Source organism: Rhinichthys klamathensis, unplaced genomic scaffold (genome assembly GCF_029890125.1).
Source record: "Rhinichthys klamathensis goyatoka isolate OS25496 unplaced genomic scaffold, OSU_Roscu_1.1 h1tg000502l_1, whole genome shotgun sequence".
NCBI classification, from domain to species: Eukaryota; Metazoa; Chordata; class Actinopteri; order Cypriniformes; family Leuciscidae; genus Rhinichthys; species Rhinichthys klamathensis.
In genome coordinates this window covers 16678-158515 of record NW_026606983.1, presented here as the reverse complement: position 1 = coordinate 158515, position 141838 = coordinate 16678, and the positions used below count along the sequence as shown (strand labels likewise).

At 38.0% G+C, this 141838-nt stretch overlaps 1 long non-coding RNA gene across 3 annotated transcripts; it reads left to right on the top strand.

The window, feature by feature from the left end:
- The first annotated feature begins 20310 nt into the window (after window positions 1–20310).
- On the top strand, window positions 20311–99632 carry LOC130072677 (uncharacterized). 3 transcript variants are annotated; one of them, XR_008804152.1, is made up of 5 exons: window positions 73154–73284; window positions 86656–86821; window positions 91829–91947; window positions 95209–95373; window positions 99253–99632. It is a non-coding gene; the product is annotated as an uncharacterized LOC130072677 (long non-coding RNA). The 3 variants fall into 3 exon arrangements; XR_008804153.1 differs by lacking the exons at window positions 73154–73284; window positions 99253–99632 and adding an exon at window positions 20311–20455 and having other exon boundaries at window positions 95209–95635; XR_008804151.1 differs by lacking the exon at window positions 99253–99632 and having other exon boundaries at window positions 95209–95635.
- Window positions 99633–141838: the final 42206 nt, after the last annotated feature.

The following is a 141838-nucleotide window of genomic DNA, read 5'->3' as shown; positions in this document are numbered from 1 at the left end:
CTGTGACATGTTTATGAATGCCAAGATGTACTGTGGAGTCACTGTGCTGTCCAGCAGCTCACTGCATTAGCTGACAAACTCTCCCCACTTGTCACATGAGGCGTTGACCTAAAACATGGCAGTTCAGCTCTGTCTGCTCTCTCTCTCTCTCTCTCTCTCTCAATTTCAATTTCAATTTCAAATTAGCTTTATTAGCATGACTGTGTAACACAATGTTGCCAAAGCATATTAAATATAAATAATAAAACAAACAGTGAACATATATGTATAAATCATGTCATATGTAGCATTGTAAATATATAGATAATAAACACAATCTATCTTAATAAATAGATAAATAAATACATTTGATCACTCTGGAGAATTAGCTGTCTCTGGCGTTGTGAATAGCTAGCACATATTTAGCCGCTAGTGCAGCTGTATTAACATCTTCTCCCAGTAAGAAGGACATTTTGTCAGTGTCGCTCAGTTCATAGAATGATTGGATCAAGGCTTCAAATTTGGGCAGAAAAGTGTCTCTTATACTGGTATATTTAGAGCAGAAAAGCAGAAAGTGTTCCTCATCCTCTATGTGCTGTAGATCACAGTGTCTACAGATCCTCTGCTCTCTCTCTGTCCATGTCTGTCTATGTCTTCCTCTCTCTATCTCTAGATCATGTCACTCAATCTGTATTTGGAGAGGATTTGTCTGTCTTTAAAATGTTTAATAAATAATAACTGGCCAATTTAGTGGTTCTATTGAGGGTCGAGTAACATTGGAGTTTTTTCTGGAGGTCAAAATGAGCTTTTAGTGATTGATCATGAGTGTCTTTTAGATATGTGTGGATTTCTTTAACAGTAGTTCTGGGGCTGCAGCTGTGGTCAGTGGGAGTGTAGTCTGATGGAGAGAGACGTCTCTCTCTCTCTCTCTCTCTCTCTCTCTCTCTCTCTCTCTCTCTCTCTCTCCATATTCAAATGTTTCTTGTAACTGAATGCCACATCACTGAGCATTAGTCGGTTTTGAATTTCAAAGCTTTATTTTTTAATTTATTTCAAATAATTTATTTTATAGAGAGTCAGAAAATTGTACAAACAGATACATTTCAAAAAGGAACAAAATCTACTTAATCAGCATTCTTATATTGATTTCCAGTAAAAATATCCAGTATAAACATACAGTATCCAACCACACACATCCAACCAAAGTTCAATGCAGGTGCAAGGAATAATGCAGCAAACTTAGGAACACTAATAATTAATAATACATATATACACAAGCATTACTTTTAAGATGTATTCTCTGAAAATAAGTTTTGAAATTGTATTTTTTTAAGTAAATGTCTTGTTTTAAAGCAACACCAAGGAACTTTTCCTCAGCGGTCGCCCTACAGGTTGGAAGCGGAATTGTCCATTACCGCTGTCGTAAATAATTTAGCCTACCGCAGCCTACTGTCGCACACGCGCACGCTCGCTGTTTATCCAGCACCAGCTTTGGAATCAACAATGGTAGACATCCCAACCTGCAAGAAGTCATTTCAGGGAGGTATATCTTGGTGACTGGATTGTTGATGGGGGGTGGCGGGTTGACTAAGGTCTCTCGCTCTCTCCCTCTCTGCCGTGCTCGCGCTATGTATGTTATGGCGCGCAGTATGTTCTGTCTCGCATGCGCGCTCTAGATTCCGGCAGATTTGAACTAATTTGCGGGCATCAGGGAGACGCTATAGACTTGGGATGTCTACAATGGCCATAGACAATTTGAGGAAGTGGTGGGGGAAGTGACGTATGCCATAAAGCAGTCGAGTTTTGTAGTTATTTTTGTGCTCGGGTTAATACCCGAAACCCGAAGTTACATAGTGTGAGTAAAAGCGATACAGACCACGTCAGGCTATGGCAGACGTGTCATTTAACCTATTGTAAGTCGATGTACCATCACAAGGGTCTTGGAAATATATTATGAAGGTTGAAAAGTTCCATAGTGTTGTTTTAAGGATGGAAAGCCAGACAAAAATACTGATTAGGAAAATGATGTTTTTGCACTGTAAATTGAAATATTTTACAGGATGGTCATGTGGATTTTTTTAGGGAGTTTTTGGACTGAATCCTCATGCTGGTTTCTTGGGATGTTGGTAAGCCGGATGTTCAGCTGATCTGATTGTGTCTGAGCCTGAAGCCGAGCGTTTGTTTCATTTAAAGCCTGACCTTGTACTTCTTTTCAAAACCTCTTACCTCACCGTCCTCCCACTGCAAGCAACTAACACCAGCCAGAGCTCAAATGCAGTTTTGCATGGTTGCACTGTTTCTGTGTGTGTGGAAAAAGTGTATGTGGGTTCATCTATGTGGGAGTGGGTTATGACGTGTGTATGGGGCACGGTTTTGTGCAAACAGCTTGCTTAATTACCATGAAGAGAGATATGCTAGAGGACTGTTAATGAAGCACATGCATCAAACAATAGTTCTAAACATATCACATAGCAGAGAAAGAGAAAGACAGCTGTAGCAACCTCATCGTTGTGGACAACATTCATTAACAGGATTTGAAGCGACTATGCTTCTCTTTTCTTGACCTTTCACCAGCTGCCTGTCAGGTCTGGTCTGTCAAAACATGCATGATATATGTTTGTGCTTCCTAATAGGGGATGACATTACGGAGAAGAGAGGCTGTTTCTTTGCCATTGATACTTTTATTCTAGAACGTCTTCAAATCAGCTTGCGATGGTTGCCATGACAATAGCTGCACACTGTCACTCACTTCCGTTCTCTTAGGGAACGCTTAATTGCACTTATGTGCAATTATACGATTTTTTTATTAACACAGTTTTGGAGAAGCACGTTTAGATAATCTACCCAATCAGCACAAGAAGGAGGCTTATACACAGACAACAGTTTATTTATAGACAGTGTATATACATAAATGTATATAGTTTATATAATAGCTTATTATAGTTTTGGGTGCTCTGTGTTTGGGCTAAATTTGGAGCTCGCAGCACTCTTTTTATTTTATACTATATCTGATTATATATAAGAGTGAATTCATGAAATAAGTTTTATGTTGTGAATGTTTTGGGTTAAAATTTTTTTGATGAGTGTGTTGGTATGTTCTTTTAATTCAGTCATTTTAAAAGATGCAGTACAATTTGGTGCTGTTTGTGAATGTCCTTCAACTTTACTCCAACTATTTGCCTATATTTAATTTAAATTTACTACAAATAACAATATATACACTCACATACTGTGCAGTGCGCGCGCACACACACACACAAACACACACAGGGTTCCCATGTTTTATGGGGACTCTCAATATACATAATGGTTTTTAAACTGCACAAACTATACATCCCCTAACCCTAAACCTACCCTTCACAGAAAACATTCTGCATTTTTACATTTTCAAAAAACATAATTTAATATGATTTAAAAGCTGTTTTTCTTGGTAAAGCAAGAGTTTACAGAAGATATGAGATAAATACTGACCATTATATAGGATGATCAGATATCAGGATCAGAATGATGGGAGACATTTTGTCCCCACAAGGGTATACCTGAACCACACACACACACACACACACACACACACACACACACACACACACACACACACACACACACACACACACACACACACACACACACACACACACACACACACACACACACACACAACCGGTTTAAACGTTTGGGAAAAGTTCGATTTTCTTTTAAGTTTGAATCAAAAATACAATAAAAACAGTACTACTGTGAAATATTAACCTATAGGATAATGGTTTTCCTGTTTTTTTTATTTTATTTTTTTATTATAATATATTTAAATGTAATTTATTCCCTTGATGGCAAAGCTGAATTTTCAACATCATTACTCCAGTCTTCCATGTCACATGAGTCACATGCAAATCACATAGCAGAAACTGCTTTAAACATGTAGATAATAATAAGAAATGTTTCTTGAGCACCAAATCTGCATTTTAAAATGAATTTTAGTTTGTGGTTATAGCAGACAAATACATTTTTGATAAATTGCATTCACATTTATTTATATATTGATTTATATATTTGATCATATATTTACCCATTCCACCATATTTGGTGGAACTTATTTTAATTGTTAAAATCTTTACATTTATTAAATTCATTGTAATAAACGTTAAGTAAACACATTCAGTAATAAGTAAATTACTGATGGAATCTTAAACAAAATCGAGTAAAATTGACAAATTATTGTTAATTGAATTCAATTTCACTTTATATTTCTTAAAAAAAAATGTCCTCACATCAAACCACTTCAATACCACATCAATTAATACATCGCAATACACCATTTAAAACAAAAACAATACATAAATGCATGACTGGCTGCAGTGCATCAATTTAGTAATTTCTATTTTTTCAGAACCCTGAGGCTACTTAGACCCCCAACTCTGATTTATTAATTTAACAGACTGGTGAACAAAAGATTTCCGTAATCTGTCCATTCTAACATATTCTACTCTAAGTCTTCTGTTTGATGGCAAAAGCTGATATTCCTCATATAAAATATGAGAAGGGTCAGACATAATTTTACCTGCCAAAGACAGCATTTTTTTTAGTATATAAATCTTAAAAACTTGACTCAAGCATTTGGCCCACAATCTTTGAACAAATACATAGCAGTCTAGCCAAATGAGCTTTAAAGGCACACTATGCAAGAATTGTACCTTAATATAACAGCTTCAAAGTATTTTCAGTGGTAAACAAACTCATAGTAGGGCGAATCATCCTGGTAGTAAAGCTTGGGGGGGACGCCGCTGGAAAAACCAGCAATGCAAGTTTGAGAGGAGCGCCCCCGACAAATCTCGCGAGAATCACGACATGCCTTTCGCCAACGACGTCACACACATCAACAACAACATTTGAAGCACGAAGACACTTGCGTGCATTTCAGACGTGATATTCGACGATGGAAAAAGCTAAGAAATCGCGGTCGGAAGAGACTAGGAAAAGGAAAAGAGAATCTGACCGCGTGAGGAACCGGACAAGAGTCCCAATCGGTCGGGCTTTCACTCGTTGGCGCGAGCTAAAAAGCAGCACTGGATGCAACAGTGATGCTGACCTGGCGATCTTGTTGATGGACTAGTAAGTAAATCTTTCTAAGTTTGTGTGCATTTTATTTTGTGATTTCACCGGAATGAATAGAGAGTCTCTGCAACGGCGATAGATTGAAGAGCGCGTCCGAGTGAAGACTGCCCGCGCGCCGCCACAAGAGACACTATGTATCCATGACACTGATAGCAGCGGACACGAGCGCTCAGGTTGAGTTCAAAAACACATTTTAGCGCTAGATCTCTTATTTAAAGGCACACTATGCAAGATTTGCACCTTAATATAACAGCTTCAAAGGGGTATCAGCCGTGAGTGCAGAGACCAGTCTATGGCAGACGCTCTGCGTGAGTGGCATTTACGACAGTAACGTTAAATACAAGTACTTCACAGCGACTCTAGGGGTCGCTGTTTGACAAAAACGGAATTCCTGCATAGTGTGCCTTTAAGTTGAACAGAGAGACAGCTATACCATGCACATATTCCATATTGCACAACACTTATTTGCTCCAAATGATCTTATTCTCCTAAGAAAATATGTTGTTGTAACTTTCAACAACCATAAACAAATATAATTTAAATGTGCACTCCACGATAAAGCAGCACAGTATTTATACGACACTTGTTCAATCTGTTATAAGTGAATTCCTTTCACACCACTCCACTAATCTATCCATACAACACTGATGAATACTAGAATCATCTTCAATCCCTGGAAAAAAAAGACTGAATATGTGTTTATTTAATTTGGTTAAAAAATGAATAAAACAGCTTGGATGCCAGCCGAACTTAGCCCCGCCCACAACATTTGAGGATGGGAAGTTTGGTCTGGACTTGATCCGTTGTGAAGCAAGTATGCCCAAACCAAAGCTGTTCGGACCAATCAAATTGTCAGGGCTGGCTTTATATGATGATGGACAGATGATCAACCGTAACGTAATCATCCACGTCACCAAAGAGCGCTTGGGTTGAATTGGTTTACAACAAAGAATGGCTGCCGCTGGAGAATTTAGATGTGTAGATTCAGCCATCGCGTCTGTTATAGAATATGTAGACAGCGCATTCATTTTAAAAGATGAGCATGAACCGCGATCCAGGCATTTGTCGATCCAATTGAGTGCATTTTTTTTCCTGGTTCGGTTGAAACGCCCCATAATCACAGCCCAATGGACCAGTATCAGACTCACATTCTGACTAGAATCTGAGTATGACGACGTCAGGCTATAAAACAGGAGGAAGGTGGCTTAAAAAACTGGGCTTAAACTGTAGACACTAATATGATATGCATACATCATAAAAACGTTTTGTTTTTATTTAAGACAAGGGTGATCTATTTCATTATTAGTAGTATATATATATGTATTGTTATTATTATTATTATGATTTATAAATGCTCCTTACACAGTTAGAGCTGTGACTGTTTGCCAACACAGGAAACATTCTGTTGTTTCCATGGCTGAACTGTCACAGGATCCTTGTATACAGAGCAGGGTGATGGTCTAGCTCAAGATAAAAGTGCACCCTGTCAGCAGTGCCTGTCCTCTCCATGCAAGCCTGGACATTTTTGTTTCACCTTATCAGATACAGCAGTCCTGTGTGTGTGAATGGCACTTATTTGTGTACCACAGAGAGAAAGACTGGCGGAGCGCTCTAATATGATCAACTCCCATACCTCACACTGGAGCTCATTACATACGCACCCAGGGACACGTGTTTAATATATCAAAAATCTCAATTATACCACCTAATTGATATCCGTATTTGCTTAATTGGTCAATTTCATTCACCCCCACCCCTATGCATGAAAGAAGTGTCTCACATGAGGTACTAAAGCATACACTACTAAAGCATACACTTCCTTTTTTTATTTTTAGTTTGAACGAACAATTTCTCTCTTTTAGTTCTGCATATTGGAAAAGATAATACATGCATTCTCATCAACTTAGGCTCAGACTGACTGTGAAATTAAACCAATCACCAAAGCAATTACAGCAGGGGAGGAGAGGGTCAGATCGATAGCAGCCCATTATGAATAGCCGATAAAGAGAGAGAAAATACCCAGGATTCAGGGAATCCCTGAATGTCTGATTGACTGATTGCTAAGCAGAGGATTCTACAGCAAAACGTTAAATGGCATCAACATCTCCATGCAGACAATGGGCAGGTTTTAACTTTTAGCTTTAGCTTGTGGAGGTTTGGTTTGTTTTCTACTATTTTCCTATTTAAGTTGATTTTAAAGTCCTCCTGTAGTCAATAATTGTATCCCTTAAAACTCATCTTTGATCGCCAAAAGGACATATTTAAACATTCTTTCCTGTGAAAAGAATTCTTCATGCCTTATAGCTTGAATGTAACTCAACACCCTTGCTTCATTTAGACTATGTTATCAAACAGCTAACTATGTTCTCAGTCTGCCATAACTCAGTCTGCCTTCTAACAATCATCAGAAACGGTTTGAACAACTCAGAACTTCAGCGGAGAAAGGCATATAGTTCATCATAACATCGTAATAAACATCATACACCTGCTATATTGCTAAATCTACCCGATTTTTCATATCAACAAAAAATATACCAGGACAAACTGGCATTTCTCGAGACCCCCCCTGCTAGTTTGCCATTAATAATATGCTAAAGCCCGCCGGCACGTTGACGTGATGCGTTTTTGAGACTGTCTTTTTTTTTCACTGCAGTTTTATGGAGGAAATACTCTACAATGGTGTTGACTTATGAATTTGCACATACAGTAGTTTGTCTTCAAGCACATAAAAAACCCCACATAGACATATGAATAACATTAAAAACTTGATTTTCACCACAGGGGGACTTTAACAGGGGACTAGTATTTAAAAGAATATAGTGCGTCCAATAGTCCAGTGTTCATCATCAGTTACATCACAACTACCTTTATTTCTGCATGAATTAATTCTTGTAAGGTTTGCAGTGAAGTACTGTAGAATAACATTTCTCCTCCTCTATGGCCTAATCCTGCGAACAATGACCCAGGCCAAAGCCCTGTACACTGGCTTTCATCTCCTCTGTGTAGATTCACCCACCATTATTGATTCCTTATTGACCTGAAATGTTCTCCGCTTCAGCCTGCACTCTTTTTCTCTACAAACCCTTCAGCTGAATGTAAGAAATGCAAGTCTGAGGCATTGATTTTTCTTTCTTTCTTCCTTTCTTTCTTTCTTTCTTTCTTTCTTTCTTTCTTTCTTTCTTTCTTTCTTTCTTTCTTTCTTTCTTTCTTTCTTTCTTTCTTTCTTTCTTTCTTTCTTTCTTTCTTTCTTTCTGCATCCATCCATCCATCCATCCTATCCATCTATCTTTCCTTTCACTTTATAGAAAGGTTATTCTGTGGTTCTATCTCAAGTGTAAATAAAAAGAGTGATTTTACCTTGGATCACAAAAAAAAAAAACAATATGCCATTGTGTGTAAAAGTTGTTCAGGTAACATCGAGACAGTCTGTTGCTGAAAGCCAAGTCACGCTTTGTCACACAAGTCACAATCCATGGAGCTGGTTTAAACAGATCCAGATCGATCCATAGAGAGATTTGGACTTTTTAGATGCCCTCTTGTACGGCTCTATTCGACAGTCACATCATCTAATTACTTTTGACTGTAGGTCAAGGTCACTGCCCTTTACTACCCACTTTTGTATACGTACTTGCAAGATACGCAAGACAAGGTCACAGGGATGGAAAAACAACTGTCTTACTGATTGGTATCACATGCAAATAGAGTGTAATAGAAATGAGATAATTATTCATTCCTTTCAACTAATTAGATCCAAGTCACACTGGACCAGTGGATCTGGAGAGTTTCTATCCGCCAGCCCTCTGGAGTTAAAAAGAATGAAAGAACTAAAAAGAAATCAACTCGAGAGGGAAATTCTCTCAGGATGTTTCAGGTCTCAGATTGTTTGTACTTTTATTTGTTTATTTGTTTGTTGGCTTATCTATTCATTTCATTATTATTGTTTTCCTTTTTCTATTTTTCTTTTATTTCCCAGTTGAGGATTAAGTTTTAAATGGTTTCAACTCTTCTTTTGATCTCATTTAGAAAAAGAATAAACAAGAAAATAAAAGCCCTTGAAGTTATTTTAACAATAACACATTTTCTTGCATATGCCATGATATCTGCGCAGTTGTGCTGGATCTAAACGTACGTGTAAAGTGAGCAAGTAAACTAAACATGAATTTCGGCATATCGTACACATTTGGTCTTTTGTATTTGTTTGTTAAACTAACACATAACATACGTTCAGCTCCTCTTTTCTACCTCCTCGTTTAGATACAGTCCTTGAAATAGAATATGTCATTTCCTTTTTTTTCTGCTTTGATGAAGACGTACTGTGTAAATAGGGTTTGACTGTCTTGGTAATCATTTCCATTGAGTGGAGGGTGCTCTGGATAAATAGGTCCTAATTTGTGAGAGGTGTGCAGGCTGAGCTGACAGAGGCTGCCAGCCCATATTACCAGCGCTATTCTCGGCAGAACGAAGGAGAAACGTCTGTCTGATCTCTGCCGTTCGCTTCACAAAGCGCTGGAACTGCCGACCAGTTACGGCCTTTGCTAAAATACACTTTCACCAGGCAAATATGATGGTGACCTGGGATCAACTACTGCAGGCTTTATGATTCAGTCACACGTTCACAGTTACAGATTCAGTTTTGTGCCATCAGTAAAATCCAGAACCAAAACGTGTGAAACCAATTCAATTCAATTCAATTCAATGAGCTCACCTAAACAAGATAAAGTCAAATTTTTGTTTTGAGATTTGCTGGACCTGTGGCCTATAGTGTTTAGTGTTGGTTTTCTAACACGGCGAGCCTTGGTGCTCATGTCCGAAATGTATGGTTGAGTCTGGTCCTATCATCTACGCATCATATCTTTCTACTACTTTCTTTCCAATACGCCACCTATATTATATATAAATATAAAAAAAAAACGTTTTATTTTTTAGAAATTTTGTAAAAATTAAGTTTCTTTACATGGAGCAATTGAGCAATTCTAAGGAAAATCACACAAATTAAGTGTTCAAATCGATGATGCACAAAATAAAATGCATAAAAACTGTCGCAAAGATGGAGCTGTCAAATGTGCTGATATTTGAACCGTCGGCGCTACCGCTGGAAAGGAAAGGCCCTTGATGCACAACCCTGAACAATGGAAGTGATTGTGATTACGGCACAATGATAAGATCAGTTAAAGCAGCGATAACACAGATTTCTCTTCGTCGTTTTTATGACATTTTCATTTAGTCTCTTAATCCACGTCCTATGGGCAGTAATTAAAGCACGTGCTTGGTGAGCTCTTTCCTGGAGTGAGGGAGTATTACATTCTGACCTTTCCAGATAAGGATCCACACACAGGATTTCTAGTGCCGTACTTCAAGTGGTGCTTCTGAAGATGCCAAAATTGATTTATTCCCATTACCGGGGTGCTAGTTTTGGTGTGTGCAGTGTTTAGAAAGATGCTATTCTCTGGTAATTTACTCCACTCCAGGACTTTGTAGGTCACACATAGCCTTTGTTTTTGCATTAGTATTTTGCCCTTTGTACAGTCTTCACAGTACTAATAATCATTTAAAGAGAGTAGAGATTAACAATACACTGCCATTTAAAAGTTTGTGGTCAATTTGTATTATTTTTATTCAGAAAGGCTGTATTAAATTGATCAAAAGTTACAGCAAAGACATGCTACTAAGAAATGTATCATGTTTTCCACAAAAATATTAAAGGTACACTATGTAACACATCATCAATAGTAAATACATCATCAATCCTTCTGGTTTTCGCAGGAAATTGCATTCATACGACACTCGTGCGCGTCTTGTCATATCCATAAATAGAGAAACGTTGCTCCAGCTACTTTGGTGTGGGAGTGGCATAGGTTGGTTTTTATTACTGAACAGGTGAGTAAGGTATTTTATTGAAATGATAAATTGCCTTATGTAGCTCTCTAACAGCTCTCTTTATTGTAAAGCATTATCTATTGTGAAGAGTAATTTCATTAAGGTCATTGTAGCGCTGTGCTAGAATTTAATTCCAAGGAAGTACTGTGTCTATTAATGGGTATTTCTACAGATAATGTCTTCAGCTATAGTCAGCTTGAGATCCTTTCCAATCCTAGTGAATGTTTATAAGCAGTAGGAAAAACATATTCATCCGCACAGAAATGCAGAGCCGAAGCACAACCAAAACCATGTTCTTCCGCAAAATGCATGCAGGTTTGTTTTTTAACCACTAGAGGGCCACAAGGTACATAGTGTACCTTTAAGTAGCACAACTGTTTTCAACATTAATTATATTAAAGGTTGTATCAGTGATTTCAGGCCCAAAAATAAATGATCACATTCATCTAACTTTTCCTAACGATCCACTAGCTGCCCGCCCCATAAGCAGGCTGTCAAAAAACCGCGTCTCTCTAGGCAGCCTAGGCTCTGAAATCTGCACACAAAAACTTTGGGGTACAACCACTCAAAACCAAAATAAACAGTGTTCCAACCAATCACCGACAGGGGCGGGTTTTGCTCCGACTTCGCGTCCAGCCATGCCAACCCAACCGCACAAGCGCAAAACCTCACAACACCCGCCCCTGTCGGTGATTGGTTGGAACACTGGTTATTTTGGTTTTGAGTGGTGGTTGTACCCATTTGTTTTTGTGTGCAGATTTCAGAGCGTAGGCTGCCTACAGAGACGTGTTTTTTTTTTTTTGGCAGCCTGCTTATGGGGCGGGCAGCTAGCGGATCATTAGGAAAAATTAGATGAATGTGATTATTTATTTTTGGGGCTGAAATCACTGATACAACCTTTAAGAGCACCAAATCAGCTTATTATAATGATTTGTAAAGGTTCATGTGACACTGAAGGCTGGAGTAATGGCTCCTGAAAATTCAGCTTTGTCATCCTATGAATTAATTACATTTTGAAATATATTTAAATAGAAAACATTTATTTTAAATATTAATAATATTTTACAATATTACTGTTTTTTAAAGTATTTTTGATCTAATAAATGTAGCCTTGGTAAGCATAAAAGACTTATTTCAAAACCGTTCTAACATATCTTACCGACCCACAATGTTTGTACTGAAATTGGTACTATATTGGGTATGAACATGACTCCTAATGGAGTTCTGCCAATAATTCAATTTTGATATGTATTCTTGTCCACGATGTGGAGAAGTGCGTTTTCCCTCCAATACATATGTGCTTTTCCTGCTGGAAAGAGTTATAAAGACAATGAAAAATCCACCACAATCGAGGCCTGTTCATCAGGGAGTTGTTTTATTTCTACAAACTCCATCATCTCTATAATGCTTCACTAATTTGTTTTGACTTTCTTGAATAGCTCTGAGTGGGAGAGCGACTTTAACACGACCCAGCTCGAAAGTTCAGTTTCTCCTGCGTGATTTGCTCATACAAATGAAATGTGTGGTTTGGGTGACAACAGAACCCCTCACGTTTCGACAGAGCGTTGTGTAGAATTCCAAGGGGTTTGACGCTGCCCGGCCAACATTTGTGATCCAATTCAATTCAGATGGAATTCATTTCAGCAAACCAGCCCTCATCACATGCGCTAAGAGTGACAAAGAGCTTTTGAGTAACTGGGGAATTAATAGAAGGTGGTAAAAGGCAAAGGAAAAAAAGGAAAGGAAAATAGATTTTGATTGACAAACACAGGATGCAATTAGTAGAGTGTCTGAGTGAGCGAGTGAGAGGGAGAAAGTGAGAGCACTGATGTGTATCCGTGCTCCGGTGGTGGAGGGGAATGCTGACTGGAGACTCTTGTGTCTTCTGCCATATGGTCTCCTCATAGCTCTGCTCCGTACCCGAGCCCACAGCTACGCACAAGCCGCACCGTTTCAAGTGGAGGTTACACACAAAAAACACACACCATCTGACTGATGTTTTGCATCCTGATATATCAAAACTATTCATGCATCTGAGGTATCACCCATTTTCCCCTGAGGGAACTGTCGACGAGTCTACCGAGCAGTTGTTAAAGAAATTTAGGGGGAAACTCAATTAAAAATTATGGTGATGAACAACACTAGTGGTTGCATTGAAAGCGAGCTCATTTATCTCAAGTGCGATGTGTTATTAATGAGTTTTTTGAGTTTTTGTTTACACTCCAGAGCTCAGTGTAAATAAATGAAGGACTGTATCTGTGGTTGGTTTTGAGGTTGACGGGGTCAGACGGTCAGGGTGAGGCCTGCAGCAGGGCTTTGTCCTCTCATACCTTTGGATCTGTGTAATTGCTGAGCTGACCTGCTGAAAGGAAGTCCGTTCACCCTCCCTTTTTATAGAGCAGCACTGCAGGCTCGTGTGCCAGTGATGGATAGTTAGTTAGTCTGGAGCCAGGGGCCGACACTAGGCAAGGTGGGATCTCGTCAAGGGCCTGCACCTCTACGCCAGCTCTCAAGCCCTTAGACCAGTGTCCTCATTAACACACAGTCAGGGTTTGGCCTACATCTTACTGCAACCTGCACTGTAGCTTTCCCTGGACATCAGAGGCGTTTAGCTATGAGATGAGTTCACTTCTAAAGAGACCTGTATGGTTTTAATCAATGATATTCTTGCAAAGCAATGTCATTTGAAGATCCTTTTGATTCTGGTAGTTAGAAACGCTGTTATGAAATTAAATTGTCCTGTTATTTCTAAACGTTGTTGTTACATAAATGCATATACCATCTGTAATACACAATGGGGTCATGTGGCATAGTGGGAAAAAAAGTTATAGTGGTAACTGAAAGGTTATTGGTTCAGACCCACTGTGGGATGGTTTTTACATTGTGTCATTGAGAAAGACATGTTAACCACTTACACTTAGTGTACTGTTGTTCACTTTGTATAAAACTCACTTTAGGGAAAAGGCTAGGGCCTGAAACTTCAACAAATAGTCGGTGAAAAGAGGTGTTAAACTAAATATTATGGCTACACTGCTGTAGGTTATATGCACGAGGCTGCAGGCAGTCACAGCCATGATGATATAGGGCCATATCGCACGACTACAAGTTGGATTTTATACAACAGTTTGACGGCTCAAGTGTGTAAAGAAATAAGAAACAACAATGGAGTGTCCTTAAAACCCCTCTTTTGTGCTGAACTGCTTCCTTCCGCCACGGATAAAAATCTCAAGTTGACAATTTAACAGTTGATCCCACCCTCCGTTACTAATTGTAAAATGTCACTGTAGAACTAGCAACGAAGGAACTCTGAGTTGCTTCATTGAAGCTTATTGTATTATGCAGAGGAGAGTGTTATAAAAGATAGAGATAGACTTAGCGAAAGTATTACCTGCATCTGATGTAGCATTACTTCTTGGGGTCAATTTATATTCACAATAAAAAATCAGTTTGAATGTCCAATGAATGAGGAAAGTGATATATTTGTCTTTGTATCATTTTAACAGTTGAGAGGATTTCCCATGACATCACTAGTCAATGCATTTGTCTTATAAGGTGTTGTTTAAAGTAGAAAATAGTGTCATTGTTTACAACCTTGTTTCAGTCCCCTTTAATATAAAAGTCTTTGCTAGTGACTCACTCATAAAGACAGTTCTCTGCCGCCATCTGATGGCATAATGATGTATTTCACTGAAGTCAAAATCATAATCACTAACAGACCCTTTCTCAATACCAAATACGGCATATAATTTATATAAAATGAAATATGATTTATTGAACAATAATAGCCATTATAAAAGTATAAGAAGTTTGTACATTAGGGAATAAACAAGCAAACAATTCTGTCAAAAATACCAAAGCAGCGCTCTAGTTAGTACAGCACTTAAGTAAAAAAAAAAAAAGTTATGAAATTTAACTTTGCCATTAGCCAAATCGATTTGCTCTGGAACAAGTAATCGATTAATAAGACCAAAGATTGCCCGTTTGATATGACGACAAAACAAATTATATCTCATGCTTAACCACATAAGCAGCACATTTCCGAAGGGCTGGCCGAGATATAGGCTAGCTGTTCTCAGCGGGTACATGAGAGCTGAATGGCCGCTGATGGCCTGGAGCTCACATCTTCGAAAACATCTAAACCAATTTTCTAATAGCCAGTATGTTTATATATAAATTGCATATTTAAGGTCTAAACAACTAAATTCTTACCCCCAAAATCTCGTAAAACTATTCTGTGTATTTATAACAGTAACACAGTATAACAGTAGTACTTGTAAACGTATAGTGGGTTTGCTCCTCCGCCATTGACGCTCACTGTGAGAAATGCTGTCTAGATCCGACAGAAAAAAGCGGAGTGATACAAATTGTGAAACTGTTTCCATGTGATATAAGTTGATGTGTAGAATGTAAATGAAAGTGTCTGCTTTTAATATTACTCAGTATTTACCCACATAGCCACATGACAGGCTAAATGTGGATGTCCATCTCTACAGGAATGCTCGTGGGTTGTGCCCATGTTTCCGTGTGATAAGTCTGTACCTTTGATGTTTGTTTAGGTGTATATGAGTTATTAAAGGAATCATTTGGCACACTCTTTCTCACTTCCTCTCTCCCTTCTCGCACTCACAGTTACATGCAGTGCAGCCGTTGAAGCAGAAAATATTGCTGTCTAGATATTTGTCCTGGGGCTGATAGAGAGGGCATTGTCTTGGGACTCTCTCCGGCCTCCGAGCTCATAGTTGTGCATGGCAGCTGCAAAGTGTGCTTTGTTATGTGTCTAAGGATTGGGGTTCAAGACCTTGCTTTTTCTTGAAATACTAGGCAGATCAGAGGCGCACATGTTCCTAGGGGACCAGGGGTCAATGCTTCTCTGTCCAATTTTTCTATATTATTTATTTATTTTGATTCCCATGCTTTGTATCTCGTCTTCCCACAGCTTGATTTTCCAGGCCAGACCCTCAGACTGCCCTGCAGTGTACACGGCCCCAGGGGCTTTTCTCTCTCCTATTGTTCTCATTATCCAAAACACAGTATTTAACCTACAAACATTTCAAGTAAAACTGGGAACAGCTGTCACATTAGTGGGAGACAGCACTGGCAGTAATAACCAAAATACTGTAATTGAAGCTGTGATGTAATGCGAGCGCGGACAGAATAAACAATAGACTTACTTTTGTTTGTTGTCCTAGGCTGTTAAACAGTAGTGAGTTTTCCCTCAAGATAACTGGTGCAGTTATTTCGCTCAACAGCGTGCTGAGGGATGTGCTACAGGAAGTGAGGCTCCGGTCTGTTTGTTAGCATCGATGTTGTCGTTGTGTGGGCACTGCCGGCATACATGGATCTTTTTCTCTCACGCTGCCACTCTATCTCTCTCTCTCCCTGTTGCTTTCTGGCTTTCTTTCTCTGCAGGCCTCTAAACTGTAGCAGAGGGTTTGTGTCATTTTGCGCTGCAGTGTTTAGTGGAGGAGCATGTTAGCAAGCATGAGGGGTGGCATCTGGCAGCAGATGAGGATGCCACAATGCTGCATGTGAGCTGTGCTAAATATAAGTATTATGTCATAAAATTTGTATTTAAGAAAATGGACTGTTACTGGAAACATTTATTGAGAAAATAAAACAAAATAAAAATAAAGAATTTATTCAAACATGGAATAATTAAAGTCCCTCTGTGGTGAACATCAAGCTTTTTTATGTTGTTTACATGTCTATGTGGTGTTTTTAATATGCTTTATGACAAACCATGTGCAAATTCATAAGTCAACACCATTGCTGATTATTTTCTTCTTTAAACTGCAGTGAACCAAAGACAGTCTCAAAATGACGGTCTGAAATTGCTGGTGTTTCTGACGTCACAAACTGTCTTGTAACCAATCACGTCAACAGGTGGATCTCTGAGCTGGTGTGAGTGAGTGGAGGCAGGGTTAATTTGCACATTCATAGAGCCGTGTAAATGAGGCAAGGGTGTAGGGTTACAGTCAAGCTATTGTAAGGCATGCACTTTTAAATAGGCCTATGTAATTTTGGTGATCAAAGAGTTGTTTTAAAGGATATAATTTTTGACTACAGTGGGACTTTAAGACATCAGTAACAGGGTAACTAAAAACAATGTTGTTCTAATAAAGTACATATATTTCAAAATACATTTACAATATCAGCACACCCTCTGGTGTTCATTTTTTTTCGTGCCTTAAAGGGGTGGTTCAGAATTTTGGACATTGATAAATAACACCCAGGCTAACTTGGAAATGAGGCCTGATGTCCAAAATCCTGAACCACCCCTTTAACTAATAGTAAAGCGAAAGAGATGAACGGTTAACACATGCTCTGTGCTGCCATTTTTAACTGTCACGCCACGTTAGACTCAAAACTGTTTGAATTTTGTTTTAAAATGGCAGTTTGAAAGCTGGGAGTTAAAAAAAAAAACAAAACTTCAAGCTTGTAAGCTTGTATAATTGCATTTTTCCACGAACAACTCTCATTGTGTCTTCAGATGAGTATGTTATACAGTATGTGTGTATATAATATATTTATAAATGTATGCTTAAATCTCACAGGATAGCTAGATGCTACAGCGAGTGAGAAACTGAGCTCAGCTTAGCGTCTATTGACACCAATACTTGCTGTCCATTTGCACTGGCAGCCTGAAGAAATATGGCCTCTTAATTGGTGAATCATGACGCGTTGTAGTAGCTGTGATTGCCACCAAAGTGAAACAGTGAGATTATTAGCCATCCCGCAATGAAATTTATTATGATCTACAGGACTCTGTCTGAAGAGACCATTCCACCTCAGCGGGGAAGCAACAACACCGCTCTTATTAGTCATACTTCACTAGCTGTCAACAGCCACAAAGGCGACTCGTGATTAAAAATGAACACGCCGCTTGTTCAGGACGGTCTCATGTTTGGTGTCATGAGCGAAATGTTGTGTTATTTGTGTGCTTTATTTGATGGAGCAGTTTTGTGGAAAGACAACACTTTTGACATGTCTGTTAATTTTCATATTGCGGAGAGAGAAAAGACGGACCGAGATGATAACTGCAAATAAATCAGTGAGCGAACTGAATTCTCCCTTTCATAATTCTGTGGAAAATATGGTGAATGAAACACCCATTACAGAGAAAATGTAAGCCCTTTGTTCTTAAGCATTCACTTCTTTGGATATTTCCCTGGATGGAGTCGTAGATTTGCTGGGCCGGAGTTACCCAGATGAGACAAACAGGAATTAAAACGCCATATGCTTGGAAACGCTACCTCGGCACTGCTCAAATGCCTCTGCAATTTCTATCAGTTTAAAGAGGGAAATCTTCAGAGCACCTTAACCATTTATATATTTTCATCCTGCTCATTTGTTTATTTGTTCCATCTCACTCCCTGTCATGTTCATCAGTTTTGCAAAGACAACCTGCCTTGTTTTTGTAGCCTGATGCTGTTTGGTTATACAGTAACCATGTAAAAATGCACTGAAATGCCAATGTTTTGACCAAAATTCATCTCCATCAAAGGTCCTGAGAGAGTGAGCCCCTGACAATGAGTTCACACCGGCAGGTTTCAGCGGGGTTAGATGGCTTGGAGCCTGGGAGCCCCTTCTTTGATTTGTAAAGCCGATGAGATGTTTCTTATTTGGAAGCCTGGCTCAATCTCAATCTAGCGGTGCATTAGAGGTGCTGTTCCCCTACGCCCCACCTAGCTCAGTTAATTGTGTGTTTTCAACCCGCTGTCGGAGGCTAATTTAACTATAGATTGAAATGAAACAGCCCTGGCCTCACATTTTCTGGCAATCAAGACTCCAATTTGACTGTGTTTTCTCAGCAGACATTAATGATTCCAAAGCTAATACTCATTGTTTGAGGTGACATAGCAGCCCTGGCATTTACTTAACCTTTTGTCTTATGTACAAGTCTAAGTCAATGCAGAATCTACTCTTAATTAATATCTTTTCTTCTCTCTGCCAACATTCATTTCTTGAATATTCAGGGGACAGTTAAAGTAGACAAAGGCGGATAATTCAAAGATAAAGAACGCCAAGAACATTTTATTTAATCTCCCCCAAAAAGAGAAACTTGTTTCTTTCTTTTATACATTTTTGTGATTTTCAGGCATAATTAACACTCAGAGCAGCTTCTTGGATATGTTGAAACCACACTAACAAAGAACAGCTCGGGTCACCTTGAACCTTCAACTGCTGTTATGAACCTGGTCAAAAAACAAAACGCTGTTTCTGTAGTTAAATCCAAGTCATTGATCTGTTAATAATTGAATCAGTGTTTTTATTATTAAAAAAGAATGAAGTTCAAATAAAATAAAATTGAAATATTAATGTCATAAATATAAAAAATGAGAAATGTTGCCTAGCCAACTAACTGAAATAAGTTGCAGTACTAAAATTACTAAAACTAACTGAAAATAAAAAACAAGACATCTATAACAATGACAACAGTACATTATAAAGTCACTAACATGTATATGTACTTAAATAAAGCTAATTCAAAATATTAATAAATACTATAATACTAAAATAACACTGGTTAGCTTCAGCTATACAAATAATAATAATTATTATTTTTTCTTATTGAAATTGAGTTTTTAGTTGATCCATATAAAGTCACCGAAAATGTTTCTGAAGTCTCTAAAGGATTGCTTTTTGAATCACATTCATAATGATTTTGTCTACATGCTACTGAAGATAAACCAATTGGAGCTCTGCATATGAGGTCTGCCAGTGATGTAATAATGTAGGATAAACAAAGAGGAAAACACTGAGAGCACAGCAGCAGTCTCTGAAGACATGAAGTGCTTTCATTCTCATTCCCTTTTTTATGCAAACATGATATTTCCTTCTATATTTTGAACCCTTTTTTATGACAATCAAATATATCCCATGTTCATCTCTCTTCTCTCTCTCTCTCTCTCTCTCTCTCTCTCTCTTCTCTCTCTCTCTCTCTCTCTCTCTCTACTCTCTCTCTCTACTCTCTCTCTCCTCTCTCTCTCTATATCTCTCTCTCTCTCTCTCTCTCTCTCTCTCTCTCTCTCTCTCTCTCTCATTCTTTTCTGCTAAATTCCTCTCTCCCTTCCAGATAGGCCCCTCTGTGTACATTATCCAACATACACACGGCGTGCAAGTTGCACGGGTGTTTGAAAAGTGTGACAGAAATCATTTATTATTCTGCGATATTCAGAACAAATAAGGTTATGAGGCAGCAAAGCAAGCACAGGGCCTTGAGCTCAGAGGCTATTTGATTTGTCACAGGCCTGTTTTATCTCTCTCTTTCTCTCTCTCTCTTTCTCTCTCTCTCGCTCTCTCCCTCTCTCTCTCGCTGTCTCTTTTCTTCGCTATTCCTCTCCATGAAGGTTCCCAGCTGAACTTGGTTGAGGTCAGTGTCCGGTCAAATGGAGTCGGGCCTGTGCGTCTGTGGGGGTGCAGATGAAGTGGTCAGCAGTGTGACAGTTAGCGGGGATTCTGACAGCCCCAGCTCCAGTGTGGATTAGAGGTGAGGAGAGCAGACAGAGAGGGTGTGTGTGTGTGTTGTGTGTGTGTGTGTGTGTGTGTGTGTGCTCTGAAGCATTGGAGTAACAGAGGGCCTAGCCTAATAGTGAGGGGAAGTCTGACTAATTTCTGTGAATCTGTGCTTCAAACTGCGTGTTTAATTTAATTGGCTAAAAAAATATTCATTGAATATTTTACATCTGTACTCCACCACATGGTCCATAACATCCTGGCATGGCATTGTATATGCTCAAATACATCCAACATGTACGTATACACATATTTGTTATAATAACATTTAATTTAATTTGCAATGCAGTTTACAATACTAATATTCATTTACATCAGCAGTTTTTGTTTGTTTTAGTAAATAGCTATAGGCTATTTAAACATGCTAAATCAGTTTTTTTTTTTCTGTATGTTTAAATACATCGTTTTTATATTATTAAAAACAACTTTGTTGTCTTTGTGTCAAACACTGACGTCATAACTATACACTATTGTTCAAAAGTTTGGGGTCGGTAAGATCCAGCGTTTTCTAAAACTTTTTTTCTATTTAAAATGTCATTTTTTCCTGTGATGGCAATTTTCAGCATCATTACTCCAGTCTTCAGTGTCACATGATCCTTCTGAAATCATTCTGATATGCTGATTTGCTGCTCAAGAAACATTTCTTATTATTATCAATGTTGAAAACACTTGTGCTGCTTAATATTTTTTCAGGATTATCTGATGCATAGAATGTGCATAAGAACAGCATTTGGAATAGAAATCTTTTGTAACATTATAAATGCCTTTACTGTTGCTTTTGATCAATTTAACACATCCTTGCTGAAAAGTTAATGGTTACCTTTATTTTGATGGTCCACTTTAGACATTCTACTAACTATAAGTAACTTTGTTATTCTCATTAGCGTATTAGTTGACAGTAGTAGACTGTTAGGTTGGTCAAGGTTTTAGTCGGTAGAATAAGTTGACGTAGAGTTGCAAAATTATAGTCAGTAGAATCTGTTGAGGTCCATCAAAATAAAGTGTTAGCAGGTATTAACCAGACGGTCTACTAATACTCTACTGAGAGTTAGATGACATGTAGTTGCAAACTTACTTATAGTTAGTAGAATGCCTAAAGTGGACCATTGAAATAAAATTGTTAATTTGTCCCCTTTTATTTCTGAAAAGATATGTTTTTTTTTAAATCAGTGAATTGCTAACCATTTGAACCTAACGATTAATTGAAAAGATCAGACTCAAAAGTACAATTTGCTCACAAATCAGACATCGATGTAGCCCGGCTTCATGAATGTGCTCAGTTTCTCTCTGTGAGGTGTAGCAGAGCCCGAGTCAGAGCATTGATACATGCTCCAGCGTGTGTAATCTCACATAAGGCCATCAGAGATTAAAATGGCGGGATAATTACGGCAGCACAGGAGATTCCCGCTGTGTTTGCATACACGCATGGGATTTGTAAGCTGTGCATTAGCCGCACGGTGTGGGACACCACTGAGAAGGTAATTTAAGGAGAAAATTCCACCGGATTCTCTCTCCCGATATCATTACCCGTCGTATATGCTCTATCACGTCCGTGCGTCGCTAACCCCGCGCTGTAGATGAACACCATAGCAATTAATTGTTCTGGGCTTGGTTTTATAGCTTGTTCGTTGACCGAAGCTCAGGGAATGGTTTGTTCTAGCCATTGGTATCTAAATTAAATTGTCTTTATCTCCTGCTAGTGAAAAAGGGAAAAAGGGGGGAGGAAATTAATTTGTTAGATCAAAAAAATATTTAATTTTACAACACATCAAACAAACTTTTATTCAGTCAGGGTGCACTGCAGCGGTCCTTTTTTCTTAATTAAGAAAGCATTCTATTATTAAACCACATGAAAAGAAACATCAATTCAAACAGTACAGTCATGTTCGACTACTACTAATCTTTTGGTAATTATTTTTTAATTGAATCTTTTGAACACAAAAGCCCTGAGCAGATGCTTGTATTACTTGAATCCCTCATCATACCCAGTGCTATATGTGCAAAGATGATGCTCTTCCGTGTGTGAGCAAAGGGAAAGGAGTTGAAGAAAAAGAAAAGGAGAATTAAAAACTAGAGGATGGAGAACGGGGGGGAGAGACGAGACCCGTGGCACCCTGAAGAGTTGGAAACTTCTGCATAAACGAAAAGCTCAGCAGCGAAACTTCTTTAGATGATCACAGACATGCACAATGGTGTGCGCACAGGGCCTTGTTGCTGTTTCGCTGATACGTACGGTATTTTTAAAAATGAAGAGGACAAGGTGGTTCTAATTTAAGCGCAGATCTGTGATTTTTACCTCGTGTATCCCTTCTCATAGGTGTAAAAAAAAAAACCTTGGACAAGTGTTTGCCTTCAAACTTTGAGTTTAACGGAATGCTGATTCATCAAAGTTTGTGATAAATCTTGTGGAAACATGCTTTAAAAAAGTATTAGCCAATCCTGATGCGAAGTTGGAAAGGCTTTGGGAGGAAGCGGGGGAAAAAAGATGTTAAAGAATGGGAAAGCTTGATTTTTTTGACAGTTGATATGCTCCCGGTGTGGAAATTTGTGAAGTGCACTCTAAGACTCTTCAAAGTACTTAAGGCGGTTGGTGGAGATGCAAAGAGGGGCTTATGAAACGGGACTTTATGTGTCTGGACAGTTCTAAAGAGACATCCTTAAAAGTATGCAGGAACCCGAGTGGCAATCAGGCCCAGCCCAGTGCCAGATAAACCTGGGCAAATCACATTAAACACGCGTTATGCATGTGGCTACAAGGATGGCAAGCAACAAAATGGCTTCTACGCCGGCTCAGACGCACACTGCATCAAAAGCTGTCAGCATAATTTCTGACAAACATGATTTACTGTACCAGACGCACACACACATACAAACAGATCGTAGAAATGTCTCGCATCCACGCTATATTCACCAGCTGGTAACAATGACCGTTACTCTCTTTAGAAGCTTGAATGGCGTTTGTAGGCAGATTAGAGGTCAGTTTGAAACCTGAGAGAGATGTGTTCCTGTGTCCTTTAATCAGGCCTCTCAACAGCAAGAATGCACTGTTTTCTTCTTATTGGCTGCCTTAGGTGGGTTCTTGCAGGTTTCAAAGCAAAGGACTTCTTTAAAAGCCAATGTTAGTTAAAGTCCCCATGAATTCAAAATTGACCATATACTTACTTTGTTTGCCTAAATTGATCGTTTTGTGGTGAACAATTCATCCATGCAAGTCAATCCACACAAAAAAATGTTTTGGCTTCGTAATCTTTAATCAAAATCTGAAATTTCCCCTCCCCTCTGCATTGGAGGACCTTCCCTGATGACGTAGGTTGAACGGTTTGGGTGTCTGCTTAACATCCCTAATCACGCCCCTCCAACTGACAGTAGACAGGCTGAATGAAAACACCTACTTTTCTAGATCCAATCAGGTGCTAGTTGGAAAAAAAGCCACGCCCACTATTTTGCCTCATTTAGTATTCCGTTTCTCTCGGAAATACGTCACAACACTGGAAAAAAGTCGTTTGCAACTTCCGGTTCATGGGGACTTTAAAGAGACCTTACTATATGTAAGCAGGAACAAAGAAAAAGAAAAAGAGAGAAGAGAGAGAGCGAGGGATTTTTTTAGCAGAAAGACGATGATAAATAAACAATTACATGAATAACCTTCTGAAAAGTCACCTGTCCTCCATAAGGAGGCTGTCGACAGCTTGTCAAGGGAAATTAAAGGTTTGTCACCATCATCCATGCACAGAGCCAACAGAATGGAGCTCTTAGGAAATGGAAGTGCTTTTGAGAATATAAAAGGTTTTTTATTCAGGATGTGTATGGATGCAGGCGGTGATTTGCAGTCTCTCAAAGAAGTGCAGAAATACTTCAAGTGCAAACCCCCAAAACCATTATTCTCTACCCTAATGTGATTTTAATCAGTGGTGTGAGGTGGACTTCTTAAATGTGGAGGCACAATCCCCTTTCTGGTTTTTGTTTGTTTGTTTGTTTGTTTTTTACTGTAAATTCTTGTTCCAGTTACATTTTGTGGAAAAAAAATTCTTTAGACTATCCAAGAAAATATACAATAATGTTAATATAACATAAAATAAAACTTTGTCACATCAAGCATTTTTTATCTTTTTTAAACAATGCTTCAAAAATAATTACAGTAACCAACATTTTATTACTCTCTGTTGTTTGTCATTTATTAATGTAATTCATTTCAATAAATGAAAAAAGATTTAATTTCATCATTTAAGTTTTTATTTTTTATAGTAAATGCATTTCTAATATATTAAATTAGTTTTATTAGTAGTAGTAGTTGTAGTCGTAGTAGTTTTGGTAATGCCTCACATATTATTTTGTGTTTTTATACCATTTCAGGTTAATTTTGATTTGGACATTGCCGTAAGTGGTAAGTTTTTCTTTTCTTGTTTTTTGGTTGAGTGTACTTTGTGGTTCTTCTCTTTCCACCAGTTTGACCCATTAGTGCAGATTTGCATTTGTTGTGAATATGATATCAGCCAAAACATTAGCCAATGATTGTGCTAAAAGGAGGTACCACCTCCTCTGAAATGACTTTCACCCTGTATTTTGTTGTTGCCCCTCACACTCACAGACGCTTTAGGAATGAAAACTCAATGAGTTCAAGAAAGTGAGATGCTGTCTCCCTCTGAAACTTTATCCATGTCGCTGTTGGACAGTGTTATTTAAGAAAAATGAGTGGTTTACGCACAATTTATGGTCATATTTCATAATATTTATTTTGTTTTACTTTTAGACTCTGTGCCTCCATTTCCTTCCTCAAGAAACCATTCATGGTTTTAATATATAACCATATCAGTTTATCATCATTCGGCACCAGCAAAAATCAATCAATACCATCCAATATTTAATTTCAAGTTTTGAGTTTTAACCATAAAGGTATTACAGAGCGTAAATTGAAGAGGATTTTCATTGCATTCACAGTGGGGGATTTTTGGCATGGTTCACACTGAGAAAAGAGGCCGCGTGCACAGGTTGAGTGGGCAGGTGCTCGGGTTTTGTTTGGGCTCCAGGTGTGCCTGTTTGGATCAGCAGTGCACAGGTCCTCAAGATAAAGTGTAAGCCCCTAGATCACTGAGCCTATGAAAACATGGCATGTAAGATGAGCTTTTACTGTTATTCTGACTTATTTGGGGTTATTACAGTGGCTGTTTTTATTGCAAATAAACAGCTCTGAGCCAGTCATAGAGTTGCATTTGAGTTGTCTATTGAATTACATGGTTCCTGCAGCGTTATTTCCTGTCAAGAAATGCAATTTTTACACACTGTATGATTTAGTTGGTTTCTGCATTGCTGTTTTATTTATAGGTATGAGCTAGACCTGTTCAGTACTTTTGTTATAGGGAAAACAAAACAACTAGTAAACTGCACTAATCAAATTAAAGTGAAAGTGAAACTAACACTGATAAAGAATTAACTGAGCATAAATATATTTATTTATTTATCAAATAAAATAAAAATTAGCACCAAATCACCATATTAGAATGATGTCACATTATGAAATAAATGTTTTTCTCCAAAACACGTTGGACACAATTATTTGGCACCCCTAGAATTTAATCAAATATCTCTGAAGTATTTACATTTTTTTAGCACACCAGGGTGACTAGGAACATGAAATTGTCTAGCTTTGACTTCTTGTTTCACAGGAGTTTAAATATGAGGAAAGACAAAGGCCAAATTCCCTTAATCATCCTTCACAATGAGTAAAACCAAAGAATATAGTTCTGATGTGCATCAAAAGATTGTTGAGCATCACAAAATAGAAAGTGGCTGTAAAAAAAGAGCTAAAAAATTGAAAATCCCCATTTTGACCATCAGGGCAATAATTAGTTCCAATCAACTAAAGATGTTACGAATCTGCCAGGAAGAGGACGTGTGTCTACATTGTGTTAATGCACGGCGAGTAGGAGAGTTTGAGTGGCCAAAGACTCTTCAAGGATAACAGATGGAGAATTGCACAGATTAGTTGAGTCTTGGGGTCAGAAAGCCAATAAAAAAAATCAAACAACCCACCCCATGTTGTTTAGGAGGGTTTCAAGAAAAATCCTCCTTGCTCAAACAAAAACAAACTCCAGCAAATTCAGTTGTCAGACACGACTGGAACTTTAAACGGCACAGGGTTGTGGTCAGATGAAACTAAAAAAAGAGCTTTTTGGCAGCAAACACGCTAGATGGGTTTGGTGCACACAAGGATAAAAAGTACCCCATGTGTACAATTTAATATACCATTGGATCGTTAATGTTGTGGGCATATTTTTTAGCTGGAGGTCCTGGACTTCTTGTTCAGATACATGGCATCAGGGATTCTATCAAATATCAACAGATAAAAAATCAAAACCTGACGGCTTCTGCTATAAATCTTATAATGGGCCGTGGTTGGATCTTCCATCAAGACAACGACCCAAAACAAACATCAAAATCAACACAAAAATGTGTTACGGAGCACAAAATGAAGCTTCGGCCATGACCGTCCCAGTTCCCTGACCTGATGAGTGGAGTGAACTGAAGAGAAGAAGCGCCAACATGGATCTGGGAATCTGCAGGATCTGGAGAGATTCTGAATGGAGGAATGGTCTCTGATCTCTTGCCAGGTGTTCTACAAACTCATCAGATATAGGAGAAAACTCAGAGTGGTTATCTTGGCAAAGGGAGATGGCAAAAAATATTTAATAAAAGGGTGCCAATAATTGTCACCAACGTGTTTTGGAGAAAAACATTTATTTCATAATGTGATCACCCCCCCCCCCCCCCACCCCCCCACACCCACCCATCCATCTTTTAGAAACATTAAAAGATCTTGCTGACCCCAAACTTGGTAATTGTGTGTGTGTGTGTGTGTGTGTGTGTGTGTGTGTGTGTGTGTGTGTGTGTGTGTGTGTCATCATCATACAACTTAGAATCTAAATTCTTTATTTTAATAACCCAGAATGAGAGAATTTACAAATGTGCCATTATTACTGTACTTGTAATACAAGTTTAGTTTTTTGAAACACTCATGACACATTTAACCATCTTATCTCCTGTGTGCCAAATCTAAATACAGAATGGCACACTTTATTCTTGAACATGACCATTTATATTTGAAATTGACTCTAAATGAAAACAGGCAGAACTCCGGATACCCCAATCTGTTTTGCGGAGAGAACCCTTTTCTTCGAATTTTACACTGTGTATTGTGCTTGGATAAAGATGGAGAGAGGGAAAGAAAAAAATCAATAGCGAAGACATTGCTGGAGGCTTACATATTACATTTTGCATAAAAGTCAGACTTAATTTGGCTTTGATCATCATTCCCAAAGATGACTCACTGGAGCCACTATCATTAGCCAATCCTGGGAAAAACCAGACGCTGACAAAGACCAAAGACTTTGAATCACACTGTCTCCTTTCGGCTCTGTTTTTGGATACGGATTTCTGCACGGTGACTGTGAGGATACCTCGATGTTCATTGAAGTGGACACTTCAAGACCTCCCAGAACCATAGCAGAACTAAATGTATGGGATATTTGTAAAGGCCTTATCTTATATAGAGATAGAATTATGCATTCAAATGTTATCAGGCGAGATTGTTCTTTTATGCTTAATTCATTACGATTAAAACAGGAACTGTTCGCTTTATATCTTGTGATAAAAATGAAAAGTTCAATCTGCATTCATCAGCCTTTGAGCAATACAATATCCATTTCAACAAGAAGTTGAAGTAGATTTCTTTTCTTTTCGCATTTGTGGAAAGATAACTCCAAAAACTTCAGCGCATAAAGAACTCACCCTTGATTTTTATCGCTCTTGTTATAACAACAGTTTTTTTGCAGTTGATCAGAGCGAGATCAAGAAACCTTGGTTGTAAAAGTCTTTTAAATAATTTTCAAGATTACATTGCTTAGCTTCAGTCCCTACTTAAAAATCACATTAGCAGAACAAAAAAAAAGAACAAAAAAGAGATGTGAATATTATTAATAGATAGAGGAGCGTCACAGAGAGAAAAAGGAAAGAATTTGTCTTCACTTCCACACACAATGCCATTGTTCCTGGGACATTCAGAAGTCACTTTATTATTAATGATGCTGAGATTTGATTCTTTTTTTTCCCACACTGTCCTCTGATGTCCCTTGGATGTGAACACTACAGAATTACCCACAAACCTTTACAAATGTTTCACAGGCTTGTATAATTGCTGTGTGATTTTTAAAACATTGCCGTACGTGGTTATAGGATCGCTCTGCTGTGAAATATGCCTGCGACTGCGAGCTCTGTTACCAAACACCCATACACTGCTAATAACACAAGGTGACCATTGAAAGAGATGTGTTCACAGAGGCCCGAGGCGAATGCCCCTCCTCCTCCTCCTCGCTCACCCTCAGAAAACGAGACGTCAGTGTCAAAACTGACAAGAAATGTGCTTATTTAGAGAGCTTTCCTGGATGTCTGTGGTGAGGAAAACTCTGGAATGGGGTGCTTCAACTTAATAGTCTAGACTGGGTGCATTATACAAAGACTGGTTTGGGGCTGGGGTGTAACTTTATAGGAAAACATGTGAAGCGGTCTTGAACATCCCATCCAGACTTGGCTTCAATGTCCACACATGAAAGCAGCATAAGATGCCATCATATTGGGAGGGTGTGTTATTATTAAAACCAGACCTCTGCACTGTTTTTTCTGGAGATCAAATCAAACATGTGGATGCAATGGCACATAATCTAAGTGAACAAAAATACTGTTGTTTCACCTGGCAATGTGTTGCTTGTAGACACTTTCATAAACTATTATCTATGACTGTGGAATATTTTTTTTCCTAATATTGAATTAATATGCAAATTACCTACATGCATTATATGCTCATATATGTTATATTGTGTAGAAATAAATAGCATATATTAAGTCAAACTTGATAAGAATATTGTGTGTATGTGTGTGTGTGTGTGTGTGTGTGTGTATGTGTGTGTGTGTGTGTGTGTGGGTGTGTGTGTGTGTGTGTGTATATATATATATATATATATATATATATATATGTGTGTGTGTGTGTGTGTGTGTGTCTGTATATACAGTATATGTGTGTATGCATGTGTGTTTATGTGTACTGCATATTATATAGACACATGGTGCGTATTGAAAATCAGAAATTTGAATTTCAGATTTTTAAAATTGTAAAACAAAGAAAAGTATACATATTTAAGAAAATAAGATTTTTAAGATTTGTTGCTTTTCTATAGGCCACTTATCAAATGTAAATTTATGATGTTGACCATTTTGTACAAAATTTCAAAAACAGTCTTTTAACATTGCCAGATTGTAAAATATAAGCATTTTCACTAGTGCGTATTCAGACCCCATTGAATAAGGCTGGTCACTGAATTTCAATGTGAAATTCCTGCTCCATAAAAATGAAATTTATTACCATCTTTCATCAAAGGGCTTCTTATTGCAGTCAACCACAATGACCGAGAATTGTTCATATAGACATGACGAAGAAGAATAACATTTGAACTACAATAGGCCCTGAATCTTACTCAGTGAGTTGCATTAATTCACAAAAATGCTACATTACACATGGTGCCAGACAAGACAAGAAAAGAACATTCAAGCTTCATCAAGAGCTTCATCAAAAAGCTAATGTGAGAAAATGAATGATCTCCCCCAAGTTATTTTTTCCTCTTTATTATCAGTCTCTAGCATTCAACTCAAGGTCACAGATGTGCTGGTATCTAGTCATTTCTAACTATGACAGAGTAAGGACCTCTCACGTTTTAATTGTACTTTAATTTACTTGGCTTGTTTAATTACTTGTAGATTTGCATAGCAACTCCATTACTAGTTTCAGGTGTGAAGTGACACTCAAAGTTCCAAAGAAGCCTCATGTTTGAAACATTACTGTCGTCGGATGCAGCTCGTGAATGATCACTCATATGTTTTTGTGTAATGTAGTGTCCTTAACAGCGCTCTTCTCAGCCGAGTCGAAACTGTAAATTCGATTTGACAAATGTCTTTGGATGCAGGGCTCAACCATCACGAGAAGCACTCTCTGGCTGAGAGGAAGCAAGGAAATTAAAGTGATACTATTTCTTTAGTAGCACTAAAGTCCTTTTTTCTTGTGTTTAGTGCATTGTTGGCACATGAGCACCCAAATTCATCCTTTCAGTATATGTGACTGGGAATTTAGGTGGTGTTGGTGCAGAGTAGGGAGTGTGTGATTATCCGAGGTTCGCTACAGCACAGGCTTAAGAAAGAGTCTTCTCACACTGCGCACCTCAGGGAATTGTTAAATGATTGGCCCAGCACTTAATTCAATCACTTAGCTCTTTCTTTCTTTCGGTCCTTTCTCTCGCTCTCTTTCATTCCCTCTCCTCTCCTCATTGATCATGGTCATGGAAAAGTGATATTTTGCATATCTGGTTAAGTGCTCTTAACAACCTCGACTCGTACGTTAAAAATTAATAAATAATAAAAAGGGGTGGGGGTGATCTTGTCAGGGAAGTAATTTGCTTCTCTTGAACCAATGATGGCTTGCACTTTATGTAAATTGGTGTCTAGGGACAACAAAATCCCTCTTAATACACATGCAGACTTCATAACAAAACGCAACGACGAGGAAGGACGAATGGTGGAAGGGAAGGTGGAGAGATGATAAATAGCGAGTCGTGTTTTCTGTGCGAACATCCCAGTTCAGTGCACACTTTGACTGACAGTATCAAAAGATAAAAATAAAAAAAAATCTGCAATATTTCTTAGAGACGATGTGTAATTTATAGTTATTAAACCAACGTTGTAAAAATTCAAAAAAGATCCTAAATGAAATTGGCCCTTCACTGTTATGGGGTTTGGTGAGAGAGATAAATTGTTAGTGTTTAGTCGTGTGGTAGACAGGGGTTACATGTTGGGCTGGTTGCTGACAGGCAGCAGCTGAGGAGTGCTGTGTTCATGCCAGACGCAGCTCTGAGAAAATGAGTAAGACAAGATGTCTGCTGGTGCCACCACACTGTCCATGGGTTATCTAGATCAGGCTTCTGCAGCATTCGGAATTACGCCTTTTTATTCCATCATTTCAATTGAATGCCTTATAAATTCCAATTTAACATCAAATTTGGAATTTAAGGAAAATAAGTCAAATATAACTTTAATTTAAATTCAGTCAGAGTTATTGCAGTTATTTTTTTCCATGTTTAATAATTAATTTCATGATTTGCTGATTAATTAATTGGACATCACATTTGGCTGAGAAATTACCCCTAAAAGATGATTTAAAATCATTACTGTGTTAAATGAGAAAAGCATCAAATAGACATTACAAAAAATAGCTTTAGAAATAAATATTTCATTTATTTCAACATAGAATTTATTACTCAAACGTTTAGGCTACAATGGCCATTTTTTTTTCAGAAGCTGCATCTGAATTGGTATTTAGATATATTTGTAGACCAAATATTCTTCAAAATACCTTCTTTTATGATCCGCAAAAGAAATAAAGCCATACAGGTTTGAATAGAAATGAGGGTGAGTATATGTAAATAAGTTAAAAAAAATTTAAAAAATTGTTGTTTTTTTATGAAAAGATACATATAATAAATTAAAACTGCCAATTGGTGGTGTTCTAATGTCTTAATGAATAAGTAATTGGCTGTTTTCGAAAACGCCCCCTATACCCTTAAATAGGGCACTATTTGAGGGGACAGCCATTAGTAGTGGGAAGTTCGGATCATTTTACTGACTCGGATCTTTGAGTCTCGTTCAGCAAAATGAACGAATCTTTTTTCGAGTCATTTCGTTCATTTCGTTCATTTCAGCATAATATAATTAAAATGGCATGTTAAATATCCCAACACATCTAGAACTTACGAAAATGTTGATTACATTTGTAAAAAGAATAAAAATAAATTATAGGGTAATGCAGCCAAAGCCAAATTATAAGAAACCGAAATTTTTATGAATTGATTAGTTGTTGGGTTTTAAGTTCAGGCTATTGCAGTCTGATTCTGTTAGTTCACCTCACCTCCTCATCCGAGACGTTCTTTCCTTTGCAACTTCATATTTATCAGGTTTGTTCTCCTCCTCTTGTGTCTCGAGACGTTAGTTGTCGACTCGTCAGTGTCTGACTCTGATCTGTCTACTGGGCCGTGCCGTGTGTGATACAGCAGGGCCGGAAAGAGTAATGATTAGTTCATCTTTCGAGTCTCGAGTTCGGGTTCGGCCGGGTCCGAGTCTTTCGTTCTTCCTGTCAGTCCCATAGAGGCTATGCTGTCAGTACCGGAAAGAGTAATGATTAGTTCATTTTCTTCGAGTCTTCGGGTTTGAGTCCTTCGTTCTTTTGTCACGTGACCGCTGGTATCTCGCATCAAATACAATATTAGATTCGTATTATTGACTGCGTCTGAATGTATATTGTTTTATATTTAGGAATTAAAATACAAAATATGTGAAATAAACATTATCTGAAAAATAAAAGTTCCATCTTATTATTGTCCCTGTCCGTTTCTTTAAATGTTTCTTGTGCATCTGTGGTGTGTTTTATTATATATTATACATTAATTAACTACTATTATATTATACATTAACTACGTGCTTGTTTGTAAAAAGGTTGTGAATTAGTAGGCTATTCAATACGGTGACAAGTCACGTGACAAAAGAACGAAGGACTCAAACCCGAAGACTCAGAAGATGAACTAATCATTACTCTTTCCGGTACTGACAGCATAGCCTCTATGGGACTGACAGGAAGAACGAAAGACTCGGACCCGGCCGAACCCGAACTCGAGACTCGAAAGATGAACTAATCATTACTCTTTCCGGTACTGACAGCATAGCCTCTATGGGACTGACAGGAAGAACGAAAGACTCGGACCCGTCCCGAACCCGAACTCGAGAGAGATGAACTAATCATTTCCAGTACAGATTCAGAAACCATATGTTGCGCAATGCGCATGCGCGATCAACACAAAATGAACGAATCACTCTCTGAGACAAGTAACTCGGTAGTCCCGAGTCATATTAAAGATTCGTTCAAAATGAACGAATCGTTCATGAACGACACATCACTAACAGCCATGGTGTCCGAAACCATATAGTGAACTTTATCGAGTGCACTCATTCAATCCCACGATGCACCACAATAACGAGTGTACAACTGATGTATGCTCAATGGCTATAGAATACCCATAATGCACTGTGAGAGCGCCAAATGAATTCCCGCGTCTGACCAGAAGATGCTGCCCACAGCTGAATCATCCATCCCTTTTCCAAATCGCAGGTTCAATGTGGAAACAGCATAATATCATACAGGCATAAATACCTCTTTAACTGATTATTAAATTGTTTAATTAAGGTTTATACATAGTTGACTAATGTAGGGAATAGTTGATGAGGTTATATGGGACTATTTTAGATATAGCCATTGATTCAATCATTCATTCGATTCATTCAAACAGTTGATTCATTCCGGGATGAAGAAAATGTCTCTCTTTATAAGTGAGCCATTGAATCATTGCTTCACCCGATTGATTTGCCGCTGTGTGTTGCTCGGAAATGCACAACAGTTCTGCTCTGGCTTTATGTAATATTTTCGTTGGCAAAATTGAGCAAAAACAGACAATATTGTGTCTAAAATAATTTTTGTAATTAATCTAAAAAACAGTATAATTTTTGCCTTGCATCATGTTAGTCACCAATCAACTATATGAAATGTAAGAATGACCTACAAATGTGTTAAATGCATTAAATAATAGAATGCATTATTTTTCCATAACTAATTTTCCATAAACTAAATTGAAGTGTTAAATCAAAAGAACTAATTGAATAATTCCAACAGAATTATTTATTTTATAAAAATGATACAAATTGAATTAATGATTTCATTTTATTTCATTTATAAATAATTTATTTTTAATTATTTAATATGAACATTAATATTTACTTTTATCTCACAATGTGGTAGAATTTTTGTGGAACTGTATAACAAAACATTTGGATGTTTTGACAATATTAAAAGTTTAGTTGAGAAAGAAATATACAAATGAGGGTATAAATACACACAAATTAGTCACTTTTTTTTTTTTTTTTACTGTAATTCAGTTAGTTCTTCTTCCTGTCATTCCAACTCAACATCATATCGGTATGGCCAATTCGAAAATTTAAATTCCAATTTATTAATTTATAGAAAGCTGATTCATAAATTCTGAATCTAAATGTATCAGAGTGGAAGCTTCCATCACCAACAACTTCTGCCATGCTCTTCATCAGAGCCGGGGCAAGAGCGTGGCTCACAGATTTATGAAGAACCCAGAAATGTGTGTCATCATTATGGAGGAAGGTGAAGGAAGCCACAGTGTTTTATTGTTGTAATCCCGTGCGTTGTTCGGGCAAACCTTTTTTTCTGTAAAGCACGCATGAGTCCCCTGTGTGAGTCTATATGCGTCTTTCATGTGGCACCATCGGCTTCCTCCATACACCACTCCTTTTGTATTGTTTTATTATTTATGCATGGGGCCACTGCTTTAAGATTGGGGGAATAATTCGTATTCAATCTCTGCCACATCTTAAGCAGCCGTTCAGTTCAAACATTTTTCACCACAGATAAAAAATAAAATAAAAAACACAGGAAAAGAAAGGAAGAAAAGAACGTGGTGCAGAATATGTGCATCCTGAAACAGATGGAGATGAAAAGAGCGAACGAGAAACAAATGGAAGAAATGCAAAGAGAGAAAAAACAATCCACAGTTGAGCCAATGGAAAAATCTTTAGATTTCTGAATCTCTAAGCCTATTAAATATATATTTAACTTTTGGTGTCTAAAAGAGGAGGGATCTGGAGTTCTTGCAGATGATGAGGTGTGTGTGCGCGTGTGTGTGTGTGTGGATATCCTCCCTGTTATGCACGTTCAAACACACTTAGAGTAGAGGAGTGTCTATTTCTGTCTCTCTTTTATGGTGTTCTGGATAACTATGCTTATGCGTGTCACTTGAGACTACAGCTCAGTATATTACTGCACAACAAAGCACAATCAGCGTATTGTAACCATAGCAGGTGCACTCGTGAATATTGTGAATATTACTGTCTTGGTGGTATGGCAGAGTTGGAGAGAGTGGTAGATGGTCTTAGCTCAAAAGAGTATTTTCCTTTTTCTTTTAGAGCATCTCTTTTTGCAGGGAAGGACAAATTCACACAACATTTTTATTTTAGTGCACAAAACTGCATCTCATTCACTAATTACCCACAATCCAGTGTAACCAGATGCTAATAGTGGTGTGTCATGACTATTTACATTTTTGAATGAAGAGCAAACATGCCTCTTTTTTTTTTTTCAAAATCACTAAGTAATATGCTCATGTTTAACTATGTATATGATCAAATACAGTATATTATATAAATTAGGCTAATGATATTAAAAATACAATACTTAAAAGAGACAGTTGTGTACACTTTCTATAGTGATTATAGCAGAAGTAATTCATCAAATGATGGAGAAGAGTGTTAAAACCAAACCTGACAAAGACTGTTACATTTGTTACAAAACAATCATATTTCACATAACTTTAGTTTTGTTACTTTCTACTCATCCAAAAAACAAAAGCAGAATGTTAAAGTCAACATGAATCAGAAGTTGCAATAGTCTTTTCTTCCCCTTTGTGACGTATCTCTGAGTGAAACGGTTTCTAGAAAGAAAAAAATGTAGGGTGGGATTTGATTTTGTCTGGAATTGATTGGATCGTAGGAAGTTGGCTGTTGTACGCAGATCTGAATGTCAGTTTGCAGTCAGTTTTGGAGGATATATAGTCCCACCCTTTGCCAAGACAAACTTCATGAAGAGAACAGACACCGTTTCAAGGGGGAGCGGAGGTTAACGTTTTTGATTAAATATGAATTTCATGAATTAAAAAAAAAATAATGATGTGCACGGTTAAATCGTTTATAATAACCACTGCAACATTCTGTAAAAAAAACATTGATCGTGATTTTATGCCGACTTTAAGGAGCACAACTGTTTTTAACATTGATAATACTAAGAAACACTGACACAATGACACTGAACTATACATATTATGCATCTTACAGTTCTATTGAACACCAAATCCCAGTACTCTGCTGTATTGTACAGTAGTTTTTTTTTTTTTTTTTTGCTGTTCTGTTTTGCTAAATTGTTTCACTGAATCAGTTGCTAAAACAACTGCAATGTCTTATATACACAAAATAAGTGAGTTCACTGTTGTCTAATTAATCTGTCATATTGAAAGTTCGCAACGTTAGTGTGTAAAATTGATTTGTTTCTGATTGTCTTAAATCTCATATTTCTACATTTATTTATTTTAACATTCATTGCACATTGAAGGTGGCAATGAGAATGGCGAAGCTCACGTTGTGTTATGCTCACGTTATGCTCACGTTGTGTTTCTGTCCTTAAGGAAGACAGGAAGCAAAAAGAGGCAAAGTAAAATAGGAGCTGTCAGGGGAAAGGCAGGGGTTGATTTGTTCTGAAAAGTAAAACAAAAGAGTTCAGTAATGGCCGAGCTCAGAGCAGCTGATTATCCGCTGTCTTGTCAAGATAATACCATAGATCAGAGGTATTTCTTTATTCAAATGATATGCCTGCATCTGCACTCAATTGGAGGCCATCAGCTCTCAGTGAGCAGGCAGACGACATTGAACACCCCTCCCCTGGGTCACACGAGCTGCCTTTCGCCTCTCTGTGAGTGTGGAGAAAAGCTCGAGAACGATGCCCTGTCCGTGTCTTCTGTGTCAGTCCGGAGCACTTCTGCACCCAGAGCTGACGGAGTGCCCGGACCTGAGAGCGCTACATTGAGACTTCAGCTATCTCACCCAATCATGGTCACACCGTTTTTACTTTTTATGATATGAAGTCCCACAGCCTGAGTGTGCGAGAGCTGGATCAAATGCTAGCAATTAAAACAGAAACATATGGTATAGTGTTACTAATCATGCTTTGTGTCTGAGTATGTGTATGAGTGTATATAGTGTAAATGAGAGGGGCTCGTTTAGACCTATTGTTTCATCCTCATAGCCATATGTTGGGTATAACTTTATTTGCAGAGCTATCAGAAGAATTTTAATGTGTGTAACATTTAATATATATATATAAATGAATTGTACATTTAGCTTGTACATTTAACAATAAAACACTTTTTTTTTTTTATGTTTTTGCAAGAACAAATGCAATGATTTGTACAGAAAAAAACCCCACTTATTTTCTTCAGCTTTTTTTCAGACAATATACCGGATGCTGGACTTTTAAAGAATAATGCCTGGCTTTTAAGCCTGACTTTAACTATATGGTACAGGCCTGAATTATCAGTAGGTTACGTCGCTTAGCACTGCTAAGTGTCACATATCTGTTAGTGGGCTGAACTGATCGCCTACCTCTTGTCCTTTACAAATGTACAGTAAATGAAAATAAGGAGTTAAAAATGCCTGACTATTTCCAGCACCTTTGAGTTCAGCCCTGATTCTATGTGATGTAGCATGGAAACACTTTAGATTGGTCTTTCCTTAGGCATCTTGTCCAGGAGGAGTTAACCTTTAGAGATGCTCAAATGAAGAGTATGCTTTTATTCGGCATGAGCCACGTCTTAGATGAGTCCAGTAATGCCTTGCAAATATAATTTAATTCAAAGTTATCTCTGCTGCATTACTTTTTAATAAAGAAATGATAATTTATAGTCGCCTCTGCACTTTAATCTGATTCTGCTGTTTAGTAGTTTGTTGTGAAATGTTTTAATGGAGGACCATCCATCCATCCATCCATCCATCTCCTCCTCCTCCCAGGCATATACTAACTGTTCCTAGAGTTTTTGAGGCCTCATCATTTATCTGTGTTCTGATGTACTCCTTTTTTTTCTTATCGCATTGCGTCGCAATGTATACAAATTGTTATAAATTGCATCGCTTTTATATTTACTTTTTATGTTTATCTTAGTGTGTTATGGCACAGTGGTCAACTACTGTTGTTTTTTTTATTTGATTTGATTTGATCTTTCCATCCATCCGTCTCTTAATCAGATATTATGTAAACATTTCTGGTTAGGCTTACTTTACTTTTTTAAGTATTTTAGTGCATTATAACGCAGTTTGTGAAGAAATATGCATGCTTTGTGAGTATAAACTGGTCAGTGAGCTGATGGTGGTGGTAACCTCCTCTGCTCCGCAACAAGCCTCCAGCACAGAGCCCAACTGTGCTACATGCAAATACAGGTTTGGGTTCAGCTTTTTTATTTGCATGATCATATGCAAATGTACTAATTAGCACATTGTCTAGTTTGACTTAATAGTCAGCATTTCTGACAGTGTTTAACAAGGGTGTTTATTCTGTTCAGGGTTTGGATCCTGGCAGGAAGACAGCGGTACCAATTTACCCTGAACTGCCAATAGGCACCACTGACTCTTTCCACCGTTATAAAATTATTATAACATCTCTCTTTCTCTTTCTCTCTTTCTCTCTCTTTACTTTGTTTACATATGAGTATAGCATCAAAAAACATGCTCTTCAGTTAATGATCATTTAATTACAGTATTCATTTTTTTTTTTTTGATAATTTTATAGTCAAACTATATTCAGACAACGAAGTGTTTAAACAGACGTATTTAAACTAAACTAAACAAACACACGGCACTCAAATTAACACAAAAGAAGTAAGCACACTTTACAAGGACAAAGGATCAAAATGATAATATTCCAAGGCTCATTTCTGGGATATCAGAGGTGATTGGTTGATTAGGCTTTTCACCCCACTGAGGATCTGTTTTAATAGCTTCATAATGCTGTCATCGACTAAGATGGGTAAAACTCAACCAATTAGAATTGTAATAAGGCTAATTAACAATACCCCCCAAAAAAGAGGAAAAAAATTAGAGAGAAAAGAAAAGAAAGGGGTAGGGGGGTTAAAGAAAAGGGGGGCAATGACAATCTTGATAATTAACATTTTCTCTTATTCAGAGGCCCTCGCCATCTCATAATTTATGCATGTCTTTGAGGCATCACAACACATGTCTCCTCAACAACGCCCCCCTTCAGAACTCATGGAAGCTGGGGGCAGATTATTCTTCTTTTTTTTTCCTGAATATCTATGTTAATTTCTTAAAAATCAATGCACACTGAACTGCTTTCGGTTTCCATTTGTGTACTGTACATCGCCATGTCACAAAATAATGTACCAGTCAAGCATATGCAAATATACACGTTTGTTTTAAAGAGAATACAAGCTTTTCAGGCTGAGTCACTGTCAGGAGTGAGTGCAGGTATCACTGCCATAGCGTTTAAGCATCAATTCATCAATAATTTGCAGAAACTGTTTTAGAGTGAGGCCGGTCTCCCCGTGCGGAGACTGCTCTGCTCATCGCCTCGGGTCATTCCAGAAATTTCACTTAAGGAGCCCTGCATTCAGACCCAACACCATATGGCTGGCAACCCACAGTGAAAGCTCCCTCTCTCTCGCTCTCTTCCCACCTCTATTTCTCTTTTCTTCTATTCACTTGCTCTAGTATATGTGTGTAAAGTGTGTAGCTGTTTTTCCCTGTTTTTTTTTTTTGTTGTTTTTTTTCCAAAACCTGACATCCCATTGCTCTCAGCCAGGGCCTGTCACAGTTTGAGAGACGGCAACGAAAGCAAAACCGAACAAAAAGGACAGCAGGTAGCAAAACATCCCCTGCAAGCAAAGCTGAAGCCACCAGGTCGCTTTGCTGGTGTTGCTGCCATATGGTAACCTCAGGCAAAGCAGGCTTTCTGTTTACCTGCTCTATGCAGGGTCATGTCAGCTTAATTTCTGCTTAACCGCGACATGCTTCTGCTGCCAACCTGTCCACATCATCCCCCCCCCCCCAACCCCCCCCCCCCCCCCCCCCCCCCGCAACAGTCTCACCCCCTCCCGAGCAAAGGATTGTGGATGAATCAGGGTACATGCATGGAATAGTTTCTAACATGTTTTCCCTTTTCCCTTTTTTATTAGCTGATAAGCCTACAAAGAAGTAACTATACTGTTAAATGCCATTTTTAGAGTGTGTTAAAATCAGAAATGCATGTGGTTGAGATGGTCCACATTCTGTCTTTTGCCCTGGGATAGTTTGCTCAAGAATTTAAATTGTCATCATTTATTTACCTACATGTTGTTCAATACCTGTATGATTTTATTTCATCTCTGGAACATCAAAGAAGATATTTTGAAGAAAAACAACTATCTTGAAAGCTTTGTTTTTTGTTTTGTTTTGTTTTGTTTTGTTTTGTTTTGTTTTGTTTTGTTTTGTTTGAAAAGCCAGTGGGGTCTGATTTTGTTTTCAAAATATCTTATATTGAGTTCCACAGAAGAAAGAAAATCAGATGACATGAAGGTGAGTAAGAGTTTTCATTTTTAGGTGAACTGCATGTGCTTCCAGTATGACAGTATTGAACTGTGTCCCGTGAGCTATTTTTATTTACGTGGGCAAGGCCTGATCTTAATTATGTCCAGTCTAGCTTAAAGGGTCACTGTGAATGCTGTCAAAGTGTTTGTGTCTGTGCATATGCCTGTTTGGACATATCTGCCAAATGTCACATCAGTGAAGCCTTTGGAGGGTGAAAAGCCTCCTTATTGGGTCACAGACAATCACAAGTGACCTTTCTTCCCACTCTGATGCCCATGGCTCAACATAACAACATCAGCTCCCATCAGTCAACAGTCCTATGGTGTGAAAAATTCAATGGCATCTGACATGGCATCATCTCATCATTAGACTGGTTAAGGCTGCAGTTAGATACCCTCAAGATGGCAGGAAGCTGTGCCACTGTGCACATTTTGTCCTGAGATGTTTTTACTGCATGAATGGTGTAAAGTTTGCATCAACTAGTTCATTGGTTCTGCCACTAGTTGACATTTTGGGTCTATGTCAAGTAGTTGTAAATCATGTGATTTCAGTTACGCGTATATATACAGTATGCCTATATGTTGACAGCAGGAGTAAATTTATCATTAGTTTTGTTTAGTAGCACACACACACACACACACACACACACTACCGTTCAAAAGCTTGAGGTTGGTAAGATGGTTTTTTTAAGTCTCTTATGCTTCCCAATTCTGCATTTATTTGATCAAATAAACAGTAAAAGAGTAATATATATATATATATAAAAAATATTACAATTAACAACTTTTCCTATTTTCATATAGTTTAAAAATGTAATTAATTCCAGTGATGGCAAAGCTGAAATTTAGCAGTCATTACTCCAGTCCTAAGTGTCACATGATCCTTCAGAAATCAATCTAATGCTGATTTAGAGCTTAAGAAACACTTCTTATTATCAATGTTGCAAACACTTGTACTGCTTAATATTTTAATGGCGACTGATACTTTAAAAAAAAAAATATTAAGAGACATTACTTTTAAAAATGAGTAGTTAGAATGTTTCTGTGTCTTTTATGGAAGCTTTTTCTGCTAACTGTGGAGATACATTTTTCAATAATAAATAGTTACATTGTGAGATATGAAGTTGCACTTGTAATAAATGTCACTTTTGACCATAAATTGATATTAATTGGATCAATTTCCATAATTGGAGCAAGGGGTAGCGACATACAGGAAACACATTGTAAGTGTTGAAATATATTTTCCTCTGCGCGCGCACAGGCAGTAACAGGTGTCTGCATGTGCCCATTGGCATCATGCCACACCACCCGCCATCTTGGCTGCTGCCGCTGCTGAACCTCCTGTCTATAATGGCTGGCTCTCAGCTTTCTAATTGATTTACTAATCTCTACAGAGTGCCCTGACAAGAATTCCGTCCGCTTTGCAGATTTATTTAACAAGTTTGATTTTAGTACGCTTCCTATATGTACATCACTCTGACGTCCTCTCCGCTCCTGTAATGTTGTGTGAGAATGTGTTTTATTTGACAGAGGTAGCTTGCATGGAGGGCTCTGGTCTTGCCATGTGTGAAAAGAAGATATGGTCAGAGGCCAAGCAATCTTGTGTGCCGCATGTGTGTGTTTGCACGCGCTCTGAGTGAAAGGTTGAGGGACCATGTCCCTTTAACGTCAGAAGCGACAGCCTGACACCCACCACCCACCCTTTTTCCATTTCAGATGCAAAGCCGGCAAGCGACGCATGCATAGTCACAGCAGCAATCTCATCTATGTCCAATCTGTCATGGCACTGCTTTTCATTATTCTTATTTGGAGATAGGGAGTCATTTTTTATAGGCACTTGAGCTGCGGAGCGCGGCCGGCCGCTCTCTGGCCAGGCAGACATGTCACTTTCCCCGCACGAATCTAGGTCAAGGCGAGAGTGAGAACGCAGGAAGGAGATGGAAAAAGGCTCCCGGCATTTCTAAGAGGCAAATGAACTGATGAAATTATTGAAATTCGGCCTTGCTGGCGGATGGGGGAGGGAGCAAGCTGTGGTCAGTCGTCTTATCCCTCACACACAACCTGTCCTTCTTTATTTTCCTCCCTCTCTTTCTCTCTACCGCTCCTGCTCTCATACACACGCACTCCCTAGCAGATACTGATATGCATGCATAATCAGAATCTTTACCATGTAAAATGTTAAACATGCTGAAATCTAGTAGGGTGTGTGTTCTGCAGGATGGAGAGCCTCTGTAGTGGCCTGTTGGGTGACCGAATCTCTGTTTTCTGCATTGGAATGATGGCGTATTAGCTGCGGTGTGCATTATCATCTGCATAAACACTCTCTCTCAGATTCAGCCTGCGACAGCAGAGGTGGCTTTGTGTGTGTGTGTGTGTGTGTGTGTGCGCGCTGCATCCAGATGTCACTGTCATGAGGCAGCAGGGGTGGGTTTAAGGTGACCTGCTTTAAATATAGACAGTGTCATGACAAGATGCTACGCTCGACTTAAAAAGCGCATTTGCATAACATCCTTTTGCATTTTTTTTCTGACTATCTCCTATTATATACAAGGAGGACAAAGATGCATTCTCTTCTACTCCATTATTCCCATGATGAAAGAAAAGAGCACCTTTAATACTGATTCTGAGAATCCAGCTTTATGTCAAGAGTGAGATTCAGGGCAATGAATGGTGCAAATGTTATCAGTAGACATTAAATTGTGGTGTGTGCTCTGTGACAAATGCATACATTATTGATTGATTTATTAGAAGGAGGATTTTTTTATGACATTCAGATCAGTAGACTTTTTTTCGATGAATGCTCTTATTTAATCCAAGCTACTGCACAGGTTGCAAAGCTAAAGGCTCGTACACACCGGGACGAATATCGGCGCGCTTTATACGCCAGCGTTTTTCAACGCGTTTTTTGTGTTCACACCCAAGCGATTTTCGCTGACGATGAGCCGAGTGAACATGCTAATTCATTCCCTGACATTAGATGGCGCTTAAAGTAAAACAGAAATAGTCCTATGTTGTAGTCGCTGTCGCGTTTGTCATATAGGTCTTTATGTTCCGACACCAACGAGACCAGCAGCTCTACATTCATCTTGCCTTGCATCTGCCTCGTCTTATTTCTCCTCGGCAGTGTAAACGCTACTTGGCGTATATCTTTTTCGCCGTTGCGTATGTGTGCTCGGCAAGACCGTTTTGTGTTTGAGCGCCCCCAAGTTGTGTTTTACTGTAACTTCAGAAGCTCCAGACACGTGATCAAAAGCGCCAATCTCATTGGTCGGATAGTTTTTGACGCGGCGCGTCAAAGCCAAAAAACGAACCCGAGGCGTTTTTAAAAAAATTATGCTTTTACACGTGGCGTTTTTCGTGTCGGTGTGCACACTCACATTAGCGCCCTTTGTTTAGTCACGAGGCGTTAAACGTCGGCGAATATCGCGCGCGAAATTCGGCCCGGTGTGAACAGGCCTTTACAGTGTAGCTTTTAATGATAGTTATAAAGACATTCATGCAGCTGACCTAAAGAAATGTTGGGTCTTTGATAAAGCCTGAGTAACTGTGTTATTGTTAAAAACAGATTTGTATTAGTTATTGTTTTTTAAGTGTTATTATTTATTTGACCATTAAGGGAGTGAGTCTAGTGTTTAAATGAATAAATAAACAAATAGTACTAAGGAGGAGCTAAGTAAATTGAAAAACATATTCAAATATTTCTCCACTGCTTGTCTGGAACTGTTTTTGTGTTCCTATTTCTAACAAACATGATTAAAATGCTTTCATTATATCATACATAAAAACATATCAGCTTTCCATTAGTGAACTGTGGACAGAAAGCCAGGGTATTTTAAACAATTACCTGCTTTATAAATGTGAAGAGCAAAGATATACTGAATTTTACACATATCCTCTTGACCCCAATTCCATTAACTCGTAAACAAAAGACAGAAAGTAGTGAGGGATCTGCCTGATGGTGAATTAACATGTGCAAAGGGTCAGAGTCCACTTCATCTCTCTGTGCAGGTGCACACACACACACACACACACACACACTATAGTGGATTATTTATGAAAATTCATGTACAGACATGCATATATTCCATTTGTCTTGGGAAGACTTGGGGTAGCCTAATACTACTTGAATTATGTGTCCTAGTGTGGTGTTAGCAGAATGTAGATCAAATGTAGCTCGCTAAGCTGAAAGTTACCCTAAAGAGAAAATAGCTAGTAAGCTATATGTCAAAAGTAGCTTTCTACATTTACAGTATTTGTATTTACTCCAAAGTACTTCAAATATGGTGCTATGAAAGTACCTCTGCAAGAAATGGATTTCACATTGGATTCCACATCCACATCCGCTTGTCATGAAGCAGTGTTGCATTCGAGACCAGTTCGTTAGAGTTCGAGTCAAGACAGAGAGCAGAAGAGAGTCGAGTTTGAGTCAAGACATGCTCCCGAGTCTGACTCGAATGAGCTTGTTGTAAATTATTCCGTTACTGTTTTACTAAGTGAGAAAAAATGACAACAAATTCAGTGTGTGAGTGAGCTGCCAAAATGATTCAGACTAAATTGTGAACCGTTTCAGAATTGTGAACGATTGTTGCTAAACAATTCACTGAAAATAACCATCTTAAAAAATGAATCATTCATGAATCATACATCACTAGTCTTATCGTAGTTACTCTGAACAGCTGACAGAATACGATTTGTAAAATGTAATGTTAGCAAATGTAGAGATTGTCAATGCCATCTCGCTGCTTTGAAATAGTTGTGACAGTACTGTGTCAATCACTCAATATCACACTGTAAAGCATAACCCATTTAAGCCTACTGTAGTTGGTACAATGGACATGGTTACAGGAACGTATATTATTTTATTGTTCTTGATAACGTCACACTCTTGACCCTCAGCAGTCCTTTAAGACTGTTGCACTCACTTTCTATCTCTCTTTTGAAAATGAGACATCCTCCCACCATCAGCCCTAAACTGGCACAGTCGCCATTTATCCTTCTAGCCCTTCTCTCTCACCCCCTTCACCCCTCTCTCCTCCTTCTTCCCCATCCATCCTTCCCTCCCTCCATTCCATTCCCCGGCCTGTCATCAATCTCTCTAAAATGACAGCCGACAGATGTTAGCCTTTGCAAAGATCAAATCCATGGCTGGAGGGCTGCTCGCAGTGGAGAAGGGTAGCCACAGAGAGGCAGGGCCACAGCGGTGGCACCAACACACACACGCCCATCGCCACCCGGCCGCTGCATCCGTCTGTCTTGATTGCCCTCACACACACACATACACACCCCCACCTCACATAGAACTGATGCCTAAATGTGTTGTGACATGAGGGCAGGGTGGCATAGAGACAGGACTGTCAAGATGGACGCTGGAGGGGACAGTCTGCCTAACTAAGCTGTGCTGAACTTCAGGAAAGAAACAATGTTGACTTTATGGCCTTTATTACACTGTTCCATCCACTGACCTCCTCATATATTCCAGCTCATAGCTCTTGTGATATTTTGTATGCATTTAAGTCAGTAAATGTGTGTGTGCCTGTTTACCCTTGTCTTGTGTTGCAGACATTAGGCAGGTATCTGTCTTGGTGCAGTTAGCTGAAGGCTAGCATGAGTGTTTATAAAATGGCAGGTCTTTGTCATGTATCTCATTTGAGCTTTAATGACTCAGATGGGTCAGAGAGAAGCCCAATGATGACCACGTCTCCTTCTGGCCACTGGCCTTCAGCTTAGTCTGCATCAACATCCTCATCTGCGAATGTGTGTGTGTGGGTTTTGCAGACATTGAGGGGACCAAATATTCAAAACATACTAAATAATGTCTTAATGAAAATCTAAAAATGCAATGCCGCAGCCTTTGTGTGAGGGTTAGGTTCATGTTAACCTGTTAAGCTTCAAGCCCACTTTTGAAAAATCCCCAGAAATGACATACCCAAACTGAAACAGATACAGTTCATGAACCCTTTGCACTAAAAGCACAAGTATGATCTCATTTGAAAGCTGACACCTGGTTGTTTATTGTAAATGTAGAATTAATTATTGTCATAATGAAAAAAACAATTTTAAATAGCTTCAAAGTTTTGTAAAGTTATTAGAAATTTATTTTTATGAAACATCTTCATGAAAATAAAATTGAAGTTGGCCCTGGAGCAATCTAGAAATGCACTGCAGCTAAAGCCACATGTCTGACCATTTTATATTTAAAATCTGAAAATGATAAGTATAAAAATCTGTATTTAGTTAAATGTTTTTCAAGATCATGTCAAATTACTTTATTTTGATTAGACTCTATTAGCAAACTGATGTTTAGTCATCTTCTGAGTCATCTATTCAGTCTATTGTCTCTATTGTTTTGTGGTGCCCCATTCAGTGTCAGTCTCCCCTGCACACATTTACACCTCTCCAGACTGGTTATTATGACTCTAAATATGCATTTCTTTTGTCTGCATTATAGCTACTAACGACTGGCTATTCACAGGCTATTCATAGGGTTTCAAACCCTAATTTCTTTTATCAAAGTTCTCACTAAATATTTGAAACTGGTATCAAATGCACTGAAACATTTCAGTAAGCATTCCTATTTAGAAAAAAATCATAAAACAATAACTGCTGTTAGCAGGTGCACCTGGGCTAGCTAGCATGTTAGCTTAGCACACCATCAATACACGACCATTTGTGAGATTAAAACCATGTTTGTGCTCCAAACTTACTATATAACGCAAGTCTAGTGTTTTAAATAATCTTCTGTGATCTAACTTGGCTTCAGATTAAAAAAAATCCGACAGAAAATGTATTATTTAGTGTTCTGAACGATGATGAAATCTATATCGATTAGCATTACATTATAAATATAATCTATTATTATGAAATACCTGGCATGGCTTGAAGAACACAGGTAACTCAAATATCATTGCAATCATGTTTATTGTCTTCAAAACATCTTTATCTGCATGTTACAGCGATCTCTGTCAGCTACTTTCTGTATCACTCAGTGACGTCCTGGAATGTCACATGACTATGGGTCTTCTTCATGATCCATATATGGACTTTTATTGGACATAATAGCGCCCCCATGCTATTGGTATGAATGGAAAACACAGCACATCTCAGTAAGAAGCGATCATAATGATTACATCGACGCATTTGGGTATAAATTCAATAAATATTATTCCTGTCTATAGAAATATGATGTGAATCTATGACAATATATCAATATTTCTCCACATCTGCACATTGTTGAGCTAAAAGCCCTCAGGGACGTTGTTTTGTGAATCGCTGTCATGACGACAGCACGGAGTGTTTTTTATGAATGGACCGGCTGACGCTCATAATTCATATTAAAGGTACCCACATAGCAAAATTCAGTTGAATCAACGTTGAAATATGGTTTGGCAGAAATGTTGAAACTACGTTGAAGCCTAACATTGATCCGATGTTGAAAGTGTCCCCTCTACTTTTGTGTTGAATCAACATTGGATTTTCAACCATACTGACATTTAATCAATGGTGATTCAACCATCATCTAAATGAGAATCTACATTTAAATTTCAGTTGATTTTATGTTGAAATAATGTTACTTAATCAATGGTGAATCAACCATCATCTAATGAGAATCTACATATCAATTTAAGTTGATTTTATGTTGATTTTATGTTGAAATAATGTTACTGAATCAATATTGGTTCAACAATTATCTAAAAGGTATAAAATTAATTTATATGCATTAATATATATATATATATATATTAAAATGAGTGATGGGCATTGTATCTTGCAGAACAATCAACATCAACCTCCATTGAAAATACACTCTATTTAGCAGTAGGCCTAAGACTGCCACCAACAATAGGACTAACCGTATAATAACAACAGACACATTTTGGATTCATTTAGTTATATGGATAAAAACATTTATTAGATATTTTTAAGATTTTTTCTTCTTTTTTTTAATGCAACAAACAAAACATGAAGAACAAGGGGGTGATGCTATGTGTGTGAGTGGGCTTGTATGTGTGCAGGGCCATAGCACATCTGAAGAGGACACTGTGGGAGAGAAGCAGAGACAACATGTCAGCACTCACGATGAAACATTTTGCAGAGCAACTTATGCAACAGCTATTTAGTAATATTAGGAATATCAAATTCACTTACATCTAATTTTTCTTTAAGCCTCCTGCACGCCAAGGGGCGTAACGTAGCCAGTTCTTCACGATGTCACTGAAGGCCTGCTGTGTGAGCTTCCTGTCACACTGCCGAGAAGCAACTGAAAGATATGAATCCAAAATGGTTGTTTAAGGAATGATAAGATACTCATTGCATAAGTTGGGTTGAAATAACTTGTTGCCAGCTGAAAACAGCACAAGGAATATTAAGTTAAACTCACCAAACATTCAGTCTTGCAGGCAAGTGTCCCTAAATGGCAGCTTGGCCTCACTGTGTTTGTACGCTTTCCCTGCCCAACTAAATTTACAGGCCAGGCCGTTTGTTAAGGCTGCTGCATCCTCCTGATCATGCAGGTCGAGCTGGTGCCTCCCACCATGGCCAAGCGGACAATCTATTGAGATGTGAGGAAAAATGGATTTAAGTACAATTCCAGTTTGCCTGTTGATGTAACTCAATTGGAACACTGGTGTTAAAGGTCCGACCATGCGGAACATGGATAAAAAACAGTGAAATGTTAAAATGTTGAAAATGTAGACATGTTGGGAAATCCATTACAGGAACATGACTCTCCATGAGCTAGGGGAAGGTGTAACATCTGTCTTTGCATGTTTAATAACATCTAGAGGACATAAGCTTTCAGAAAATGTAAGTTTTGAGTGGTATATTGGATTTCCCTAAATAGTAGAGACCAAAATGTAAAGTCTTTCTACTTGATTCACATGGCGAATCTCGATATTGACCGGCATTCTATACATTATCCCTTACTTAACATTCTGATCAATGTTCAGCATGGTCAGACCTTTCAAAAACAATTGGTTTTGTTGGATTATGGGGTAGGGGGTGGGGTGCGCAGTAAGGCCCAACAGCACCTGGTAAGGCCCCGCCTAATATGCAGAATGTCTCATTATGCAGCTCAGTTTATCAAACAAATTACCATCTTTTGTCGGACTGCCTCTGTTTTTAAGAGGGCTTCGGCCTCATTAAAGTCCTCCTCGTTTGTGATAGGCAGCTGGACGGGGAACGGCTCTCGGCTTGTGGCTGGTCCACTAGCTGGGGTTCTACCCTCGGCCATTTCCCCCATGATGAACTGCACATCTCGTGAAAGTTCCTTCACCACCACTAGCACTTCGGCAAGCATCCCTGTCATCTTTTGGATGGCGAGGTCTTAAACAAGGGTAACAACAAATTGTCATGAGATAAAAATGTGCAAAATACTTCTGTGGTTACATAGCACAACATTTTTTAATAGACTTGCCTTTCAAAAGCTACCCATTTTCACCTTGTGGGGCACGAAATGGGGTGTGCATGGTCCCATACGGTGATATACTGGCACCTGCAAAACAAAGATATTAATTTATATATTGGGACCATCAACAAAACGAATCACTCTCTGAGACAACTCGGTAGGTACAATTTGAACGGTTGCTGTAAGTTAGTTTATGGGCGCATACATTTTACAAGTTTTCTGTTAACTTTGAAACGTTACGGATCTGATCCCCTCCTCGCTAGTGACACACTCGGCTCGCACTTTTGCAACAATATCGTTGACTTGTTGTCAGTGGCGGTTCTACATTGAATTACACCCTGGGCGAGACCCCCTTCGAGCACTTTTAGTTATGACTTGTTAAACTATACTTTGTCACGAAATAGAGTTTTTAAAAGTGAAAGTGGCCGAGAGATACTTATGTAGTAACACAATACTTATCTCTTAAATAATTTCTAATAACTCTAATATTAACAACTATCCAAACTGTTTTAGACCTAAAATAGCTTAGGCCTTAAATGTCAGAGAAAAGGACAGAATCAGAGATTATTTTTTAATAGAAAATTGTACTTTGCATATTATAGGCTACTGTAAAAACACATAATTATAGTTGATTTTAGTTGATCATTATGAAAATGATTTTCATTTCATGAATATAGTGACCAAAATGATCACGGTTAAACACAGAATCTTGTTCAAAAAGTAGGCCTAATACACAATGAAATCTATTCACCAAGTTAATAACATTAAAGATGATGGCCAAATTTTAAAGGAGTGTGTTTTATGTTATCTAATAACATGTACACGTTCAAATAAACTTTTGACAAAAAAGGTTGTATAAAAAGATAAACCTCACATATTTCAGCCTTTAAATCATCTTTATAAAAAGAATGGGTCAATAAAGATAAATTCCTGACATTTATAATGCACAGTAGCTTATTTTTTATTATTAATAGTAAAATTCGGTCCGATTTTCCGATGGCTGTCGTTGCTATACAACCATGCACTGCGCTCTCCACAACACAAAGAAGTTTTAGTAGCTAATGGATTTCCACCACAGAAAAACGCTTGCTGTAGCTCTGCTAAAATATTTATTTACGGAGAAGAGAAAAACACCCACGTGTTTGGGTACACCCCCATACTGAAAAGATTAAAAATGTTCATCTCGCTGCTCCTGGAAAAAATGAGCGCATCGCTTCAATTATGAGCGCGCTTCCCGTGCGCCTACATTTGAAATAACGACCTCGAGCGCGCAAAAGACGCGATATGTGAACCCCTTGGTGAGCTACCTCCAATCTGGAGACCCATAGACATAATAAATACATAAATAAATACAATAAATAATGTATTTATTATGTCTATGTGGAGACCCCCTTGACATATCTTCTGTGCACGGCACCTTCTCAGCAAGCAGGGGCGCCATTGCCAATAATTGAATTGAAATGATAGAAAATAGAAAACCTTCGCGGCGCAGAGGATTTTTTTTAACTGCTCGTGCCGCCCCCCATGTTACATGAAAAAATGCTGCCCCGGGCGACTGCCCGGTTCGCCCGTGCCTAAAACCGCTACTGCTTGTTGTCACTACAGCAACTGTTTAAATTGTAGCTAGCCTTACCTGCTAGCTAACTAGCTCTAGCACTATTCACATAAATGAATCATGGTCATTCCCTTATTGAGTGATAAAATTTCCATTTAACGACAAAGTGCCAAAACAAACAACATGTTTATTTTTATTTTTTTTAAAACATAAGTCAGTTCAAACTTACCACAAGCAGGAGTGGGTATGAGCAGTCACTGGAAATGGCGCTGGCTAACTGCAGGTCTAACGGTAGCAGCTAGAAACTGATATGGACCGTTCCAAAGAAATATGTTTTTTGTTTCTTACTTTTTTATTTGTTCTCTGTACAGGTTACACACATAACCTAAGATACATGTTAAAAAAACCATCACAATCAATCGTCCAAGCATTGTGTTTAATTAAAAATATAATAATTACAAATATATAAACCCCCCTTATCTTAATGGTCTCACCTAGCAGTAACCGCCACTCCTCGTGCGTCCCGCCTGTTTAACTTTGACAGCATTGATTAAACATTGATCTAATGTTTGCAATTCAACCATTAAATTCAACCATAATTCAACGTTGATTCAATGACATTTTTTCAACTTTCAATTCTTCAGTGGTTGATTCACCAACACATTTCAACCATAACCATAAATCAACCATTTCAACCAAAATTCCATGTTGAAATAACATCTTCTGCTATCTGGGTATCGACTCATTTTTTTCATTTCATAACTCCTGACACAAATTAAGACATAACTGTCACTATAAGTTTCTCAGAATACAATAGTGGTCAAATACTGAATCTTGAGTCTTATATCTTTTTAATGATGTATAGTTTGTCAAGGTATAACATTAAATCTGATAGTATATTTGAACTAAATAAAAAAAAAAAACGCTTCAGTGCGCCGACGCTCTGGCAACGGTTAAGAGGTTAAGGGAGAGAAAACAGAAGAGAAGTCAATAGAAAGTCCCCCACCATGTTTCTTACCTAGCTTTTTGGGGATAAAATAACTAAACAATTAATGATGGCCTCTAAAGATAAAATGGTTAATTAAGACAGATTAACATTTTCAGCCACTTGGTGATCAAGCGAAACTCTTAAAATGTAATGATTATTTCCCAGAAAATGTGATGTGGAATTCAATAAAATATCAAGCAAAGCCTAAAACAGGGATTTCCGATTGGCCACTGTCCTGCAGAGTTTAGCTCCAACCCCAATTAAACCCTCTTGCAATCAAGTCTTAAACCGATTTTTGACACCCGTGGCCACTGATGGGCAGTAACGCGTTAGAAGTAACGCGTTACTGTAATCCAATTACTTTTTTCAAGCAACGAGTAAAGTAAGGGATTACAATTGCAAAAACAGTAATTAGATTACTGTTACTTCCCATTAAGCAGGCTGCGTTACTGCGTTAGTTAACCGTCATTTTGTTTCGTGAGACTGTCTCGTGCCATGAGTCGTGCGTGAGTGACAATCATGTATGAGCGCCGCGACGTCAGTGGTAAACACCGAAATGTGTAGTGTTGAACAAGAGACAACGTGGAGCGCGGGAGAGAGACACGCATTTGATTGGTCTCACACGCCACACCCCCGATTTCTCACGCTGAAGTGTCAACCCGGTCGGTCAAATGCCTGAAAGATGAATTTATCTATAGATCTACCTGTTGAGCTACTCGTGATCGACTAGTTATACCGCAAAATAGTTTAAATCTCCCGGAATCTAGAGCGAGCGTGCATGCGAGACAGAGGCCGCGTAGCGCACGCGCACCCGCAAAGAGGGAGAGCGTCAGAGCGAGCGAGAGAGAGAGAGACCTTGCGTGTGTAGAGAGCATCCTGATCTAGAAACAGGACCCCCGTTGGAGAATGTCAAAATTCCACCTCAAATCTGAGCAAGCACCTAGCAAGAAGAAGGAAGAAGGACGACTTTCTTTATTTTATTAAAATATGGTGGAATGTGCAGAAAATAGGTTTAAATGTTCATCAAAAGTCTGAGACAGTTGCATTTAATTTATTTTTTGCTTGATGCAATGTGCATAAAGTTAAAATATTGAAACTAATAAAACAAGTTTAAAAAAAGAGAGTGTTTCATTTGATACAATTTTAGATGATGGAATATGCAGAAAGAATAGAAGTAGGCTGAAAGGTCTATTTGCTTTATAGCGTATTCAGGTCGTGCATCATGTTTTTGAAAAGTAACTTAGTAAAGTAACTAGTAAAGTAACTAATTACTTTTGAAAATAAGTAATCAGTAAAGTAACTGGATTACTTTCTTGGAGAAGTAATCAGTAATCAGTAACTAATTACTATTTCCAAGTAACTTGACCAACACTGCCCGTGGCCTAAGACGATTCATAGTCCATTCACTGGACATACAGTATATGTATTATAGACAGAATTGTGTATTATAGACAGCAATTCTGGGAGTCAGGATGTTTGTTTACTAGCAAGCTAGAAATTCAGGAAAAAGCTGTATAATATGTGTGGTCTTTTGTATTACATCTGTGAAATAATCAGTACTTAATACTTCTGGATGGAGGAGGGGCTCTGATCACAGTTTACATACATTTGACTCTGTGCAAGAACTTTTTGTACAATACCTTTGTTACCGTGCTTCCATCTGTTTCAGATTTATCCAAAACGGCATATAAAAACAAAACCATGGTTGACTATCGTTCATGTCATTCGATGGCCTCTATCTGTCTATGTAGGAGCTTCTTGGCCAGAATAAGCTACAATGGACTAGACCTTACATGTGAGACTACTTATTGACAACAATTACAAACGATTTGTTTACTCTTCTATAGAGTCTTTACTCTGTTATGACTACACTTGTGTGACTGTTAGAGCTGAGGTTTGACTGTGTCCTGGTGAATGATGAGTTTGATTCATGTTTTTTTATGACCTGAAACAATGGCAGTGACAGTTTGAGTGACATGACTGCTGCCTTTCAGATGACTGCAGAGGACAGGCTGCTATCAAATAATGACAATTTATTTAGCATCCAGTGGGAGGTGTAGCGAAGAAGCTAACATATTGCCTACAACAAGGTTTAGGAAATAGGAAGTGAAAAATTAGATGGCTGAATGCACCTTGGCACTTGTAGAAATTGTTTGTAAATGTACGTGAGTGGGTTTGTTTCATAGACGAATAGAGTTCTTCAAAAATGACACAATATTTTGGTGCTTCTTAAGACAAGATTAATCAAGATGAGGTGCATGCTTAAAAAAAAAAAAAAAAAAAAACGTAGCCCACTGATGACGACAGAACACCCTCACATATGCTCTCTTGCATACTTAGCCTTCTTGCATACTTGTGTGCATTAGCACTGTTTCTGAATCGGACAGGTCTGGACAGGACAGAAGGGAAAGTCCCAGGAATGCAGACACCTTTACCTTACCCTGGTATGAGATTTGGAGACAGGACAGGGGGACAGGTTACAGAACAAGGCAAAGAGGACATTGTGTACATGCAGGAAGGAGCGTCTACACATCGCCCAGGTAAGGGACATAATAGGGGTGGGAAGTTGGGGGGAGTTGAGGGTACGTTGACAGGGGCTGGACTCACTTCAGTAAGGGTTGAAAGACAAGAGAGCCAGCTCTTCCCAGCAGATGTCACTAACAAGCAGTGTTGTTGTGTCTACAGCCCAAGGCAAGAGAGACAGGCCAACCCATATGCTGCTGGTAAACATAGATAACTTTAAAGGGTAGAGGTAACAACTCCCTAATACCACACGTCTAAATTCACACAACCCCCAGACCAAACCAAATCAAAGCAGCAGACACAGACAGTGTCCAGAGTTCCTGCGCTAGGTGCCAACATATGACTCCCTAACTGAAAGTCCCCCCTATATCTGCAGTGTTTACTGAAATTCAACACCTGCACACTCTGTTTGGACTTGATTCATTCTTCTTGTCCTTGTTTATACCTCTCGGAAGTTTTTTTCTCCCTTTCTAACTAAAACACAGCAGGTTAATGGATTTACTGCTCGGCCTTGGCTCGTTGGTGTGTATTGACCCACATGAGAAAGTCCTGGTGATGTTAGCATGGGGAAGGTGAGGCCAAGTGCAGGAGAGCAATGAGGAACACATGGGACTAAATATTGATTGAGCTCTGACATTGATTTAGCTCTGCTTGATTCACAATACCAGGCCACTGTATGCATACATATAGATCCATACGTATCCGTCCCAAAAGAGGAGCTCCTCTCTTGCTCATTCCCTCCGTCTGTCTTCCTCTCTCACTCCTTGAGAGGGAAGAGAAATCAGGGGAGCCCTCTTTAGCCTCTACTCTTTTGTTTACTGTTGTCCTTTTGTTTCTTTTCATCGTTAATCCTCGAGCTCTGGCCGGGGGATGTCACGTTGTTCTGTTTCTTTCTCTCTCTCTTTCTCACTCCCCCCTTTCCCTGCTTGTTTCTTTCTTTTCATGTGAGCAAAAGCTTGTCAACGGAGGCCTTGTCACTCTACTGGAATATTCAGTACATAACTCCCCATCTTTGTATTAATTACCCTTCTACCTCCTAAACATCAGATGCTCCTCTCTCTCAGTGATGTACGGGACAGCCCCACGGTCCCCAACCCTATGTGGGGGCCTCTTCACAGTATTCTGAGCCCATTATGTCATGGTTAAATTCGCCTATCAAGAGAGATTTTACTTGGCATAAAAGCTGTATGAAAGGTGCAGTGTTGAAGAAAATCATTTGAAACTGTGGCTTTCTAAGATTCAAGTTAACCATGATTGGAAGTAGTTAAACTATTGTCAAGCTATGATGTAATTTATGATTTAATTAGAGTCATATTTTTACTGGATATTTGAATGAATGAAGGGTGAACAGTAAATGTAATAAATATTTCAAAAAATCCTTAGCAGATTCTAAAATAAGTTGATTCATTAAATAATTTTGTGAATCTGTCCATTTAAATAAACAGTCAAAATGAGACTTTTCAACAATCTGTATGAGAGAGAGGCAAAGACAAATCAGTCTTTCAAGACCAATCAATTGGCTGTATAGAATCTCAGAATTGCTTCCCTATACCTTTTTTGTCTATAATATCACTATAATAACTATAATAGTTTATGTCTGTAGAATATCACATATAATATCACTCTCTGTCTCCATCTGTGATACTATTTCACCCTGATACAAATGCCTATGCATTACATCACCACATAAGTTGGACTTCCTCTTATGGATCACGGGGGGCTCCCTAAATTTGCAGTGCACCACTTATCTCTCTCTCTCTCTCTCTCTCTTTCTTTCTCTCTGGCATTCACAATCCCTAAAAGAGAGGGGGTTGAGAGATTTGGGTAAGGAGGGCTCACGGATGGAGCCCGCAGAGGGGGGTGGGGAACTGGCAAGGGTGACAGCGGTTTAAGTTCAAGGGCAGTGGCTGGGAACACAGACACATAAACAAGGCAACTGGTATGCGAGCAATAAAGACATAAAAGTTAGCATGGGGGCATGTTATACAATAAACAGCCACCATTACCTGCTATGTTTATACAGATAAAGAATCCACTGTAAAATCTCTGGATGGCGGATGTAACGCTCAACTTCTTCGAGGACAACCGGCAGGGATGGGGGCCGGAGGGGTTTGGGAGGGGAGGTGGAGGGTGGTTTATGAGGTGCTCTGAGAAATGCTACAAAAAAAAACACAAATCGTTGCTAATGACATTTACAAGCTCAAGAAAGCTTTGTTCACAGATGCTTCACGTGCACTTTGCTAAAATGAAGGGACGAGAGAGAATGAAAAACAAAGACGCAGAGTTGTTTTAATGGACTGGTACATCACTTTTTTAGTGGAGTAATGGAAGGGTAAGTGGGCCTATTCTCTTTTGTGTGGACCGCAAGACAAATATGTCTATGTCGTTTTTCCCTGCAACAACATAAAGAGGCCAAGAGGTCAAATAAACAAACACATCTTGGCACACAGCTCTAGAAGTGATCTGCAGATCTTAAACAATTACACCAAATACATTGTTTAGCAAACTTTACTTACTCAACTACGGCTGATTCCCTTACACATAAATAAATAAATATAAACCACTGATTATATAAATAATGGAAGGAAAATTCTGTTATTAGCTTTTTCTCCCATGTGATTTCTCCAATCTCTCTTTTTCATCCTCTACATACTGTGTATTGATTAAGGGAATCGGGATGGTGGTGAGTGTTTGTACGGGGAGGTGCAGAAAATGCCCTGCAGTACAAGATGTTAAGATAAAAGTCCCTTCCTACTCCGCTGACAGAAAGAGAGAGAAAGAAATGAGAAGATCTATAACAGTTGAGAAGTTCTTCAGTAGTGGTAGTTATATTTAATAAGGTACATTTCAGCTTAATCTTGACACATTCATTCATTTGACCAGAGTCATTAACAGTTATCTTAAAAAAAAAAAAATAAATTAACAGTTATCTTTGCAACACAAGAGCCTATCTCCCTTCCTCAATACCTAATTAAAAATGTCACATGTTATCATGGAATTTTGTTTTAGCTTTCTTTTATCCAGTTAACGTTATGCTAAGCTAGCAGGAGTTGCTGTTAGCTTGAGCTGTTAGCAAAGACAAAATCACAAGGGATACAAATATTTATATACTATTTTTAGCTAAATATAATGTGAAATGCAATTTCAAAGATATACAAAGTTCTGTAATGAAACTCTAGATGGCGCAGGCTAATAGCTCCTTAACTCAAATGCTTGCTATCATATCATTCTCTTTAGGGCACAGCTGATTGGTTCCTGCTTTATCAGTAGCCAGTGATCTTGCTGCTTAACCTGTACGCTAATTCATGTACGCTATATTGTACAGCAGCAGCATGTCTTGCTTGCTCACAGCAGCATGTCATGTATGTATTGGCAGTAGCAAGTCCTGTCCTGTTCTGCTAAGTCAATTGTTTCCATGTTTTATCACTCTTTCGCTGTCAGTACTAAATGCTGTCCCAGTGAGAACGCAGCTTCAAGGCCTTGATCACTCAGCATAGAAAGTGATTATAAGGGAAGCATTTTCAACAAAACGTTGGTATTGCTTTCATACCAGCATGTTATGGTTTAAATGAAGGCAGAGCTTTGCCGGGTCAGGTCAGTGGAAGTTAATGAGTGTCCAGTGTATACACTAATAAGGTGTCAGAGTTCATTTTAGCCCACTGCTCCCAGCTGCCCTCTTCGCACATATGGAGCCCCACAATCAAGATCGTTGCCATGCCAGCCAGGGAGATTTGCATATGTGTTATCTATTTAAATAAATTCTCAGGGTTTATAAGCGCTATAATGCATCTTGGCTATGCTCAGCTCATTGCTAATTTATAGGCAGTCTTCTGTGTCTGGGGCTGATGACACCATCTGAAGCATGTAGTCTAGACGACATTGAACCCACTGTCCGTGGGGTAATTGTTTTATGCAAATGAAAAATCCAAGGGTGACATGTTCCTCGTGCATCCGTGTAATTTGATTGAGGTGTGCTAAGACTGCTGCCAGCCCGGTATGCCTTTACTTTATTATTATTGTTATTATGGTGATTATGATTGTGTGCAGGCTGGCGGGCAGAGGGTTGGGTTCTGCTGCCGGCTGGATGGAGAGAGAGGGATCTCAGAGCCCTGGGGTTGCATCTCCTTGCAGCCTTTGTGTCATAGATAATGCACATAGAAAATATGCTGGCTCTTCATGCTATATTCATGGCTTGATGGATTTTTCCAATATTACATGCTTTTGTTTTTCTTGCCAGTGACAACTGGCAAAAAAAATGACAATGGGCAAATTGTGTCGTTGTGATTTTATATTTTACTGTCTGTGAGAAAGTTTAACGGAGATTAAAAGGCCCACATTCTTGCAGTAGGTTGATGTGTGTTGAAGGGAGCAGAACAACAGTGTCCCATGAAAAAAGAAAATAAATATATAGTATAAAGTATTCAAATAATGTAATGGAGAGAGCTTTCTATAATTGTTTGGTCATACAATTGTATGCATATACAATATTTAAATATAAATATAATATGTACTTGCTATATATATATATATATATATATATATATATACAGTATATATATATATATATATATATATATATATTAAAAATTAAAAATTAAAATTAAGTCTATTCATTTTTTTATATTTTTTCCTGTAACATCACAATAACCAGGCATCATAACATTACTTCAAATTTGACCAATTTTGCATTTATTTATTTATTTATTATTACTGTACTGAAACAATGATTTCCTTAAACACTTGTGCAGTTTCAGCTGGCAGAGGAGGGAGTGACGGTGTAGATATTTTATGGGTGAGGTGACCGCGTTTCTACTGGGAGAGGTGAGGAATGGCTGTGGTTCTCGGTGCCTCCTCCTGACCTTTCACGCTGCCCTGCTCTGCATACGCAGCTAACTAATAACGACCCCTTTAATTATCAGAACCAAGTGCATGCAGCAGCAGACCAGACGATCATAAATCTCAGCCAGAGACAGCACAGGACCAAGGACATGCAGAGTTCTCACCGCTTACACCCCAGCTACACTGCAAGCGAGACAAACTAGAGTGCTCCCATTATAATAAACAATGCTGGCTGTTCACTCGCTTTCAGTGTAGACAACTTTGCTGATTATAATGACAGCTTTCTAGTACATGCAGTGTTATAATTCCGCAGATATGCTCTTTTGATCCATAGTCATGACAGCAACACAAAATAGCATCACACATCCAGCTCTCTCTTTCCCTTTGTCTTTCTCTGGTATTCTGTTATTCACATGGGGGAATCACATTGTATTCACGTGACAGCGAGGTTCATCACTACAGAGCATGACCCCGGTGTCTAGGAGAGAAGGCTCTTTGTTTGGACGACAGGCGTTTCAGTGATGCTCTATTGTCAGAGAGACAGGACTTGAAGAAAGGCCATTAATGTGCACCGGGGGCTGCCAGGTTCAGGCTTCTGATTTAAACATGCAGAGAGAGGGGTAATTACTGTTTAGGTAGTCATAAGAGTAACGGTCAGTATGAAACTACACTAAACTGTGAGCGAATACTGATTTATGGAGACAATTTTAAACTAAACCAAAAATGCCAGATATAAATAATTTATAATAATTATTATATCCATAATCATTGCTGGAAATAATAATGATTAATATTAGTACATTTCTGTTGTTATTTTTGTTTGTGTGTGTGTGTGTATATATAATTGTCATTGTTAGTATTATTATTGTTGCTGTAATTGAAGTAATAAGTGTCACACTGAGTGACAGTCCAATTGTTCTGTAATTTAAACATTAACACTAATGAATTTCATGTCAGAAGTATATATGTCTTCATTAAGCACTTAAAGGCGCAATATGTAGGTTTTTTTCGCCACACGAGGGCGCAGTTTCCAACAATAACAAAGGCGTAGGTTTATGACGCAGTGATGAGCTGAATGATGGGACTTGCTGTCAAGCTGATGGATCTAATAATGTTTATGGATGACTGCAAACATTCATGTTTTTTAACATTACAGTGGTATGAAGCAGGTCGCGATTGCTAAAGAGACAGATATCACACGCGAGTCCCGCGGATATAAAGGAATAAGGATTCTAATTCTACCGAACTACCCGCAAGTGCTGGATTACTCACACAGGTCAGTTTATTAGACGAATTAAACTTGTGAGGTAACGCAGCGCTGCTTCACTTGGTCTAACGTTACACTATCACACTAAACGGCATTTAACCCTCTGGGGACCAAGAACGCGCCCGTGCGTTTTGCTGTTTTTTTTTTCACATAGCAGCAACATAGACTTAAAATACTCCGTCATTTATGGTCATATAAATAAAATCAATACATGATTATAAACTATAGAGGGTCTTCTTTTTTTGTGTACACTCACATTAACATCAAAACCTTGTGTTTTTTTTAAAATAAATAAAATAAACAGGGTGTGCTTTCAGCTCACTCTATCTCCGCAAAAATCTTTCTGAAACATGTCTGGAAAATGAACGGAAACTCCGCTAATACTTATCACACAAACATGAAACATACGTCTAAAGAACGCTTTAAATTTCTACTTTTAAATAAAACAATTCACATTTAAAACAAATATTCTCCTGCAATGTAATCTGTCAAAAACTGAAGAGAAGTACAGTTTCTCCTGTCTTAGCTCATTATCGTTAATTTGTTCACACCCACTCGCAGAGCGCGCTATTCATAAGATAATGTGTTGAGGCCATTTGCAAAATAGATAAACGCCCCCAGGCAAATGCTGTAAACGCACTATATTTTTTAGTCAGATTAAGATTCGTCTTGCGCGGCTGTGAGGAATAATCCTGGGACATTTACCACAGAAGGGCTGGTTTATTTTCACTTCGAGGAGGAGCAACAGATTCAGCTGAGAAGTGTAAGTGTTTTGTGCTTTGTTCTAATCGCGATATAGAATAACGTTAGTGTCTGTAAACGGACAAATAGCATATCCTACTGTTTAAATGTGAATTATGTTTCTCTCTCTGTGTGTGTGTGTGTGTGTGTGTGTGTGAATGAATGAATGAACGCACAGATACGCACTGTTACAGACGAAATAAAAGAACATTTCTTTGACTAGTTTTGGATAAAGTTTTTCAAATCAAATAGGCATCAAATAAGCTTCAAAATAAAGACATCAAATAAGCTTATGTTTTGTCAATAAACTAATCAACTAAGATGTTTGTTCCAATGCAAGCTATATTAAAATAATGAATCCTCAACTTTGAAATATGTATGATCAAACTAAGACATTTATGGAAAAAGACTATTTTCTTTTCAAGATGTTTCCAACTCTAACTTTGAACTGAAATAAAACCATGTCTATATGGTGAAGGGTGTGTGATAGAAGTGTCCAGAGTATGCACCCTGTATTTTAAAGAAGAACATTTAATTATTTGCGATACATTATTCATTCACAAAGAATTCAGGGACATTATTCATTTCCCTAAAGGTTAGAGTTTTCCTCATTTTTTAAATTAAGGCATTAAGATTTTTTATTCCTCTTCTTAGTCAACTTTAGCATGGGTGTTTTCACTTATTCTAAGCAGTGTGTGTGTGTGTGTGTGTATATACACTACCGTTCAAAAGTTTGGGGTCAGTGAGAATTTTATTTTTATTTTTTGGAGGAAAGAAATCAATACTTTTATTAATCAAGGAATAATTAATTTGATCGAAAGTGACAGTAAAGACATTTATAATGTTACAAAAGTCTTTTGAACTTCCTATTCATCAAAGAATCCTAAAAAAAAAAAAAAAAAAACTGTACAACTGACAGACCAACAACTGTTTCAACATTGATAATAATAATAAATGTTTCTTGAGCATCAAATCCTCATATTATACTGATTTGTGAAGGATCATTTGACACTGAAGACACTGACACTGGTGATGCTGAAAATTCAGCTTTGATCACAGGAATAAATTACACTTTACTATATATTCACACAGAAAACAGCTGATTTACACTGGAATAATATTTAATACTATAACCGATTTTTGTTGTATTTTTAATCAAATAAGCGCAGCCATGGTTAGCAGAAGAGAATTCTTTTAAAAGTATTTAAAATCGTACCGACCCCAAACTTTTGAACGGTAGTGTATATATAATTAAAAAGCAATTTTAACCAGAAACCAGTCCTTTGTTGTGTATCTTTGGATTATGTTGTGTTGTAAATAAATCCAAACAATCTAAAAGCCATTCTTTTTTAACCTGTTAAGCTTCAAGCCCATTTTTGAAAAATCCCCAGATATGGCATTCCCAAACTGAAACAGATACAGTTCATGAACCCTTTGTACTAAAAGCACAAGTAAGATCTCATTTGAAAGCTGACACCTGGAAGTTTATTGTAAATGTAGAATTAATTATTATCATAATGAAAAAAATAGTTATAAATAGCTTCAAAGTTTTGTAAAGTTATTATACATTTATTTTTATGAAACATCTTCATGAAAATAAAATTGAAGTTGGCATTGTAGCAATCTAGAAATGCACTGCAGCTAAAGCCACATGTCTGGCCATGTTATATTTAAAATTTGAAGATGATAAGTCTAAAACTCTGTATTTAGTTCAATGTTTTTCAAGATCATGTCATATGACTTTATTTTGATTAGACTGGTGTTTATTGTTTTCTTATAAGCATCTATTCAGTCTATTGCCTCTATTGTTTTGTGATGCAAAAACGAGCCCCATTCAGTGTCAGTCTCCCCTGCACATATTCACACCTCTCCAGCCAGTTTATTGCTCTAAATATGCTTTTCTTTTGTCTGCATTATAATCACTAACGACTAGCAATTCACACTGTTTCAATCCCTCATTTATTTTATAAAAGTTCTCACTTCACAGTGAAACTGTATCAAATGCCCTTTTTGAAAAACGAAACATTTCAGTAAGCATTCTTATTTAGAAAAAAATCATAAAAATTACACCGAAGTAAGGTAGCAGGTGCTCAGTACTAGCTAGCATGTTAGCTTAGCACACCATCAATACACGACAATTTATGAGAATAAAACTATGTTTGTTCTCCAAACTTACTTTATAGCGCAAGTCGAGTGTTTTAAATAACTTTCTGTAATCTGATTTGGCTTCAGATAAAAAAATCAGATAGAAAATATATTATTTTATTGTATTCTGCACAATTTGAAAGTCTATCTCGATTAGCATTACATTATACATATAATCAATTATTATGAAAATACCTGACATGACTCGAAGAACACAGGTAAATCAAATATCATTGCAATCATGTTTATTGTCTTCAAAACATCTTTATCTGCACTTTACAGCGATCTCGGATAGCTTTGTTGTGGCAGGACTTCCTGAATGTCACATGATTATGGCTCTTCTTCATGTGATCCATATATTATGGACTTCTGTTCAAACAGCGCCCTCACTTTCAGGATGAATTGATAACACAGTACAGAGTATACAGCGCTCAAAATGATTACATCGACGCATTTGGGTATAAATTCAATAAATATTATTCCTGTCTATAGAAGTCTAATGTAAAGCTATGAGAATCTATCAATATTTCTCCAAATCTGCACATGTTTGAGCTAAAAGCCCTGAGGGACGTTGTTTTGTCAAGCGCTGTCATGACGATCGCACGGGAGTTTTTTTCTGAATGAGACCGGCTGAGGCTCATAATTCATATTAAAGGTAACGACTCATTTTTTAATTTCATAACTCCTGACACAAATTAAGACATAACTGTCACTATAAGTTTCTCAGAATACAATAGTGGTCAAATACTGAATCTTGAGTCTTATATCTTTTTAATGATGTATAGTTTGTCAAGGTATAACATTAAATCTGATAGTATATTTGAACTAAATAAATAAAAAAACGCTTCAGTGCGCCGACGCTCTGGAGACGGTTAAGAGGTTAAATCTCCTCATTCTTTGTGCAAGGCTCCTCATAAGGGCCTGATAGCACCTAATAGGGCCATTATGGGAGGGTCTTTGTCTTTCTCAGGTGTGAAATGCCATACATATTAATGAGAGATCACGCCTCCTCGCATAAAGCTTTCTCACACTAAACACGTCATACACATTATAAAAGACTTTATTGACTTATCTGAATGAGTAGTCAGGATGATTCTCACATAGTTTTGGAGCAAATATTCTAGGCTATGTGATACAATTTTCAAAAGTCTTGTGAATAAATAATCAATATGTGTTTTGTGGCCTTATTTCAGAAACTTTTATTTTTAAGTTTTTAAATAACCATGCATAAATAATATTCTCTCAAAAATACAAACATGTACATACATGTTGCTCAAATATTATGGTAGCCCCGTTTGTGCTATATAGAGTGAATTTACACCGTTGCCATTAACATGTTTATAAATAACTGAAAAAAGCACAAAACGTTACGCCATACGCAGTTGTCCACGTCTGTCGCCATGGTTACGTCATGGCTATGGCAGTATGAACGGAAACCGAGGATAGCGCGGATATTGCGTCATTGACAGGCGACATTTTTTTCCGGGACGGCCACTTATTTAAAATTGGAATTTCTCTGAAATAAAAAATCTTTGGAGAGTTTTGGGATATTGTAAGTACACAACTGCAGGAAATATATCACACTGTGCAAGTGATTTTTGGATATTTTATTACAAAATTCTTACATATTGAGAATTTGAGAATTTGAGAATTATCTCCAGTCCAGTAGTCTCTAGAGACTAGTTCTACCTCTAAACACTCAACATGTTAACACTAGATTAGACAGACATATAGGTCGACAGACAGACAGATCGATAGATAGATAGATAGATAGATAGATAGATAGATAGATAGATAGATAGATAGATAGATAGATAGATAGATAGATAGATAGATAGATAGATAGATAGATAGATAGATAGATAGATAGATAGATAGATATAGATAGATAGATAGACCTCTACTTACCATCTCCATATAAAAGAGTTGGGAAAGAGAGAGGAAGGACCGAGTGAGGGGTGTGGCCTATCCGTAAGTGACAGGGATGAATAGCAGGACTGTGGAGTGGGATGTGCTGGCCTCCTGCTGACCCTCCTCTGGCCAGTGTGTGGATTCAATATGACTAGGTAAACACACTGCTGGCCTTGTCAGAGAGCAGGCCCAGCCACTGGTTTATATCATATACACATCTAACCCTTAGCAGAAACTCCATTGCCAGAGAGAAAGAAAAACATCAGGAGACTACATGTAGCATTATTTCATTTAAAGAAACTGAGGATATTTGATTTTGTATGTGCGTACTTACCTAATGGATTTGATTGAGAGGAGAGCATATGATTTTGGTCTTTTTTTTCTTTTTTTTTTATATAGTACAGCCTAATCGGGCCTTACATTAAGGCTGACTTAGCTGTTAAAAGTAAAATTTTCCATTCTAAAAGCATTGTATATGAATATTTAAGCTTTTAAAGCTGTTCAGTCATGACGTCAATTTGTAGACCAACTTGGAGGGCTAATCCACCACTGGTTCCCTCTGGATTTTGTAATGGGATTTTAGAATTGAAATTTTCAGAATGTGAGTAAAATAAGGTCTATGGTGAATATTATATAACAGATTTTCCTATTTTGTTTATGTTTTGTGCTCTGAAAACATAAGTTGTTACATGAGAATAAATACAGATCGGGTCCCCTATGTGATCATGGCCACTGGAATCGTTCTAACCATTCCAAAACTTTCCCCCGTCCCCCCTGATCCCCCCTTATCAGCGGCCCTGTTCACATTTGAGAAAATACTGTTAATAATTTATTAACCACTTTTTTTTTTTTTACTCATAAATCGAGAACCACTATTCTAAACATGCATTAGAACATATATACATAATACTTTTCCAAATTTTAGGGCTACAAACTGAACAGCAGTATTTGATTTCAATATGTGGACCTCACTATCCAGGTCAATAAATCAATCAAGGAGTAATCCAGGTGTCAACAACCAAATCACATTAAAGTAGGAGGAGCCTAATCGCACTAAGCCTTTCCCTTTATTCTTCCCTTGAAATAATACCTCTACCCTACGAGGAGCTCATTATATTTGGGCAAGAGAAGTGTTCTCTAAATTTAATCCATCCTTCTCTGTTTTTCCTCCCTAGCTCCGTCCATCTCTATTCTTGCATTTCACCTCAACTTTTTTTTATATCCTTTCTGTCTAGACATCTCAAAGCAGAGGTAAAGGAGGGAGGCCAATTACAGAGGTTACAAGCTGCGCCGCAATTAAGGAAATGTACAGTTCAGCAGAGTTCAGGGATTAAAAAGGCCGTCAAAACTGGAGAGCCCTGTAAAAGTATGACTCATAATTCAATGAGTTTTCCTCATTTTTTAAATTAAGGCATTAAGATTTTTTATTCCTCTTCTTAGTCAACTTTAGCATGGGTGTTTTCACTTATTCTAAGCAGTGTGTGTGTGTGTGTGTGTATATACACTACCGTTCAAAAGTTTGGGGTCAGTGAGAATTTTATTTTTATTTTTTGGAGGAAAGAAATCAATACTTTTATTAATCAAGGAATAATTAATTTGATCGAAAGTGACAGTAAAGACATTTATAATGTTACAAAAGTCTTTTGAACTTCCTATTCATCAAAGAATCCTAAAAAAAAAAAAAAAAAAACTGTACAACTGACAGACCAACAACTGTTTCAACATTGATAATAATAATAAATGTTTCTTGAGCATCAAATCCTCATATTATACTGATTTGTGAAGGATCATTTGACACTGAAGACACTGACACTGGTGATGCTGAAAATTCAGCTTTGATCACAGGAATAAATTACACTTTACTATATATTCACACAGAAAACAGCTGATTTACACTGGAATAATATTTAATACTATAACCGATTTTTGTTGTATTTTTAATCAAATAAGCGCAGCCATGGTTAGCAGAAGAGAATTCTTTTAAAAGTATTTAAAATCGTACCGACCCCAAACTTTTGAACGGTAGTGTATATATAATTAAAAAGCAATTTTAACCAGAAACCAGTCCTTTGTTGTGTATCTTTGGATTATGTTGTGTTGTAAATAAATCCAAACAATCTAAAAGCCATTCTTTTTTAAATCTCCTCATTCTTTGTGCAAGGCTCCTCATAAGGGCCTGATAGCACCTAATAGGGCCATTATGGGAGGGTCTTTGTCTTTCTCAGGTGTGAAATGCCATACATATTAATGAGAGATCACGCCTCCTCGCATAAAGCTTTCTCACACTAAACACGTCATACACATTATAAAAGACTTTATTGACTTATCTGAATGAGTAGTCAGGATGATTCTCACATAGTTTTGGAGCAAATATTCTAGGCTATGTGATACAATTTTCAAAAGTCTTGTGAATAAATAATCAATATGTGTTTTGTGGCCTTATTTCAGAAACTTTTATTTTTAAGTTTTTAAATAACCATGCATAAATAATATTCTCTCAAAAATACAAACATGTACATACATGTTGCTCAAATATTATGGTAGCCCCGTTTGTGCTATATAGAGTGAATTTACACCGTTGCCATTAACATGTTTATAAATAACTGAAAAAAGCACAAATGTCAGTGCATGTCAAAACATCCCAAGGGCCTCAAAAAACCCTTGGTCCCCAGAGGGTTAAATGTGTGTTGAAAGTTATAATGTTATACTACGTGTTAGTTTGTTTGCTATATACTAGCAGTGAGCTAGATCAACATTAGAAAAACATACTGACCATATTCTAACATTTCATCATGTTGAGCTAACGTTATATAACATTGATTTGTTGTATGTACATTTGCTCACCTGTCTAATAAAGCTGACTCGTGAAGCTCTGTCAAGTCCAAGTTAGTCGCGGACGTGGAGCTCTCGGCGTCTCAAAAACGCCACGCTGATATTGATCCTCAATTTAGTTCTCCTTGTTTGTCCCAAAGTCTGCTTGCCATGGTCTATGTTTGAAAGAAACAAGAACCGCGTGCCGCTAAACGTTACGCCATACGCAGTTGTCCACGTCTGTCGCCATGGTTACGTCATGGCTATGGCAGTATGAACGGAAACCGAGGATAGCGCGGATATTGCGTCATTGACAGGCGACATTTTTTTCCGGGACGGCCACTTATTTAAAATTGGAATTTCTCTGAAATAAAAAATCTTTGGAGAGTTTTGGGATATTGTAAGTACACAACTGCAGGAAATATATCACACTGTGCAAGTGATTTTTGGATATTTTATTACAAAATTCTTACATATTGAGAATTTGAGAATTTGAGAATTATCTCCAGTCCAGTAGTCTCTAGAGACTAGTTCTACCTCTAAACACTCAACATGTTAACACTAGATTAGACAGACATATAGGTCGACAGACAGACAGATCGATAGATAGATAGATAGATAGATAGATAGATAGATAGATAGATAGATAGATAGATAGATAGATAGATAGATAGATAGATAGATAGATAGATAGATAGATAGATAGATATAGATAGATAGATAGACCTCTACTTACCATCTCCATATAAAAGAGTTGGGAAAGAGAGAGGAAGGACCGAGTGAGGGGTGTGGCCTATCCGTAAGTGACAGGGATGAATAGCAGGACTGTGGAGTGGGATGTGCTGGCCTCCTGCTGACCCTCCTCTGGCCAGTGTGTGGATTCAATATGACTAGGTAAACACACTGCTGGCCTTGTCAGAGAGCAGGCCCAGCCACTGGTTTATATCATATACACATCTAACCCTTAGCAGAAACTCCATTGCCAGAGAGAAAGAAAAACATCAGGAGACTACATGTAGCATTATTTCATTTAAAGAAACTGAGGATATTTGATTTTGTATGTGCGTACTTACCTAATGGATTTGATTGAGAGGAGAGCATATGATTTTGGTCTTTTTTTTCTTTTTTTTTTATATAGTACAGCCTAATCGGGCCTTACATTAAGGCTGACTTAGCTGTTAAAAGTAAAATTTTCCATTCTAAAAGCATTGTATATGAATATTTAAGCTTTTAAAGCTGTTCAGTCATGACGTCAATTTGTAGACCAACTTGGAGGGCTAATCCACCACTGGTTCCCTCTGGATTTTGTAATGGGATTTTAGAATTGAAATTTTCAGAATGTGAGTAAAATAAGGTCTATGGTGAATATTATATAACAGATTTTCCTATTTTGTTTATGTTTTGTGCTCTGAAAACATAAGTTGTTACATGAGAATAAATACAGATCGGGTCCCCTATGTGATCATGGCCACTGGAATCGTTCTAACCATTCCAAAACTTTCCCCCGTCCCCCCTGATCCCCCCTTATCAGCGGCCCTGTTCACATTTGAGAAAATACTGTTAATAATTTATTAACCACTTTTTTTTTTTTTACTCATAAATCGAGAACCACTATTCTAAACATGCATTAGAACATATATACATAATACTTTTCCAAATTTTAGGGCTACAAACTGAACAGCAGTATTTGATTTCAATATGTGGACCTCACTATCCAGGTCAATAAATCAATCAAGGAGTAATCCAGGTGTCAACAACCAAATCACATTAAAGTAGGAGGAGCCTAATCGCACTAAGCCTTTCCCTTTATTCTTCCCTTGAAATAATACCTCTACCCTACGAGGAGCTCATTATATTTGGGCAAGAGAAGTGTTCTCTAAATTTAATCCATCCTTCTCTGTTTTTCCTCCCTAGCTCCGTCCATCTCTATTCTTGCATTTCACCTCAACTTTTTTTTATATCCTTTCTGTCTAGACATCTCAAAGCAGAGGTAAAGGAGGGAGGCCAATTACAGAGGTTACAAGCTGCGCCGCAATTAAGGAAATGTACAGTTCAGCAGAGTTCAGGGATTAAAAAGGCCGTCAAAACTGGAGAGCCCTGTAAAAGTATGACTCATAATTTTTGCACAGTAAAGCCACCGCAAATGGCCGTGTCAGTGATAAGGCAGCTTTTATATGTTGAGTGGGCCGGAGCCCGTGTGAAATAATTTACTCATGCGGCAGAGCAGTAAACAAGATTACATTAAGGTGATTGTTTAACCCTTTCACTCGTCACACGTCCACAAATTACTGAAAGCGGCAGCTTTGAAACAGCCAGATAAAATGCGTTTGAAAGCATAAACCACTCCAGATTATCACGCAATGGCGTACATGTGTCATTCCCATCCAGAATCGGGGAGTGTGAGAACTCCTTGGCAGGGGAGGTGGACCTGGGGTCTGGCGTTAACCACCCTTAAAACCTTGAGACAAGCGAGGGAGGATGCAGGTTGTGATCTTAATTTCATCCACCGCTCTAAACTGTTTCGCAGCCTGTAGAAAGGTTGACTCAGCGTTCCGCGCGGGCGTCCCATGACAGTTGCGAGATGGAGAGCTGCAGTAGAAGGCTTTCAGCTCCTTACAGAAAGTAGCTCTGTTAGATCCATTGACCTCTGCTGGACAAGGACTCTCTGTCTACACATCTGGCCCCCCTCTTTCCCCCACCTTGTGCTAGGAGAAAGAGAGCGAGGCGAGCGGGAGTGGAGTGGAGGGGGGGGGGGGGGGGTGTCCTGGGAGCGGCTGGCGGACAGGATGATGTATTTGGGAGAGTGCAGCAGCTGTCCTGTTGGGCTGGAGTGCAGAAGGGCTGTAGCAGCGTGGCCTCATAAAGAGAGGAGACTGGCCCCTGACATCCCAGCCTCTCTCGGATATAGAACAGAGACACACTGCCAAAAAGAGATACACATACTGTCTGCAACTTGATTAAGTTACAGTAGAGGAGAAGAGGGATATGAGAGAGTGTTTATTTTGCTTCAGTTTGCTTCTGCTCTTGCCAGAGCCCTGTCTTCTTCTGCCTCGCCACAAGCTGATCTCTGTTCTATCTATCAGTCCTCTACAACGCCAAGGTCAAAGGTCAGACACCTTCATGGGTGGCAGGCTGGATGAGGAGTGACAGTAAACCTCACTGTATCAAAACCAGATGATGTTGTCTGGTATGATTTCCAGATTTCTTAAAAAAAAAAAAATCTGGAAGTTGTTGACATCTTTCTTATGTAAATGTCTTTATTCACAGGTGAAGGTAAAAAATAAAGTTTCTTTTTTTCACATTTAGGCTTGTAAATCTACTTAAATACTAAGATTAATTAATCAAATGTTATGATGATTCATCAATCAAATTAATAACATATACTCACAAATATCGGTTTAAACACGTTACATTATTTTCATTTCATTACACTTTCTCTGTAGAGCGACCTTGGTCTTAGGAAATTGATTATTTATTTTATTTTATTTTTGTATTTTATTTTATTTTATTTTATTTATTTATGGCAGAAGAGTAAATCATTGGATAGACAATATTTAATAACAAATATGAATACAAATAAAAAATACACACACACACACAACACACACACACACACACACACACACACACACACACACACACACACACACACACATATTTGATATATATACTGAATTCATTTCTCCAGTCTTCAGTGTCACATGATCCTCCAGAAATCATTGTAATGTGATGATTTGCTCAAGAAACATTTTTTTCTCCTTTTTTTTTCTCAGAATTCTCACATGAATATAAATGATAAAAATTGTGTCTCACTTTTTCAGTTTCTTTCACCATAAGTGGCTTGTTTTTAGATGTTGTGTCAAAGTTATAAAGTAGTTGGATAAACTGCTTCAATGTTGGTAAATTAAAGAATTAAGGTTTTTTTTTATTATTATTTTTTTATTTATTATTATTAATTCGACTAAAAGAGGGCATTACATTGACACACCACCCCAAAATTAAAGATTTAAATCGTAAGTGTTTGTGTTTGCCTATAGAACAAAATAGCCAACTCTCTCTCTCTCTCTCTCTCTCTCTCTCTCTCTCTCTCTCTCTCTCTCTCTCTCTCTCTCTCTCCTGTTTGTGAACACTCTCAGTGTGCCAAGCAGAGGCGCTGTGACACGCTCCCACAAGGCCTCTCATTAGAAACAGAGCTGTCTGGCAAGCTGGACCATAAACTTTAGAGAGGTCACCCCCCCATCCTGTTCTTCTGCACTGTAAACAAGCAGAAAGGTTAGTACTGTATCCATCTGACACTGTCTTATCTCATTAGAAACAAAGGACATGGCGCTAAGTGCTCTGACAACAGCAGTCATAAAGCAGAGCTCTCCTGAAAACTCCCCCCGAGATAGTATTTCCCTGTGACTTTGGGTTGGGGGTGTTTACTGCATTTGTTGCTTGTTTGTTTGTTTTTTTGTGTGTGCGTGTTTGCGTGTGTGTGTGCGCGAGTGCGTGTGTGTGTGGACTCATGCTTGTGTGTATCTGGGCACTGGTTTGGTTACAGTTTGTTTAGCTAACTACCTTATGCAATACAGTCCCATAATGCATTATTTTGACTGACATCATACCTGCTTACATTTAGCATAAAAGTTCTTGTCTTTATTAATACTTTTATTTAGCAAGGATGGATTAAAAGGATGCATTTAAATTGGCCAAAAGCGACGTGTTACAAAAGTATTATATTTCAAATAAATGCTGTTCTTTTGAACTTTATATTCATCAAAGGATTCATCAAAAATTCAACAAAAATATAAATTGTTCAACAAACACTGTTTTCAACATTGATATTAACGATCTCAATATTGATTTTCAATATTGATATTTTTCAATCACTGGAAAAAAATTACACTTTGTAAATATATTAAAATAGACAACAGTTATTTTAATTTGTAATAATATTTCACAATATTACTGTTTTTACAGTATTCATGATCAAATAAATGCAGCATGGGTGAGTTTTGAATGGTACTGTAGTTTCTTCAAGCATGTCTATGCTGTTTTAACAGTTGATTAATTGATGTTGTTGGATATTGTTAACCATTGTTTTACCATTGTTAGTCATTGCTTTATCAACCTCGCATTCGGTTTGTCTCCATTCTGGTATGTTTTAATGTGTGTAATTGTTGTACCGTTTTGATCCCTCTTTTTGTTATCATGATCTAACAACTGTTATGTTGTGTTTCAATATGCTGCATGGCCCAATTTGTTTAAATGCAATGGAGCACAAATGTTGAATGTATAAAAGTGCCATACAGTCACATTTCTATGCAAATGTCCCACTGTCTCTAATACAGTCACTAGCGTGTTAACCCCTTTTCCATAGACTTTTTCCCCCAGGGGCGTGTACTGACTCACTTAACTGCGCAGAGACATATGCACGTACCGTATACGTGTCACTTCTTTTGTAAAAAACTACTCCTTTAAAGAATGTGGCTTTGCTAAGTTTTTTTCTGGTACAGATTCATTAGTTTTTGGCCTCTTGCTGCCTGTCTTCTGGTTTGCTGACTGCTAGTGGAAAAAGCCATTTAGCCCACTGAATGTCAAGGTTAGTGCGCGTTGTCCTTGTCATCAGTCTCGGCGGCAGAAGGTCAGGGATAAGCTTTCCTCAAATGGGCAGCGTCAAACAAAAGGGGGGCTGACTTAACTGGCCCAGAGAAAGAAGACCTTCTCTTTCAGTCGATAAACAATCCACTGGGCAAAAGCTCTCAGCAGCGTTAACCCCTGCACCGCTGGCCTTATAGTGACACAGTCTATGTGTGTGTTTGTGTGTGTTGGTATGAAGGCCATGGTAGTTGAAAAGCTCGCCAAGAAGGGTAATGTTTCTCCACGGTGCACTAGAGAGCAGAGTTGATCAATGCACAGTTAATATATTCATCAGCCAAACTAAATAATCATATTTGTCAGGGGGGGGGGGGTTCAAATAAATATGTAATCATTTCTTAATTGGAGGGCTGTAAAAATCAAATTCTGTTAGAGAAAACAGCAGGGCAGAGAGTGATGAATATATTTCTGTCTATCAGTTCGATCAGGTAGAGAGACATGTGTCTACCACACCTCTATCTAAACAGAAATGGAAATGTCATCTCCCGTGTGGTCCTGGCTAGCTCAGATCTCACTCAGCCAAAGGTGGATCTGCCGGGAGACATAACATATCATCTTAACTGTCTCACAACAGCCAAAATGGCCAAAACCCATAAAAGGAGCTTTGGGCTGTCAAACAGGGTACATCACATGCTCTACTGGGCCCTCAAAACATCCAGTCAAAGCTTTCTTCCTGTTAGCATATTACAACATATGTTATGTGCTGCTGCAGTGTAGCTCAACTGGCAACGCAAAGGTCATTGTTTTGATTCCTAGGAAGCACATGAAATGATAAAACATATACCTTAAATGCACTGCAAGGCTTTTTTTTTTCTTCAATTGTGAACCGTACTAAAGGTGAGATGACCCATACCCCAGAACACCTTTTCATGTGGACCCGGGTGCAGTTTGCTGGTGCAGACCCAAATGAACCGAACTGGGTCCATGCAGCAAAAGCCTCTAAGATGCTTTGAATAAAAAACACATGCGTATAAATGCGAAACATTTGAACACATGTACAATGCCTTGTGGCTGTTGACCTTTCTGACACTCACATTGAACGATGTTATTTAACCCTTGTGCACTGTTCGAATTCTGTGTACACCCTTTATGGAGCGGGTCAAATTGACCCTAATTGGATTCAATACAATTCCTCAAAAATCACACTATGAAAAACAACAAAGATTTAGATACAAACTGTAAACTTTTAATATCAACATTTGTCAAACATTACAAAAACATTATATCTGAAAATATGATTTATAAAAATGTTTTTAAACCACTTTTTGACAAAATTGGAAAATAAACAGTGTACTGACTTTATTTGCATGTATATATATATATATAATTTTTTTTTTTTTTTTTTTTACATTTTATGCTTTGAACATCGTAACTGAACAATACAATTTTGCTGTATAATGAACATTTTTAATTTTCCTAAGTTAACTTTCCCTAGTTTCCTAAGCCCTAGTTCCCTAGTTTCATTATTCACTCACAGGGAAGTGAGAAACCAAACATAACATAAACATACATCAAATAAACGTTTTTAATTTATGTTTTGGCTCTGTGAAGCTGCCTTTGAAAATCCTACATAAAAGTTTTGGTTAAAAGCTAGTTATTTTAGATATCTTGAATATTGAAATGAGAGCTTATTTTACTATCTGTGTCTGACAAAGATTTTAATCTGTAATTTGTAAATAATTCTAAACACTGTGATTTTAGCTTTTTCAAGTGTGTTTGGTTAGGGTTAGAGCACTTTTAGATACACTTGCATGTTAGAACTGGAGTTGAAGTGCCCTTACATACAGATAATAAATGTTTTTATTTTGTGTCTGTACAGTTGCTTTTGAATGGCTGCCTATGAGGGTCAAATTGACCCGCGAACATCACGAACGTAACAGTAATTTTGTTTGTATATGTCAAAACACATCAGCATGTTGAAACTTTGCATGCATGTTCATCGTGATAAATGAAAAAAAGTCACAAAATATCAAGACAAAAAACAAAGGTTAACCAGTATTTCCAACAACTAGAAAATCGAAACGGGTCAAATTGACCCGCAACATATAATGTAATTTGAAAAAAAAAAAACTGAAAAGGTTTCCTGGCACATCACACACTGAAAAGACTTCTGCTCCTTATTTTATTGTTGAGACTAATTAAAGTGTGAAACCACCCATAGACATAAAAGTGTCCTTACATAAATCTAGCATTCAGTCGTTCATTCATTTATTTTACCTTAACAAGGAGAGAGAGGGAGCAGATGGTAATGCAGTATACATTTTACTTTAGGTGGACCAAAGACCACATGGACAGGTAAAGCAAACAAATAAGCAGAATGAGAAGGATGTTGAACTCATCCAAATTTAAATATTACATCCGCAGTAGGGACAGTTCCCCAATACAAATAAAATAAAAAGGTCATTTCACAAATCATAGAGTGTAGAGGTGCTTTTATTGTCTTTTTTTTGTTGGAATTTGACAGGCCTTGATCCTGACAGGGTTTTCATTTTTGTGTGAACTACTCCTTTAAATGTTGCACAATTTAGCAACAGCAGTAACATAATGATGAGCAGTTTAATAATGCATCATCAGATTTCTTCCTGTTGTAGTCTCAGCGGTGTGGCTTGTCATTGTGCCCTTGGGAGGGCTTTGAACACACAGGCCGTGATAATCTCTGCTATCTCCGTGGCTTATTCTCCAGATCTCTCTAATGGTACGACAGTGTCCACAGTGGCTGCAGTCATCTTAAACGGATGAAGGCAATTCCAGCGGCGGTCACGTAGTAGTGTATTCCCAGTGTCACCTTGTCATTTGGATCCTGTTTGTGCAGTACTTCGGGTAAAACCGAGGGACGTGTGTGCGGTTCTCCGTGAAAGATATCCTTTGCCCCCCTCCTCCGTCTCTGTCGCAAAGGTCTAAGCAAACACAACTTCGCCCTCCTTCATTAACCTTCCTCCGATCTCTCTCCATCCATAGAATTTCTCTCTCTCATACATACTTTCTTTCATTCCTTCCTTCTCTTTAGCCTCTTACAAGGTTAATGTTTGCACAGATGAACTTAATTAAGGTTTTTTTCTTTTTTTTCAAATGACTTTGGCAGTTTGTGTGTTTTAGATTTTTAAGAGCAAGACAGGATTATTATGCTTGAGGATCAGGCCTAATGTAAAGCAGTGGAGCTGAACTCAGAGCAATGACATTAGTAAGAGTGTCTTCTCATTAGAATAGATTATTATCAGGGATAACAGTTGGATATACCATATTACAACATGGATGTTTCTTTAGCCCTATATCAGATAAGATATTTTTTTTTTCACGTTTTTGTCTCTTATGCTCACAAAGGCTGCATTTATTTGATCAAAAATACTGTAAAATTGGTCATATTAAGAAATATAGTTATTTGTTCATTTAAAACATCAATATATTTTAAAATGTAATTTACTCCTGTGATGACAAAGCTGAATTTCCAGCAGCCTTTACTGCAGTCTTCAGTGTCTCATGATCCTTTGGAAATGAACTCTTTCATGCAAATTGTAAAGAATTTATTTGGGATAGCCTATTTTGACAATCTCAATTAATTCACTCATTGTGATTCAAGTTGATTGTGTTGCATGGAGTCGAATGCTGGCATGCTGTGCTGGATTGCTGGTGTGTCACTCTTTGACCACTGCTGTAATGATACAATTCGGTGCCAAAAGGGCATTCCGCATTGCATGGGCACGTCCTATGAGCGGCACAAGGCACCGTCCACTTTATGGTGGATGGCAAACACCCATGCGGACAGCCGTGGTAAAGATGACAGGATAAGATCGAAGCGGATATTATGAAGTTCGCCAAATTACACCCAAGCGATGATCCGACAAGCAGACTCTGCACCAGCGGAAAATACGCTAGGTTGAAGAAGATGATTGTGATTCATTCAAGTGAATGCTAAATTTGTCAGTATTTATGGCACATTGTTTTTGTATCTGAAGGTGTTGAACAACATTATAGGCAAGGCAATTAAGAAAAGGAAGGTGGCAGATTGCATCCAAACATACAGTAGATTTAAACATGCTGAACAGATTAACCCAAGATAATTCCTTCATATACAACCTTTTCTGTTCTGTAGCCTGATTTGTACCAGTACTCAGGAATAAATTATGTTAATGTAAATTATGGCATCAGTTGTTTATGAATTTGATTTCAAGCCATTTGATGTTTACGATATGTTCAAATAATAAAAAAATAAAAAATATCAGTTTAACCCCTTAAGTGTCACGGGCCCACCGGTGGGCCCAAATCCTTTACATTTTTAAAACAGTAATATCCCATACTAAACCTAAACTAATCTTGACAAACTATATATCATTTGAAAGCTTACAATCTCTAGTTTCCATATTTGGTGATATATTTTTAAAATAAATTACAGAGGAGCCGTAATTTATCAATTTGCAACAATAATATTTTCATACTCTTAGACCTTTATTTTGAAATAGTGATGAACATGAAAAATCATGAAAGAAGGGTAGAAACCTCAGTTTGTTTTCATGCCAAGAGTTCAAAAGATAGCATCAATTCAATTATTTAAAAAAAAAAGGTCTGAATTTTTTTTTTTTATATAAAGAAAAAAATTATATGATGTGGCAGGAAGCTAAAATGCACATGCGTGTTCTTTTTATGTTTCTTAGAGGTTGAAATCATATCAAAATCTGCCAAATTTCTCATATTACTTCTGAATAGGATGTCTACTTCATAAATTGTATGAAAATTGTGGAAATAATGGTTCCTTTCACTCAAAACACATATGGAAATGGAGGCGCCCTTATATGGGCAGTAATGGAGTCTGGTTGTGACCTAGTGAAAAAGTTTGGTACTGCGCCCAAACAAAATCTTACTGAAAGCTCATTTTTTGAGATATCAACCTAAAATTTGAAACACAACTTGTTCAGATTTTTGGCTTTGATTTTTTTGCCGTTTTACAGTCGCCCAGGTTTTAAAAATATGTATTTTATATAAAATATGAATAATTAAATTTTTTACATTGTACATTTTCATAAACTCAAACTTCTATAACTTTTTTTCTGTTTCACTTTCTTAATTTATTTCACTTCTACAAAAATCTGCCAAATGTCTTCTTTAAAACAAGACCAATCTTACGTCTATATTCCAAAGCATTCTTGAATTACAACCATTTAAGTTCGAAATGTGCATTTTCATGTATATTCAAAAAAAGGGGGGTGACACTTAAAGGGTTAAACACTAAGCGAATTTAGATGTCCATTAACTCCGTGTAGCCATTCAAGAAGAATGATTCGCATTCTCTCCATGTTTCATAATTTCCTCACAGGGTCTATGACCACACATGACCTCTCTGTGATGCCCGGCTGTTTCTGTATTGGAGAAATGAACAGATAAATAACCCTGACCTTAATGATGACAAGGTTAGGCTGGGGTTGAATCATGTGAAAGGCCTCAGCACCAGTCACAAGGCAGATCAGAAAGCCACAGCCTCGCCCCGGGGCGACCTCTGCATCTCTGAGCCTCTTTTCAAAATGAGAACATCTCAGTGCTATTTTCTCTTTTCCTGTCATGCCTTTCAGTTGACCTTTGACCTACTTGATAGAGCGCTTTAGGGTGACAGAAGAAGCACTTGTGTAACCGGCCTTCAAGCATCATATTCCTGTTCATCGCTATTCCCCGATTGTATATTTAAAGCCAGCTCTGAATAAGATCGCCCTGCTATATTATGTGGATTTTTTAAGCATCTGCAATCCACCCGTGAAAAAAAAATCCTGCTGGAGTTATGGTATGTGTGTTGTGATCATTTCATGCTGAGGTCCCTTGTTGTAAAGAAACTGCGTATGGTGAATGCCTGAGCCACTGACCGTCTCTAATGGTTTGTTTGTGTTTATTGTTGTGGAAGTGAGAGGAGCCACTGGGTGATACATGCAAGAGGAGGTTAAATGTTCAGCCACTGGAACTGTGCATTAATTAGTGCACCCAGGTGCCATATCACACTGTGACTCACTCTTCCTCTCCCACACCAACACGTGACTGACCAGAGACTGTATCATCTCAACTAACTGCCCCTCTCATTGCTTCTTCTCTATCCTACTCTTATTCACCAAAGTTCACTGTACTTGCAGCAGTTCCTTTTTGGTTGTCATTTATCTAATTAATGTGTAAGCTGTGTGCCTTTTTCTTCCACCAGAACAGAATTGTGTGTTCACACCAACGCTAGTATTACCATCCATCTCACTGGCAGTTGGTTTACTGGGTGGAAGTTGTGATTTGAAATCTCGACATAAAGTTGAGATGAACATTAAAAGGAAATTTAAACGTGGAAAAGCATTAACAAAGTATTACAACAGACTATGAATAACACCAAAAGATCAATTATTTCCGCAGCAATATTACAGACGTGTGAAATTTCACTGTAGTAATACTATACGTATGTATCATGTTGCCTTAATCAAAAATTTTCATTAACTGGAACATTGAGTGATAATGTTTGAAAGGGATTTCTGTAATTTTGACAGACAATAAGTATTAACTGCTTTAGAAATATTATAGTAAACACTGCTAATAGGGATTAGACGTGAAAAGGGGAGACACACCTGGAAAGAAACGTGAGGATTTAGTGAGAAAAAGAGAACATTTCTTTGAATAATTCATGAGATATATCATAAAATGAATCGGGAGAACGGACCACAAATGTAGTCTGTATATGTTGTCTTTTTCATGCTGTTACAGCGGAATACAAAGTCAAATTTTTTTTACAAAAAATTAAAAAACAAGCGGAAAAGAATGCAGCGACTGAAAACAGCTCTTGCTATAGATATTCTTGTTGCATGTCACATTAAAATACCAAGCGTTACGTTATTCTCCTGAATCTAAAACGCAGTATGCGCGCCAGGAAAAAGGTGGATAGTTATATGGAACAAGATTTTGGATCAATGAGATTTCTCAGTGGGCGGGGCTATCCAGGGTGACACCAACACAACTGAACTTCCAACAAAATATCACATGGTCAGGACACATTTTGTTGGACGATTTTGCCAGCACTGGTAAAACATCTACTATAAAATAATAGCAATACATTACCATTTAAAAGTCTGGGATCAGTAATTTGTTTTGTTTTGTTTTAAAGAAACTACACTTTTATTCAGCAATTAAATTATCAAAAGTGACATTAAAGACATTTATAAATGTTACAAAAGTTTTCTAATCCAAATAAATGCTGTTCTTTTGAACTTTCAATTCATAAAAATAAAAAATACATGAAAAAAATGTATCACTGTTTCTACAAAAATATTAAGCAACATAGCTCTGATAAATAATAAGAAATGCTTCTTGATCACCAAATCAGCAGATTCGAAATTGCCATCACACAAATAAATTACATTTTAAAATATATAGGATTTGTAATAATATTTCACAATATTTCTGTTTTTACTGTCTTCACATTAGTGGTGATGGTGAACATAAGATACTTTCAAAAACATTATAAAAATCTTTCCAAACCCACACTTTTTGTGTACAGTATGCTATAAAATATATTATGTTAGGATATAGAGCAATTATTAATTAATAATTGTGGTATAATATAAAATGATTTAATATATAGAAGATGTTAATTGAGAAATATTCTTTTTAGAACCCTGTAGCAGTTACGGCATCTATGTGCGACCACCAAAATGTCCTGCCACTTGTCAGGGTCATGGCTGTTCAGGACAAAACTCTCATTTAGAGTTTTTTGCTTTGTGTCAGGTCTGGTTAGGACATTGTGTTGGCTAGAGGTGGGAGAGATGTATACAGAGAGGAAATGATGTCTCTTTAAAGCATCCACAGGGGAAGAAGAGACAGCAGTAAGGAACAAAAGGTGGGAGGAACGATTTTAGGAATCTGTCTGTTTCTGTCTGCAAAGGAAGTGATTGAAGAGATCAGAATCCTCTCATATCAAAGAGGTGCAGAGACACTTCAGTGTTTTTAACAGTCCAGATATTCAAACATCCTTAACAGCATCCTCTCGGCTCCTTCTTCCCAACCGCACATACTCACTTTCCACTGCGTTATAAATTCCAGCAGAAAAGGCCACTTATTCTGTCATAAATCTCCTCTTGCCACTTTCAAATTACAATGATGTATTTGCAAAACGACCATGCCAAGTGTAGAAAAAAGGCAGGAGCGGGAAAGAAAAAAACTCCCCATCTTTTTTATGAGTCAACAGGGCGCATACAGTGGGTGGTTTGTATCGACACTGCATACAATTCTTTTTTTTTTCTTTTTTCTTTTCAGACATGGGGACGGTGTGCACCCGCAACAATGGCACTGACAGTTTCCGCACCCTGATCTCATCTGTTCCGGCCTGTGCACTCCACAGAAACTACTTAACTTTCATTAAACCACGTTTGATATCACCTCAGAGAAGAAACGCAAGCTGCACAAATGCTCATCTGCTCCCCTTCATTCGATTCAATACCTTTTCTTCTTTCTCCCAGACGGTGCCTTTCTCGTAGTCCTTGTCTTGTATTATCCTTCTCATAGACCTTATTCAGAGCAGCGCCATGACAGGTATGAAAGCGAGGATGTGAGGGATAGACTTGCCGTGTTTTCAATGGCATCCGATGTAAAAAGCTGTGTAAAGCTCCTAGATCACTTGTTATAATTTTACACAGCTCATATTGTCGGGAGTTTTTTGTCTACTGAAATTTCTTGGAAAGATATTTTTGCTGTGTTTCGTCATCAGAACAATTCAAAAACACATTAAATAACCGTAAAACCCACTGAAGAAATGTATGTCTATCCCTCACAACCTTGCTTTCATTCCCGTTAAAATCAATGTTGGCGCTGCTGTGAATAAGGTAGGCTATATACCTTCGTTTTACACTCTTTCGCTCAACTGCTCATCTAAACCCCCTCTTCCCTCTGTCAGACCTGTTCTGACTGACTAAATGGCAGACCTTTGAAGCTGTGGTTAGACTTCTTCATGGCTTTGTACTTGTTTCATAGTGTTGAAACAGTGATTCATGTACAGCTCACACAGCCTCCATTAATTTCATGTAATGTAGCTTTTATCTCGCTCTCTGGGACAACCATCTCCAGCACTGTCTCACGGGTCAGCATATTGCTCAAAGACTATTGCTTTCTCTCTCTGTTACTCTCTTCCTTCTCGTTTTTTATTTTTTACTTCTCTCTCTCTTACTCAAGGCTGGCCTGTGGGTTTGTGGGACCTCAGGCCAGACCAATGAAAAAATGGCCATAACATCATCATATTAGACCCTGAAAAAAAATAGTTTTGATCAAAAATACAGGGGAAAAAACAAAAATTGTTACTTTATACCTGAATATACAATATATATATTATATATATATATATATATATATGCCATAAAATTAATAAATTATAGGGCTATATATTTTATACTGGTCACATTTACATTTTTCAATTGGCCTAATTGAATTTCTGTGAATTGAATTGGATATATTAATTGTGGCAACAGTTTGTTTATACTGGCTCAATCAGAAATAAAATGTTGTTGAGCCTATGTAAAAATTTTGTTTACCAAACCATGTCCAATTAAATATTTTAAAATGTAGTAGCAGTTGTTTATTTCTCACTGTCAAAAAAAATAATAATAATAATAATAATTGAACAAAATACAGAACAGACATTTTATCACATAATTTTAATAACAAATCAATTCCAACACAGGCTATTTGGTGAAAATACCTTATTTTAAATAAGGAAAAATACAAGAAATATTAATTAATATATAATATATATAGTTTATTATTTTGATGGCAAAACCGAATTTTCAGCAGCCATTACTCCAGTCTTCAGTGCAGCGTTTAAATAAAATAAATAAAAAACACTTTTTTTATATAGTTATGGTTCTTGGTTTGAACAGGCCTTTAGTCTAGCAATACAGCCTGTGTGTAACACTTTGTCTTTTTTAACGCAAGCTTTTTGCCAAATATATTGACAGTAATGACAGTAAAAACTGAGTGCCCACAAAGCTACAATAAGCTTTGTAACCGTTAAGTTGATAAAAACTTAACAGTGTCTATTTACACTAATTGTAAATAGCCTGTCTTGTTGGCAAAGGCTTTTTACACTAACTCCTCCCACCAATATCTGGTTGGGCCACACAAGATTAAAAAAGACACGCTCCATTCAATGTTTGCAGTGGCGCAGACTGTAAGGAGTATGTCGCGTGAAAGTAGCTTTTGATGTGATCGACCCGAGTTCGAGTCCGCCTTTTGCCAAACTCGCTCTTCTCCCTTTTCCCATATCAGACCGTAAAGGCATTTTTATATATATATATATAAAAAATAAAAATAAAGAAAACTGTTGATCAATTTAATGCATCCTTGCTAAAAAAAAACAAAAAAAAACTATATCACTTATTGTATATTTCACTTGTAGGAAAGACTGGCCCTGTTCTGCTTTTCTATCTTTCTGTCTTTCTCAGTTACTTCTGTTTCTCTTCATAGGCGTATTTCTATTATAGAGTTCAACTTCAAACCTCAACTGTAAATGATGGGGAGTGTGGTGGAGGTGTTGGATGTAGCCTCAGGGCGATTCTTTCTTATTTCTTTATTTCCGTCCTTTGCACGGTTCTCCGGAGCAGGGCGACACAGATCCACTGATTGGTGGAGTTTGGATCAGAGCACAGGAAGAAGTCAAGCTAAGCAGTCACGAGCAGAGAACATCCAGCTCCTCTATCATCCGCCAAACACTTGACCCACAGTAACTCCGCTTTGACAGAGCATCACAGCTTTTCTATGTAAGACAGAGCCTAGTTTCAGGAAAATGTGATTATGAAAGACATCCAGTCGTAGATGTCCTCTCTCTCTTTTCCAGCTTTGTTCAAGAAGGCTGACAGAAGCCCGCTCCTGGTTACGTTTTGCGAACTGTCACTTTCCCGTAAGATAACACCCCTGCACAGAGGCTTGGAAATGCCAAGGTTCAAGTTTACAATTTAAAAGTTTAAATGCAGAACCACGGGTCACCGTGGGCCACAGTAAAGGTCAACGCAATGACGACAGCTGTGGATATTGTTCATTCAGCCCCTCGAGTTACACATTCTATCTTTATCTCTCCATTTTCGCTCTGTAATTTTTGCCGTATCCAAATTGGAAGTCTATTTATGCTGGTCAAAAAACATAATAATTTCATACCACATCAAAACCCTAACCAGGTCTTTGCAATTTCTCAAATGAATAATATGTTATTTGCAGAGAAAGCTATGCATGAGGGTGTTTCTAATTCTCTGTGTTTTTACGAGAAGCTGGGCCATAATTATGGAATTGGCAATTCGGCGTGATAATCCCACTGTGCGATCTTCTGAGTGAGCATAGCAGGAGATACAAAGACACCTGTGTCCCAGCAGGGACTGGACCTCCTTTTCTCTCTCGTCCTCTCTTCCGAAATGACATGACAATAAACATCCGAATAAACCTGTTTCATACACATATGATTAACTATCAGCGCCTCCACTCTTCTGAGCCAAAGAGGCCTTAAAAAGCGAAGCATATTGGCTGCGCTCAGTGCCAAGGCGCATCCCTCTCCCCCTTCTCCCCCTTCTCCCCCTTCCGGGCCTCTGACGCGGGCTCACTGGTAGTGCTCTTTCCCTGCAGGGGGCCCCGGAGCCGGGCTTGTCCTGACACCGCAAACATATGTAAGGACACCTGAGCTACGGCCTCCAGCCTCCCGCCACCAAGGGTTAATTTTCCACCCAGCAGTGCGGCAGCCAGACTTGGCCAAGTTTCCTGTCGCCCACAGTGCACCACAAGCTGTGTTTGGGAGCCAGCAAACAACATTAATCCTGCCCCTATGATGGATCGCATATGCAAAATGTCCGCCACCCTACGCGTCCACACAGCCAGGCAGGTAAGGGGACAGGAAGAAAAGACGACGTACTTGGACGGAGAGGAAGAGAGATTACGGGATCGGAGGAGGAGGAGGAGGGAGACTTGTGACTGTACTTCATCACGCCACTGGAAGTTTCAATCTTCCTTTTGTCTTTAACATTTCAGGTGCCGATGTGTGCGATGCCAGGAAAGGTCAGGAGATGATTTACTGAACATTTATGGAGGCTTTATCTTCAGTCCTTGTCACCAATTCGGGTGATGCTTCATAGAGGGTCGCCAAACAGACGTGGAAAAAGAAAGAGCATGACAACGCCACAACCGCAATGACACAGTAAGAAAACAAGAATGCACTCTTTCATTAGCAAAGCACCGCTGAGAATAAACACTCTCATTTTTTTTCTCCTCATCCCATTCCCTCTATCTCTAAAAGGGGGAGTAGAGTTCTGGTATAGACCTTTCTCAACAGGGTTTCCTCTTTTGTGTGTCCATTATGAAACCTCAGCATGAGAGCCATGTCCATGCGTCCGTGACTGTTCTACAGAATTGAACAATGTCATCTAAAGTGCAACAAAGTGACACTTTTCCTAACTTTCTTTTTCTGTCGTGTCTTGTATGGTAAGCAGCAGTGGTGTGATGGAAATAAGGGAAATTTCCCTCTATAAGGTTTAGATCATTTTTGGGTATGTTCACACGACAACGATGTCAACGGAGTAGTTTTTCCTTTGGTTTTTTTCGCGCACAGATGACAACATTGTCAAAACAATCCCCGTTCACAAGAATCCACAAAAAAGACTAAAAACGCTGTATTATGCATGCCAGGCCAGTAGTTGGCGATGTCATTTTGTAAAGAAGCATATTGCGCGCCTAAAGACTGAATACGTAATACGCATGCGTGTGGAGTCGCCGTTTTCACAAATTCCCATTTCTGTTGTTTACATGGAGACAATAACAGTATTGTTTTCGAAAACTTGCACTTTGAACCCCGATTTCAAAAGCTTGTGTTTTCAGGCTGCTAAAACGCTGTTGTCGTGTAAATGAACGGCCAAAACGCATACGTTTTTCGTTTTTTTATTTGAAAACAGTGAAAAGTAATTTAAATAAGTATATTCAACACTGCCATAATGATTAATTTAATGATCTATCTATCTATAGTTTTACATGTTTATTATACGTTTATTGGTTTATATATAATTTATATATTTAATAGTCAATAGTCAAGTACAATTATGAGTACTACAATACTGCAGTAAAACGCTTTATCCGTGTAGCCATTTCTTTGTTAATAAAAAGTTACATCTTTAATTTCACCAAGCTGCAGTGTAATTTTGTGTTTTGTCATTTCAAGTTTATTTTGATTCAGACATCACTACAATTATTTAATTGTTAGAGTGATGTTCACGTTGCAATCAGTCTGTCCATTTCCACCGGTTTGACCCATTCAGTTCGATTTTAGCAACAACATTATCATATTGACAGAGTAATTGGCCAGTCATAGAGCAATGGAGGCACTACCTCAGTGATTGGGACTTTTGTTTGTATATCGCCATCCCCCCTCATTTTTGACGCCTTCTCATTGAGAACACGATGAGTTCAAAAGAAGTAAAAGATATACAACCACTGGTGTTATTGATGAACAGTGTCACGTCAGAAAATTCTTCAATATCCCATGATCATTTGATTTCATATTTCAATGTATTTCTTAAAAAAGTTTCTCCTTTTGCATCCTCAGAGAAACCTTGGTTAGCTGATAACAGTCTATAGTACTTTAGGAATGAAGGACGCTGGACCGACAGACTTCTCTCCTCAGGACTTTATGCCTTTTTCTCAGTGTCTCAATTGTCCAACTCAGCATGATTCATCATCTCGCCTTAGCCGAACACCGCCCAGACCCAGCACGCCTTCTCCACGTTCTTCTTCCCTGTCTTTCTTACTCACTCCAGAAAACCAGTGTCAGAACACTCTCCTTTTTCTTTGGCCCGCATTATTCTTGTTAGATTATGTCCTTGTGCTGTTCAAAGCGTCCACTTTACAGCTGTGATGCAAAAGTTGTTTTCATAGTGTAAATAATTTTCTGTTTGCTAAGACTTATTCATCAGGTAACTCTTAATTCAAGGGCTTATTCAAAACTCGTTTTCTTGTCTTCCTGTTGTATTGACATCACAAGGTCTTGCTAATGACAGCCTGTCATTGTGGTGGAATTGAAAATGTTATTGTTTTTTTGTTTGTTTTTTTAAAAACAGTTTAAAGATTACATGTTTTAATTTAAGGGGAATCACAGAACCTTGGAAGATCGGGTAGAATAATTCTGTTTAAGTACTGTGCCTCTTTCGCGCAATCAATATAAGCCAGAGGCATGTAAAATATTATTACATGTACTTTGCATTTATTTGATTGTTTGTTATTATGCACAGTATGTAGGTTGCTAGGTCTAAGGTCACCAGAATTACAAAGTGAGTTTCCTTTTGTTTGTGTGGTGTTTCACAGCATGGTCAAAAGGCAAAGTTCATAACATTTAGACTTATGGTCCCAAAAGCTCTCCAGAATTTCCACAGGCCCATCCCAGAAGAGCCTGAAAAAGTCTAACTACTGAAAACAGCATTATTTCAGAAACAACCAAGGGTGACAAGAGGTTTTCATTGCAGATTAAAAATCAATGATCTTTTCAGCTTGTGCCGGCTAGGGTTAGCGCTGCAGAGAAAGAAACGGCTTTCACAACAACCATTTGATTAACCTGGATGATTTTATGTGCTGATAGCGTCCACGGTGAGCAAATCATTATTAGATCTCATTTTCTGCACGGAGAAAACCAGTGAAGCTTAGCTCCACGCCGTGCCCTGTGCATTGAATTTCTGTCTTTGACTTAAATAGGAATAAAGATGAGAGGAGAAACGGTGTGAAAACTCAGCGTGGATGTGGCGAGCCGGAGAGTACAGGCTCTCTATATGTGTGGTGCCATAGGAGGGCAGTGCCCTCTGCGCCCTCTGTGTCCGTGTTTGTGTGTACGCCGTAGAGACAAAGGCATAAACCTCCTGCAGCAGAGGTGCTGTGAGTAATGGGTCCAGAATACGCAATACCAACACACTCATCACTCCTCATCCTCCGTAGCCAAGGTCACGGAAAACCTCTACATTACCTCTACATCTCACTCCTTCTCCGTCTTGCGCTTTCGCTCTCGCTCCCTCTGTCAGGGTGGCCACGTCGCCCTCTCACCCCGCCAACAGCGGGCGGGCGGGCGAGCGAGTGAATGTGTCTCAGGGTTGCTGCTGCGAGCGCTTGATCTGAGAAGCAGAATGGATGGGAGTGTATTGTCAGACTGTCATTCAGCCGGTCTGCAGCAGCAGTAAGCCTTCACAAAATATTAAACTGCTTTCACCACATAAAAGCTGTCCTCTTATACTGCTGACATATGGTTTGAAAAGCCGTCTCTGGTTTGTTTTGGAGAGGTGGAAATTGAACACAACGGCTATTTGAAGTGGGTCGAGGCGCTCTTTCTGAAGCTGAATATACCAGTGACAGTATAGAGAGAAGAAAGCCTTGCTATTACAACCTGTGAGTTTTTGAAAGTTAACAATATAGGCGCGAGGGGAAGGGGATCGAGCTGAGACTTGTATGCGTGTCAAGTGGTGTAAAACCTCAAACATTGGCCTCCAGCTCTCACCAAAAGAGCAAAACTTGGGCCCCCATTCACACGTGGTATTACAATCACCTTTGGTATCCAATCACAAGTGGTTAGGCGAGATCTAGTTTCCTCTGATTTTATCACTTACAGTATGTATATCTCTCACTATGTGTTTTACTTCATGTTGATAAAGCCCATATATAAAGACACAAAATTGATCATTTAAATGAAATTATACTATAACATATTATTATTATTATTATCATTAAGTAAACTTTGAACATGCTTAACTTGAATTTGTATCCCTGCATGATGATGTCAGGCTTTTTGCATTTATTTATTCCTGCATTTAAAATGTTTAAATTTTTCTGATGGTTAATTATTTTTAGTCAAACATGTCCATTTATTTAGAACAGTGGATGATTGACAGGAGAGTATCAGAACAGATCAGTGTTGACACTATACATACATTTTCATCTCGAATCAGTGCTATTTTAGTGTGATTTACTATTATACTATTTATTAATATTTTGAAATAGTTTTTATTTTTATATTTTCATATATGTTTATATTTTATCCATTTTATGTGATTTTGTGATTTAAAAAAATATATATTTAAAAAATATTACTATTTATTTTTATTACAGTTTTAATAATTTTATACTTTAAACTTATTTTATTTATTGCCAAGGCATCTTTTCTAATTTATATGTTTTTCATCTAATATTTATATTTTATTTCAGCTTAATTCCAATAAAGTAAACCATATTTAATAGTTTTTGTTTTAGTTAACAATGACAACAGAGCTCCGAATGTGATTTGCAAGATCGAATCACAAAACATTTTGCACCCCGTTTACACTTATATTAAGCGCTCACCCCTTGTGATTGGATAATGTGATGGGTCTCGGGTGTAAATGAGGCCATGGAGGTGTTCTTGCAAACTTCTGCCAGTGTCTCTCTAGTTCTCCTCACCTTCTCTGTGCTCATTTTTACACTTACATGAAATCTATCCCACACCCTCCCAAGCAGTGCTGGCTCAGAGAGAGATAACAGTGGATTTAGTCCCGGCTGGGCCAATGATTTCCACATTGAAACTGCTATTCATATCAGAGAAGCTGCCTGAACATCAGGCAAGAGAAAAGGTGTGAAATAGCGCGACCAATCTGGAGAGTTCTGGGCAGACAGACAGTGTAAGACTGTCCAGGTGTCTTATAATATGAGGATTAGAGCTTTGCCAAGGATTGAGCAGCACAGGCCTGATATGAAAAGAGAGAGAGACTTACTGAGGACTTCAGAGACATCAGAGGAACTGCCTGTGCTGGCAGAGTGCCACAACCAAGACCATCATTTTCAACCCCAAAATTAGAGAGGTGACCATCTGACAATAAAACAGCCCGTGGAGAGGAGAAAAAAAGAGGCAGACTTCCATTATAAATATTAATCAAATGGAAGCCTTTCAGGGATGGCATTTCTCTGCAGGAAAAGATGTAGTACTTGCCTGTCAGGGCAGCAGTGGAGGTCAGCATGGCCTTTCCCTTGAGTTAAACTTGATTTAGCCCCTTTTGCCAGTATACAATATAGAATATTAAAACCATATGATATTAAAATAAAATAAAAAATAGAGCAAGATAAAACAACTGAGAAAGTGTACTTTTCTAATGTTGAGAATGAAAAATGCTAAGGTTACATCTTCCTCTGTTCTATTGTTCTTCTGCAGGTCTTTAACCAGTCCAACTCTTGGCAGGTACAGAACACTAAAGGACCATTTTATTTCTAAATGAGTCTGAATGGCGCACCACAAAGACTGGAAATGCTGCTGCCCTTTCATTTTAAATGGTACGTTGGCATTTAACATTACACATGTCAGCAGAACTTCACTCCATTTATGGATTCTTAATGTATGTGTATTTGTTCACAGCCACTTATGATATTAGCTGTTGTCATGGGCTGTGGAAAGGGACATTTAACATGTAGATAATGAAAAAAAAAATCTTGTGATCATAAATGAATTTATAAACTACATTCAAAAACTCCAACCTTTGAAAAAGCCTCCTTCACTTCCCCGTAGCACAAAATTCTTGACTTTCACTCACAGAAAGGAGAAATGCAGAGAATACATGGTAACAAAATCGTTCTTTCTTTCTTTCTTTCTTTCTTTCTTTCTTTCTTTCTTTCTTTCTTTCTTTCTTTCTTTCTTTCTTTCTTTCTTTCTTTCTTTCTTTCTTTCTTTCTTTCTTTCTTTCTTTCTTTCTTTTATTCTTTCTTTCTTTCTCTCTTTCTTTCTTTCTTTCTTTGTGTGTGTGTGTGTGTGTGTGTGTGACTGATATCACCATTTCTCTCTGTTAGGTAAGATTTTAACTTACCTTAATGTTTATAAATAAGAATATCATTCAAAAATATCATATATAAAGGTGTATAATAACAGTAACTCTAGTTACGTAATCAGATTACTTTTTTCAAGTAACTAATGCATTATTTTTATATTTACAGCAAAATATATGAGTTACTTTCTCAAATAAGTAGGCTAAAGTAAGTTACTTTTTTACACAACGTTGTGTGTGAACATGATTGTTATTTTAGTTCTAGACTAAATGTGAGCATGCATTTACTCTTCTCACTTGCACAAAAAAAATTCAGTATTCCTCAAAAAGAATAAAATCAGTGAAATGCAAAATCAGAATACTACGCAAACCTCCAATAATTAAATATGTTAAATAAAATATGCATTTAATCTCACTTTATTGATCATACTTGCTGCTGAGTGCTGACCTTCGATGATTCAGTTAAACCGTAAGCAAAAAGGACTTAAGATGTTTTGTTTTTATTGGTGAAGTAAGTGTTGAACTTTCTTCTGCGTCCGAATTGTCTGCGGTCCAGTATGGCAGCACACCTGAAAGGCTTGTTTGAGCTGCGCCCTCTACTGTACACGCTTGAATTTCTTTTTATTTCAATTTTGGTGTGAAAGGGCCTTTACATTTGCCCAAAAATATAACTTTTTTGTTATAAAAAAATACAAGAAAAGTAATGCAAAAGTAATGTAATGCATTACTTTTCTTTAAATGTAACTAACGCAATTAGTTACATTTTAAAGGAGTAACGCAATATTGTAATGAATTACTTTTCAAAGTAACTTTCCCCAACACTGTGTGTGTGTGTATTTATGTATGTATTTATGTAGATGGATGGATGGATTTTTAATTAAAGTTACTTTTACACATGTATATAATGAGGAATACAAATGCCACCCGCTTTGTGTAATGCCACTTACTGTATATCTGTCTCTCTTTTGTTTCTTTTTCTTTTTGCAGTATACATGCCTACAGTAGTATACATCTGACAATTCTCCCCTCCTTCAAACTCTCTCTCCCATTTTCCCTTTTTTCTGTCCTCCCATTATGAATAATGAACTTGTCCTCCTATGATCAAGTCTATTGGGGATTTCCGCTGCGTGTGTCAGGGCCTGTCTAATGGATTGCTGTATGCTAATTTGGCTAGAGGATGATGGGCAGTTCTCTGCTGGGGTCACCGGTGAAATAAAAGAGCCCTTTGTGCGAGTCTGAGCCATGTGCCTCTGACAGACCGGCACAGACCTTGAGAGTCTTCCTTTATACTTGTGCACAGCTACTGGAGAATGAAGAACAATGGGAAACACCAGGCAATGTCACTATTGATTTAGGGAGGGATGTGTGTCTTGGTGTCCTAGACCTCCGTAAACTCCTTCAAAGTGTGTAGGTAACCGGCAACACACTCTTGGATGGTTTCGGATAAGCTGCCTTCCATCCTCTGCGACCCAGCATCAGTCTCACTGGCCCATTTCCAACCCTCAGTCCATCAGCCATTAGGCCAATAATGAAGTAACCTCACATGGTTATTGACTGGCTTGTCAGTAGCCCTGCCTGAGTCCTTAATAGGAGTCATTGGTCTTAAGTTAAAAAAGGGCTGAAGGAGGTAGAGCAGGGCATGCACAGCATCTCAAGTGCCCTGCAGAGGTGAGCAGCTGCCAGCCCATGCAAATGATCTGGCAGAGACGAGCTGCTGTCTGGACGAATGAAAGATTCTGCCATTCAGCCATGGGATGAGTACAAACAGAACTCATTTAGTGTGGTGGGCCTTTGCATAAGAATATGTACAGCAAAGGTTAAAGAGTTAAAAAGTTAAAGATGTTTTTACAGCAAGTATTGTTTCTCTACGATCATCTTAAAAAAATAATATTGTGTCATCATTTATTCACCCTCATGCCCTTCCAAACCTGTATGATTTTTTTTCTTTTGTTAAACACAAATCCCCCTCTGAAAGTCTGAAATTCATAAACATATCATTCACACTGATTTTGTAAACTGGTTCATTATCTCAAAGGATTAATTTGCTTAGGAAATATGTTTACTTGTCTTATGAAGCGTCATTAATGCAGCAATAACCCTTTTGAGGCCTGATACCCTTGTATACATGTATACTTACATTATAAAGTGTGGCCAGGATATAAATCAAACATTCACGCTGCCGTTCAAATGTTTGGGGTCGGTATCAATATTTTAAGCTCACTAACACTGATTTATTTGAACAAAATACAGTAAAAACGGTAATATTATGACATTTTACTTGTTGTCTATTTTAATTCGGTATATTTTAAAACTGTAATTTATTCCGGTGTTGGCAAAATTCCTGAATTTTCAGCATCATTACTCCAGTCTTTAGATCAGAAATTGTTTTAAAATGCGGATTTGGTGCTCAGGAAACATTTCTTCTTATTATGAATGTTGTAAAAGGTTGTTTTGCATTATATTTAGTTGAAACAGTGATATTTTAGCAGGGTTCTTTTTGAAATCCTTTTTTTGAAATTTTTGTAGCATTATAAATGTTTTTAATAGTATTTTGATCGATTTAATGGGTCCTTGATAAATAAAATGAATTTATTTCAAATAAATAAATCTTACTGACCCTAAACTTTGAATGGAAGTTTATGCTTCACCAAAGAAAGAAACACAAATGGGTATAGAACAACACACGGGTGAGTAAATCATAGAATCGTCGTCTTTTTGCATTATTTTTAAGCATCTCTCTCTCTCTCTCTCTCTCTCTCTCTCTTTCTAATTTCAGGCTATCGGGTTCATCATGCACATAAAACTCATCACAGAACATGAATATAAGCGGTTGGAGAAGAGACAGGAGATGTGAACTGTCCCTCTGAAGTTTACTAAAAATGTCTGATGGTTTCGCCCAGACAGTTAGGAGAGCTGTGTCTGAATGGGATCCAAATCTCTGGTATGTGGTGCAGTAATGACAGAGAAATGCTGTCCTAATTATTGTAATTTCCTTTGATTTAGAAAGTTGGTGTAGTTTTAATTGAGCGGACAAATTTAGCTGTTCGACAGCTGAGTTCATGAATGTGACTCTTTCTTTCTTTCTTTCTTTCTTTCTTTCTTTCTTTCTTTCTTTCTTTCTTTCTTTCTTTCTTTCTTTCTTTCTTTCTTTCTTTCTTTCTTTCACATGTTATACTTTTTACGATGTCTGCTAGATTACTCTAAACTGCTATATATATTTTTTCTTATTCAATGAAAATGTATCTTCCAGTGATTATGCATGAAGATAAATTTCAACCCAAACTCAGCCCAGCATTTTATTCTCTCGGGTATCATTTGGATTGTGGCTTTAAAACATTCCCATTGCTCCTGAGAAATAGGAATGCATCAGTAAAATGAGATAGTTAGCATGTATTTCTTATAACGGATGATTTGTATGGCCATCTGTCTGTTATGACTGAACCTTTAGCATATCACAATACCATCAAAACCTCGTTTTCTGACTGAACTCATGTAAACATGTGAAATTGAATTGAGTTGGTTCCAATCAGAATGTCAGATGAATGAGATGCCCGTGTTTTGATGCCCTGCAAAGGGGACAAACAGTTACCATAGCTGTTTTTACAATATCAGACATTCCGTATGAATGTACACATATTTATTGATAGGTTCCAGTTCTCATGGCTCTTTTGGTATTGATGAATGGCAGTGGGTGTGGTGTGATGGCTCGTGTGTTGTCATAATTCGTGATGAGTCGAGCATTCTGGCTGGCTTTATGGCACTTGTGGGCTCGAATTGAAAGGAATAAGAGGGTGTTTTAAGGCAGAGTGGATTTCAGTCTTATCCTGACTAATAGACTTGTGTAATATTACTCAACATTCATTCAGCTCTAACTGAAACATTGTGCAATAACATGCCTAGAAGCAAGATTTAATAATTGCATTTGGGTTTTGTGATTTGAATGTTGTTTTATGAAAGTGTATTGTTCTTGCAGCTGTCTAGATGTGATTTGAAAGCACACGAAAGCCTCAATAAACTGATTGATCTGTTGGAGTTGAATCTAATCATTAATCATTAGCAAGAATTAGTGTAAGATGATACAAAAATAGGATTATTGAGATTTGGAAATACGATCCTGAAGGAAAAGGTTTTTTTTGTATAAGTTTTGCTTTCTTTGTATGTTTAGTTTTGTGTTTGAGATGGCTCCTCCCCCCTTTCAAATAGCCAATAGCGTTTAGTTTACCTGACAAGGTAAGTCTGGACAGCACCATGGAAGCGAATCCGAGCACTGATGATACATTGGATTTAATAATAGAGGTGTGAATAAATTCTAGCCATTTCATTCTTAACCAACGTACAGTTGGAAACCGGAATGAAACTTGAACGTTTGAGCAACCGAACACACATCTCCAACCCATATTGTTCCGTGGCGTGTCAACGGTGTTTGCTATATGCTATAACGGTGTATTTATAGCATAGGGGGCGGGACGCTTTCGATTTTAGAGAGCATTTGATTGGACAGAAGATGTGATGAGAAGCTGAAGTCCGCGGTGATGTCATAAAAATCCGTGATCCATTTTAACGGAAGTGAGAGACTGTAAGTTTTGAATGCTTACATCTCCTAAATGCGAATTTTGTCATTGTTTTGGAACACACCAGCTTATTCATAACCTTAAGGCTAATATTTTCATACTAAAAGCTAAAAAAACTTAAATTTTGATATCAGGGGGCCTTTAAGTGACCCAATTCAGATTTTTTCCTCTAATGTGGCATAGATCAGATATGGCCTACTCATGTGTAATCAGGAACTGGATTGCAGGAATGTGTAAGCAGATTGGATATTTTCATCAATGCCAGGCGTACGTCATTGAAAAAGCAACGATGGCGAATGACATCAACTCAGGTGGACACCAACCACGATCACATGACTGTTTTCAATGGTGCAATGGAGGCTCAACACAAAGGCTCAACACAATCTTTTGCTGACTTTTAAAGATGGTGCGGAAACCAAAAGCTTGCATCCATTGCAAATTTCGCCATTTTTACTTCCTTTTCGGCCTAAGCTTTTCCGGGTCAGTAAGTCTACCTTGGGTTGTTTCGCCAAGTGTATAGAGTAAATGCAGAAATCGGATATAGTCAACAAATCGGAAATTGGGCATCAAGACCTGCTGTGTAAATGCGGCCTTAGAGAGTGTAACTGAAGTTCTGGGCTCTTCTGACAAAGCTGTCTGTGTGAGTGCTGGTGAAGGAAAAGCTTACTGTGGAAAGAACAAATGGCTTTCATTTTCTAAAGTTTCTCATTCTAGGCCAGGGGTGTCCAATCCTACTCCTGACGGGCCTGCAAAGTTTAGTTCCAACCCCAATTAAACACACCTGAACCCGCTAATCAAGGTCTTCCTAGGCATACTAGAAACTTCCAGGCAGGTGTGTTGAGGCAGGTTGGAGCTAAACTCTACGAAAGTGGCCCTCCAGAACCGAGTTAGGACACCCCTGTTATAGGCTCTACTAGTTATGGTCTCCTTCAAATGTCCTCATAATTGTTTGACGTGGTCTATAGGTTAACATGTGAGCTGTGACACTTATGCTGATCCAGGTCATCCATCTATCCTAACTAAAATATAAATAATTTCTATTCGATAAGATTCTATCAAGTTGACTCTCTTATTTTTCTCCCCACTATTAGATGTGTTGAAGTAACCTGAAGAGAAACATAAAACTATGGCTGTCAATATAATAATTGTGATGTCTGAAAGCATAACGAAACATGTAATACTTAATTCTCTTTCTCTCTCTCTCTCTAACATTAAATCGGCTCTAGACATAAACTTCGCTATACACATGAATAGTCATTGTTAGAGTCCATTTCCTTAGCTTATCACTGCGCTACAGTGGAGCTGAGGCCTGAGGGCTGTGTGTATCTACGGCAGCTCATTCACCCTCAGTCGCCTGAATGAGAAATGAGCATCTCTCCCAGCACTGACAACAAACCACGACTGCATGTCCCCAACAAAATAAAGCTCCCTTACTCAGTCAAGAAAAAGACAGTGGGGTTTAGTTTTCTCTTGTGTGTGTGTGTGCTTGTGCATGTGTGAGTTTAAGAAGCTCCCTCTCCTTATTTTGTCTTCCCAAGGTTACGGTCATCATTTTATACGGGATTATAAAAGGTTTCAGCCCGATGGAGGTGTTCAGTGTTATTTTGTAATTAGAATGTAATCCTCCTCTCATTGCACACATTCATTGGTAGACGCTCCCTGCATGCAATTGGAATAATGTGAATGAAAATTGTGAATAATAGCTGTGTGTCTCAAAGTAGCTTCTTCACAGGAAAAGGAACTGTAGAAAAGCACATAAAATCCCTGTCTCACAGGTACTTTTAAAGATAGATTTGTCGAACAAAGGTTTAGTTTGATTACAAACTCAGCGTTTGTTTTCATACAACCTGCCTTGCTAATGAAAAAGCTTCAGATTGCAACTACAGTCTGGCATACCACAGTTTATATTGGACTAGTCCTAGATTCAGATTTAAAAAACTACAGATATCAAGAGAAAACAAATAAAAAAAAGGAAACAAAGTAAGAAGTCTCTTGAAAAAAAAAAGGCTAAATAAATAATAAAAATGTGAGAAAAGTTGGAGACAGAAGGGACACGAGAAGGTAAAAAAGGGAAAGGTTAGTTGGGTGGCCTTTATAGATCTTTATGTCTGTTGAGGGGATCAGCAGGCAGCGGCTGATGAACTTCACTTTCTATTAGTGGCCATGGTGGGGATGTTCTCTCCCTACCGATCAATAGGCTGAAGGACAAGAGTGTCATAAAAATGAGAGACCCTTCTCTTTCTTGGCAGGGCGGTCTCAGAGCGAACGGCGAGGCACTGAGTGCCAGAGACCCTTAGTCCCTCTGGAGTGGCTTTGAGTGAGGGAGCCATTTTGGGCGGGGGCGAAGAGGAACTCTCATCATCCGTTGTCCTTCGGTTAACAGTTTGAAAAGGATAACTCCACCAGCCGAAGGACTCCACAAAACCTATTCTGAATGGTTGGAGGTTGTTTTGTTTCATCTATGATTGTACTATACAACAGTGAAGTAGCAAATTAACTGAGCTATAGGAACTTGTAGAAACTCTTTCTATTCTGTCTCATTCTTAGAATATTTCAATACAAGTTCAGTTCAGTTGGCAGCATTTTTTACATAATCTCAACTGTGAGTGTGATATTGATTTTATACAATAGTTAATATGATAGAAGTTAAAATGTAGTAACTAAGATTTTAGATACAATATTTTTCTGTCAATGAAAACGGCTCCAAAGGAAGCAAAATGAATCGTTTCACGTCTCCGAGCAACTCACTGTAGCATTGTTTTGAACAAATCGATTGAATTGGATTGAGTGAATGATTCAACGACTAACTGACAGTCACTTGTTTCAACCCTGAATGAATCAGTTGAGTGAATGAGTCAATGTCACTTTGGTAACTCCAAGGAAATTCAAGGACTGAAACTACATGTTATTAATATAATAATAATGATAATATACAGTATATGTTGCTGTATATATATATGCATTACTAAGTAATTCATTACTGTCATTTAAACTCTTAACTGTTAACCATTTTTGCGGTTATACTGGACCTGAAAGATTCCTTTAAACATGTCTTCTCCTGATTAACTCCTGTCAATTATAAGATTACAAGAGCTCTCATTTACACTTGTCTGCTGTTCCCTGGACAGCATCAGCCCAGGAGAACAAACAGTAGAGGAAAGAGAGTGGATCACTCCATCAGAGACAGTTCTTTGATAACTTCTGTGCGTTTAGGGCTGAGGGTTAGTGTCCGACCACCCCCACCAACCCCGGTCATGTCTATTCAGCCTCTCCAAATCACACAGACAAATTAAGCACTTCCCTATCCCGAAAAACCTCCCCTTCCTTTACAAATGCTGAATATGAAATTAGCTTGCAACTATTGAAAGGCAGCAGAGGATCATTTTGTGCTGAAAGGAAAGTAAAAGGTTTGCCTCGTGTTTCTCAAATGCAACTGATTTCCTCCGTGAAAGGAAACGAGAAAGGAACAAGAATGTAAAAGAGGGAAGGTGTTGTACCTTTTGTCCTGTCTGATTCTCTCTCTGCTGGTTTTTTTTTTTTTTTTTTTTTTTTTTATCTCTCTCTCTCTCTCTCTCTCTCTCTCTCTGTATATATGTCTGTGTCTTTCTTTCCTTCCAGAGGCTGTGGTAAAGCAGGTTTCGATGTGACCAAAAGCTTCAGACTAATATGTTGGTTTACATTAAAAATCAACAACATTCATTTCCATAATGCATTCTAATGGATTAGAGGGCTGTTTGTCTGGCTAGGTCAGCGTTCTGGTTTTAGTCAACACAGCAACCCACCTGACAAGAGCTATTATGTTTATACCTGTTACAAGCCATGGAAATAAAATGCACATAATTAGCTATTTCAGCCATGATCTCATTTATTCGCCGGCGTCCCTGTTTGCTCACCTTCGACCTCTCATTTCATATTATAAACCATCAATGGGGCAAAAGATACATTATCATTTGTGATATCAGGTGACAGCTCACTCTCTGTGCGTGTTTGTGAACATGAGGTGGGGGATGTAAAATGTGCTGTACCAGACACCAATTAAACGTCTATTTGATGGGGGCATTAGTTCATTCTGGTAAACTATCTGAAGCATTTAGAAGCAGATATAGGGAGGCTTTGTTAGCATGCCATTTGTTCTCTCTTTACAAGAAGGACCTAATTGAAAGGCTTTTTATTTGACAATGCTCTATCATAAACATCTGTTGATCGTTGCCTATATGTTGTGTTCATGATATGAACTGGACAGTACAAGACAACACTACAGAAAGCACATTGACCCATATCCTGTATGTGCTTTACTTAAAGGGACAAAAATTCTGTAATAGTTTGTATCCAGTACAATGACTTTTCATTCTTTTTTCACTATGTTTTCATACAATGAAAGTAAATCCAGACTGTCAAGCTCAAAAATGACAAAAACTACAATATACTTCAGTTTAAAAGTTTAGGGTCAACAAGATTTGTATTTTTTTAAAAGAAATTAATAGTTTAATTCAGCAAGGACACATTAAATTGATCAAATGTGACAGACTTTTATAAATGCTGTTCTTTTGTATTCATCAAAGAATGTTTTCCACAAAAGTATTAAGCAGCACAACTGTTTTCAACAATAAGAAATGTTTCTTGAGCACCAAATCATCATGTTAGAATGATTTCTGAAGAATCGTGCAACACTGAAGACTTGAGTAATTATGCTGAAAATTCAGATTTGACATCACAGGAATTTTAAAATATATTAAAATAGGAAACAGTTATTTTAAATTGTAATAATATTTCAGACTATTACTGTTTTTACCGTTTTCGATCAACTAAATGCATAGTGGGCATAAGAGACATCATTGCAAACTTTTACTAACACCAAACTTTTTTTACCGTGATGTATATATAAAAAGGTTATACTAAGTCTCCTGAAGTCACATGATATCTTTGTGTGGTAATAAAGTGAAATTAAAGTTGTCCTTCTATAAAATTTTGCTTAAAAATAGGCTAACATACGATGCAGATTTTTTTTACAATGTAAACATCGATGACTGGGATGAACTGGAACATGACCAATTGCCATTGTGCAATATGTGACCATTCACAGTGCATAAAGTTTAAATATGTGGAAGAACAGGTGATATATGAGAGCTACAGGAGAGAGCCATTGAATAATGACTGACATTTTAGGGCTGTTCTTCACAAATCTATCTTACAGCTTCAGACGACTTGGAATAGTGCACCATCATGGACCACTTTTATGTAAGGTGCTTTTTTTTAAAACATTTTGGAGCTTATCGGCCAGGTTCCAGATTTACTTTAATGAGTGAATGAATGATACCAGAATTTTTTATTTTTGTGTGAACTATCCCTTTAAGGACACTGATGCACTGAAAATAAGCTGCATTACTGAATGTGATTAAATCAAAAACAATATACAGACATTATAGTGGGTGCTTCATTAGTTTTTGTTCATTTAGCATTTCTCATACTTGAAGAAGCCAGTGTGCCAAGAACGTGCTCGTGCTCCTTTGAACTCAGCAAAAATCTTCTCCTCAAGCATTTAAATTTAACCTACAGAACAAACTTCTGTTCCTCTCGCGGTCTGCGCTAAACTGATTTTTTGTTTTAATTAATGCTCTAGATGACCACAGCTGCTCCTGGAGCCTTCCATTAGAGGTCTTCTAAATGAGCCCATAGAGAAAATACAGAGATCCGCATTCACATGCAGTGGCCAAAGGCCTGCAAGCATGCCTTCACATATAAGCAAAGTTAAAGGAAGGCATGTTCATATGCTCATAGCACTCCCACACACACAGTAATTGCTGTACAGGGCAGGTTCATGGCTTGTAAGTCCTCAAATATGGTTTTGACCAGTGCATTCCTCAACATCCGTAACGCACATGGTGCTTTCTAATAAACTCCAGCTCGGGCAGCGCTCCAGATGGGGGTTAGGAGAAAGGAACACTGATGGTGGTAAGTGGTTTCAGCAGAGACAGCATGGCCCTTCATCCCTAGCCAGTAGAGAGCTGGGTGTTAGTCGGCTTTGGCTGCAGTCTGCACTTTGGGTTTCAGCCACATTTTCAGTGTGTGTGCGCGTTTGTTTTTTATATCCTTGCTGCCCATTTCCTCCGAAACCCAACCTGGGGTTTAGGGTTCCTTTCTAGCCGGATGTTTGTACCCCCGGCAAGAGCTTGCGCTGCCTCTTTTTTTTTTTTTTAAGCGGTTGCTTTCATCTCTCTTTCTCTCACTCACACACGCAACACAGACCTGCTGTGGCTTCCCTATGGTCATTCCGGGCCTGTTTAGTGGAATGGCCCAGAACGTACCACTCTTATAAGAATACCTGTCTGCACTGCACGCTGCCTTTTTTTTTTTTTTTTACCTTTACTGTTTGTACGTCGCCTCCGGCTACATGTCAAATACAGAGTAAAATTCTTGTGTTCCAACAGAAGGTATAAGGCTGCAGAAAAGTCACATACTGAATGCATTAAATTGATCAAAAGTGACAGTAAAGATGTCAATTGGAGATTCTGAATGGAGGAATGGACTGATCTCTTGTCAGTTGTTCTCCAAACTCATCAGGCATTATAGGAGAAAACTCAGAGCTGTTATCTTGGAAAAAGGAGGTTGCAAAAAGTATTTAATAAAAGGGGGCAAATAATTGTTCCCAACGTGTTTTGGAGAAAAACATTTATTTCATAATGTGGTTTTCCCCCCACTTTCAATTCTTTTACTTCACTGAAAGGTTAGATTTTAGCTATTTTTTTTTATTATAAAATATCAAAAGGATTAACAATGCAGATTTATTTTTTACAGCCATCTTTGATCATATTTACCAAGGGGGCAAATCATTCTGACCAGCACTGTATATATATATGTGTATATTGACTTCAAATACCACTTTTTGTAATGTCTATTTAGTCATCTGCCACAAGAATGCGTTGCAATAAAAGTCTTTTCTCAGCAAATATTGATATGTGTGATTAATTATGATTAATGTGTCATGTAATAAACCGATTGACAGCACTAAAAAGCAAACATCTTTCACATATATTGATAAACATGGCTATTTTAAAATACTAATTTCAGTAGCTCTGACACAGTAACCCTTGACGCCCCCTCCCTGTCTCTTCACCCAGCTCTCCAAACTTCTCCTCTCTTCTCTGCAAGACCTCATTTCCTTCATCCCTCCCTCCATTCCTCCATTCTCCGTCCAGTCTTTACAGAGACAGACAGCCATTCTCCTTCATTGTCTTTTAACAAAGAATAGGGACTATAGATTGGTTCCCCTTTTAATATGGCTGGTTTTTATGCCCAATTCATCCAAATTAAATTGGTCACAACCCACCTGGTGTTGCCCTGTCTTCAATGTGTCTCATGGATCATTCAAAGCCTCTCCAGCCAAACTTCACAACCTCTGCTGACCTTGTGTCTTGCTAGTCTGTGGCTATTGTGGTTTGCCCGATAAAAGATGGCATCCCCAATAGAGGTGGCGTACACAGAGGGGGGCAGAGGAGCTTGAGTCCCTGCCCCTTTCATTCCACACTCTAAAAGTGCCCTTCTGCTCATTAAAAAAAAAAAATAATGATAATAATAATTTAAAAAGATAATATGCTTAATGTCAAACTCTCAAAATGAATGAATGAATTATTTTAGGTTTATTTGTTAAAAAGAGTAGAAAAGAAAATTCACTGTTTATGCAAGCATTTTGTGTATCATGAGTCAATTTTATTTTATATTGTGGTGTGTAATTTTTTATTAATATACTGTATTATTTTTATATAATATTTTTATCCTGTAAAATGTGTTGAATCTATATTTAATCGGAGCTATATAATAATTATAATTTATTATATATTTGGTTATGTGTTATATATTCGATTTATATTATTATTATTATTATTTGCTTTTATAATTGAACAGTGTGATTTTTTTTTTTCATGTTGCTCACTTTTTCATGTTGTAAAGCTATTATATTAGCTGTGCGGTTATAAATATTATGATAATAGACATACTTTATTATGACATACTTTATAGTAATCCAAAAACATTTTACTTGTATGTATAATTCATTATAAAGGTATTCATAATGTACGTTATAATGCATTATTTCTTTTCATAAATAATTGTAACCAAAGTTAGAATGCATTATAAAATTCACAGATTCCTTGTTACATCTGAAATTGGTTGTTTGTTGTGTTTTAATGCATAATACTTTCTAAAGGTGTATTACATTTGTATTTTAACTGTGGTTACCATCATTCATAAGACTATACATTGCATGAAAAGGCATAATTTGTTTATCCAAATTGCAAAAAAATAATGAATAAAAGAACAGATATTTTAAGTTGGTTGTGTAAATACTAGTTGTGCTATTTTTTAAGGGCCCTCGGTCCTGTCTGCCCCTGTGGAGTTCTGTGCACACCACTGCCCTAAACTTTCTAAAGGGTCACCTTTAGACCATTAGCGGAGCATTGTTTCCCCTCGGCCCAGCCTGTACCCCCTGCATCAGCCCCCAGCCAAACCCGCACAAATGGGAGATTTTAATTATCGTCCTCTCTTTCTCTTTCTCTCTCTCCCACCTCCCACTCTTCCAGAGAATGCCTCTTGTCTTTTTGGTCATAGTCATGCCATGTCCTAATGCACTTGGATCCTCACAGACAGCCATAATGCGGCTCTCACCGCTGTTTATTAGCCAGATCCATTTGCCACAAGTAACCCCCCCGCTCTCCCACCGCCACTGCCACTGCCACTACGCCTGCTTTCGCTCTCCCTCCACCTCTTCTTTGTGCTGCCATATGAATGCACTTTGATGGTTGATAATTATGCCTGTCCTTTTGACACGAGGATCCACGGCCTGCCCTTGTTAAGCCAGTAATTAGCCTGTCCTCCTTATTTATTGAGAAAGTACAAATTATCCCTTCTAGTGGGCACTGGCCATTCCCCGCTCTCTCGCTCGCTCTTATTCTCACTGTTTCTCCCTCTCTACTTGCTCTCCGTTCTCCTTGTATCCCTCAGCACTTTTGATAGGCTGAAAGCAGCTGCACTAAGGCAAGATAAAGCTGCACCATCAGGATGATGGAGAGTGTGGATGGAGAGGCGCTGTGCCGAGCACAAAGGCCGTGGAGGAGCGGGTGACAGTGGCGTGAGGACAGCTGAAGAATGCCGCAATGAATAGCTCTCATTTGTGAATATACAAATCTGGGTGGAGGAGGGCGAGGACCTGCGGGGGGGAAATCCACAGGTCATTTAAATAAAGTTTGGGGAATATACAGTAGAAGCTAACGACAAACGTGGAGATGTTTAAGTAGTGCGCGTGGATGGGCGACTGAAACAATGCTTGGGCCTTGTTTTTCTCTGTTTATCTCAAAGGGGGCTTTTAAACTGAGGCCCACATTGCCTGATTTATTAAAATAATGATCTGCTCTTAGGGTCTCAGGTTTGGCCTTTCCAGGGCTGCTCCGTGTGGGAGCTGCATTATCTTGGAACATGTTGCATGGAGGCTTAATTTCAATTGCATGCCATGTTTCAACCTTGTTTAATACGGTATGAAAAAAGGCTGTGATCAATATGTAGCATGTTGTCACAGTCTATTTACCATTTAAAATTATTCAAAACTTGTATACACCCTTTCCCTGTTCGGTTTCTTCCCCCTCTTTTCTGTTTCTCAGCCTTTCTATTTTTTTTTTTCAAGAGGTCTGGAATATTAAGCTGTGACCCCCCGTTGTCCCTTTCCCCTCCTCGGCTCTCTCTGTGTCCTCTTTAGCTTGGACAAAACCCATTTGCTCCAGTACAGCAGGAGGAATGGTATTCAGGTGGTCCCCTCCCTCTCCTCATGCCCATAAGAGCCTCCCAATCAATAGAGATGTAAATAAGTTCAGACAGTTGCCAGACCTTTGTCTACGTCTTAGGTTTGAGAGGCATCACAAGGATCTATTTTGGTCGGGCTGAGATTTTTAATCTGTTTAGTTTCAGTGTTCGGGGAGAAACAACACAATCTTTTGGACTAAATAGGCTGGATTACCAGTCACACTTGTGCAGTCTTGAAGTTTGATCTCTTTTTTGAGTAAGATGACAACAGACTTAGTTTCACGAGTGTATTCACTATGCGTTTCCTGCTCATGCATACGAGCTGTGAGTTCAGGTCAGGTGGTGTTATACTGAGCATCTGTTTGTTGGATTTGTTTTGTTTAGGTTTGAAAAGAATAAGGGATCTGATTGTAAAGTATGTATATATCCAGATGTGTCTGTGTGGATAGTTTGTCTCTGTAACCGGTGGTTCACAACGCCAAGTGTAAATGATACGCAGTCACGCAGATGTACAGTTCACAACTGCAGTTAGAAGAACTAAAACTTCTGCATTGTGTTAGATCTTCACTGTAAATTTAACGGTAAAAGACTGTAAAAATGCTACAGTGCAAAACTGTTAATTGGTTAACAGAAAGTTTCCTTACTATATACGGTAAATAACTGTGATAGATCTAACGGTACATTTAATGTAATTTTACTGTAAAAAATACGTTAAATTTACAGTTTTTGAAAGTGAAAAGAACAACTCATTCTATAATTTACAGTGAAAAACCGTAAATTGACATTCCCACAATTCCCTGCATGAGACTTCACATTTGATTTATTTTTGTTGAAATAACAATGTTTCTTAGTTTTCTTACTTCTTTTCTAATCAGTTATGTACATTAGGGTGTTATGTTACATTTAATGTTGTTCAATTAATGTTTATTGCATTTTTAAAATGTCATGTGTGTTACCATGATGGTGTTTAATGTTTGTGCGAATAACACTGTGCAGCTTCAATATAATTGTATTAACTTTCTTGTGTAAGATTGCTTGTGATGAGCTTTGATTTATCATGTGACTCTCATCACTGCTGTGATGATTGTTGGTTGTCAGTGTATTACAATGGTACAAAACAGATATTAATACTTCAATAGGTTGGTAAATTATCATTATATCAGATAATGAATTACGGTTTATTACTGTACATTTTAAGTTAAGTCTGTAAAACCAAAAACGTTGATACCGTATTTTTGACGGTAAAGTTCTGGTAACCACAGCTGCCAGTTTTTTTCCGTAAAAACAACGGGATTTTTTTACAGTGTTGAGCTGCGTTGGTCAATCAAACACGGCGCAGCAGGTATTCGTTCATCTGGATCTTTTATTCTCGCTCCTCTCCCATGCAGTCACTGTGCAAAAGGGAAGAGGGGGAGCCAAAACGGGAAATTGAGTTGACCCATGACATCATGACAATTTAAGGGGAAATCACTCACATTTAAATTAGACATCAGTTATATGAATGTGGACAATTTTGTGTTCATTCTAATTAACAATATATTTATCTAACAGTATAATTTCTATACCTGTTAACATCTTTCACTTTTTTGTTTTAATTGTCGAGTTATTTTTGCGTTTTTATAGCATGTATTTTAAATGAGCTTTTATTGTTATTTTTTCAGTTTTCATTTAAATTTTATTTCAGTAAGTGTGTTTGTACTTTTGTCTTATTCCTTTATATATATATATATATATATATATATATATATATATATATATTTCTATTTAGGCTAGTTTTAATTTATTTTATTTCAGTTTTAGTTAACTTTAACTTTTATTTTAGTTAGTTGCCATTCTAAATTTCATTTAAGTTAAAATTTTTCATCTAATATTTTGTTTTATTTCAGCTTTATTTAAATTAAATTTTAGATTTAGTTAACAATAAAAATAATCGGGATGTCAGTAAAATTATTCAAATTGATTAATCGCATATATTATATGTACTCCAAATTAAGATAATTCAAAGACATAATTACTTTGATAAATGGGAATTGAATAGACATTACAAAAAGGTCCATGTATTGTTTGTTTTCTTTCTATATCATTGAAAATCACTGGCTTTGTCCAATTTCGAGTCTGACGTCAATTTAGGGACTGTCTAACCATATTCTTGCCAGTATAAATGTCTGTCTTCCATCATCCTTCCTCATAGTTCACACCTGAAAATACCATGTAGACACCAGCTTTTTTTCCAATTAACATCTCAATCCCAGGAGTCGGAATATACACAAACCCGTGCATATTAGCATGCTAACGTACCAAACCCATATTTAGGAGAGTAAAGGTAAAATTCAGCCAAAAAATGACAATTCCTTAATCATTTATTCACTCTCATGTAGTTCCAAACCTCTGTGACCTTCTTTTTTTCTGTGAAACACGAAATATATGTATATGTTAGAACAACATTGGACCCTGTTGATGTTCGCTGTATGGACATTTTAGAAAAATATCTTCATTTATGTTCCACAGAAGAAAGTAAGTCATAAAGGTTTGGAATGACATGAAGGTGAGTAAATGATGACAGAAATGTAATTTTTTGGGTGAAGATCCTGCAATATCACAATCAACCACAATGACATAATTCCTCAGAAAATGAGTTGCTACAACAAAGCAATGCCCTTTAATTGCAGTTAAATACTTCTGAAGTAACTAAAGTAGCGTGTAAGTAAACGCGTTACTCTAACTATTCTAAACATCTTTGGTTACAAATTAGTCAGTACGATAATTAACAATTAGAAATAAGCTCATGGTTACTAATTGTTTTCTAATTTGAATGGACATTCTGTTTTGTGCGATGCTCTGAAATGGCTGGATGCGCCTGTTAGTTGATTTCAGCATTTTTAACATGCTTTTAAAACAGGCTGTGTGGTCAAAGCCATTAAAACATAATGAGATAAAAACTAGCTTCAGAAAGAATGCTTCATATTTAATGATACACTCGGTTCGCTGGTCCCTTCACCCAAAGCCATATGATAATTCTGATCTGTGTATCCTAACATTACAGAGATGAGGCTATTTACACTTCATTTATTTAAATGTCCCTTTCTTCTCGTTGTCTGTTTTTGGAACAAGGCCCTTTCTCTACACACATTCAACTGAACTCACCAGGGATTAGCTCAGAGTCCAAAACCCAAAACAGGAAGTCAGACATAACAAACACCCTTAGCAAATGAACATATCGACAGACCCGTAAACAAACACAAAGATGTGTGTGTGTGTGTTTGTGCAGTCCAGTGGCTGTCAGTCTCCGCTTTTGTAGCTTTTGATTTGTAGCGATGTGATTTAAGAACCCAAATAACATGTTTGGTGATGGTCTGGAAGCATTAAAAGCATCGGTCAGCTCCTCGCATATCTGTGTGTGCTTAATTACAAGCGCTCGGCTTGTAAATTAAAACTTCATTTTCAGGCAAAGCTGTGGCGCCTGGGGGCAGATCTCCTGCCCTTTTATTTCTGGATCCCAGACCCAAACCCCGCTGCGTTTTTGGACAGGGTCTGTGGCCCAACCCGCCCCGCTGCCACTCAGGCCTGTTACTCTAGGCCACCGTGCTTGGAGCTATATGGAAATGTCTTGCTGTGAATGAATGTGTGTGTGTGTAACAATGTATCTCCAAACAAGCAGGAGAAAGAAGAATGGAAGTCGAGAGCAAGGAACAGTGCTTAGTAGCCACCAGAAATGTAATTAATGAGCAAGTTTCTCATGATTAACTTTTATTAAGCTGTACCCCTTAGCTCGGAGACATCAGGTAATGAGTGAAGGCTGCAGAACAGGATGGAAAATACACTCCGTCACACTGTATCTTCACATCTTTGGACTTACGCTGCCATACGGCCTAATTAAAGCCAGCTCAGTAATACTGCATTTTTATTTATTTATTTTTTATAGCAGTGCTTCTCAACTTTGTGAATTACAACCCCAAAACAGGTTTCAGGTCTGCTGTGATAGGGTTACGCTCAGCAGGGAAAAACTATGTTAAATCAAAATAATAAAATCCAACTAACCGGATAATTCCAAGTTGACATAGTAAAAAGCTTCTCGACTTATATAGAAAATGCTTTACATGTCTTTTGGTGTTGATGTTAAAGGCTATGCATCCAATCCAATTATATATTGATAGGGTTATTATTAATATTATTATTTTCAAATTCATCTGCACCATTGCATCTTTCAGAATTGAATTGAAAATTACTCTTAAATTCCAATTCAACAGTCACACTCATTAACTTCTTCAGTTCTGAATTTTTCGCAACCCTGTCTGTCACATGGTAAAAGTTAGTCATAATGACAGATGTCAACATGAAATACAATGCATTGTATACAGTACTTGCAATACAATATCATGACTAATCTGGTGAAAATGTATGAAAGAATATTATTTGCATTTTTCTATTACAAACATGGTTAGGTTTAGGTTAAACCAATAATACAAATTAAAACAATTTTTTATTCTAAAGGCATTTTTGTTTACTTCTGTATACATAAATCATTTTGGTAATGCATTTGGGCTGATATAGGATACATTTATGTTTAACCTCTTTGATTGAATCCACATGAAACTTTAGAACTTTTTGGGAGTATAATGTGAGGTTCTGTACTGTCTGTTCTCGTTTGAGCCCACGGCTCGACAAGAGGACGTGAAGGTGCACTTGTCCAGTAAAAAAATGGAAAATGAAGGCTTTTGTAAAATGGGTGGTGGAAATCAGATTTCAAAATTGAGGCTTATGAAATAATAAATAAAAATCCCTGCAGTGAATGCTTGCTGGTGCATGCAGCTGACTAGCTTAAGCGCATGGCATGAGGTGGGCATTGTCTTTATAAGATGGCACCTCATAAAATGGCATTAGCTGCCATTGCTAGGGCTTGAAGCTTCATCCTGCTGGGTTTAGGCCCAGCGTGTTCGCCAGCACACATTATTAGAGTGACATCTGCTTTACAAGTCCTGCACCCAGGAGCATACCTAAACAACTCATTTCAGCTCCATTCTCTCCGCAGACCCTCCCCGCCGCCCCTTCGCAAGCCTCCCGAGCAGAGGGTGTGTAACTCATTTTGTTCTGTCGTCCTCTCTCTCTCTCTCTCTCTCTCTCTCTCTCTCTCTCTCTCAATTTTAATTTGCATATGGTGTCATTTCTCTTTCTTTCCTTCCTTTCCTGCCTTCTTTCTCTGTTTGCAGCCCTCTGGCCAGTGAGTGTTGCACAACAGAGGGCTTCACTTTATCAATCAGCTGTGGCACAAACACTTAGTGCATTATAGCGACCATCCTTTATTTCAAAGCTCTTCACGGAGGAGGCATGCAAATTGCTACTGCATCAGCCGCCTTGACAAAAGAGCAAATTACCCAATGCGCACAACAATTTCTGAAGGCCTGAAGAGGACGTTGACTCTGGCCTTTTTGATTAAATGTGAGCAATGGTATGTATTTATGCACAGTTTATGTTATCAGTGAGCTGTAATGATTAAAAATCGTAAGTTAGGGTTTACCCATCTAAGTTCGACATGTAAGCTGTCCATTTGTGTTTTTGAATACTTTCACATACTGTAAATTATAGATGTTAAAATGTTGCTGTCGTATTGGGTCATCTAAACTGAACAGTATTTTTCTGTGACGGTCATGCTAGTCAGACTGATGGACTAGATCTCTGAAATCCCATGCGATAAGGCTGGAATGAAACAAGCATTACAAACATCACAAACTCTGTAAGACAAGTTTCCTCTGATCTGTTTTATCAATCACACACACACACACACACACACACACACTGAGGCAGTGATAGCTCAGCCAGAAGCTCCTTTAAGTCCGCTGTCAGCAGGTATCCTTCCAATTCAATGAAAGCAGCATCATGTGCTGTTTCGCAGACTGCCAGGCTTGACCATCAATAAGAAGCAGTTCTTGCACTGTGTGATAGTGGTTCTCAACTCATCTATCTATCTATCTATCTATCTATCTATCTATCTATCTATCTATCTATCTATCTATCTATCTATCTATCTATCTATCTATCTGTCTGTCTGTCTGTCTGTCTGTCTGTCTGTCTGTCTGTCAATTTAATTTAGGTATCATAATTATCCAATAGTTGATACATCTCTAATAAATCCAATTATACTTAAATCGCTTCACTGACTTCCAGTTTCTCAACCTGTAGTGACTCTCTTGGACAACCTATGAGTTAATTCAGTGTACTCAGTTTAAAGCACACCTGTTTACTAGTACTTTTCCTCAGGTGATTTAATTATCTCTCCTTACTTAAGTTTTTTCTTTTTAATTGAATTGGATCTCATAGTTTATTTTTACTCTGTAAATACTGTTTTAAAAAGGTGTTATAAAAGTAGTTTTACTTGTGTTGTCAGTATTTAAGTGAGCATTGTCTTCAGAATGGCTGGTAGAATGTGACTATTTTCCTCTCTACTGTTTCTGCAATACAAAGCTTTCCTGTAGCTCAAACAGTAGAGCGTTGGCACTTGCAACGCCAAGGTCATGGGTTCGATTTCCAGGGAAAGCAAGAACTGATAAGACTGTAAATGTGTGCCTAGAAATGCAATGTAAGTCGCTTTGGATAAAAGCGTCTGCCAAATGCATAAATGTAAATGCAATACAGGCAAAAATGATAAGAAGTAAAAACAATAGCCTTGCAATATCATATATAGACAGAAATTTGACAATAGTGAGTGATGTATTTTGACACAGCAGATGAGGTCTGAAGGAAAGGAAGAGAGCAAGAGATAGAGACAAGTCGGTTCATTCAAGTTTAGTTAGTATTCCACAGGGAATAGGATTGTTTCCCTGAGTAGCATTCCTTCAATGTCCTGTGGCCGGTGTTCCTTGTTAGGCTGTGGCCCTTCCAATGGAGAAAAAAAGATAGATAGAGGGAAATAAATAAATAAAGAAGAGAGAGTGAGTAGGATGAGAAGGAGAGAGAGAGAGGGCCGCTACGCCAACACCTTGACGTAGATGTACAGCTGCTCACATTGCGCCTGTCTCACCTTTAGCCTCGTCTGTCTGCTGCCGCTTTTCATTTTCCGCATTCATACATCAATGAGCTTCGCATGCTGACACCTCATTTTGCAGGCTACTTTGGTTATGGAGGCCGTGTTTTGCATATCGCAACCCACCCCCCTCCTGACACGCCGGTGATCTTTAAAGAGAGGGAGAGAGCGGCACAGAAGGAGAGCGAGTTAGCTACTTCTTTTCTTTCTGATGCATACCTTCATCACTTTTCTCCTTGTCGTAAAAAAGTTCTCCTCTGCGTGACACCGGCTCATCTTCTCCAAATCGAGCTTAATTGATTGATTTCTGTCTTTCATTTTCCCGTGTCTATCATTGCTGTTCCTGCGTCTCACCCCCCCTACCCCACTCACGCTTCTGTCTCTCCACTTTGTCTTTGCTCTGTGTTTGACAGCTTTGGTCTGAGCTTACAGGCGAACGGCTTCCCTCCCCCACCACTCCTCTTCAATCTCTGTATTTCAGTGAAAATTACGTTCCTATTGTATTCAATAATGGAGACTGATTTCCAGGACAATTATTACTGGCTAATTAGTCAACACCACTAACAGTCGAACCAGACAACGTGCGGTTTTGCGTACTGGACCCATTATAGTTTTATAAAAATGTCCCTTCATGCTCGGAAAAAGGGAATGGCAGCTTGAATGTTTGATATGCATATTTCTTGGGTGTATGTCTCATAATTATCTGCCTATTAGTTTGCATATACTGCTTTCCATATAGGGATTGGCAAAACATTGTTTTCTCCTATATGTGAGCAAATTCTATTGATATTCTATACCTAAATTCGTAACTATATATATATATATATATATATATATATTACTAATTTGGGTATATAATATGAATATTAAAACAATTTTAGGAAGATGCTAATAATAATAATAATAATAATAATGGTAACACTTTACAATAAGGTTCATTAGTTAACTACATTAGTTAACATTAACTAAGAATGAACAATACTTCTTCAGCATTTGTTAATCTTTGTTAATGTTAATTTCAACATTTACTAATACTTTATTAAAATCTTGTTAACATTAGTTAATGCACTGTGAACTAACATGAACAAACAATGAACAGCTGGATTTGTATTAACTAACGTTAACAAAGATTAACAAAAATAGTAACAAATGTATTGCTCATGGTTAGTTCATGTTAGTTAATACATTAACTAATGTTTAATAAATGAACCTTATTGCATAATAATTATTAATAATATAATTATAATTAATGTTCTGTTGTTGTTTAATATTTTAATTGTTTTAATTTGTTTTGCTAAAACTATGTATTTTTAAGTTAAAGCTTGATTTCATTTACAGATCAAATATTAAGCATTAATATTAATAATTATTAATATTAGTAGTAGTCGTAGTAAGACTTATTGGAATGCATGTTTTAATTTAGGATGCAGGAGTACTAGGACATGAGCATTCAGGTAAGGCATTGTAAGACTCCACACCTGATGTTCTCCTTTAAAAGAATATAAAACGTAAGGTGAAGCTTTGACTACATTTACAGTATTTTATTGAATTTCTCATAAACTGACATTCCCTAACATGAAATGCTTTAGAGATACGCAATAGCAACATTCACATCACTCTTCAAATCAGAGAGCGTCATTGTTTTTGTGTAAATGTTTTCATTTATTTACCTTCTAACTTTCAGTGGATAATTAAATACGAGGGTCCTGTTGTAGACACACACCCCCTGAAAAATGCTTTTGTCCCCGCTGCCTTACATGCTCCTATGAGCTAATTGTGAATTAAAATCTCGACAAGCAAACAAAATGTTTGGTTGGAGCGAGGGTGACAGCCGTGAGGAGGTGTTGGCGAAGGAGAGGGTGGGCTGCCGAATGAGGTGATGAAGGAAACGACAGGAAGAGTGTGAGGAGTGAGTGAATGTGTGTGAGTGAGTGTTTGTAATGGAAAGGGGGTGGGTTATTTGTGTCGTATAGGTATCATATGGATATCTGCCAAACCTAATGTAATAAATTGATGTTTTCCTGGGCCTGAAAAGAGGGACCCGGGCTTTTAAGTGGCGAGGGGCTGTCATCTCTTTGCATTTGTGAGAGGAGAGGGGAGTGTGAATGTCACTTTCAAGTAGAACTGCAGCTCTCTCCTAATGAGAGATGGGGTCTGCCTCAGAGCCAGCCAAGGGGCCAAGGAGGAGACGCCACCCTCCCGTAGCCTCCAATCCTCAGAGGGGCTGACAGCCTCCGATAAATCAAGACGCTCGCTTCCTCTCTTCCCTCCCTGCGCCACCTGCGGTGGGTGGAGAGCGCTCGTTTTCCACCCAGAAAGAGAGAGAACAAGAGGGAGAAGCCGAGAGGTGTAAAGAGGGAGATAAAGTGACGGAGAAAAAGAAAAGGCCCCAAAAAAACCTATCCGCAAATGTCCTTTGAACTACGTGTACCTGTCTGCGCCATTTCCTTGTGTACAAAGAAATGCCATGCAGCAACTGCATTTTGTTTGCTCGTTATGTTTGCGTCAAGTTAATTGTGTTTTTGTCGAGCGGTGCGGGGTCGCTGGGTCGTTGTGTAGCATTACCTTTAACACTGTTAGTTATCTAGAGCAGAAGAGTCGCACGGAGGTAATTATCCTGTTAAATAAGTTCAGGTGTTGGATGAGGCTGTTTGCCCCTGCTGTCCTGTGGAGCTAATGTCCATGCCCTGCCCAAAGGCATCCAGTGACCCATTACTGCGAGCAACAGCACTCACAAGCAGATGTGTACCATTTAAAATAGCACCTCTCCATTATTAACCAACTCGCCGTTTTTTTCCCCTCTATACTTTAGCAAACACTCACTTGCATTAAGCAAAGCTTAAAATCAGATCACATCTGTGGAGATCTAAAATATTATGATGTCCGGCATCAGCATTTTTGTACATTTCTATCATGAATGCACCATTTGCATCGTTTGCAATCAGAGGAATTTGTGAAGAATAAGTTAAGCGGTTGCTGATGCCATCGTTTATTCTGAAACACTGTTTTAGTCCCCTTTTGTGAATATGTAACGCTTCAAACATACCCACAAAATAAGTGCCTATTTGCAAACTGACAAACCGAGTGCTAGATTTTGGTGTATGCCGTAAACTACAGTACCACTATCTAGGATACTACACTGTGACTGTACAACATCGCTCCATCACTGTGATCCAAGCACCTGAGTCGGCTGTTTAAAATGAAGAGAGTGCACTCGGAAGCCCTTGATACGATATTTGATATATTTGATGAATTGTATGTCCCCATGATCAATAGAAAATATATACAAACATCTGATCGCTGGAATGTTCTTTACACATTTATTTATTTAGAGCATTGATTATATCTAGATGCTTATATCTGGACGCTTTTTGTGCTAAAATTGCTCAAATTTGTGACTGTTTAGTAAAATCGTTTTTTTATAGCAGGCCATTATGGACTTAATGCACCATACTTGCAGTTCACATGAACTTAACTGATTTGACAGTGCTCAATGTTGTTTGGTTTGTTTCTCTTTAAAGGTATGTGAGTGAGTGGCTAGAAAGGAAACTCCAAGGTTGATAAATAATTCAGAAGTATGTAGAGAAGCAAAAGATTAGTGTTAGGGGTGGCGGAGAGGGGCATAGATGAATTCAGTGAGGTAGCGGGCCCAGTGCTGCCAGTATGCAGATTAAAGAGCGGGACGGCAGCGTGAACCTTAGACAGATGGCAGCGCCTCAGCGGAAATGGGAGAGAAGAAGGAGGAGAAACAGGGACGGGAAGGGGATACGAAATCCAGCGATGCGACCTGCAGGAGTAAAAATTGCTTGCATTGTTGTTTTCATTATCTAGCTACTGTCATTTCATGAGCTTTGTATCTTTGAAATGAAAGAATGAGAAGGGAGGGTTTTAAAAAAGCAGAGGATTATGGAGAGGGGGAAGCAGGGAGGGCAAAAAAACTGTGAAATTAATCTTTTGTGCAGGTCCTGATGGAGCAGAGACATGCTCAGACAAAAGGTAGACTGGGAGAGAAGCGCTGTGATTGATGAATAAAGTAAAGGTGTCAGAAGTCTGTTATGTAAATGAGTGAAGGCACGGAGCATTTCGGGAAGGGAATGAGCGAGAGGAAGAGAGAGGAGAGAGCGCAGCATGTGTCACAGGGGCTATCGTCCCCCCAGCGTCAATCCTGTGCAATCTTTTATCTAGTCAGACAAGCTCGGCCCGCAATCTGTACGGCAGCGCTGCGGAGCGTGAGCTCGGGGTACTTGAGGGGAGAGAGATGCTGCGGCTGGATCTGAGAGAGTGCGGCAGGCCTGATTGACCATCACTGAATGGAAATGTTGTTAATATACATGTGTACTCACAGGTCCTCTTCACACGTCTGTGTGATATTGCAGGACAGAACTGAAGTCGAGAAACAGGGTGTCAGATTGACAGAGGTAATGGAGAAAGCTGGTGATGATGGGACTTTGGTGAGAGTGAGGTGCTCACCGCACCTTTTGGTGTTGTTGTAAAAAACAAAATGGAATGCGCAGGCTATGTGTACTGTATATATTATCTTGTGGGTGTTTCTTCAACTACAAGCACTTTTGTTCCAGATTTAGTGAAATATAATGGGATTTAACTTTTTTATCTTTTGTACAAGTTACCATTAAACTTTTTACCATGCCTTCATCATGTATTTTTCTACTTTAGTGAATAGATTTGTTTGTTTTACCGTTTTACCAGACTTCCAGTCTTATTTTCTTTATGAAAAAACACATATTTACATAGTTCTGGCATGAAACTCTGAATGGTGCAGGCTGATAGGTCTTTAACTTATATCAATCATGTCGTTATCTACATAGCACAGCTGATTGGTTGCTGTTACATTAGCGGCCAATGAGCTTCCAGCTCAAACATTCAAATACAACATTGTTTGCTGTTAACAGCCTGCAGCCCGCTTTCAGAACCCTCCCCCTTCCCCAGCTCCACCTGTATAGATCTGCTATGGGGGTTAATTCATGTATGTTACATGTGCAGCACCAGCAGCAGCATGTTCTACACGCTCACAGCAGCATGTCTGTAAATGTATTGGCCATTGTAAGTCTCTGTACTTGCTCTGCAGCAGCAGCAGTGTAGCAGATCTATTCCGCCAAGACCAAATACATTAACATTGCCATATCCATTACCATGCTAATCTCTATTACCATACTAAATACTATACATACCATACTAATACTAAAAGAAATGAGTCTGTCATTTTATTCCAAAAATGTTGAAAATTGAAAATCTTAGGTCCACTCCAAAATAACTTTAGATGGAATGGTGGAAGTGATATTTGATGGTTTCGGGGTGAAAAAAAATGACATAATTAATTTTACATTCATTGCTGGACATTGTTTGTAAACATATTCAATATTCTTTTTCAAACAAGTGTGCATTAAAAAAGTGCATTTTCAGGGAGTTTTTAAGTTTTGCAGAAACACTCATGCATGCAAACCCACTGAGAAAAGGTACTGGGTAGAAAAATGAAGGATACATCACAGCACCTCCTTTCCTTAGTATAACTATGCTCTGTCTCTTCAGAACCGTTTTAATTAGAAGAGCAGGGCATTGGTGAGCCAGTCATTAGGGCCTCAGACAGCGAGTGGGACGCAGGTTGTGCCCCGCATGAGCCCTCACCCTCAGATGCAAACGGGCACCATCGTTCATGAACTGACAAAAACAATCAATCACCAGCACATGAAGGCAGAGCATTAGGTTGGAGTTTAGGGAAACTGATGACATCCTTGCTTTAATTCTACAGCGCATAGCAGTCTTGTGTGATCGGAAAAGATAAAGACACGTAGGGTTACCTCTGGAGGAGGTTCGGCTAATTGCCGGCACTTGTTGTCGCGCCTTAGCTTTGTTTAAGTCACGGAGGCTAACTAGCTATCTCTCCCTGATGCACACTGTTTGTTCAGCTAACGCACTGCTGAGAAAGCCGTTTTCATCAAGCGACTCATTATTAACGGGTTCATAAATAAACGGGACTCTAATATTTCTCTCTGTTAGTGTTTATTGTGGGCTAGCAAAGTGCAGCGGCTGTCTTTAATGAAAGAGAGAGCCACGGGTAATTGAAGCTTATTATGCGCGGGTGAGAGACAGTGGCTAAGAGAGAGAGAGAGAGAGAGAGAGGCTGGCACTGTCAAAAACAGTCTGCTTCTATGACTACTTATTACATCATGACAAAGCGATTTTGGACCGCCTGTGGTGCTGTGGTTTACATATTTACATTGGATGCAGAAGTGGCAGATGAAATGACTTGGATTCCTTGTACACAGTGCCGGCCCGTCCTATAGACGACGTGCCCGGGGGGCCCGCAAGATGGTTCATAATAAATGAGCAGATCATAACTTGTGATGAAAACACTTCTCATCCAATTTACACTGACATCGAGCAACATGAAGACACTAGATATAAGTATAATATGTTTTTAATGAAAGTGTTATTTTGTAAATTATTATTATTATTTTACAAACATATCCTATTTAGTTTTGTTGTGTTGTGCTACACTATAGAGTGAATGTGACTGAACCCACTTTTCCAGTCTAATGTGCATGGATGTCAAAATGTAACATTTGGATAAGTATTTTTCAAGAATCTTTTGTGGGGAAAACAATTATTTTATTTTATTTTATTGATTCTATTGTTTTGTTTTATATTGATTTATTTATTTAATTTTTATTTAATTTTTTATTTATTATTATTTTTTTTCATTTCATTTCATATTTCATTTTAATACAAAAGTATTTGGGCACTTCAGCTCCACGTGTAAATCTATGATCTATGCATTAAGCAAAATATCAAACCTAATGGCTTTCGTTTTACAAACATTTTTCTAGCAAACCGCTTTCCCCAAATAAATGGGACAAACAACACTTTCTGGTTGTCAAATTTGGATCATGTTCATAATTAATGTGATGAACTACACCTGTGGTCGCTCTGCTAGGACACCTGTGTGAACTTGAGGAATACTGAATTCATACATCTACCAAAAATCACTTTGAGACCAGATGATTCAAGATGGTTAAGTTTTTAAAAGCTCTTGCACCATGTTTGTGTAAATGCCATTTCCTTTTATTATTTGTTGTTTATGCAATTAATTTCACGTTTAAGTGTGAATCATGTGTCTTTTTGGGGCTGCTGTATTCTTTTCTAAGGTGTTCTGTTTCACTGTAGATTAACTATTTAAATTATTTTGGGGTTTATGCTTTTCTTGTATTATGAAATTTGGGCTAGACCTGCTTGTCCATCATTGGTTAGCTCTGTCAGACACAATTTAATGTTCCACATGTGTTCATTTGGACAAACATACATATTGCTTCATTGGACTTCAATTACAGAAAGAGACCATTTTAACCATTCACCAAATATATCCTGAAATCATTTAAAACTGCCATGGACCATTTCATGATGGGATTAAGAATTCATACCAATCCATACCTTGTAGATATGTTGAAAATTTAACAATGTTCTACTTTCAAACTATGTGCGCCACATATATCACGGTCCACCTGCTTGTAGGAATGCTGTCTTCCCTCTCCGCCATCACACTTCTTCAGCGATGTCTTCTCTCGTCTCTTCAGGGTGTTTCAAATGGCTGAGCTAGTCAAATTTCCCCACCTGGCTATTTTTCAATAGAGACGTCTCTTTATTCTGCTCAGAAAAGCGGCGCATATGTCTGGCTGATTCTTGTTTTTCCTTTTCTCGCTCTCTCTTTCCTTTCCTCCTCCCTCCACCTTTCTCTCTTCATCAGCCACTCTATTTTTCTCTTTCACTGCTCCCTTCCTCACCGCTGTTTTCATATGCAGAATGGCTATTGTGAGTTAGTGGATATCTCTCTTATGCATGCCCAGACCGCCTCTCTCTCTCCCGCTCTCTCGTTCTCTCCCTTCCTCGTGCCGCAGAGGTACGAACGCTCACATTACAGCAGAGTGACAATATCCCTCCTTCAGATAATGCTATAAATGAGGCAGAATTTACATACAACACGCAGCATGCCGCTCTTCGCTTCTCGGCACGTCGGGGTGTTCGGCGTGCGAAAAGAGCGTCGCTCTGCCAGCGCCGGCTCTGAAGAGGCTCTCCAGCGGGACGGCCATTAGAGCCATCTCAGACTAATGACACGAGAAACGCTAGCACAACGCCAACTTCCCCTGCCTGCCTCACGCTGCCGATGTTAACTATGCCCGCTAATACCACAACTTCAACCCTCAGCTCCCCTCTCAGAGTTAAAACGCTCTCTTTCACACGCGGCTGATGAAAGGACTCGACTTTACATGCTATTACCTGCAGATTAGGCTCGTAACGTCCCAAAGCTCTGTCACCTACACGTATTGAATGTATGATCTAACTTAAACCGCAACTCCAAGTTTTTTAAAGTTAATTCCTCTCATTTTGCCTTCGTCCTCAGGGAGAAGCTGTGATCTGTTTCCATGTTTGTTTGCGGCTTTGTTGTGTGTGTCACTCTAATGGAGTGGTGGCCTAAAACAGTGCTTTAGCCCACCTGCACGTCACACTCAGTGGAAGCCGAGAGAGACCTGCTAAATTAGCTCATTGCCTGATTGATGCATGGCTGTTGACTTGCCAGGGCACTGCAGGTGGAGGACTGGCTTTTTAAAGCATTGTGCTCTTATGTTGGGTAATGGTGCAGATTGGCTTGAACTATGCAAATGGAACAGAACATAGGCATAGTTTGGTACACTGTTTATTTTTGCTGTCACCTTGCTAATGAGGGGTCCTCGCCCCAAAACGATCTGCTCGCTGTGACCCGGCCCACTGAAAGTAACCCTGGTTATACAACAGATGAAAGCACTTTAAAAATCACTCTGTACATAAATGATTTTGATGCTCTGAGAGTGATGCACTAATTTGCTGTATTTTACTCAAAAAAAAAAAAAAAAAAAAAAAAAAATTCAGACACACGATCTGACATTTATTCTAACATTTCTGACCTACCATTATCTCATGCTAGGTTTTTTAAATTCTGACAGTAGTTTAAAACCCGCAAGATTTTGAGGAACACAAAAGGTGAAATGTAGAAGAATGAACTGGCCACTGTCTTACATAAAAAAAAATATTTGTAAATATAATAAAAATGTGAGCAGTTAATGTGCAAACTATTTTATGATTTCCATGCAATATATATATCTCTTATTCTTACCAAGGCTACATTTATTTTATCTAAAATAGCCTACAGTAAAAAAATAAAAATAAAATATTGTGAAAAATATTACATTTTAAAACAACAGATTTATATTTTAATATATTATAAAATGTAATTTATTCATGTGAAGGAAAAGCTGAATTTTTAGTAGCCGTTACTCCAGTCTTCGGTGTCACGTGATCCTTCACAAATAACATGCTCTTTTGGTACTCAAGAAACATTTATTATTATTATCATATTAACATTATGTTAAAAACAGTTGTGCTGCTTAATATTTTTGTGGAAACTGTGCTACATCATTTTTTTCAGGAATCTTTGATGAATATAAAGTTCAGAAGAACAATCATTTGAAATAGAAATATTTATGTGACAAGGTAAAAGTCTTTATTGTCTTTTGATTTAATGTGTCCTTGCTGAATATGTATGTATTTAATCACTCGAGCCACACAAAATGAATGTGATTGCATTAAGTACCAAATATTAAATATCAGTGGTATTTATTATTAAGAAGGATATAAGACTGTTTTAAAGCAAAACATTATAGCAATATAATTTTATGAAACCTCAATTATGTGTTTTGCTAGTTTGGCATTTAACAGCCTAGATCCCCCTTCACTTTCATATAAAATATTGGCCAGTATGTTTTTTCAAAATAACAGCTTCTGTATTTTACAGAAGAAATAAAGTCATATAGTTTGGGAATGGCATAATGATGAATAAATAACAACAGAATTAGCATATTTTACTATCCTCTTAAGGCATCAAGATGGATTTTGTCACTCTGTAAACCCATGTTGTGCATTGATGGATGGAACTTGTGTTGGCGAGCTGCAGTGTGTATTGGACTTACAGCGCTGTGTGGAGAAGATCTTCATCCCTTCATGTTATTACTATCGAACCACACATCCCATGAAAGCTACCTATTACAGAGTCAATAGAAGCTGCTTATCCACACACACAGATCATTACTCTGGTCGAATTCCTCTCCGGCCGGCTGCTTAATTAAGACACTGCTGCTTGCTGAGCTGAATTGGAGATAAATTGTTCCACTGTAGAGGGATGTTATAATTTGCTGTTGTTGAAATTGAAGTTTTGCTGTCAAAATAAAAAGTGAAATGACTATAGGTAGCACAATGCAGACTGATTTTTTGACTGAGGCTGACAAAAACAAGAATGATTTTGTCACCGGATGCCTGTCATGGTTGTTATATGTATGTGTGGGCGCTCATGGGCGACAGTACAGAGGCCCCACTCACTTGTAAGACCAAGTAATGACAGCGTGATGCACGAATGCTCTTGTATATTTCTACATTTCTTCCTCTCAGTTCTGCAGTAATTGATTCTAGTCGTCTTAATTTCATTCACTGCAGCAACACCAATCTGATGAGGCCCAAATCTATTATATAAAAGCGATGTGGCCACTGAACACGTCCCATGTGTTCTGAGATTTTGTCAGCAATTCATTAGCAGAAAATTAGGTCATTAGAGACCAAATACAGGATGCAGATTCTTGTGGCATTCAGTCAGTAATTCTCTCCATTATTTTTTTTTTTTTTTTTTTGCTTTTTAATTAAATGGCCATTTTCCCTCTTTCTCTTTGTCAAGTTTAATGCATTTGCTACCCATGATCTGTTATTAATGCTGCGAAGAATTCAGGCAATGTTTTCAGAATAATATTCCTAAATTGAATCTTTGTTGCATGAATATATGCAAAAATATATTGTGAGGGCTGAGTGCTTTTAAATTGGAGAGATCACTCATGGCTTCACCTTTTCGTGGCAGATAAAGCTATGAGGAGTAGCGCTGCAGTGTCACCCTACTGAGAGAGAGGACTAAATCACATCCCTAGAGTTTTCCCACCTCTACGATCTGTAGCCGCTTGCCATTTCAAACCGTTATTAACGGCCACAAATGACATTATCAAAGGATCCAAGTGTAACACTGTTTGGAATCTGTTTTACTATTTGTCGAGACTGTTTATTATATGTGATGCGCCTGTCGTAATTTCCAGTCAATTAATCCTGCAAATCAACAATAGTTTCTCAATCCGTATCATTTCCTGGCCCAAAAGTTAGCTCTGTTATACCGTCGTTCGCACTTGTTAGGACCTAATCATTCTCCTTTAGCAGAAAGTCTTGTGTGGAAGAGCAATTTTTTAAACGTAGCACGGCAGCCATTCATCAGAAGGCGAGAGCGTGCTGATTTGCATGTTAAGAGGTTAGTCTCCTGCCCTAACGTGTTATTGCAAAGTTTCTCCATTTTGTCTTCACCGTGGAAAACTAATATCCAGAGCAAATATTTCCTTATTCATGCATCCAGATTAACAAGTATAACCACTATGCCTTTCACTGCATAATAGTTGGTAGAATCAAATTCGTTGGATATGAATTCCAATGTAATATGACCAATATTTTATGTTAATACAATAAAAATGTAAAGTCGGAATTATGGGCTTATTTTTATGTAAAAGGTATGCTGAAGAGCACTATATTACATATGCACACGTGGTTAAGGCAGCACCAGGGGATAGGCTGTTGCTAAGAGACAGAGCAAGGGAACGGACCATTTCCAATGATGAATTAACTCTAGGAGGAGGGTGACAGTAATCTTTGTCACTAGATGCACTGGCTGTCGGAGTCCTGTCATTTTATGCATCTCATGCAAAACAGATGTACCCATATTCTAAAAAAGAAAAAAATCCAAATTCACCAGGCAAAAAAAAAAAAAAATCATTATACATCGCAAGGGCTGGAAGGCTGTCACAAAGAATTTTATTATTTTTCATCCTTTAACGAGCAGGTAGATTGTGCATATTGTAATTTTCACAGAGCCCCTCTAAATAATTCTGTAACTTTCTCAGTGAGAAGTTTTCACTCTGGTGGCTGCTCATTACAATGGCACCATGGCAGGGTCCCTCAATCATGCCGCCAAGAAAACACACACACACACACACACACACACATACACTATGCTGCCCCCCACCACCCCCCGGCCCTCTCCCCGTCCTCTCCCCATCAATTACACCAGTAAACAGAACAGCACCACATTTTTAGAAGTGCCCATTGTCTTACCCATGGTGTTTTTGTTTGTCTGTTCATTCGTCGTCTGCATATTGTCTGGCTCTAAACTTAAATCGGAGAGGCTACTCCATTTACAGTATAGTGCCTAGTCAAAGTAATAATTTAGGAAAAATGGGAGTTTTTTAAGGTTGTGGCAGTGATATCGGGTCAAGTAGATCATGTGGTTCTACGTACCTTAAAGTCACCTTTTTTACATGGAATATTGCATTATTTATTATAAATGATTTATCTGTGCATTATAATTTTTGTAAAAATAAACAAACGTGCCCTCGTAATCTTTAATCAAAAAAACTCTTTAATGACATTTATTCGTGTGAGAGCGGGACAACCTGTCACTCACAGCAATAACAAACCTAGTGTTGTAGTACTCAAAACCATTTTGCGAAGGTCTTGGTCTTGGTTTCGACCACATTTGTACTCGGTCTTGTGTTGGTCTCAGACTAAGAAGACTCCGGATTTTATTTCAAGACCGGTCAAGACCACAACTGTGGGGATATCATTAAATTGATGGTGTATTGTCTGATTTATTTGTTGACATCATTAATGTGATTGGAAGTAAATCTTCCTGCTTCAAATGCAATCAGTACTTTACAATAAGGTTTCATATTTGTTAACATTAGTTAACTACATTAGTTAACATGGACTAAGAATGAACAATTCTTCTACAACATTTAGTAATCTTAGTTAATATTAATTTCAACATTTACTAATACATTAAAATCATTGTAATTGTTAACGTCAGTTAATACACCGTGAGCTAACATGAACAAACAATGGACAGATGAATAAATACTGTATTACATGTATTGCTTATTGTTAGTTCATGTTAATACATTAACTAATGTTAACAAATGAGACCTTATTGTAAAGTGCTACCCTTGTTTCTAATTTGATTTCTTTCTTTGGTAACGCTTTAGATTACAGCCCGGAAAGTACTGTGTAATTAAGAGGAATTTACAGTGTAACTTTCTGTAATTATTGTGTACCTATAAAGTACTTACATGTAAGTATAAGGGAATAATATGTAAAGTTTGGGGAATAAAGGGGTAACAACCAGGAGAAATAAAAAAATATTTATACTGTAAGTATTATAGAACTAAGGGGTACTTATTCTACTATTATGATGCAACAATCTTACATTTGGGAACAATTTAGCGAGAACATACACTGCGTACCTTTTTGTAATAATTGTGTACCAAGGCAATACATATGAGGCTTTTTAAAAATGACAGGGTACATATCTATGCATTTATAAAATATATATATATATATTGATAGCAAAAGTGCAGATGTTTAAGTTTGGGCTAACATGTTTCAAGGCAAGAAAAGCTAAGACTATTGCGATTTTTTCAAATATACTGGGAAATAAATCCGGTTTCATGTGGTTACAGGGTAAGTGGTGCTTGTATAATAAATAAAGGTTTCCGAGTCAGTGATATAAGATTGTGTGTATGCATTTTTATTGTACTTACCCTGTAACTACATGGAACAAGAGGGTAACAAGCACCACTACATGAAACAAGAGTATCTTTCCCCAATATTTAAGCAAAAGTTGCAATAGTTTTCGTTTTCAGTGCACTTTTCTTCTGTCCCTTCTGTCAGCTTCTTTTATATTATAGATTAAATGTAAGACATTTCTCAGGCAATAAATGTGGGTCTTTCAGAGGAATTTTAGAAGTGCTGGTCTGGCCTTGGTCTTAGTCCCTCAATGTCTTGGTCTTGTCTTGGTCTCACACACTTGTCTTGACTTGGTCTCAGTTTAGATGGTCTTGACTACAACACTAAGCAAACCAAAACGATCCAACAATCCAATCTTGATCAACTTAATTTTTTCTTGTTCGAGAAGCCGTCTCATCGTAACTTCCGTTTCATGTTGACTTTAAATAAAAAAGCCAAAAGGCTAACCAATAAAGTCTGTGCATCAGCATATCATTAAAGGCAGGTAAAGATGAAGTCTGTGTTTCTCCGAGGAGAGAGAAACAGAGCATTCATTTATAGCTCAGAGCACACCAGACCAACAGCAGAGAAATCACCGCCTAGATAGATGTGAAAAAACTGCTATTTCCCTCACTCTCCCCTGAATCATCTGTATAAACTCTCAACGAAAGAGCAGAGGGGGGTGGGGGATCTAACAGGAGCTCCTAAGAGGCCTGGCGCTGCAGCCCTTCCATCTCAGATTTACATTCATTGTAAAGATTTATGGGATACCTTCCCAGAATAAGTTGAAGCTGCAGGAATTTGGGGAGGAATTATTCAAAACAGTGATTATTTTTGGTTGCGATTATGCATGCACACCTGATCGGGGTGTCACCGCCGCCTCTTGTCCAGCAATGATGGAACGGACCAATTTTCTAACTTTTCACCCGCCTTGCATAAATGAAATGTACGCACACACACACACACACACACACACACACGCACACACATCAGTCCTTCTGTGTCACTTATTGGACTAAGACTAAGGGCCTGCATATATTAGAGAGCGAGGTAGGGACTTGGCAGTGGTGTGTTGGTAGGGAAATGGGCCAACACGCATTAAGATTTAACAAAGAGGAAGTGATGCGTTTGTCCCCGGTATGCTCTCTTGGTCGTCCAGGGTCCCGCCTTGCACCGCAGCGGGGTCATTACCCCGGAACGCCTGAGAAGAATATTGGCGTATGTCTGTTCAGCTGTAACAAATGTGACACTGGGCCACAGAGGAATACACACTGTCTGAATCTAGACCAGGAGAAGAAAAAAAATGAAAGCCACCTCTCTTTTTTCACATATGAGCTCATGCTTTTTTTCCCTCTTTGTATGAAGTGGAAGAGAGCTGGAGGAGTGTTAATATCCAGTGTTTTTCATGTTATCAGACAGAGGGAAGAGTTGAGCCACTGTAAGTTAATGTAGACTGCGCATGTGCTGCTGTAAAGAACACCAAGCTTTAAAGGGAAATTTTGTCATCATTTACTCACCCTCATGTTGTTCCAAACCTGTATGAGTTTCTTTCTTCTGTTGAACACAACAGAAGATATTTTAAAGAATGTTGGTAACCTGACAATTGTATTTTTTCCTATACTATGGAAATCAAGCGGTGCCATCAATGTTTCCTATTGGCATTATACAAAAAAATATCCTTTGATACATTTTCAGGTTAAGTACAGTAATATTAAAGTAACTTATAATAAGAATTGAATTACTTTTGTTTTTGATTTCAAAGGCCTATAAATTAAAGTAGTGATGCTGTCTTTCCATAACCTGGTTAATGTCAAACCTGTCAATCAAAGAAGGGACAAGGGAAGAACAGTGATAGAGAGTGTGTGTGTGTGTGTGTGTGTGTGTGTGTGTGTGTGTGTGTGTGTGTGTGTGTGTGTGTGTGTGTGTGTGTGTGTGTGTGTGTGTGTGTGTGTGTGTGTGTGTGTGTGTGTGTGTGTGTGTGTGTGTGTGTGTGTGTGTGTGTGTGTGTGTGTGTGTGTAAGAGAGAGAGAGAGAGAGAGAGAGAGAGAGAGAGAGAGAGAGAGAGAGAGAGAGAGAGAGAGAGAGAGAGAGAGAGAGAGAGAGAGAGAGAGAGAGAGAGAGAGAGAGAGAGAGAGAGAGAGAGGAGAGAGAGAGAGAGAGAGAGAGAGAGGGGCCCTGTGGACTCTCCTCCAGATATTTATGGAATGCTGCCTCCATCTTGGGCCAGGCAGCTGGGGAGAGCAGGTGGGCTGTGCAGGTCAGTTCATTAACACACTCGCCCATACATACACATACACATACACATACACATGCACACACACACACACACACACACACACACTCTCTCTCTCTCTCTCCCTCTCTCCCTCTCTCTCTCTCTCTCTCTCTCTCTCTCTCTCTCTCTCTCTCTCTCTCTCTCTCTCTCTATTCCTCTCACTGTCTCTAAAACACTAACACATCTATTTTCATTTTGTCACTCTCTCTCCTGTGTTCTCTGCAGTCTGTACCCTATTTTACCAGAACCTCACACTATCTTTTTCACTCTTGTGTTAAATATAGTGTCTCGGTGTGATATCACTCTGTGTTGCCAGTTTCTGCCGTGTTAATGTTACACTGTATGATTCAGGAAAGCTTTAAGCTTACACTTTGAGCTTTAGATTATTTGGAATTCTGTGTCTGTCTGACGTCTTATGTCACAGGCCTTGTCATAACAGTTCGCATGATGTCTAAAGGCCTCCCTATAGATGGAGTAACCATGCATGCTTTTTTTAGGATTTTCAGGCAAGCTGCATTAGTGACGATATTCAGCAGTGCTAATTTATTATAAACTGATACCTGTATATAATAAATAAGAATGTTCTTGCACAATAGATGAAAACCGTTTCCACTTTTGTTTCAGTAGGCCTATTTAATGGCGCTTTTCCACTGCATAGTACGGTACGGTTCGGTTCGGTACGGCTCACTTTTGGTGCTTTTCCACTGCATAGTACGGTACGGTTCGGTTCGGTACGGCACGCTTTGGCGCTTTTCCACTGCATTGTACGGTACGGTTCGGTTCGGTTCGGTACGGCTCACTTGTGGTGCTTTTCCACTGCATGGTACGGTACGGTACGCTTCGGCTCGCTTTAAATGGTACCTGTCTGTTGAGGCTGGATGGGGCAAACCGGAATGAAAAAGTGTTCCAAGAAGTAGCTCAGCTCTTAGCCGCACACGGCTATCACCGGACCTACAAACAGTGTAGGGACAAAATAACGATCAGTCCCACCCACTTTGAAGGGGTACTAACTGCAGTGGAAAAGCAACCGAGCTAAAGCGAAGCGAACCGAACCGTGCCGTACCGAGTCGAGTCGTACCACGCAGTGGAAAAGCGAAGCGAGCCGAACCGTTCCGCGCCGAGTCGAACCGTACCGAGCCGTACCAGCAGTGGAAAAGCGCCATAAGTTTCCAATTTTTTGAATTTTTAAATAAATAACACTTCTTACTTCTATACCCTAAGAAATGTGGCTTGGTGAAAAATACTTATATTTAAGCAATTTAATAATAATATTTATTATTATTATTATTATTATATGATAATATATATTATTTAAATAATCATACATTGATGATGAAGATGATGATAACAATTATTATTATTATTAATTAATTTAAAAATAGATACATTTAATTATAAGTTATTTTTTTATAATGTAATTATTTAAATAATATATTATACAATATTACACTTAATAATTGCTGATTTTAATAGTACTTACATTCAACATGATTCATGATTCATATTTACATTCACATTTAATTTACATTGTTTTGTAAAGGGCCGGTACGTACCTGAGTTGTGGTATTGGGTTCTGTTATATCATTATACTGTAGTCTTATATTCGTCACTGTATAGCTAAAATCTCTGAATCATAATGTTAATAAACAGAAGCCCAAAATGTTTTAACCCTGGCAGTTTTTGGTCATTTTCAGCAAGGTTTGAATGAAGCGCTAATCTGAAGGGCCCCAAGGAACCCGGAAGTGCTGCCACAGAGCGTTTGTAACAGTTCTTTCCTGTAAATGCAAGATAGGAATTTGCTTCCTTTTCCTGATGTTCTAATCCAGCACCGTATCCACCGGTGACCCAAGTATTTCTCCTCCATAAGCACCTCCATCCTGACATCCCACCAGACGAAGACCAAAACACCCCTCCTTCCCGTTCGCCGAGTGGGTAACCGAGAAAGAGCGAGGGAAATGGAGAGGGAGAGACAACATGCTTGTGTTGGTGCGGGTGTCACAGAGCTGTAATTGGTGGCGGTTTAAGGTGTAAACAGGGTGCCAGTTCAGTGCGTAATTGCCCCTGTTTGCTAGAGTGGAGGGAGAGAGAGGGAGGGGTGGGGGGTGGGGGGAGGGGGGCAGCAGGCTGACAGTGTGAGACCTCCACATGCTCCACTCAAATTGGAGTCACAGACGCCGAGAGGTGATGCTCTCCAAGTGATGGGCTCGCGAGAGAGAGATAGTGAAACTGTATGTATGACACCTTCAACCCATTTCACATCTCTGCCTTCTGTCCTGAAAAAAACACAATTAAAGAAGTAGAGAGAGGGAGGTAGAGAGAGACTAGGAGGAAAAAAGTCTGATAAACTCTCATTAACCTTCTTAATTTTTTTTTGTTTTTGTTTTTTTACGTGAAAACCACCAAGTTCTTACAGAAATTCTTTCTGATTGTTTCAGATGGTAATACCATGGTACAATCAGCGATGACTGTACTGAACTGGAATGCAGGTACCGAACTGGAACAGACGAAAAACAGGTATGCTTAAGCTTTCTGTCGTTTTTAGGGTCACATCTTGTGACATCACGTTTACACGTGTGAACGTTTTCAGTTCGTTTAGATTTCTTTCGTCCATGTTGCATTCATATTTCAGACGAACCGCACCAGAGTTTGTTTGGAAGTGGACCGAAATTCACCTTTTCACCTTGGTTTTGTGGTGCCCACCAGGGTCCAGATGGCAGCGCTCACAATTATTCAAATGAACCGCATTAACAGAGCAGTCGCACAAGAGTTCGTTTAATCTGACCAAATCTGCCAAGTGTGAACACAAATGAGACTGCAAGGTGCTTCATAAAGAATTAATATAGGGATTACGGTCGGTAACACTGTGCATTAAGGTTTAATTTCTTAAATCAGTTAACTACATTAGTTAACATGTACTAACAATGAACAATGCAATACTTTTTTTAGATCAAGTTGTATTTATTATCGTTAGTGTAAAGTAACAAACGTTGAACAATTGTATTTATCCTAACAACATTTTTATTCACATTTGCAAAGGTTAATAAATACTATAAAAAAATATATTCATCATTGTTAGCTAATGCATTAACTAATGTTAACAAATGAGACCTTATTGTAAAGTGTAACAGGTATTATACCACTTTTTGTGGTACTAAGTGAATGAACTGTCCAGCAGTCATGCAAGCTCTACTGCACTTTATGTCTTATATTTGATGGCTGCTGATGTAATGGAGTCTTCCTACCATAAACAATAGTGTGTTTGTTTGTTTATATACTGTATGTGTCTGAGTGAGGCAGTGTTTCCTATAGGATGTAATGATGGCTGTACTGAAGCACGACTATACAGGGGGTTACAGAGGGATTATGGTTGTGTCTGCTTTAGTGTTATTTGTTTTCTCAGCTCTGTAATCTAACAATAAATCTTGTATATACAGCTATTTATTGACAGAAATACTAGAAGTTATCTGATGCACAATATGTAGGTTGTTCATATACTGTAGATATAAAAGTGTCATTGCATTTTTTTTGCGTTCTCTGGAAAAAAAAGGGATTTTGAACGCTCTCTTCTATGTGGTGGGATATAAGAGCAATGTACATTTATTACAAGAGTTGTTCATTTACAGTGATCACCTACAGAACCTGAAAGAATCAAATAAAAAGAGTTAACTTAAGGATACCGCGTACTAAAATGATTGAAAGTGACAGTAAAATCATCACATTTTCACAGACCTGTTTTCAACATTGATAATAATAAGAAATCAGCATATTAGAATTATTTCTGAAGGATCATGTGACTGAAAAAGCTTTGCCATCACAGGAATATTAAAAGATTTAGATCAGTTAGATTTTTTTAAATCTTAAAAAGATTTTTTTAAAAAGAAGTCTCTTATGCTCACCCAGGCTGCATTTATTTGATTCAAAACACAGCAAAAACAGTAATATTGTGGGGGTAAAAATGCTATTTAATTTAGCAATTAATTCTCTATTTGAATGTATTTTAAAATGCAATGTATTACTGTTGGCAAAGCTGAATCTTCAGCATCATCTGAAATAGAAAGCTTTTGATCAATTTTGTTCAATTTACCCAATTTTGTCCAAGACTGGAGTAATGGTGCTGAAAATTCAGCTTTGTCATCACAGGAATACAATTTTAAAATATATTAAAATAAAATAAAAGTTGTTTTAAATTATAAAAATATTTCACAATATTTCAGGGTTTTTTTTGTTCAGCTATTTTTGTATTTTGGATCAAATAAATGCACAGAGACTTATTTTAAAAACATAAAAAAAAACGTGCAGATCTAAAACTTTTGAATGTCTGTAGAAAACTTCTTTCAAAAACATTAAAAAAAAGTTTTGAAAGGTGACCAACTTTGCTTGTTTGCTTGATTATTAAGCTACTACTAAGCCTGTGTGTGTGTGTGTGTGTGTGTGTGTGTGTGTGTGTGTGTGTGTGTGTGTGTGTGTGTGTGTGTGTGTGTGTGTGTGTGTGTGTGTGTGTGTGTGTGTGTGTGTGTGTGTGTGTGTGTGTGTGTGTGTGTGTGTGTGTGTGTGTGTGTGTGTGTGTGTGTGTGTGTGTGTGTGTGTGTGTGTGTGTGTGTGTGTGTGTGTGCGCGTGCGTGCGTGCATGCGTGCATGCGTGTCAGCATAGGTTATGGCATGTCACAGTGAGCCGTACACGTATATACGTATATTTTATCAGCAGTATAAAGACAGCCTTAGAGATACTAAATCAATTATCCAGAGGAAGGCGCCAGGCCGCATGGTCCTTCTTAAACGTGTCCAGGCCTGAGGAGAGAGTCCAGCAGAAGCTAAGCATGTCTCACCCTGAGCGCTGGGACCTGCATTAGTGACAATACACATTACAGTCCTGTCCGTCTCCTTCAGCCTGCCAGCACCACTTGCAACCGCCAGTCTAGCATGCTGATGACTTCACTCAATGTGACAGGCCAAAGGACCTCAGCCTTTCCATCCCTGCAAATAACACACGTCCAGCTCTCCCTTTTATGCAGGGTCCAATATTTACTTTGTATATGCCAATAGCAGATGAATTCAGAAAACATCAACCTTATCAACTGAAACTTATTGTAAATTGCACCAAAACCTTATTATTTTTTGGTTACACTTCACAAGGTTCAGTTTGTTGACATTTCAGCCATTTAATGTATGATGAACTAACAATAAATCTAAGGTATTTTACATATAATAATAAATTTTTGACATTTCAGGTTATCAACAGTAAATGTTACAATAACGTGTTTTTTTATATGTATTTATAAATTAATATTAACCTACATTTATAAATAACCAAAATGTATTTTAATATTAATTTCATCTTTCTAATCTTTATCATTTTAAGCTGTGTAAATGTATGTAAACATTGAAAAATAAATGGTGTGTATTTAATATTGTATTTTTGTATTTATTTATGAATTAATATTAACATTTCAACAACCTATAATGTATTAATGAATATTTACCCAGATAAATGTTTTAAAAATTGTCATGGTTAGTTACCTATTTACTTTAAGCGGTTAGTTTTACTATCAATTACTATTAATAGTAACTATTAATAATTTAATAGATAAGTGTCACCAATATTTATTACTGAATTTTGCATAATTAAAATTAAGATTTTTTAACCTATCATTAAATATATCAATTTATATATTTATTGAATTATTTGTTTTTCTTACATACTGTACGTTCAGAAAAAATCAACTAGATACAGTAAATATCCTAGATGGTACATTGCCCATTCAGAAGTTGTTAGAAGATGTGTGTGTGTCAACCATTTAACAGGCTTACTTCTTTACAAGCAGACAAAAGATCAGCATCTTCAAAATATCTGAGGAAAACACAAACACGTCCATCATAGTGAGACAGTCAGTTTAGAAGAGCGCTATTGTGTCTTTGATTGCCTAACATCACAAAACGTTTAGAAGAGCGCTATTGTGTCTTTGATTGCCTAACATCACAAAACAGCGAGGGTCAGGTTGTTTGATTTGTTGCAGTTTCTAAATAAAGTTACCAACGAAATGACCAAATGATCGGTGTGTTAACTTTAGCCTCTGCTTTTATTAACGCCCTTACAGAGACCCAGGAACACCACCCAACTTCCCAATAGTAGGACAGTATGGTGGACAGTACGGTCTCCTGCTCTGCCCCAGTACATGCCACAACAGCCTCAGGCCTGACTTATCCACCCTCTGAATTATGCATCCTCTCCGGAAATGAGGAACAAAGTTATGGCTAGAGGGGATTCATCATGAACATCCCTCTCTCTCTCTCTAGCATCGGGTATTTTTTTTCCCCCCTCTTCCTTGCAATTTTCATCAGGCTTCATCGTGTTTGAAGGGAAACATGTTAGGATCAGCCAGCCTGCTCTTGTGCTGCTTCCTTTTGCCTGCATTATTTAGCAAACAAACTCCAAATGCATTCGGCTCTCTGTTACAGTCGCACGACCACTCGGCCCTGTTTGTCTTTCTCTCTCTGTCTCTTAGGTTCTTCATGAGTCTTTCTTGCTCTCCTTCAGCCTTCAGTGTGTCTGATAATGCAGAGCCTGACTTTTTTTTTTTTTTTTTTCACTATCTGTCTGCTCCCACACTCCCCTCCCACACATTTAGACTTGAATGAGTGTGTGTGTGTGTGTGTGTGTGTGTGTGTGTGTGTGTGTGTGTGAGTGTGTGTGTGTGTGTGTGTGTGTGTGTTGTGTGTGTGTGTGTGTGTGTGTGTGTGTGTGTGTGTGTGTGTGTGTGTGTGTGTGTGTGTTGTGTGTGTGTGTGTGTGTGTGTGTGTGTGTGTGTGTGTGTGTGTGTGTGTGTGTGTGTGTTTGGTCTATATTAAGTTGTCCCTGACATCCTCTGGTCTCATCATTCCCTATAATGCAAGCGCTGATAACATTGGCCTGAGTCAAAGTCACAAGTCCAATAAATCCATTTCTTCTCCTCTCTCTAACACACACACACACACACACACACACCTCAGAGTTGGAGCTTTTCTGGGCCCAGCCACAAAGTCCGGCAGTCTATCACAGCAAGGTCATACGGTGTCGAAAGGGAGAAGAAGGAAGAAAAAAACTTTAACTGTAGAGAGGAGAGGAAAAGTATGTATAAATGTGTCAGTCCTCTTGCTATTTGCTCACCTTCAGTGAAGCACTGCCATTCAGTCCAACTCAATTTCAGTTCCAATTAAAAATAGCCCAAACAGAACTGTGCACACTGTGGCGGGTCGGCAAAAGGTGTGCAGTTACAGATCGGACTATTTTCCACCTGACTGACTGACCCGTTGGGGGGACAAATGTGATGTTGGACTGGCCTGTTGTGTCCTAGACTCATGCAGAAGGGGATTTTTACCATAAATCACACCTATACCATTCAAATTTACATTCTGCTGATGTGAGTCGGTGGGAAATACCACTATATGGTGGGTGAAGGTGATTTTGAGCAGAAGGTGGAGGTTTTTATCAACTTTTGTGAAAGTCTTCCTAAACTCCACACCAGACCGGGACTTAATATTCTGGAAGAGTCGTAAATCTTCTCTTCTGTGTCGGGGATGCAGCCACAAAGTCAAATTTGCATTGGCAAATGGGAAAATAGCGTACAGTTATTTGTTAATCTGATCTTTGTTTATCCAATACTCTTGTAATCCACTTTTAATTAAATATCCCCCCAAATATGTGTGAGCAGCAGTTTGACTTTGTCTGTGCTCACGCTGCCAGGATTCACAGGCTTCGCTCCAGTGAGGAGCTGCCCCAGTCGCTCACTAACTCTTTATCACTCACACAAGCATACACAAGTACTCACACACACACACACACACACACATAAGTATGGGGTTCGAAAGCCAGAGACCTCTAGTGCAAATGCGGTTGTTTTGCTTTTCTTTTCTAGGTTAATTCAGTTTTTTATTGCAAAATGTTTTCAGCGTAATAGTATGAGTGAAAGAATTCAATTGAAACATGAATTTTCTTGATTTATATGTTGAGCTGCATGAATGAACTCCATAAGTTTGTGTAAAACCAAAGATCAAATTCTCCAACACAATTTAAGAATGAGCCAAAGAGCATCTTGTGCTACAGAGGATGCAAGAACATCTGACTGTCTGTATAAGAGTCACATGATCAGGGTCACAAAATTAATAATATAATATAATAATTTATATAATATAATATAATATAATATAATATAATATAATGTAATATAATATAATCTTATTTGGTCCTCAAGAAACATTTCTTATTATGCATTGCATACATTTATTGTTGAAAACAGTTGGAATATTTTTGTGGAAGCTGTGATATTTTTTTCAGGGTTTTCTGGTGAATAGAATGTTCGAAAGAACAGCATTTATTTCAAAAAGTTTTTTTTTTCTAACCTTACACTTAAAAAAAAACCCACCTATTTCAACTTAAAAAGTTCAGTTGCTGCTTTACATTTTTAAGTATAATCATCTAGGTTGCACAAGTCATTATAACTTATATTAAAAGTGACTTAAGAAATTGAGTTGAATCTCGTATAACTTCCGAAAAAGTTAATATTACTTAGCTCATTTTGATGAGTTAAAGTAATGTAAAAAAAAAAAAAAAAAAAAAAAAAGAAAGTTGCCATGACTTACTGATCACTGATCAAACCTTTTTTTTACAGTGTATAAATATTTTTAGTGTCACTTTTGATAAATTTAATGCATCCTTGCTGAAAAAAATATCAATGTCTTTAAAAAAAACCTGTAATGGTAAAATAATGAGAGTGTGTGTGTGTGTATATATATATGTATATGTATATATATATATATATATATATATATATATATATATATATATATATATATATATATATATATATATATATATATATGCACTACCATTATTTTACCGTGTGTGTGTGTGTGTGTGTGTACAATATGCCTATATAATGTTCTTTAAATATACAGCAAATGGCATCGTGTTTTGATGGCAAGGACAGATAGCACGCAGGCAGGCAATTTATTTTTCATATATGACGATTAAAGACCCGAAACACCCTATGACCCCAGGTTTATCACTGATGACGTGTCCAAGTTGCATCAGAAGATGTATGTCGAAACATGTGTGTGTGTGTGTGTGTGTGTAGATGTATAGATGTATATATGTATGCATATGTACACACACACACACACACACACACACCAGGGGAATACCTGAACCACACACACACCTGGGCCAACTGTCCTACCCACTGACCCAGTCCCCAGGGGTCAAATACAAACAATATACTTTCTCTCACTTCCTCTCTCTCTCATTTTTTTTCTGTCTCTCACACAAATGCACAGACAATCATAGGCAGCAATGAGAAAAGTTGACGCATGGGTTTGACAGACGGAAGGCAGATGGCCTGGTTATTTTGTCACTCCGCCTGAAGTAAGCAGGTCATGTGACAACAGACTATGCTCAATGCATTGTCTGGGAGATTTTTTTTTTTTACATATATATTCTATTCCCCTGTACAATATGCCTATATAATGTGCTTTAAATATACAGCAAATGCCATCATGTTTTGATGGCAAGTAGAGATAGCAGGCAGGCAGACAATTTCTTTTTCCAGTTTTCAGATCAGGTTATAGTTGGAATGGAATACAGTTAATAATATTACCATGAATGCAGCAGTCAGTGCAACAAATAATGCAGCTGACAACAAACTCTTCTCACATTAACATTAACAAAGTGTGAAGTGTAAAAAGAGACAGGGCCATTGTGTGAGGATCACTGCATTAGAGGTTACAAAGGAATATCCATGACCCCATACTATCTAAATAACACTATTTACAGCTGTTATGGGCTGTAACTCAATACGACCACATTGACATCATTATTTACACCACCTATTGTAGTCGGATGTTAACTGTTGTGCCGAGCCGGAGTGTAACAATTCTGGTTGGTCAATTCGATTAAGTTCCCTTTTGAGAGCTAATTTCATAAACATGGCCAAGATACTGAATATGGAAAATGAGTGGGGGGGGGGGGGGGGGGGGGGGGGGATACGAAAGCAGTATGAGGTGATGTCCAAAAAAAAAAAGGATGAAAAATGGTAGAGATTAAAAAACGAGAGAGGATGCAAAATGTGAATTGAATCAGAATCCGAAATGAATGTCACATTCATCATTTTTAATTAAACAAACAAACAGCAGGCACCTCACAGCCTAACAACATTTCTGAGCTGAGAAGACACTGAAACGATAGCCGTAATTACAAACAGTCCAACACACACTTCTGAGGCACCGAAGTAAACGGTAAACAAGCATCTCTATTTTGTTTTGTTTTTTTTTGTGTTAGTTTTCATTGAGTTTTATGTTTTTTCCCCATGTTTTTTCTCCTCTTTAATATATATATTTTTGTCCTTATTGTTTTGTTCCATCCTTTTTGTTTTGTTAAAACCCACTTTGTTCTTTTCATTTACTATACAAGTTTAAAAGAAGGAAATGATAGATTATTACATTTAAAATGTTGCCAGATTTTAAAATGTTGCCATACAAGTCCAGCATAAAACAAAACACAAAGGTAAATAAAGCCATGAAGCACTTTTTCTGCTCTTATTGTGTTTTATTTGAAGCTTTTAGTTTGTTTGTTGGTTCGTTCGCTTGTTTGTTTGTCTGCGTTATAGAACCGTACAAAGAAATCAGAGTGCAGCGTAACTTACAGACTCACACATCGTTAGTTTTATGGTAGCAGGGCCGGGATAAAAGTGAGCCATTTGAAAACACCTCCACCAAACGGCAATCTTTCAGTGTGAAGTATTAAACAATGATTTAATAGAGGCGTTTGCCTCCACGCTCTCATTATCTGACTATTAACTGCAATGGACTGTGTGCAGCGCTTCAAATTTTATATTGTGCTAATGTGCTGAGCACACAGACGAGGAGCCTAATTTAGTCACTCCCTGCTCCCAGACAATAGGAAAAATAAGGCTTAATCTCCTCCTAGTGTTTCTAAACTAAAACTGCTTTTGTCTTTGACACTCCTGGACGTGTTTGAAATGGGTAGGCCTATTGTTGGTGGGCTTGTACAGTGCACTTATTCAAATGGGATGTGACACGCTAATATTGCTCTAATTGCATTATAAATAGACATACATGTATATTGCTCATTAATAAATAAAGATGCCCTTTTTTATTAATGAAGTGGAAAATGCTGTATGGTAAAACATCAATCATTTACCATAAACAGGGGGTGGCAGGGAGTGCAGTTGATCCGGTGCTAAAATTAGACATCAAACAGCACGGTGGGCATTAATGTAGATTTTATATAAGCACTCGTAAAGCACTTGATTTGTAATTTATGTGAAATGTCTATTTAAAAAAGCAGATTGGCAGAGAAAAGATGCTGCAAATCTGCATATTAATTAGTTCCTGTGAATCTGCCTGATTGCTGCCACAATTAAAATGCCGGCAGAGGAGCGGCCCCTTACCCACCATGTGTTATAGAGTGGGGAAAAAGAGAGAAAACAGAGAGGAGAGTGACAGAGAAGGAGGGAAGGTTTTTTTTTCTTATTGATTTAAAGGTAATTTGTCTGAGTCTGATTGCTGCTGAGGGTCTTTACTGTAAAACGTCCCCTTTGACCTCACTTACACACACAACTGGATTCAATTTCATAAAATTAATTATTATTGTTTTTGAATTATGATTACTTGCTATCTTTTCATGTTTGTTTAGGTGAATTTTGATAGCACAGTCTATTCAGAAACATTTGTCTTTTTTGACTTTTTATTATATCAGAGCATGAGACATAGGATGTTAATAACCTCCATTAGGGAAACGATTGAGAGAAAGAGTGTGTGAGATAGAGAAAGTGAGAGGGGGAAAGAACAACAGAGAATGGACAGAGGCCTGGAGAAAAGGCCCTGGGGGTCCAGCAGGCCTTTCTGAGAAAAGAAACATGAGAGATAGAGATAAGAAGAGAGATGAATGGCTGGAGAAGGAAAGCTGTGAGATCAATGCCAGGCCAGAAGCTCAGTCTGCCTTTGTGTCCTTGGTGCAAGAATAGTGTGGTTGTGTGTGTGTGTATGTATGTATATGTGACCTACAGATGTTTTCTGG